At 40.2% G+C, this 127,599-nt stretch overlaps 3 protein-coding genes across 8 annotated transcripts; 2 read left to right on the top strand and 1 right to left on the bottom strand.

The window, feature by feature from the left end:
- Positions 1–30,578: 30,578 nt before the first annotated feature.
- LOC140640939 (interferon alpha-1/2) lies at positions 30,579–31,279 on the top strand. The gene has a single exon (XM_072840300.1). The coding sequence runs from the start codon at positions 30,579–30,581 to the stop codon at positions 31,140–31,142; it is 564 nt and encodes a 187-aa protein (XP_072696401.1). The 3' UTR covers positions 31,143–31,279.
- Positions 31,280–40,146: 8,867 nt separating this feature from the next.
- LOC140640940 (interferon alpha-1/2-like) lies at positions 40,147–40,710 on the top strand. The gene has a single exon (XM_072840301.1). The coding sequence runs from the start codon at positions 40,147–40,149 to the stop codon at positions 40,708–40,710; it is 564 nt and encodes a 187-aa protein (XP_072696402.1).
- Positions 40,711–52,117: 11,407 nt separating this feature from the next.
- Positions 52,118–114,225, bottom strand: IFNE (interferon epsilon). 6 transcript variants are annotated; one of them, XM_072841521.1, is made up of 3 exons: positions 56,834–60,683; positions 53,988–54,159; positions 52,118–52,588 (listed from the first exon to the last, which is right to left on the bottom strand). In XM_072841521.1, exon 1 carries the CDS (start codon positions 57,453–57,455, stop codon positions 56,964–56,966), a length of 492 nt encoding a protein of 163 aa, XP_072697622.1. In that variant the 5' UTR covers positions 57,456–60,683; the 3' UTR covers positions 52,118–52,588; positions 53,988–54,159; positions 56,834–56,963. The 6 variants fall into 6 exon arrangements, 2 of the variants coding, with proteins under 2 accessions (XP_072697622.1, XP_072697621.1); XR_012038041.1 differs by lacking the exon at positions 56,834–60,683 and adding an exon at positions 113,819–114,225 and having other exon boundaries at positions 52,118–54,159; XR_012038039.1 differs by lacking the exon at positions 56,834–60,683 and adding an exon at positions 112,976–113,185 and having other exon boundaries at positions 52,118–54,159.
- Between the last annotated feature and the right edge of the window lie 13,374 nt (positions 114,226–127,599).

Raw genomic sequence — 127,599 nt, forward strand, 5'->3', positions numbered from 1 at the left:
TTCCTTCCTCTCCAAGGCAGAAGTCCCCACAACACCCTGGGCATTCACCCTGTTGACCTCCTAGCCTGCTCACACAATGGCTGTTTGGTTGTATTGTTGGTTAAAGGTTTCTCTAAAGAGCAACTCCTCATGAAGTAAAAAGAAAAAAGAACAAAACAAAACAAATGAAATATCTAGGTTTTGCCGCAACACCGGTAACAGAGGCTTTGTTCTGATATCCATCATATGTGATGCAATAGCAGCTGTGGTTGAAAGGAAACAGAAAGCGGGGTCAGATTGAAGGGTTGGTACATGGAGTTGCCTAGGGAAGACCGCCCCCTGGCACCATGTATGACCAGGGCCCTCCAGGAAGGCTGGAGGCGGGCTTGGGTTCTCTGCAGAAGAAATGGGATCTCTTTCTGAGGATGTCCCTTCAAGATAAAAAGGCTACTTGTTGGCAACAAGAAATTTTAATTCTGGCAAAACCTGTTTCCTTACTCTAAGACAAAGATTAAATCTTGTCCTGAAAACACCATTTGTCACATTTGATTTATTGAGTTACTGATTTTTTAAAAAGATTTTATTTATATATTCATGAGAGACACATAGAGAAAGGCAGAGACATAGACAGAGGGAGAAGCAGGCTCCCAGTAAGGAGCCTGGTTCGGGAATCCAGCCCAGGACCCTGAGATCATGACCTGAGCCAAAGGCAGATGCTCAACCACTGTGCCACCCATGTGCCCCTGAGTTATTGATTTCTAAATCCTGGAAAGTGTTGGGGAACCTAGTTTCAGGGCCAGAGACAGGGGCAAGGGGAGTGAGCACAACAATGCCATCTTTCCATCCCCAGTAGCCTTTGGTCCACTTACCAGGTTGTGGGGGAGGCAGGGCTCAGCACTCGGGTGCTCAAGGATGGCCTGGGGGAGATCACCGTGCAGCACCAGCTGGTAGCAGCCAAGATTAGCCAGCTTCAGAAGCCAGAGCACCCTTGGCCTCCCACCACCCTCCCTGCCTGCTGATTCCTGTGCTGTGGGGCTCAAGGCCCCCAGATGTCCAGTCCCACACAGAAACACACTACATACAGGAAACCCAGCTTGTGGAGGCCAAGAAAAATTAAGGCCATTCCACCTCAAGTTTAGCATTAGCACAAGTACAGCCATCTTAGGCCCCTGTGAATAAGAGCTGAATTTTATAGGAAAAACTGCAGAATGTCCTCGGCAGGGAATCCCCTATCAGATCTTAAGAAACTCCCTCACCCTTTCCCCCATATTGGAAAAAAAAAATTCCTCCACCCCTTCTGAAAATCCCCTAGACCAGCCCCATAAAAAACCCAGCTGTAACTCACCTTGGGGTCCAAGCCCCTGCTCTGCTGTTGGAGTATACTTGGACCCAAGCTCGAGCTTGTAAATAAATCCTCGTGTACTTGCATCGGTGTCGGCTCCTTGGTGGTTTCTCGGATTCACGATCTTGGGCACAACACAGCTCACACATTTACACCCAAGGAATCCAGGGGCTCATCTGTGCCAGGGGAGCAGCTATGTTCGGATTACACAAGGGGCAAGATGCCCATTGACTCAAAACAGTGCAGCTGCATGTCTCGAAACATGAAGGTGTTGAGGGTCAGCAACACCAGGGTTCCAGGGTCTCCTGGAACAGGAGAGCTGTGAGAGTGTCCACTGGCCCAGCGACATGTCCTCGGCAGGTGGAACGATAGGAACGGGCAGCACTGAGTCAACTGTCTCTCCACGTCCTTCCCGAGACTGAGAAGATGCAAGTGGTCTCTGGGAGCACAGAGTTCTCCTACACATGCATGGCCAATAGCAGTGTCCCCAGCACGGGTGACACTGACATGACAGCATCGTCTAGGGTATTGGAGGGGAGGAGGGCTATTCCAGGGCCAGCTGCAAACTTCTGTTTCTAAAGTGTACTGCTTTAGGAGTATTTATAAGGGATTTTGTCAACTTTCCCTTAAACTTAAAAGTCAGTCATCCAGGTGACTCATCCCACACCCTCTGTCACCATACAAAACAGGAGCAACAGCCCTTTAACAGACTCCAGAATCTGGAATCCTGATCCCATCACCCTCCCTGCCTTCCAGATTTTATGCCTTGACCTGTCCTGATTCTTAATTCCCCTGTCCATTATGTCCTTCATTTCTTTTAACAGAGACAAGCCATTATCTCAAAACTACTTAGTGTTTGATCTTGTATCTCTGGCACCTTCAGAGTAATTCACCCCTCCTGGTTGCTATTTCTCTGTAACCAGCTGTATAAATAAATGAGTGTGACCCAAACAGGGTCATTGAGAAGACGGAGTGAATGATTTCAAAGATCAGAATAGTAAGCATGCAATCAGCTTGGGTGTTACCATCCAACAGCATCACCGTCCTTATTCTTATGCAGATGAAGGGCACAATCTTTCACCTCCTCCAGGTCCCTTTGTCCTCAGCTTAGAGTTCCCAAGGCAATCTTTCCATGGCCTGAGTGCATTGATCACCTAGGCAGAGCACTCAGGCAAGGGGAGTGTGTGCTCTCCTTGCAGAGGGTGAGCTGCTGGGGTTCTGGGGGCCAGGCTGTCATGAGCTGCTTGGTGAGACACTCTCATCTCTCCTCAGAGCTGATCAAACCTGGAGTAAATGAAAGAAAAATCAGGTGGCTGGTCTGGCAAAGCTAGGGGCCACCCCTGGACCCAGGGGTTGGTCTTGTTGGAGCCTCTACCCCCTACCCCCACCCCCCATCCCGCCTACCCCTGCCTTGGGGTAACTCAGCCCCCACTTCCTTCTCCCTTCTCTCAGAGCAGCTGCTCCCTGGTTGGGGGGGGGGGTGCATTGAATTTTACTAACTCAGACTTTGTCCTTTTGTCAGCAGAAAGCCCTCTTCTTTCACTTTCGTGACATTCAGACTCAATGTTATTAAACTTTTTTGTTTGTCTGCCCACCCACAACTGGCATGTGTTGCCTTCTAGGAAAGCTGAAATGAGAAGCAAAAAACTGATGTCTTGAAAATGATAGAGAAAACCAGTCCAGCCCCTGGGCCTTTCTTTCACTTCCCTTTGTATGATCCTCAAGGTGACGTAGAACATGACACAGAAGGAGCAGGTCGAAGTATGTCCAGTGAATCACTGTGTGAAATGAACTTATTTAAATCCATTTTCTTGTTATTACTTAAAATGAAAATGAAACACCATGACTGAGTATAGGCAGGAAGGCTGTTTCTCCCTGACATAATAGCCTGGGCCTCACCTGCTGCATTCTGAGCATCAGACAGATGAGCAGATTCAGAAGCTTAATAGAAATACACAGACTTAACGAACAACTAAAGTCACTTGTTTCTATATTAGAAGTTTCTACGGAGAGACACAATCAGTGAATTCCCTCTGTCCAGCTCAAAATTGTGAGCCTAACAAGTGTTCAGTAGATAAAGTAAATGAACAATCTGGGCACCTGGGTGGCTCAGTGGTTGTGTCTGCCTTCGGCTCAGGTCATGATCCGAGGGTTTTGGGATCAAGTCTGGCATTAGCTCCCCACAGGGAGCCTGCTTCTTCCTCTGCCTATGTCTCTGGTTCTCTCTCTGTGTCTCCCATGAATAAACAAAAATCTTAAAAATTAAGTAAGTAAAAAAATCTTTATAAAAGAAATACTAAATATAAATCCTGGTTTTCCAAACCAAATGGAAAAATGGATAGTAATATTTATCTGCTTATTGATTCATTCAATTCATGTCACATGTAAATTGGGAATCAACGGGGCAAAATGCAGAATTACCTTCAAGAAACACAGCTGAATAATCTTTTTTTTTTTAAGATTAATTTATTTACTCATGAGACACACAGAGAGGCAGAGACACAGGCAGAGGAAGAAGCAGGCTCCTTGCCAGGAGCCCGATGTGGGACTCGATCCCCGATACGGGGATCATGCCCTGAGCCGATGGCAGACGCCCAACCGCCGAGCCACCCAGGTGTCCCCACAGCTGAGTAATCTAACACAGCAACTTTTGCGTTGAAACTTTCAGTCTCACAAAGAAAGAGGCATAAAAAGAGGATAAATATTTTTAAAATTCCAATTATATTGCCGGCACCTAGGTCGCTCAGTCAGTTCAGCCGCCAACTCTTGGTGTCAGGTCAGCTCATGATCTCAATGTCCCGCAATCTGCTCTGAACTCAGTGAGTTCTCACTCCCTCTCCCTCTGCTACTCCTGCTCTCTCTCCATGTCTAAAATAAATATTTTTTCAAATAAAAAAATAAATTCCACCTATATTTAAAATGCAAAAAGCAGCAAAGGAAAATCATATTGTTACATAGAAGCTTTAAATACAAATAAGTAGGGCTGTTGTGCCCAAGATTGCGAATCCGGGAAACCACCAAGGAGCCGACACCGATGCAAACACACGAGGGTTTATTTACAAGCTCGAGCTTGGGTCCAAGTGTATCCGACACAGCGGAGCAGGGACTTGGACCCCGAGGCTAAGAGGCGGAGCAGTTTTATAGGGGCCAGTGGCCAATGGGATGCAGAAAGTTGCACAGTCATGTCGGTCCACACGCAGGTGGCCGATTGAATTACATCTTACCCTATAGTATCCATTTGAGCTGCCCTATTACTTTGGTCAGAATCGGCGCCCAGTTTTGGGGGGCACAAGGCGGGGTTACATTGTTAAGAGCCAATTTCCGATTAGGGTGTGCCCAGCGGCGTGACTAGGGTGGGGCAGCGCCTTAAGCAATAAGCAAGTCCTGTGGGAGTGATAACAGGAGGTGGCGGGTGTAGCAAAAAATGGAGTTAGTCCTGCTCTGCTTGTCCAGGGGTAGGGGATTTTTGTTAAATTTCCTGGGTCCCACAGGGCAGCCCGGGGGGGCTCAGCGATTTAGCGCTGCCTTCAGCCCAGGGCCTGATCCTGGGGACCTGGGATTGAGTCCCGCATCTGACTCCCTGCATGGAGCCTGCTTTTCCCTCTGCCTGTGTCTCTGCCTCTCTTTCTCTCTCTGTGTCTCTCATGAAAAAAATGAATAAAATCTTTAAAAATAAATAAATACAAATAAGTGGAGGGTGGGAGGGTAGATATCCTCTCTAGGGCACCTGGGAGACAGGGAATTGCAGTGGTCTTGCTGGCAGTTGGGCATTGGGTCTAGGATGAACAGCAAATGCCCTGGGTGGTATTCATTTGAAATTATTTATTGCATATCTGGGAGTGAGGGCATGGGAGTTGATGTGGTCACTTCTAAGGCAGTGGACAATGAGACGAGGACCTACATGTGCTCCTGAAGACCTTCAACATTGTAAGGTCAAGTAGAGGAAATCCAGGGATCAAGACAAAGAGACTTTAGTATAACATCTCTTATACAGCAACACCAAACCCATCCAAATTCAGGTTTTAGAAAACACTGCTGGCCAAGCATGGTGTTTGACAAATGCCACCATCTTCAAGGAGACAAGATGGTGTGTAACAGTTGTGAGGAACGTGATGACAAAGATGATCATACTGTTAATGTCTGTCATGAGGGGAGGGTGCCTGCTGTGCCTAGCACAAATGGGGAATTGGAAAGGGAACCTATTCTCTATCTGAGACTGTATTAGTCAGTTCTCCAGAGAAACAGAACCAGTATTGTGTATACACATATAGATTTCTTTTGAGGGAGTGGCTCATGAGTTTGTGGAGACAGGCAAGTCCAATATCTGGAGAGGCCCACAGGTTGGAGAATCCGGGAAGAGCTGCAATCTGAGTCCAAACGTGTCTGCTGCCACAAGTTTCACTTCCTCCAGGAAGGTCAGGCTTTTTCTACTAAGGTCTTCAGTGGATTGGATGGGGCTCCCCCACATTATGGAGGGCAATCTGGTTTGCTCAGAATCTACTAATATAAGTGTCAATCTCATCTAAAAAATAGCTTCAGGGCAGTGCCAGTGGCTCAGATGTTTAGCACCACCTTCAGCCCAGGGCCTGATCCTGGAGACCCAGGATGAGTCCCATGTCCGGCTCCCTGCATGGAGTCTGCTTCTCCCTCTGACTGTCTTTGCCTCTCTCTCTCTCTCTCTCTCTGTGTCTCTCATGAATAAATAAATAAAATCTTTTTAAATAAATAAATAAATAAATAAATAAATAAATAAATAAATAAATATAAAAAATAGCTTCAGAGAAACATCTAGAATGTTTGGCCAAATATCTGAGTAATACGCTCAAGTTGACACATAAAGTTAACCATCCCAAAGGCTTCCCTCAGATACTCAGCAGCCTCTTTGCTTATTGTGGACAGTGATTGTCCCACCATGTGGTCAAGAGCTCAGGCTGGGAAGACAGAAGACCTACCTTCCCAACTGTCTCTATGACCTTCATCTCCATGTGCTCTGTTTCCTTCTTCATGAAATGAGCACAATGGAAGGATTCTTTCTGGCCCATTCTGTTAACTGGCATGTGTTCCAGTGACTGACCTAGTAGGTGCCTGAGAAACAGCTGTTTAGTGAATGCATGTTGGGGAGCAGTGCTCATCTCCCAGCCTGTGTCCAGAATAGAGGGAAGTATGGGAGCTGGTGAAAAGCTGTCCCCCACTAAGAGATTCAAGGTCATGAGGACTTCCCCTTTCCCATCTCAACCTAGAGCCCCAAGAGTCCAGCTGCATTTTCGGGATATGTGACATTTCTTGTCTCTTACCATTTCTGGAGGCTGAGTGAGAAGTTTCTGGCCCTATGCTGCCTGTGCCATCCCAACTACTCCACCCCATGACCATACAATGTTCTAGACAATGAAGGAGCACAGGGAAGGACTGTTAGGCCTCTGTCCTGGGTCATGGTCTTTGGTTTTTTCACTTTTAAAGTCCCCTGTATTTCTTGTTCTATTTCTGTGTTCGTATTTTTAAAAAAACATTTTATTTATCTGAGAGAGAGAGTGAGAGAGAGAGCATGATCAAACGGAGGGGTGGAAGGAGAGGGAAAAGCGAATTTCCCACTAGGCAGGGAGCCCTAAGCTTGGCTCAATCCTGGACCCTGAAATTCTGACCTTAGCTGAAGTCAGACTCTTAACCACTGAGCCACCAGGTGCCCATATTCTTGGGTTGATACTAACAAGATCTTAAAATTGAGATACCTTCACAAACACAAATGAAAGAAGCTGAGATGCTGGTGTGTGTAGAATGCCACTGTCTCCATTCCTCCCTAATCCTGATCACCTTCAGGAGGTCAAAGCTGGCTGTCCTTATGAACTGAAGCTGGCCCTCTGTTCCTCTAAGCCTGAGCTCCTGGCGAACCTTGAACTTACCCTAATGTGGCTGAGGCAGAAGATATAAATCTCCTTTCAGAAGAAAATTATATTCTGGAAATAGATATCTCTACTCACAATAGAGACTACTATTTCAGAATCAATTAATTTTCTCCAGTTTTATGGAAACATTTCTTTGAGAGAAATTTTGTAGGGAGTGGGGATGCTAGAAGACTGTTTGGCTGACCTAAGGAAACATGCTCCTGGAGGCAGAGTGAGGGGCCGTGTGAGGGAAAGCCTGATGGATCCAAGGCTGTGTCATGGGACATGCCTGAAGTCATCCACGAGGCCACAGTCCAGGGCTTCACATAGCTGAAAAATTGGAGTGGGGGTCCCTCGCTTAGAGTCTTGGAAGACTAGGGAGAGAGCATACTGAACCAGTGGAATCCAAAGGGTAGGTTACCTTAGGAGAGGTGTTGAGATCCCGAGAGAGAGTGAGATCAGGGTAGGAGGGTGCCAGGTGATGAGGTGTGGTCCAAAGGCAACGTGGGGTCTGGATTGGAAATAGGATCTGTATCTAAGTGTCTTTCCAGTGCAGAAAGGAAAAGGTCAATTTTTAAGGGTGAAAGATAGACTTGACAATGTGGGATCCAATGACATAGCAGGCTGTGTTTGAAGAAAAGCATCCAATGGTTATATGGTGAAAAAAGGGAAAGTGGGTAGTAGAGTCCAATCAGAGAGTGGGGGCCACATGTCTGACCTCATAATACTCTTTTTATCCCACTCCATGGCTTGATTTCATATCTATTTATGATTTGCCTTCTAATGTCAACTCCAGGCTGCACTGGAGACCTGGCATTCCACACTCAACCTTGGAAGAGGCATGCCTGAAATAATAGGATGGATGAATCAGTTTTTCTGAAGACAAAATAGGTCTGATGCCCCCTTAACACCTTTGCTCTGGGCTCCCCAAAAGGAAAATAAGACCCTGGGTCACATCAGGGTGAAAGTAGCATCTTGTAGGAACTTCAGTAGAATGTTCCATTGGCATAACCTCTTTCAAGATTAGGTTCTGAATGCCCAGGGATGAGGATGCAAAGTCAAAATTCAATGACAATTACAGTAAGCTTCACTTATGGACAGGGCTCTGTCATTTTAATACTGTTTCAGACACAAGGTCCCAAGTGATCATTACAACAACCACACCAGATTTGCAGGCCAGTACTCTCTCCAAAGAGGAGTATGAAGCTTGGGAAAGTTACCAATCTGGAGTATGTCCAAAGGTAGGACCCATACATTTTGCTTCCAAAACCAATATTCCTTCCACTGCATCTCACACAACCCACCGACTAGGCAAGATCCATGGCCCAATTCAATCATTCGTCTATTCCAATGGATGAGCAAAATAGTGATCAGGATAGGGCCTTGTTCCCTTCCTAAGGGACTGGTCTACCAGGTCATTAATTTCTGAGAAGCACTGGTTCTAGGAACAGATCTCAGTGATTATAGACCAGAGCCCTTGCTTAATAAACATATGAAGGTTAATCCTGGGAGACCCTCACATTCAACATTATTTTTTAAGGCTCCAGTTTTTTCTTCCTGCCTCTATGTTGATGCTGAAAGACAAGGAAAAGTGATATGTAAGACAATCTCACTTTCCTCTGTCTAAAAGGCAGCAGCCAGTCAATATTAGTGAATAACATGAGTTTCTACACTGATCTGAGACCCCTCTTCTTCCAAAGTAATACATTTTTAAATTTTTATTATTATTATTTTTTAATAAATTAATTTTTTATTGGTGTTCAATTTACCAACATACAGAATAACACCCAGTGCTCATCCCGTCAAGTGTCCCCCTCAGTGCCCGCCACCCATTCACCCCCACCCCCGGCCCTCCTCCCCTTCCACCACCCCCAGCTCATTTCCCAGAGTTTGGAGTCTTCATGTTCTGTCTCCCTTTCTGATATTTCCCACACATTTCTTCTCCCTTCCCCTATATTCCCTTTCACTATTATTTATATTCCCCAAATGAATGAGAACATACACTGTTTGTCCTTCTCTGATTGACTTATTTCACTCAGCATAATACCCTCCAGTTCCATCCACGTTGAAGCAAATGGTGGGTATTTGTCATTTCTAATGGCTGAGTAATATTCCATTGTATACATAAACCACATCTTCTTTATCCACTCATCTTTCGATGGACACCGAGGCTCCTTCCACAGTTTGGCTATTGTGGCCATTGCTGCTAGAAACATCGGGGTGCAGGTGTCCCGGCGTTTCATTGCATCTGAATCTTTGGGGTAAATCCCCAACAGTGCAATTGCTGGGTCGTAGGGCAGGTCTATTTTTAACTCTTTGAGGAACCTCCACACAGTTTTCCAGAGTGGCTGCACCAGTTCACATTCCCACCAACAGTGTAAGAGGGTTCCCTTTTCTCCGCATCCTCTCCAACATTTGTGGTTTCCTGCCTTGTTAATGTTCCCCATTCTCACTGGTGTGAGGTGGTATCTCATTGTGGTTTTGATTTGTATTTCCCTGATGGCAAGTGATGCAGAGCGATTTTTCATGTGCGTGTTGGCCATGTGTATGTCTTCCTCTGTGAGATTTCTGTTCATGTCTTTTGCCCATTTCATGATTGGATTGTTTGTTTCTTTGGTGTTGAGTTTAAGAAGTTCTTTATAGATCTTGGAAACTAGCCCTTTATCTGATAGGTCATTTGCAAATATCTTCTCCCATTCTGTAGGTTGTCTTTTTAGTTTTGTTGACTGTATCCTTTGCTGTGCAGAGCTTCTTATCTTGATGAAGTCCCAATAGTTCATTTTTGCTTTTGTTTCTTTTGCCTTCGTGGATGTATCTTGCAAGAAGTTACTGTGGCCGAGTTCAAAAAGGGTGTTGCCTGTGTTCTCCTCTAGGATTTTGATAGAATCTTGTCTCAGATCTTTCATCCATTTTGAGTTTATCTTTGTGTATGGTGCAAGAGACTGGTCTAGTTTCATTCTTCTGCATGTGGATGTCCAATTTTCCCAGCACCATTTATTGAAGAGACTGTCTTTCTTCCAATGGATAGTCTTTCCTCCTTTATCGAATATTAGTTGACCATAAAGTTCAGGGTCACTTCTGGGTTCTCTATTCTGTTCCATTGATCTATGTGTCTGTTTTTGTGCCAGTACCACACTGTCTTGATGACCACAGCTTTGTAGTACAACCTGAAATCTGGCATTGTGATGCCCCCAGATATGGTTTTCTTTTTTAAAATTCCCCTGGCTATTCGGGGTCTTTTCTGATTCCACACAAATCTTAAAATAATTTGTTCTAACTCTCTGAAGAAAGTCCATGGTATTTTGATAGGGATTGCATTAAACGTGTATATTGCCCTGGGTAACATTGACATTTTCACAATATTAATTCTGCCAATCCATGAGCATGGAATATTTTTCCATCTCTTTGTGTCTTCCTCAATTTCTTTCAGAAGTGTTCTATAGTTTTTAGGGTATAGATCCTTTACATCTTTGGTTAGGTTTATTCCTAGGTATCTTACGCTTTTGGGTGCAATTGTAAATGGGATTGACTCCTTAATTTCTCTTTCTTCAGTCTCATTGTTAGTGTATAGAAATGCCACTGATTTCTGGGCATTGATTTTGTATCCTGCCACGCTACCAAATTGCTGTATGAGTTCTAGCAATCTTGGGGTGGAGGCTTTTGGGTTTTCTATGTAGAGTATCATGTCATCGGTGAAGAGGGAGAGTTTGACTTCTTCTTTGCCAATTTGAATGCCTTTTATGTCTTTTTGTTGTCTGATTGCTGAGGCTAGGACTTCCAGTACTATGTTGAATAGCAGTGGTGAGAGTGGACATCCCTGTCTTGTTCCTGATCTTAGGGGAAAGGCTCCCAGTGCTTCCCCATTGAGAATGATATTTGCTGTGGGCTTTTCGTAGATGGCTTTTAAGATGTCGAGGAAAGTTTCCTCTATCCCTACACTCTGAAGAGTTTTGATCAGGAATGGATGCTGTATTTTGTCAAATGCTTTCTCTGCATCTAATGAGAGGATCATATGGTTCTTGGTTTTTCTCTTGCTGATATGATGAATCACATTGATTATTTTACGAGTGTTGAACCAGCCTTGTGTCCCAGGGATAAATCATACTTGGTCATGGTGAATAATTTTCTTAATGTGCTGTTGGATCCTATTGGCTAGTATCTTGTTGAGAATTTTTGCATCCATGTTCATCAGGAATATTGGTCTGTAATTCTCCTTTTTGGTGGGGTCTTTGCCTGGTTTTGGAATTAAGGTGATGCTGGCCTCATAGAACGAATTTGGAAGTACTCCATCTCTTTCTATCTTTCCAAACAGCTTTAGTAGAATAGGTATGATTTCTTCTTTAAACGTTTGATAGAATTCCCCTGGGAAGCCATCTGGCCCTGGACTCTTGTGTCTTGGGAGGTTTTTGATGACTGCTTCAATTTCCTCCCTGCTTATTGGCCTGTTCAGGTTTTCTATTTCTTCCTGTTCCAGTTTTGGTAGTTTGTGGCTTTCCAGGAATGCATCCATTTCTTCTAGATTGCCTAATTTATTGGCATATAGCTGTTCATAACATGTTTTTAAAATCGTTTGTATTTCCTTGTGTCGGTAGTGATCTCTCCTTTCTCATTCATGATTTTATTAATTTGAGTCTTGTCTCTCTTTTTAATAAGGTTGGCTAATGGTTTATCTATTTTATTAATTCTTTCAAAGAACCAACTCCTGGTTCTGTTGATCTGTTCCACAGTTCTTCTGGTCTCGATTTCGTTGAGTTCTGCTCGAATTTTAATTAACTCTCTTCTTCTGCTGGGCGTAGGGCCCATCTGCTGTTTTTTCTCTAGCTCCTTTATGTGTAAGGTTAGCTTTTGTATTTGAGTTCTTTCCAGTTTTTGAATAGATGCTTGTATTGCGATGTATTTCCCTCTTAGGACTGCTTTTGCTGCATCCCAAAGATTTTGAACGGTTGTATCTTCATTCTCATTAGTTTCCATGGATCTTTTTAATTCTTCCTTAATTTCCTGGTTGACCCTTTCATCTTTTAGCAGGATGGTCCTTAACCTCCACGTGTTTGAGGTCCTTCCAAACTTCTTGTTGTGATTTAGTTCTAATTTCAAGGCATTATGGTCTGAGAATATGCAGGGGAACGATCCCAATCTTTTGGTATCGGTTCAGACCCGATTTGTGACCCAATATGTGGTCTATTCTGGAGAAAGTTCCATGTGCGCTTGAGAAGAATGTGTATTCAGTTGAGTTTGGATGTAAAGTTCTGTAGATATCTGTGAAATCCATCTGGTCCAGGGTATCATTTAAAGCTATCGTTTCTTTGGAGATGCTGTGCTTAGAAGACCTATCGAGGGTAGAAAGAGCTAGATTGAAGTCACCAAGTATAAGTATATTATTATCTAAGTATTTCTTCACTTTGGTTATTAATTGGTTTAAATATTTGGCAGCTCCCACATTCGGGGCATATATATTGAGGATTGTTAAGTCCTCTTGTTGGATAGATCCTTTAAGTATGATATAGTGTCCCTCTTCATCTCTCACTACCGTCTTCGGGGTAAATTTTAGTTTATCTGATATAAGGATGGCTACCCCTGCTTTCTTTTGAGGACCATTTGAATGGTAAATGGTTCTCCAACCTTTTATTTTCAGGTTGTAGGTGTCCTTCTGTCTAAAATGAGTCTCTTGTAGACAGCAAATAGATGGGTCCTGCTTTTTTATCCAGTCTGAAACCCTGCGCCTTTTGATGGGGTCATTAAGCCTGTTCACGTTCAGAGTTACTATTGACAGATATGAGTTTAGTGTCATCATGATATCTATTCAGTCCTTGTTTTTATGGATTGTTCCACTGAACTTCTTCTTAAAGGGGAATTTTAAGAGTCCCCCTTAAAATTTCTTGCAGAGCTGGTTTGGAGGCCACATATTCTTTCAGTTCCTGCCTGTCTTGGAAGCTCTTTATCTCTCCTTCCATTCTGAATGAGAGCCTTGCTGGATAAAGTATTCTTGGTTGCATGTTCTTCTCATTTAGGATCCTGAATATATCCTGCCAGCCCTTTCTGGCCTGCCAGGTCTCTGTGGAGAGGTCTGCTGTTACCCTAATATTCCTCCCCATAAAAGTCAGGGATTTCTTGTCTCTTGCTGCTTTAAGGATCTTCTCTTTATCTTTGGAATTTGCAAGTTTCACTATTAAATGTCGAGGTGTTGAACGGTTTTTATTGATTTTAGGGGGGGATCTCTCTATTTCCTGGATCTGAATGCTTGTTTCCCTTCCCAGATTAGGAAAGTTTTCAGCTAGGATTTGTTCAAATACATATTCTGGCCCTCTGGCCCTTTCTGCACCCTCGGGAACCCCAAGTAAACGTAGGTTTTTCTTCCTCAGGCTGTCATTTATTTCCCTTAATCTATCTTCATGGTCTTTTAATTGTCTGTCTCTTTTTTCCTCGGTTTCCTCTTTGCCATCAACTTGTCTTCTATGTCACTCACTCATTCGTCCACCTCGTTTACCCTCATCTTTAGGACTTCTAGTTTGGATTGCATTTCATTCAATTTATTTTTAATTTCTGCCTGATTGGATCCAAATTCTGCAGTCATGAAGTCTCTTGAGTCCTTTATGCTTTTTTCTAGAGCCACCAGTAGCTGTATAATAGTGCTTCTGAATTGGCTTTCTGACATTGAATTGTAATCCAGATTTTGTAACTCTGTGGGAGAGAGGACTGTTTCTGATTCTTTCTTTTGAGGTGACGTTTTCCTTCTAGTCATTTTGCTAGTGCAGAGTGGCCAAAAACAAGTTGTATTGGGAAGAGGAGAAAAAGAGAGAGAGAGAAGGAAAGAAAAGAGAAAAAGAAAAAAGAAAAACGGAAGAAAAAAAGGAAAAAAGAGAAGAAAAAGAGAAAGAAAAAGAAAGAAAGGTGAAAAAAAGGGGGGTGGGGGAAGCAATCAGAAATCAAAAAGAAAAAAAAAACCCACGGGGGAGTATCTTCTGATTCTGTGTACTTTAAGTCCCTTGGCTTCCCCTGGAAATTGTCCATCTAGCTGGTCTTCTGGGGGAGGGGCCTGTTGTGCTGATTCTCAGGTGTTAGCACTTGGGGGAGCTGCTCTGCCCCCTGCCTGGTGCAGGGCTCAGTGGGGGTTGTTTACCCCGTCAGGTCCCTGGAGGAACAACCCCAGTGGCGGGGCCAGCTCTGGAGCCCTGGAGTCATCTCCCACAGTAACTATTAGGAGCTCTCGGTCTGCAGGGCCTGGAGGCTCCGGGGCGGGGCCGCTGATCTGCTCAGCTGGGGCAGGAGCGTCCTCGCTGTCCTGGGCCCTCCCGGCCTCTGCCTGTCCCGGGGGGGAGGCCAGATCCTGGGCTGTGTCCCGGCACCCTGTGCTCCTGGGCCTGCGCTGTTGGATTCGCGCTCCCGCCCCGCAGCCCCTTCCTCCGCCCGAGCCCCCCCGAGCTGCTCCCGCCCCGCAGCCCCCTCCGCGGAGCAGCCCCTGAGCCCCTCCGAGCTGCTCCGGGTCCCGCCGTGCGCGCTGCAGCCCTTAGGGAGCTCGGCGCATCTCCCGGGGCGCAGGTGTCTGTTACTGTCCCGGGGAACCCGAGGGCATCCTCACCCTCCTGGGTCCTGCTCCAACTCCCCGCGAGCCCCTTTCCGCCCGGGAAGGTCGGTGCAGCTCCTGCGTCTCCGGGACGGGCCTCTCCTGTCCTGGGGACACTCGCCCCTGCCCTAGCCCGGCTCCTCGCGGGGCCCCTCCCCCTTGGAGACCTTTTGTTTCTTCATTTCTTTTCCCTGTCTTCCTACCTTGATAGAAGCACGAACTCTTCTCACTGTAGCGTTTCAGCTGTTCTCTCTTTAAATCTCAGACCGATGATTTGAAGGTTATCTAGGTAATTTGGTGGGGACAGGTGATTTGGGGACCCTACTCTTCCGCCATCTTGCCCCTCCTCCAAAGTCATTCATTTTTAAATGAATTGTTGAGATCCTGAGAGAGAGTGAGATCAGGGTAGGAGGGTGCCAGGTGATGAGGTGTGGTCCAAAGACAACGTGGGGTCTGGATAACAATATCTTCTACTAAGCCTTCTCTGAAAAACTCAAGAAATGGTTTTCTGCATATGTTTCTTTTAGTATATTTCAAGCATGAGCCCTCTGTCTAGGAAAGGCACAGAATGTCAAGTCTTTGGGATCATGTATGCCTCCATTTGATAGGATTTTACTCTGAGGACAGAGTGAGTCACATCTGATGGGAGAGTTTCAGGGACTCAGCAGTGCTCTCCTCTCTTTCATAGGGTCACTGACACAATGAAGGGGCTTGGCCCAGAGACTCCTGAGATGGGAAGTTGCCCGATGAACAAAGGTTGAGAGACTTCTTCTCCATGGATGACTTAATGTGCCAATACAGGGACCCCCAATCAGCTGCTGGAAAGTATCCTGGAATCTCCCACTGCACCCATTTATTGAAAACTTTTTACCTCCCTTATTAATTTCTATTTTTTTAAAGATTTTATTTATTCATAAGAGACAGAGAGAAAGAGGCAGAGACACAAGCAGAGAGAGAAGCAAGCCCCATGCAGGTAGCCTGATGTAGGACTTGATCCCAGGACTCTAGGATCATGCCTTGGCCTGAAGACAGGGGCTCAACCACTGAGCCACCTAGGTGTCCCTCTTATTAATTTCTAATGCACACTTTATCTAAAATCGAATTACTCCTCACGACAAAATTTCTTTCAGATCCTTTGAAAATAATAAAAAATTATTATCTATAAGAATATATCATCAGAAAGTAAGGAAGGATGGATGGATTCTTATAGTGGAAACATGGTAGAAGCCAGGGAAAGCCAAGAACAATAATGTCTGTGGCTGGAGAGTCAACAAGTTCCCCAAGGGGCACTAAAGAGAACATAGAAAAAACATTTTTAATAAAATTAACCCCACCTTGAGGTTAGCTCCAAATGTCTTCACTTCGTGGTTGTTTATCCTGTTAAATCACCCACCTCAATTCTGTTTCCTCACGTTCTACTAGAGTTTCTGAATTAAATGTCTTTCTGTAACCAGAGCTCTTCTACACATTTCTTCCTTCCTTGTTCTCTGCTCACATCTCTCCCATCTTCTCCATCACCAACCCCCACACACTCCCCATCATCTGGGAACAGCTCTGTCTTTCTAAGAAATGAAAGCTAGCACCCTTTTATTGTATGATTACATGATCTCTGGATTTCTAGGTTTAGTGCTCTGGCTGTGAACCTAAGCTTCATCACTGAATAAATAGGAGAGCTTTTTTTTTTTAAGTTTGCCTAAGTTCTCTGCCAGATTAATTACATCAGACACTTTGGGGGGAGGCAGGGATGGGCATTCATATTTTAGAATAATTTTATTTTGAGTTAATTTTCAAACTTATACAAAAGTTGAAAGAATAGTAGAAAAAAATCACATATACCCACTACTCAGAGAGCATCCCATGCCAGTTGTCCTCCCCAATTCCTTTCTATTCAAAGATTTTAATTGAGGCTTATGTCTTTCACCCAGTCCCCATGTGTTTCTTTATTCTCTTAACTGAACATTTCTTCACTCTGAGGACCTTGATAATTTTGACAAATGTAGGGCAATGACACTGAAGAGAGAATGATGTTTTCAAATCTTCACCTCTAAGACAAAAGAACTATGAAAAACAGTAAAAATAATAAATTCAAGTATATAGGAACAGAGTTTGCCTTTTGCCTTGGGCTGCAGTAAATCTCAGTCGAGCATTGGTGGTATAACCCAGTCATTCCACTGCAGGGTTTCAGTATTTCTGAGATTCATGTCCAGATTACAGATGTGTATGACTTTTCCCTGAGTTTGTGTCTTTCACCCCAGAAACAAGCCTGGATCTGCAAACATACTCTATGCAGCTTGCTCTGCATCCCGGGAAAGATGCCCTTTTTACAGTGTTCTGGCTAAAATACTGTCACAAAGGAGAGGATCCACTCAGGGGCTAATCCAGAGCAGGAAAGGATGCGTGGAAATCATAGTACAGCACCCCTTGGCATCCAGGCCCAATAACGGAGAGTCCCTTACTGTCCTCACGGCACCATGGGGTCCTAGAGCCAGATGGAGCCTTGCCAGGCTAGGTTCCCACTGCCTTGGAGGCTATGGTTCTCTTGGTACTGGGCGCTGGCCAGCTGGGCTGGTCCTGGTAGTAGGTGGCCCCGATGGGGTGATTGTGGTGAGTTCTGACGCCCCCCTTTTGGCTTTTGGGGCTCAGGGAGCCTTGCATGCTTGGTTTCACTGGGGTCCAGGAGAAGCATGCATCTCTGACTCCTTAGTTTCTCTGCTATTGGCCCTGGTGATGCTCTGCTCCACTTCTCACACTTTACCTCTTAGTATATGGCATCTTACACTTTCCCAATCATTTCCCGTATTCACTTAAATTGGTAGCATGAGTATTTTTACCTTTTAATCCATAAGAGCCACTAGCTCAGTGTTGTCTACACAGGAGTCACTGAAATGTCTGTAATTCAGTCCGTCTCTGGCCCCGTGCAGGGGCCAGAATTCTCATGGGTTTTGTGTGTCACAATTCTCACAAATTTATGGTGAGAATTAACTAAGCAATCTCAATGAGCCATCTGAGATATGAGACATATCAAATATAGTTATAATTATCAAGAGAATTATTACATTTGTTGGTCACATTTTAGGCTCTGAGAAATAGTTACCAATTGATTATTTCACTTGACTATGCAAAATAATCAAAATATTTTGTCATTTGGTCTATGCATGAACATATTTGGAGGTAGAAGACAAATTAATGACAAGAGAGAGAATTTGTAATCAGTGAGGTATGAGACAATCAGGGAACACCAATGTAATAGAAGCCTAGGCTTTCCAGAAAATAAGTGATAGTTCACTACATGCAGTTTGCACAACTGTCTAATGCTGTGGATGGGGAGGTGGAGTTTGGAACCTAAGATAGTAGGTTTTTAAACCTGGATTTGCTATTGATTTATTACCTAAGATAGTAGGTTTTTAAACCTGGATTTGCTATTGATTTATTAGATTGTTTTATTTATCTAACTCTTAGCAGGTGCTGTTTGGAGATAATACTATTAAAAACCACGTGGAAAGGATGAATGGGTCCCCTACAAGGGTAAAGTGATTTGTAGTTGCTATCATCATCAGCATCAGCTTCAGTTTTGCTAAAGTCTATGGAATTTGGTAGGTCCTTGGGGATCATGCTCAGAGTAGCACTATAACATTTGATGAGTAAGCAATTAAGATTAATGTGCCATGAGAAAATGAAGTCAGCATCAAAAAATGTATTCTTCATGAACACAAATGAACATGGAAAATTAATAATATTCTAATAAAACTTTACCATAACCACAATATTTGGGGATCTTCTTATCAGGGTGTTCTGGACTGAATGTGTGTATCCAAAATTCACATTGAAACCCCACCCCTCAGTGTAATTGTATTAGGAGGGGGAGTCCTTGGGAGATAATTGGGATTACATGAGGGTGTAGGGAGGAGGTCCATGAATGGGATAAATGTCTTTATGAGAGTCACAAGAGAGGTTGCTTCCTCTGTCTGCTCTCTACCAGGCATGGATACAAAGAGAAGTTGGCCATCTGCAACCTAGAAGAGGCCTCTCACCAGAACTCAATCATGCTGGCACCCTGATCTTAGACTTCCAGCCTCTGGGATCCTGACAAATAATACATCTCTGTTGTTTGTAAGACACAATCTATTGTACTATGTCATAGCAGCCTGCATTAAGACTCAGGGCATCATTCACTTAGCACTTGAGATATACTAGTCTTGGTTATACCTAAATATGTCAAGTTCACATCATACTAATGTAGGATAGTTGTAAAAAAGGCAGACAGGGGTAAGGGGGAAGTTTCCTAAGAGGAAACTACCCGTACAAGGAAAAAGATCTCATCCTGTTATTCTAGCTTTACTCAGTGTCCCAGCTTTAACTCCTACTGGGAGGACTTGCAACTTGTATGTGACAGAAAGGAAGGGAATGGCTTTGGTTGTCTTAACCCAGACCCAGGGGTCAGGTCAACAGCCAGTGGGATATTTAAGTTAAGGCTTGATCTGGTGGCCTGGGGCTGGCCCGCATGCCTTGGGGCAGTGGCTGCTGCTGCCCTCTTGATCCAGGAGGCTGAAGGCTAGGCAACACTGCTGGAGGGAGTCCTCCACCCTTTCCACGTGAACAGCTAGCGACCTGATGGGCAGGTGAGCCTGTAGACAAAAACCTGATTGGGTGGCAGGAGCATGGAGGGTCAATCAGATTAAAGAGCCGGCCAACAATCTCATAACAACCCTCAGACTTAAAAACTCCAGTGGTAAAAAAAATAAAAAATAAAAAATAAATAAATTAATTAATTAAAAAAAAAAAAAAAAAAAACTCCAGTGGTAACCTCTTGGTCCCCTCCCTCCTCAGGAGCTTTGTACTATTGCTCAATAAACTTTGCTTTGCTGCCTGCCACTCCTCTGGCATCTGGTCTACCTCTTCATTCTTTGAAGCAGCGTGACTAAGAATCTTTGACACTATAAGAAAAGAAATCCTGAAACAGCACATGACAGAGATGAAACTGTCATGTATAATTATTCTCAACCCGTACCTTAAAAGATCTGATAACAGTGCTCACAGGGAAAAATGCAGATGCTGAATTCAAGAAAGAAGGGAAATTATGGCCCCATCTAAAGGCTTGATAATAGTGAGAAAGGAAACAAGAAGGACACTGTTAGAAAGAAGATGCTGGTGTTTGGCTCCCCACAGAGGTTTGTCCCAAATTCATTTTATTTATTTTATTTAAAAAAAAAGATTTTATTTATTTATTCATGAGAGAGAGAGAGAGAGAGGCAGAGACACAGGCAGAGGGAGAAGCAGGCTCCAGGCAGGGAGCCCGATGTGGGACTCCACCCGGGTCTCCAGGATCAGGCCCTGGGCTGAAGGCGGTGCTAAACTGCTGAGCCACCCGAGGCTGCCTCCAAATTCAGTTTTAAAATAAATTCTAGTCTTCAGGCTTGAAACAATATTGGAGGCCATACCACTTGTTCCCTAACCATGGCCTGCTCTAAATATTTGCATCACCCAGTCCTTTCATCACTAACCGGTAAGAATGATGATAGTGAAATTAGCCACTTGCTGGATTTCATGTACTAGTGAATGCAAGTGATTTTCAGTATCTCCAGGATCAAAATAATTTTCCTTAGTTCCTCAGTTTTCCTGTCAAGTTGTCAATGAAGAAAGAAAAACTTACTTGATGCCAGGGCCAAAAGTATTTATTTTCTTATTATCCTTGAAAATGCAGAAGGAGGACATATTTCTTTTCAATGTAATCTGCTCATGGAATAATCTTCTGAAAGCAGTAGGCCATCCTGCCTGGGTTCTCAGGAAATCCACATACGCTGTAGAGCCGAGGTCGGTGTGTCAGATCAGTCAGACAGGAGCTGATAAGGAAAGACAGGATGTACTGCTGAATCCAGACTCATTAAATGTTTAAACTTTTCAATCTGACACTTTACCATATGCCAATCTGAAGATCTATTTCCTAGTACAATATAGTTCTGTATGTTGACAACTATGATAAATATTTCTGCGTATGAAGACGTATTCAGTATGTGACTGTGGTTGGTTTCCAGGTAAAAATATCTCCTAATTTGCTATCTGATTTTACTAATTCATGAGATGAATATTAACTCCTATCCCCCAATTACACAAAAGTCCTTATCGACATGACTGGGAAAATTCTGTTTTTCCTATGAAAAACACTTGTACTTCTTAACTATTCAGAAGATGTTCCATTTCAATTTTCTTAAAAAGTCTTCCAAGTTCATTTACATTTTGCAATCGCCAGGTTTTTCAGCCTCAGCACTGATGAACTTGCTTGCATAGAATTGATCTGCTTGAGACAAGGAGTTTGGCTCATCTGCATTCCCACTTTGGCATTATACCTTCCCTCACTTATGAAAGACCATCCCTCTTCCTCATCCCAAGCCTCAGATGGTGCACTGCCCCTGGGTGCAAGACCTCTGCGACACCAACAGAGGGACGATTCCAGAAGGCTTAGCTTTGGGAGAGATTCCCTTGATGCCAAGTAGAGAAGGCTCCAGTCAGATGCTTAGTACTGACCTCTGCTCTGCAATCCGGACCCACATTTCCCTTCTCCCTTCAAAGGCAGGGAACACCACATGTGCTGAATTTCCATCTTCTCTGTCCTCAGCCCCACAAGCACCTGCAGGCATCAACTTGCTCCTGTCTTTCTGTTCAAACCCAAATGGTTTGAAGCTCTCTTTCCCGTGGGTTCCTGCTTCACATCCAGGTCTCCCCGCTCAGCCACGGTTTTCCTATACACTAGGTCTTCCCGAGCTCAGACATGCCTGTGGGTCCCCTTGGCTGACATTTCACACACGTCTGCCCCTCTTGAGCACAACATCCATTTTCAAGTCTGACCTCCAGCTCATATCTATGTCCTACTATGTCCTGCTTTTCTGCTCCTTCCTCGTTCATTTTGGGGATCCCCCACTCTCAAGTTGGGAGAATTTGGTGTTCTTCCAAATCTATGCTAGGTGCCACCCTCCATCCTGTCTGCACATACAGACTCAACCTCCCAAATAGTTCTGAATGTCATCTTTAAGATGATGAGTTCCAAGTGTATGTATTTATCCAGAACTGTATCACCAACATTAGTCATTATGTCCAAACCCCTATTTTTATCAGCTATCCTAGGATATCTCGACTTCATATGCTCATTTTGATCATCATGCATTTATTGTCTAACTCCTAGATCTTTGGGATGCCAGCTTAGTAGCTGTTTCTTCTAGAAGCTTTCCCTGACTCTTCCATGTTCCTACATGCCCCCAGTGTCCTGTCCTTACCCTGTCTTGGCCACCAGCATTACTTTACTAGAACGCTCAATTGCCCAGACACCCCTAGACTGGAAGCTCTGTGACAGCAGGCAATAGGTCCACTTTGTCCATTGTATCTGGCACCCAACACAGTACTGACAAATAGGAGATGTATTCACTGCTTATGTGTTGAAATGTAAGTTCTATGATTGTGTAACATCCTTCACTTTATTTTCTAGTTCATGCAATTGCTGAAATCGAATCCAACGTTCATGAGACATGATTTCTCCCAGAAAGTAAGTCAAAAGGACCAGCTCCCACTGCTATAATCTGTCAGAGGGTCTGGTGCATCTCCTACATTGTTCTAGAAAGGATTCCTACATCATTACTTACTCCTGAAAGTCAGTCTTCTCTGACACAATGCTCCACTAAAGAAAATCAATATTTTTATTTACTAGCACAGTCACAAACACAAGTGAATTACTCAAAGATATTTAATCTGATTAAGCCCCTATGGACCTGTCATTCAATTAGGTTTTTGTCATCTACCTTCTAGGTAGTTCTTCCTGTGGCACAGGGTGGAGGGTGCCTTCCAGAGTTTCTGTAAAGTCCTTTTAAGAATGGTTTCCTCTGGGATGCCTGGGTGGCTCAGTCGTTGAGCATCTGCCTTCAGCTCAGGGTGTGATCCCAGGCCCAGGGATCGAGTCCCACATTGGGCTCCCTGAGAGAAGCCTGCTTCTCCCTCTATGTCTCTGCCTCTCTCTTTGTGTCTTTCATGAATAAATAAATAGAATCTTAAAAAAAAAAAAGAGTAATTTCCTCTTAGGGCAGGGCCCCTTGTCCCTGCCTGCCTTTCTACCAATTATCCTTCATTAACGACACTAACTCACACCTAGTTCCTGTGTCAGTAATAGGGTAAAGTGAGTACTTTCCTCCAGCACAGAATTTTAGGTGGTACTAATGTGGGAAACAAGGACAAAAGAAAATTTAAACTTCCTTACTCCCTACAGCCCACTGACAAGTCCTTGACATAGGCAGAGGGACATTCCTCTAGGGCCTCAGCTGCCTCCATTTTAATACACTGCTAAGGGCAAAAGGCGAGCATACCTCAACCCCAGGATCCTGTAAATCTACTTTAACAGAAAAAAATTCCATTGGAAACTTCCTTTACCTCTACTCACCCAAGATACATGTTGGCAATCATCCTCCAAGCATATGACTCACCGATACATATCTGAAGGGTCTCATGACTGAGTTTTTACTAAACAGTAATACCATGGATTTCACAGCACATGTCAAATCAAAACGTTACACATGGAGCCTGGAAACCTTGTTTCCAAAATGCCTGGGAAGCTTAAGCTATCCCCAACCTTCTCCCAACTTGAAACTCCTCACAAGGGCAGGGCAGCTCTTTCTGCCCACAGGTCCTGTCCAGTGCTTTAATAAAACCACCTTTTTGCACCAAAGACGTCTCAAAAATTCTTTCTTGGCCATCTACTTCGAACCCTAACATCTTTCCAACATCAATAACAAATGCAAGTAATTTATGTAAAGAATACCTTTAATTAATATTAAACCATATAAATTAGTGCTTTTAAAACATTCATGATGCACTAATAGCAGAAATTTAAGTAAAGAAAAGAAAGGACCCCCCTTGAAAGTTCCTGTGAATTTTCAAGGGGGAGCAGGGCACATATGACATTTTGGTAAATTCTGTTCAAATTCTTACACAAGAAAATGGAAAGATCTGACCTAAATGTCCTCGATGCTTGTGCACAACACTACCTTTTCTCGTTAAGAGTACAGTCAAGAGGAGATCCTAGGAAAGACATTTCACTAACCAAAAGTTACACAAAAAATATCTAAGATATTCACAGAGACCCAAATTGTCAAGAATACAGATCTTTCAACTGAAAAGGAGGAGGTCATCTTCCACAGATCGCTCAGCCAGAAGTCTCGTTCCATCTCAGAACCTGAGATCACAACCTAAGCAAAAATCAAGAGTCGGATGCTCAACTGAGCCACTCAGGCGTACCTAGAGTGAGTCTTCTCTTGATGACCAGGCCTGGTACCCTCACCTCGATATTCGAAAAACTGAGAACACAAACTTGAAGGGAATTTCCTCCCACACAAACTGATTTTGTTTTTTATTCTTAAATGCCCTATAGGGTATTCTATTAACTTCCCTTGTAGAATCACAAGGAATTTATAAAGGATCTTCAGGTCTATTGTCTGGCACATCACACAAATCCTGTATCTTTAGTCTATATTGGTATTGTCCATTCTCCTATAATTACTCTACTTGTTCTCCCCATGAATATTAGTTGAGCTCTGGAAGTGATGGGGAATGGACCAATTGCCTAGAAAAACAAGTTGGGTGAGATGTTTTCTCTCCCCTTAAGGTCTTTTACAGACCTCTGTCGGGAGGTATTCTAAGGAGAAGATAAGGTAGCTCAGGGCTCAGTCCTTTCCTTCTGCTAAAAAAAAAAAAAAAAAAAAAAAAAAAAAAAAAAAAAAAGGCAAAGTACATGCTAGGTAGCTTGTAGAGAGAAAATCCTAGATTGGAGTGACTCTTATGAATGCCCCAATTCCAACATGATGGCTACCCACTTGAGCTCTGTCACCTTCCAAAGGGCCATCCAAACATTCAGACCATAGCAGGTCATTAAAGGCTCCATGCCTGCCTTCTAGAAGAATGAATACAGTCAAGTTTAGTAACAAGGAAGAAGAGTGAGTAGGTAGGTTAGCAAGCAAGAGCAAGCAGGGCCAAGGACTGAGAATACACACCTTCATGCTTTGGCCTGAGGTAACACTGCTTATTACCTGCCACACTGTAGATATCGGAGTGCAATGGAGCCTTCTCTCCCCCAGAGATGGATGGAGATAAGAGCAGGCGATGGGGGTTCATCGTTGTCTCTGAGTTGTCTCCAGAGCATCTCAGGAAGACAGTCGTTGGGTGTCACTTGAGTAAAGACTCACCACGACTTGTGGATCAATAGCCCGGTTGCCCTGAGCTGTGTGAATCAAGGAGAGTCTGAGTTTAGATGTGTGGCTCTGTGTAGGACACCAGGCGAGGTATTTTCCTGTGGTGGCCAGGCTGTGGGCAAGGTTGAGATGAGGCCATCCTGGGGGGTTTCCTCTAGTGCTGGGCAAAGGCTGACAACTGTGCTCTTGCAGCCTGAACCCCAACGCCCTGAGCACCTGAAAGCAACCAGAGTCCCAGTGGTTTCAGCAATAATCCCAGTAGGTGTGGTCGATGCCAGTAAGAGTAGAGTGGATATTTTGGCCAGTGTCTTGCACAGGCCTAACAAATATGGCTGTGATGAAGCAAACTAGTTTGGTGATTTGTGAACACCTTCTGGTAGGAGCAGGAAATCAGAGCCTGTGTAGTGAACATGATGTATTGAGCCAGGACACTGGGCCTCGTGCTGAGGATGAAGAGTTGACATAGGAAAACTAAAGAGACCCCAGGAAATCCATTTTTTTGTTGTTTTTCTTTCTCCCATTCCTGTTACAACTTGCACTCCACCCTGTGCATGCCTTACGGTGTGTCCTCCTTGTAAGGGACCAGGAGTTAGTGATTTTCTTCTGAGTCTTCAAGCATACTAGATAATATCTTGGGAATGAGTACACATAATGAGCATGCCGGCCATCATGTGCTTCTTCCCAACCACTGGTGCTAGATATCTGGATGCCAAGACTTCCTGGCCCCAGAGATTAGAGTGGTTAGGACCTTGTCCTTGTTTGACCAGTTCCTGGATGCCTGAGAGATCATGTGCACCAGACTACAATCATCAATAAAAACTCCAGACCCCAATCACAGATGAGACTCTCTCATCTTTCCTTTCTGAGTCTCCTAGACACTCCATGTGCCACTCTGACAGTGACACTCTGTCACTGCTCTATTCAAGAAATCCTGCTCTCCTTCCTGCTGGCTCACGTTTCTATCCTGTGTAGCCAAGGAGTCTCCTTGCTAGTCCTCCCATACTTCTTCGGTGTCCTCAGACCTGGCCTGTCCAAATAATCTTGGTGAGCACAAAGGGACCCTCAGAAGAACAACAGTACCCTGAAATTGAGTCTGTGCAGCAGCACAATTCCACCTTTGAGGTCCGGTAAGTTCCTTCTTTGGGAAACAAAGTTGGTTTAGTGCCAACATAATTTCTGTCTCTCTGCTTTTCTGTGTGACTGGTCTTGTCTCCTGGGAGGATGGAAACCTGGAGGGATCAACATAAGGACTTGGTCTCACTTCCTATTCTCTTTGTGCTCTGAGTTATTTCTGCTGGCTCTGAAATGTTAACTTTCACTTTAACTGCAAACCAACTATCCTCATTCCAGTTTCTAGACCATTTCAATGTGGTTAGTTGTCATGACAAATGGAGTCATTTGGCTCTGAAGTAAAGAGACACCCCTTCCTGCCAAAAGATGTTCTTAGAGACTAAGAACCTTGAGGAGGTGCCTGAAGTTCTTCCTGGAGACAGGTAGTAGTCCCATAGAAAAATCTTATACCCCCCCATGATAAATAATTAATAATCAATCATCCCTGGAGGATAATTATGGTTTGCCCAGGGACACACACATAAGGATTGACTGTCCAGTGCTCCCAGCCCCCATGAGGGTTGTAGACTGCTGCTGGATGAAACCAAGACACTCCAGAAGGGAAAGGTGACCAACTGGTGACTCATCTCTGGGACATTCTCTCCATAAACAGCATATTCCATTTACCCCATGCTTTCCTATTAGAATACATGTTAGGTTTCTAACTCTCTCTTTTCCACTACTGGATGGATGTCCCCTAGTGGCAATTCCAGGATGCTGGAATTGCTTTTAAGAGATGGATGGTCAGTTCTGCAAAGGACCAAAGCTCCAGAATAAAGTGTGGTCCTGCCACTTCTAGTACACCAAATTTTCCGTTTATGGGGATGGGGCACTCGGTAGGCTAGTCACTGGTCCGTGGGGGTCAGCTCCCGGAATGAGACACAGGGCAGGCTGGTCTCTGCTGTGTACAAGTCTCCTCAGTGGATGGAAGAGGAGACAGGTGGCAAGCTGGATCTTGTGATGACCCAGAAGGTCTTCCACCTCTTCTGCCTGGACACGTCCTCTGCTCCTTGGAACATGACTCTCCTGGAGGCACTGTGCTCGGGGCTCTCTGAGCAGCTGGATGACCTGGAGGCCTGTCCCCTGCAGGAGGCGGGGCTGGCCGAGACCCCCCTCATGCATGAGGACTCCACCCTGAGGATCTACTTCCAAAGGATCTCCCTCTACCTGCAAGACAAGAACCACAGCCCGTGTGCCTGGGAGATGGTCCGAGCAGAAATCGGGAGATCCTTCTTCTCCTCGACAACCTTGCAAGAAAGAATCAGGAGGAGGAAATGAGACCCGCCTGGGTCCCCACGGAAATGAATCTCCTGACTGATCAGAGCACACTTTATCCTGTTTTGTCATGTCAAAGACTCTCATTTCTGTAGTAATGGTAACATGAGGGAAATCAATCTGTCAAGTGTTTTCAGGAGTATTAAGTGACATCATGTCAACTCTACAAGGCCTAGTTGATTCAATTGACCATGAAGATCTATCTATTTAACTATTTATAATATTTAAATTATTTTTGTTTGCATAATATTGGCTACACCTTCCCAATATTATATAAAATATTGTATAATATTTTGTTTGTGTAATATTAGCTGTACCTTCACTTTGTGGTTAAGAGAAAAGGTATATACTTTATACTTACTTAATTTTTAATTTTTTGTTCATTAAATTCTTCTATGAAAAATTCTTATATTTGTTTCTTATTTAAAGAGAAAGCATGTCTAATTATAACCTAATGGAAGAATGGATTGTACAATTCACTCACTATTATCTTATTTTTAAAAAAAGCTTTTTAAAGATTTTATTTATTGGAGAGAGAGATAGCAAGAGAGAGCACAAGTGGGGCAGCGGGGCAGAGGATAAAGCAGGGAGCCTGACCAAGGCCTCAATCCTTAGACCCTGGGACTATGACCTGAGCTAAAAGCAGACACTTTCTGACTGAGCCACCCAGGACCTCTTCATTATTACCTTATTTACATCCTAAATAAAAAAATAGAATCCTTAAGGTCAGTTTATATGTAGTTTTCAGGATAAATCTGGACATAAATCCAATCTTCTGTATCTTTGAGTTTAGTAGGATAACCAACCTCGAAACAATAATCCTATTTCGTTAGTATCAGTTATGTTAAGTGTTATAATATGAAAAGGGAAAAAATGGAATCTCCCAGTAGAAACTGGAAGCAGAAATGATAGGAAATAAAATGAAAAGCACTAGATATTTCCCACATTTGACTGGTAACATCCAAGTGTAAATACTCTTAAGAAAATGGACATTTGAGTCTGCCATTTACAAGCCATTCCATTAACTTAAAGGCCAGAAATGGAAGTGGTCACATGTAGAGAGTACGGAATGAGAATAGGACTTAAAATTGATTCCCTTGTGGGTTCTGTCTGGCAATTTTACTTCCAAGTACAAAGCAACTAACTGAAACCAAGAGTTTGTGACAGTTCTATGCTTTTTGGAAACTCTCCTATGAGAAGCCTTGTTCTCTCCTTTTTCTCCTGATGACTATTTTTGGACATGAGGGAACATCCCTGTTACAATGATGGGACAGTGGCTGTAGCAAAAAGGAAATAGAAAGCAGGATGGTTTAACTCTGTGGCCTGTCCAATTATTTACAACAGGAGACTGTCCCCTACAGCCAGTGATGGACTAAGATAGTGACCAGGTCTGGGCACCTGGGTTGTGTTCTCTGCATCAGGCTGCTCCTGCTGGATGATTTTTCTCCAGAGGAAAAAAAGGGTTTTTCTCAGAAAGAACTTATTCCAGTAGTGTAATAAGCCAATTTCCTTAGCTTTTATATATATTCTTGGAAAACATAGTTTTCCAAAGAACAATTATGTGGAGAGTCTGGTTGGCCAGTTTGGGTAAGTATCCAAGTCAGCTTCAGCTCAGATCCTCATCTCAGGGTGGTAGGATGGAGCCCCACATCAGGCTCCCCACTAGCACAGAGTCTGCTTAGGATTCTTTCTCCCTGGGGTGCCTAAGTGTCTCATTCCATTAGGCGTCTGTCTTTGGCTGGGGTCATGATGCCAGCATCCTGGGATGGAGCCCCTCAATGGGCTCCTGCTCAATGGGGCATCTGCTACTCCCTCTCCTCCCCTGCTCATGCTCTCTTTCTCTCCCTGTCTCTCTCTTTCTCCAAAACTAAAGAATATTCTAAGAGCAGTTGATTTCACAGGAAAATTGAGGACGAGATAGAGATTTCTCTGATATCCTTGGTTCTGTATTTGCATAGTGTTCCTGAAAATCAATATTCCCCTACCAGAGGGAACAACTGTTATAGAGCTTCCAAGCCCTGAAGGCTGTGAACTAGTCTTCAATATTACAATGGTCTGTGCATCTCTAATGCTCAACCTTGGAGCGGTCCAACAAAAAATTTCTTCCTTAGTATTTGTTATCTCTCTTTGGGTTTTCTTGAGTATCACACAAAAAACATGGATGTTGAATTTGTGGAAGAGACCTGAAATGTCTGCAAGATGAGCGCGACAAACCTGTAATAACAGGCCCCTGTGATTGGAGGACTTTGTCTCCATTCTTTCCTAGATTTCCAAGTCACACTTGGAAAGTGGCCTTTGCTGACTTGTGAGCTGTCATTGGCTGCCTTGTGGATATTGCTTCTGTCTGAGCCTTCATATGATGTAGGCTTATGGAATTAAATACAAATAGATTATATATTATTATTTAAATATACAAACTGTATTCAGCACATCAGTAATTATATATAGTGTGAAACAGAAAAATATTTTTGAAAATACCTTGATGAGTATCTAGTAGCAGGTGAAGTAAGAAATTACATTCTTACTGAGGCAACAGTAAAATTCAGTACACTAAAAACAAATGTCAACTAAATAAATTTAACTTTTCAACCCTATTAGCATTTTAAATCATTTTAAATATTTAAGTACATTGAACTCATTATTATGTCTTCGTAGAAATTATTAATTTGTATATGTGCGTTATGTATTATATTACAAATTCTATAAGTAAATATAGGTTTCTATTCAACTTTAGGTATACATTTACACATCAAAAGCTTTAAACTTTAAATTTAAGTTAAAAATTTTTAGTCTTTCTTAACCCTGCCTGCGTTGAGTTAACAATAAAAAGAGCAAGATTTACACTTTGTTGTGTATGTCCAAAGTTCAAATGGAAGCATAGTACATACACTGTGCTCTAGAGACACTGCATCCGGTTCTGAACTTTTCTGGATGATGCATGAAAAAACAATCCAGAAGACTCTGGAGGCAAGGGCAGTCATGACAAGCACGCCCATGTAGTTGGGAAACAGTGCTCTAGAGCCAGTCGAAAGTGCATCATAAAGGAAAGCAAAAAGAGAAGTAGAAAGTGAGGGAGACGTTCAGAAATGGAAAACGCGTCTGTTGCCTACTTAAGCCCCACACACGAGGGAAGATGCTCAGAGAAGCTGAAGCCGCGGTTCCCACACTTGCCCAGCGCAGCCAGGCCCACAGCCCCTGCAGGATCCCCGATGGCCCTGCCCTGCTCCTTCTCGGTGGCCCTGGTGCTGCTCAGCTGCCACTCCCTGTGCTGTCTGGCTTGCCACCTGCCCGACACCCACGGCCTGCGCAACTGGAGGGTCCTGACGCTCCTGGGACAGATGAGGAGACTCTCCGCCGGCTCTTGTGACCACTACACCAATGACTTTGCCTTCCCCAAGGAGCTGTTTGATGGCCAGCGGCTCCAGGAGGCGCAGGCCCTCTCTGTGGTCCACGTGATGACCCAGAAGGTCTTCCACCTCTTCTGCCCGGACACGTCCTCTGCTCCTTGGAACATGACTCTCCTGGAGGAACTGTGCTCGGGGCTCTCTGAGCAGCTGGATGACCTGGAGGCCTGTCCCCTGCAGGAGGCGGGGCTGGCCGAGACCCCCCTCATGCATGAGGACTCCACCCTGAGGACCTACTTCCAAAGGATCTCCCTCTACCTGCAAGACAGGAACCACAGCCCGTGTGCCTGGGAGATGGTCCGAGCAGAAATCGGGAGATCCTTCTTCTCCTCGACAATCTTGCAAGAAAGAATCAGGAGGAGGAAATGAGACCCGCCCGGGTCCGCACGGAAATGACATTCCCTGACTGATCAGAGCACACTTGCACGTGTCCTGCCGCCTCAGAGAAGCTCACGCCTGCCGTCACGGTGACACGAAGGCAATCGGGTGTCCAACGTGTTCAGGACGGGGCAGCACCATCAAGTCAAGTCGACAAACACCGCTTACTTTCAGATAACCTTGCCCATCTCTCTACTTTACTATTTATTTATTTATTTATTTATTTATTTATTTATAACTATTTATAGATTAACTGGGTTCTCTTTGTATACTAGTAGGTGTACCCTCACTCTGTGATTCAGGGGGAGTGGAGATGCTTTCTATTTTTTCAATTTTTTATTTTTTTGTTCATTAAATTTTATATACAAAAACTTTTATTTGTTTTTTATTTAAAGAATTCTGAATATAACCTGATGAAAGAATGGATGGTACAACTCATTCATTATTTTGTTATTCACAGTATAAGTAAAGCCATAGACTTCACAAATGCCAGTTTGTATGTGATCTTCAGGGTAAAGGCGAACATAAAAGATCCAATCCCCTTCTGTATCTTTGAGTGTGTAGGAAAACCAACCTTCCACAATAATCATAGTGAAGTAATATCAGTTTTGTTCAAAGGCATAATAATAAGAAGGGCAAATAGGAATTCTGTAAGCAGAAAAGGAAGCAGACATACCCAGAAGTAAAATCAAAAGCACTAGATACCTTCCATATCAGGCTGGTAGATGTCTCAGTGCAAATATTCTTCAAAAAATGGATATTTGAGGGATCCCTGGGTGGCGCAGCGGTTTAGCGCCTGCCTTTGGCCCAGGGCGCGATTCTGGAGACCCGGGATCGAATCCCACATCGGGCTCCTGGTGCATGGAGCCTGCTTCTCCCTCTGCCTATGTCTCTGCCTCTCTCTTTCTCTCTCTCTCTCTCTGTGTGACTATCATAAATAAATTAAAAAAAATAAAAAAAAAATGGATATTTGAGTCTTCCATTTACAAGCCATTCCATTAAATTAAAGCCCAGGAATAGAAGTACTCTCACGGGAAGAAAGCCTAGAATGAGAAAAGGACTTAAGATGGATTCCTCAAACCTCCACTGGTTAGAGGAGAAAAGAGTGATACTGGAAACCAAGTTGGAATGGCCCTAGGCAGTAGGATAAGAGTAAATGTTGGGTAAGAGTCTAGTTGGGGTGTCTGGGTGGCACAGTTGGTTAAACGTCTGACTCTTGATTTCAGATCAGGTCATGATCTCAGGGTTGTGGTATTGAGCCCCCCCAGTCAGGTTATGCACTTGATGTACAATCTGCTTGAGACTCTCCCTCTTCCTCTGCCACTGCATTTTCTCTTTCTCTCTAAAACAAATAAATCTTTTTCTTTAAAGAGTCTATTTTAAAGCCTAAAAAGGCTTCAAGGAATTGCCTCATTGCAGAAGGTGAATGGAAAGTGCCCAGGAGGCTGGGAAGTGCAGGGTGTAGTGACCTGGGTGAGAGTTAGTTTGACGGAATTAATCACCAGAAACCATATTGGAAGAGGAGGAAGGGTGAAGAACAGAAGAGAAGCTAGTGACAGTTTTGAGAGATCTGCCTTCTGAAATGTAACAGGAAAATGCAATGGAAGTGGAAAAATATGTGTATTTTTTAGCAGAATTTTCCCTTTTTTTGTAATATATGTGTCTCTGGATAGATTCATGAATCCGATGTACTAACAAACCATGTTAATATTGCATTTATTTTGCATCATGCCATATGTCATTACTTGCAATCATATTCTTTATTTGTTAGTATCTATTGTTTTGATCAGCACTGTGTGGAAGGTCAGTAAGCTGCTCTGTGGACTTTAACCATCCAGCACAGTGCGGGGAGGGGGGGCGGGGAGATGGACCTGGCCATAGGGGGAGCTGTTTTGGTGGAATCCACAAGCAGAAGCCACAGGGGGAGTGGGTGGAAGGTGGTCAGAGAGGAGAAGAGCTGCCGATGTCCTTCTCTCACCTGGGAGTCACCTCAGTGTGGTCACTTCCATCATGGTCAGATGGCCTTTGTCTTCCTGTTGCCCCAGTGCATCCAAATGCGATGACAGCTTTCTAGGAAAGCTCAGTGGAGGAAAAAAAAAAAAATGAAGCATTGAAAGCGATGGAAACTAATGGTACAGGCCTTTCCTGTTTCCATTTTTACTTCGCTATTTTGGTACTGAACTCCAGATGAAATGGGAAGGAATCTGGATTTCTCAGCCATAAAACAGAATGAAATCTTGCCATTTGCAAGATGGAGCTAGAGAGGATTGTGCTAAGCGAAATAAGTCAGTCAGGGAAAGACAAGTAGACTATGATCCCACTCATTTGTGGAATTTCAGAAGCAAAACAAAGGAGCACAGTGGGTTCCTGGGGGAGGAAGAGGTAAACCTAGAAACAGATTCTTAATATAGAGAAGGATGATGGTTACCAGAGGGGAGGGGGTAGGGGGATGGGGGAAACAGGTGACTGGGATTGGGGAGGGCACTTGCCATGAGCAGCTGGTGATGCCTGCAACTGCTGAATCACTATGTTGTGCACCTGAAGCTACCATCACACCACATGGTGGTAGCTAACTGGAATTTAAACAAAACCTTAAGAAAAAAAAGGAAAGAAATTCAGAAATGAAAGACAATCTTTGTCCTTGCCCAGAAAAATCTTAACTTAAAAGGAACATATACAGGTTTAAAACTCAGAAGCTAGTAAAGCAACAGTGGCTAGACTTCTTTAGCGTCCTCTGCTGGCCTCACTGCCCCCATTTTCAGAGTGAGACAGAGCATGAGGAATCAAAGAGCTCCTGGAAGAGGACTGACTCCACAGGGCAGGGACAGTCATTACTTCCTTCCATCCAAGCTCCCCAAGGCTGGAAACTCCACACAGAGTCCCTTGGGGCCTCAGAAACCGAGAGCATTAGAAGGACCCCACAGTCTAATGAACTGAACCCCACATAGAAATCAACATTTAGCAAAATAAAATTGCTGTCCTCTTTAAGGTAAAAGTGAAAACAACCACAAGGATAATTGACCCACAGCTGTGCCCCTGACACACACACGTAGTGCATGACATGTACCTTGTGTCCCTGAAAGCTATGGAAACACCAGACAAGTACCTGAGGGAATGAAAAGAACAGTCTTGGGTCTTGGGCAGTTGATTGTTTAGGGGACAAAAGCAATCCCCTCCAAGAGAGGTTTGCCCAAAGCTGAAAGTGGAGGCCAGGTGGGGAGAGGGGAGCAAGGGAGGGAGGATGGAGGGGGTGAGGAGGGCTAAGGTGGCACACATGTGGCTGTGGACATGCCACCACAGGGTAAGATGAAACCTGCGCTGGTTGGAGGGATGAGGTGCTGCCCCGGGAAGGTCATACAGACAAGTGGCTGAAGCTCCAACTGGAAGCCCCATGTGCACCTCAAAGCCTTAGGAAACCAGCCAGGAGTTAGGGGAAGGAACTGGTGAGTCTTCAGCAGAAGGAGATAGGGAGAGGGGGAAAGGCCAGTCGAGGCCCTGGCACAGCCCTGCCAGGGGGCGACCCGGGAAAGTCTTGTTTTGTGCACAGAATCTGAGCATATTCCTCCTCAGTCATTGTATCCTGAGCAATTCCTAGGAACGTGGGCCAATGACAGAGCTGTAGACAGGACAGACCTTCCCCGGGTGCTTGTCAGACAGGTGGAACGAGTCCTTTCTGAAGAGGACAGGTGCAGAGGGACGAGGCAACAGGCCGAGGTGCAGAAATGAAGAGTGAACACGGGACCCGGAGCAGAGGTGCAATGTTGTCGGAGCAAGAACAAGCCGCACACGTGTGACGGTAACACGACCTTTTTTCTCATTCGAAAGCTTTGACTCCGTTTATATAGAAACATCTCAAGTGTTGGGCAGATAAGACTCAATGAAAAAATGAAAAAATAATAAGTGGGTGATGTCTTCCTATCTATTCGAACTCACGTAAAGCATAGGTAAAGAAAAGCAAACGAAGATTATAAGGCCTAAGAAGTGTACAGGAACATTCTACAAATGAAAAGTACCGTGTTCTCTTTAAGAGACTTGTATAGAAAGACCTTGAGAGGAACTGGTGGCCATGTCACCCCCTCACTGCTCACCCAGGCCCCCGGGAGCCCCAGGTCCCCCTGCGGACACCTGCTGGTTCCATGTGGCAACAGCTCCCCTCTGGGCTGTGACCTATGTCCCAGCCGGGCGGCTTCACACAGAGACCTGCTGCCTCTGACACAGAGGAGGAAGCTGTGTCCCTTCTCCTGACGAGGGACATCTCCCCTGGGACATGGTGGGTGGCCACCAGTTCCAGGGGGTCCGGGCCACCTCTGTCCTCCAGGAGACCCTCCAGCACACCTTCACCCCTTCACTCCTTCCACCCCTATGTGCTGCCTGGCCCCGGCCCTGCTGGCCACACTCCACTGGGGCTCCAGGGGGCACTGGAAGCCCCGACACCTGTGTGCTGCCTGCCTTGGGAGCCCAGAGTCTCCCCTGGGGTTGAGGGCCATGATTCCCTCTCCATCTGACAGAGAGAAACAGAGCGACTGTCCTGGGCAGGTGTCTGAGTCCAAATCATGAGATACTTCTCTTCCTACTAAAATGAGGAAAGTAGGAAAGGGAAAATTGAGAAAGGAAGAAGTGGGAAAGGGACCTGGAAATGATCTTCTTCACTACAGCACCAGGTCACATGCCCATGTGTTCAGTCTTTCTAAGGACTCTCTTTCTGCTTCAGTCATAGAATGCACTGAGCTAAATGACTCAATCCGAGGTCACAGTGCTTCTGTGGAAATAAGTCTGTGTAAGGGCATCCCTCCCTTGGAGACAGTTACAGGAGGTCGTTCTCATGTTCACATATCCCAGGATCCTCGGGTGTCTTGTTCAACACGTAACCAGTTAGAAACTTAGTCCTGACCTCACAGCAGCAACAACAACGACAAAATGCAAGACAATTGGAAAACAACAGCCCTTCTTAGATCCATTCCCAGTTGAGCTCACAGGGCCAGCCTCTCCCTGGGAACTGGAGGAAGAGGAGGATACAGAGAACCACACCTTACCAGGAGCAGGTACTGGTAGGAACACAATCTGGAACTGAAGCTTGTTTCAGGCTCTGTGTCCTCCACCTTGAAAGTTACAAGCTCCGGGGCTCCAGACCTAGTGAGGCCCACAGGTTTGTGAGCTTTGCCTTCAGAATCCCCACTAGGCTCCCCCTCTGTACATCAGAGAAAAATCTGATGGCTTTTCCAGCAGCGGGAGGGGAGAAGTAATCACTCTGAAATACTCCTAGTCTCCACTTCTCCTTACCAAAGGCCTTTCCTCAGGGAAACCTTCCAGAGCCTAATTGACCTGGGGCAAGGGCTATCAGGATCCCAAGCCACTGTAACTCTCCTGTCTTCCCAGCAGGGTGGCAGAAAAGCTGAGGAGCTCTTGAGAACGACACAGCCAGGAGCACAGGCTCACTTAGAGCGTGACCCTGAAATCTGGGTTTATAGAGCTTTCTATAGCTCTTTCTCCATACCTATCAGCACATCAACAGGATTCCCATATAATACTGGGACTACAACTGAAAAGGACAGCCAGTGTCTGACATTCCTCAAGAAGTCTCTAGGGGACACAGAAGCAGGGACACCAGAGGAATGTAGCCTCTGACAGCTTGGCTGCAACAAACCTAAAGGCCAATTTTCTGTGGTTCCTTTTACCCACGTACATCCTGTTTGTCTATCCACAAACACTTACACATCATACATTGGGTGAAAACTACAGTTAGAAGAGATTGAATGTGCATCAGAACTAGACTCGGATATACTAGAAATTTAGGGATTATCAGACCCAGAATTTAAAATAAATGTGTCCAATGTACTCAGGGGTCAATGTATTCATATATGCATTTTTCGCATAATCTATGCCAGAGTACCTACCATTTCTGAGATAGGTTTAAAAAATGAAATAATAATTTTGTTCACATAATACGTTCACTTTATAGTATGTTCAGATATAACAAAGTATGTCCACCTTTGCCTTTTGTCAAATTATTTTCTTGGTTAATTTATGATATTCTTCCTCAGATGACTTTTTGATTTCATTATTCTAAAGAGAAGAAGTAGCCTGAAGTTGCAACCCACCCTGAAGAATCCATGGGGAATTCAACACAGTCATTCACTTTTCCAACAGTGAACAGTCTATTTCTAAGTTAAGTTGTTATACTTCTGAGAATATGGAGGTGAAAAAAGGAAATGCAAAGCCAGATTTGGAGCTTTCCATGTGGAAGATGCAAGAGATCTAAAAGCAGCCATCAAGCCTAATGAATTCCAATTTTGTTTCATGGTAGAATGAGAGGTAGAGGACAGGATTCCTTTCAGCAGGAGCTTGAATGAGGGAGGTCAGGAAGGGGGGAGAGCAGACTTCCCACTGGTAGAGGCCTATGTGAATCTGGGATCTCCAACTGCGTACTTCCTGGAAACATTAAATTGCAATGGTTGGTTGCATATTTGAACATCGAGGCACAGGACTGAATGTCCTTCCTTCTGAGTTGAGTATGAAATGAGAAGATGCCCTGAAGCTCAGGAGATCCTTCAACTTTTGAGGCTGAGAAAAAGAAGAAGAGCCTGCAAGGGGCACAGAGATAGTGCAGCTGGTGTAGGTGGGACACAACCAGGGAAGATCGATCTTCAGAAAGGATGGAAGAAGAGAAGCTTGAGAATTTCCCAAGATGAGCCTTAAGGAGTAATTTATGACATGTGCTATAGGATTGAGCACTGCTTCTGGATTCTGCTACGAATCTAGTTGTTTCCTCCTGAGAAACACTCTTGAGCTCTCTGAAACTCAGTTTCCTCAAATGTAAAGTAGGATAGGAATATTCCAAGAGTTGTTGTCAAAATAGCAAAGTAGCACATCTTCCATTGAGTGAGAGTTTAACAGATGATGACTGTTTTCTTCTTTTTTTCATAGAAATCAATAAGAGAATAATGAGCTTCTCCTAGCCTTCTCTCTATAAGCAACTAAAACTGCTGATGGTCTAAATACCCAAATGAGAACAGGTGGGTCATCATTTGTATGTTATTATATCCACAATAATGTACATATGCACTATATATAGGTACATATCCCCTATACATTCTGATACAGTACATTCTCCCTTCCTCCCTATTTCCCTAGACCCCATCCTTTCCCTCCCGAATTACAGTTTCCCTCCCCCCGCCCCACCCAGTGTAGAAACCCCCAGTGAGTTCTGCTCTCCTTGTTTACTTCTTAAGAGCGTCTCCTGCCCATTCACACAGCTGCTTCCTTTTCTGTTGCGGTTTCTCTCTGGCAATGGTATTTCCCATTACAAAGCCACCAAGTAAGAGCAAAAGTTGTTTGAAATTTCTAGGTTTTTTGGAAACTCTCGTAGGAGAAGAATTGTTCTCTTCTTTCTCCTGGTGACTATTTTTGGACCAAAGGGAATGTCCCTGGTGCAGAAATGTAAGTGTAGCTGTAGTAAAAAGGAAACAGAAGCAGGAGACTGGTGTTCGGTGGCCCTGCACAATATTTACAAGGGATGAGTGCCCCCTCGTGGCTCCAGGGGACTAACACAGTGAGCAAGGGTGGAAAGGCGGCTTATGTTCTTTGTATAAATCTGTCTGCTGGTTGGAGATTTTTCCTCCAGAGTAAAAAAAGTCTCTTTTTCTGGAATTAACTGACTCTGCAAGTATAATAAGCCAATCATAGTGGCTTTTATGACGTTTACAAAAATACACTTTCTAAAAAGAGAAGGTATGTTCACAGCAAAAGTGAGCAGATTGCTACATGTTTCACATCCTTTCTGCTTCTGTATCTTCATAGTCTCTCCCATTATCATTACAATTGCTTCCAAGGTGTAACAAGTAGTTTTAGGGTTGTGAACAAATCTTTAGCATTACAAGGTTTGTGGTACTCTGAAGCCCAGCCTTTTAGGGGTCTAACAAAACCTTAGTCCTCAGTATTTATTGTCTCTCATTGGATTTTACTGGGCATCATTCATGAAGCATGGAATTTGTGGAAGATACACAAAATGTCTGCAAGAGAGAGTCACAAACCTAGGGCTAACAAGAATAATCTAGAATTGGAGGACTTGCTCTCCATCATTTCCTGGATCTGAAAGTCACACTGGCAGAGGTGTTTTGCATACTTGTGAGCTGCCATTGTCTATCTAGACGACATTGCTGATATTTGAGCCTCCTTGTGAGGTGGGATTTGGAAATTTAATACAAATAGGTTATATGGTATGATTGAATTCTGCTAACTTTATTCCACATATCAGTAATTCTATCTAGGGCTAAAGAGAAAAAATTATTTTGAAAATAACTTGATGAGAATCTGGTAGGAGGGGAAGTCAAAAATTATTTTCTCTTCAAAGCCACATTAATACAACACATTAAAAACAAATGTTAAGTAAAGAAATTACTTTTTCAATTGCTTTAGTAATTGGAAGTGATTCTAAATATTTAAGTACATTGACATCATTATTATGTCTTTCTAGAAATTGTTAATTTGCATATGTACTTTTTATATTTCAATTGGGTGAGTAAAAATTAGAAGTTGCTAATCAAATCTAGTTATCCAGTGAAGCATCAGTACCCCCAAATTTAACTTTCAGGGTTAAATTTTTAGTCATTCTACACCCCAGTTGAATAAACAGCAAAATTTATACTTTCTTTTTTTATGTATAAAGCAGGGGTATAAACACAGCATAAATATATATACTGTATATCTGTGTTACTAAGTTTTCATGGAAGGTTCCATTACATAAATAATCAAAGACTCTTAAGAAAAGAGGCAATAAAATAATAAATGGTTGAAAAACCCATGCTCTAACCCAAGTAGAAAGTGCATAAAGGAAAGGAAAAGCAGAAGTAGAAAGTGAGGGAGATGTTCAGAAATTGAAAACTCTTCTATTCCCTACTTAAGCCCCACGCACAAGGGAAGATGCTCAGAGAAGCTGGAGCCGCGGTTCCCACACTTGCCCAGCGCAGCCAGGCCCACAGCCCCTGCAGGATCCCCGATGGCCCTGCCCTGCTCCTTCTCGGTGGCCCTGGTGCTGCTCAGCTGCCACTCCCTGTGCTGTCTGGCTTGCCACCTGCCCGACACCCACGGCCTGCGCAACTGGAGGGTCCTGACGCTCCTGGGACAGATGAGGAGACTCTCCGCCGGCTCTTGTGACCACTACACCAATGACTTTGCCTTCCCCAAGGAGCTGTTTGATGGCCAGCGGCTCCAGGAGGCGCAGGCCCTCTCTGTGGTCCACGTGATGACCCAGAAGGTCTTCCACCTCTTCTGCCCGGACACGTCCTCTGCTCCTTGGAACATGACTCTCCTGGAGGAACTGTGCTCGGGGCTCTCTGAGCAGCTGGATGACCTGGAGGCCTGTCCCCTGCAGGAGGCGGGGCTGGCCGAGACCCCCCTCATGCATGAGGACTCCACCCTGAGGACCTACTTCCAAAGGATCTCCCTCTACCTGCAAGACAGGAACCACAGCCCGTGTGCCTGGGAGATGGTCCGAGCAGAAATCGGGAGATCCTTCTTCTCCTCGACAATCTTGCAAGAAAGAATCAGGAGGAAGGAATGAGACCAGGTTCAACATGGAAATGATTCCCTCTGACAAATGATATCACACTTACCCTGTTCTGCTGTGTCAAACTCATTTCTGCTGTAACGGTGACATGAACAAAATCAATTTGTCAAGAGTTTTCAAAAATATTAAGCAATCCATGTCAACTCTACAAGCACTAGTGGCTACAGATGACCATGCTGATGTATATTTATGTATTTATATATTTATTTATGTAAATTTTATAATATTTATATTTTTTCATATAATATTATTTGCACCTTTACGTGGTGGCTATATAATAAAACATTCTTTGCATTTAATCAGTTTATCATTCTTTTTCTTTATTGAACTTTTCCTATGGCAAATGTTTTAAAAGACTACCATCATACATGGTCTGGTCAGTACCTAACAAGATACCAAGATACGAATTCCATAGGGCCGAAGGAGCCTGCCCCCCTGTGTAAGGAAAGGAGGGTGAAAACTGAGTCCAGGAGCAAGGCCAGGGTTTGTTCCTCAGACAGAGAAGACCAATGTTCATATACTAAAACGGATGTTTGCGCAGGTGCATGTGTCCGAGTCCTTGCAAACCTGCACCACAGAGATGTTTCGCGTGTAACGGGTGGGTATCCACGCGGACGGCCGCCTCGGGAGTTCACTGGGAAAACCAACTTCTATTGCAAAACTATTCCTTTGGATCGATGATGACGTCTTCTTAGATAATAGAAAATGTAAATGAAAACCACAATAGGGAAGTAAAAGCAGAGGGTACAAAATGAAAACGTCTGTGTTCCGTCTTTGAAAGCCCTGCTCCGGCTGCCTGTCCAGAGCCAGGCCCCGGCCCCCGCGGACGCCCCGGCTCAGCCAGGCCCGCAGCCCCTCGCCGCGCCGGCCCCCGCGCCCCCTGCTGCCCGCCCTGCTGCCGCCCACCCGGGGCCCTGCCCGGAGCCAGGCGCCGGCAGCGGGGAGCACGTCGTGCCTCTGGGCCAAACGAGGAGCCTGTCCCCTGTCCCTTTTCGTGTGCCCGCAGGACAGAGAAGCCTGCAGATCCCCGGGACGTGGCGGAGGGCGGCCGGCTCCCCGGGGCCCAGGCCGCCCGGGGCCAGCGCGCGCTGCTCCCGCAGACCGCCCGCCTCCGCAGCCGCGCCCCGGGCCCTGGAGGCGCCCCCGGGACGCACCGCGCTCCGGCCTCACCCGCAGCTGGCAGCGCTGGGCGCCTGGGGGCTGGGGGCTGGGGGCTGGGGGCTGCAGGCGGGGGCGCGGGAGCGCAGGCCCCACCCGGCCCCAAGAGGCCCTTCTGGGACCTGCGTCTCTACCTGCGTCTCTACCTGGCAGGGAAGCAGCAGGGCGCAAAGCAGGAGATCCTTGTCTTCTGGGGCAAACTTGTAAGACAGGTTAGGACTAAGGATGGACATCCATGAAGGCAAGAGAAACAAAAGCAAAAATGAACTCTTGGGACTTCATCAAGATAAGAAGCTCTGCACAGCAAAGGATACAGTCAACAAAACTAAAAGACAACCTACAGAATGAGAGAAGATATTTGCAAATGACATATCAGATAAAGGGCTAGTTTCCAAGATCTATAAAGAACTTATTAAACTCAACACCAAAGAAACAAACAATCCAATCATGAAATGGGCAAAAGACATGAACAGAAATCTCACAGAGGAAGACACAGACATGGCCAACAAGCACAGGAGAAAATGCTCCGCATCACTTGCCATCAGGGAAATACAAATCAAAACCACAATGAGATACCACCTCACACCAGTGAGAATGGGGAACATTAACAAGACAGGAAACAACAAATGTTGGAGAGGATGCGGAGAAAAGGGAACCCTCTTGCACTGTTGGTGGGAATGTGAACTGGTACAGCCACTCTGGAAAACTGTGTGGAGGTTCCTCAAAGAGTTAAAAATAGACCTGCCCTACGACCCAGCAATTGCACTGCTGGGGATTTACCCCAAAGATACAGATGCAGTAAAATGCCGGGACACCTGCACCCCGATGTTTCTAGCAGCAATGTCCACAATAGCCAAACTGTGGAAGGAGCCTTGGTGTCCATCGAAAGATGAATGGATAAAGAAGATGTGGTTTATGTATACAATGGAATATTCCTCAGCCATTAGAAACGACAAATACCCACCATTTACTTCGATGTGGATGGAACTGGAGGGTATTATGCTGAGTGAAATAAGTCAATCGGAAAAGGACAAACATTATATGGTCTCATTCATTTGGGGAATATAAAAAATAGTGAAAGGGAATAAAGAGGAAAGGAGAGAAAATGAGTGGGAAATATAACAGGGAGACAGAACATGAGAGACTCCTAACTCTGGGAAATGAACAAGGGATAGTGGAAGGGGAGGTGGGCAGGGGGTGGGGGTGACTGGGTGACGGGCATTGAGGGGGGCACTAGATGGGATGAGCACTGGGTGTTATTCTATATGTTGGCAAATTGAAATCCAATAAAAAAAATAAAGGACTAAGGATGGAGACGTGGGCTCCCTGTGACAGGACTGTGGCTGATGGATGTGCCGTATCTCCCCCGCACGAACGTCGGGGACTGCAAGAGGCTCCCATTCCTGCTTTAGTAGAGATGTTATAGAATTTATCTCAACAAATATTTTGTGAATAGTATGAAGCAAGAATATGTAAAAACTCCAGCCTCAGAACCATCAATCCCTAAGAGATGACTACCCTAATGGTTTGTTTCTTGTATTTATTTTTACTTACTTATTCATTTCTTGTTTCATCTATCATGCTTATAGAATTCAGAAATTATATATAATGAACTGTTCATCTTTACACTGCATTAAAATTTAGAAAACATATTCACCTTTCCATGTTATTAAATTTGCACTTTTGTTTTATATATTAAATACTTATTAAAGAAAACTTCTTAAAAAAATAAAGAAAACTTCTTGAATTCTTTGTTCTAAAACCAAAGTCCAAATAGTTTTGTAAATGTTATTGAAGAATAGATAGTAAAATTTATTTACTAATTCCTTCCATTCAGAGTATATGTCAAAATAGAACATCTAAATGAAAAATGTGTAATGTAGTCAAGAAGTAGAGGTGAATTGGGGCCTAGCCGCTCTGTCAGTAGAGAGGCAACTGTTGGTCTCAGGACTGTGAGTTCAATCCCCATGGTGGGTGTAGAGATTACTTACAAATAAAATCCTTTAAAAAAAAAATGAAAAAAGAAGTGCCTGAGTGTCTCATTCAGTTAAGCATCAAACTCTTGATTTTAGCTCAGGTCATGATCTCAGGGTCATGAGATTAAGCCCCAGGTCAGGCTCCATGCTCAGCAGAGAGTCTGCTTGAGATTCCTCCCTCTCCCTCTGTCCCTCCCTATCCCAAATAAATAAGTAAATAAATCTTTATTTAAAAAGAAAAAAAAAACGCTTAGAGGTAAATAAAGCACATGTAGTTCCTATTGTGTTGATACTTAGTCTGACACAGAAGGAGACATAAAAATGGTACTAATGTTTATCTTACTTCAGTTCTGTTAAAACTACAAAGAGAAGCAAAGGAAAATAATGTTCTTACACAAGAAACTTTACTTTTATTTTTTATTTTTTTTAGAGAGGGAGGGGTCGGTAGGGTCAGAAGGAGAGGGAGAGAGGGAACCTCCAGAGGTTCCACACCCGGCACAGAGCCTGATTTGGGGCTAGATCTCAGAATCCTGAGATGGTGACCTGAGCCAAAATCAAGAGTCAGATGCCTAACCGACTGAGCCACCCAGGCCCCTGACACAAGAAACTTTAGCTAGAAATAATGCTAGAAAGGAAAAAATAATATTAGATGTCCTTTCTAAGGTGCCTGGGAGACATATAAATGATGAAGTCTTACTGGCAGTTGGGAATGTGGTTCTGGAATTTAGAAAAATGCCATGAGGAAGGTGTCAATTTGGGATTCCTTATTGCATATCTGGGAATGAGACATGGGAGTGGAGGTCGTCACTTCTACATAGAGAGCACAATGAGACGAGGACCTACATGTGCTCCTCCTGCAGACCCTCAACATTGTAAGGTCAGGCACAGGAGAGTCTGACAAGGGCATTGAGGGGAGTGGCCAGCACAGTGGGAATGACACACGGGGTGGGGGGGAGGACACATGGGGAGAGAGTCTCCTACAGGGAAGAAGGCCAGAGTGGTGCTTGCAGGGCAGCTGCAGATGATCTGTCTCAGGGTATCTGCAAACAGACGCCACTGGTGACTTGCGAGGAACTGATGGGACAGGATCCAGATGGAAGTAGGTGGAAGAGGAAACACAAGAATGAGAATTAGGGATACTGTGTATAGAATATTATCTCTGCAAGCATGTTTGTGAAATGGAGGAGACAAATAAGGTGTTACTTCAAGAAAAACGTGGCTTAACATCTCCGTGTTTAAGAAATTGTCACAGCGGTAAACCAGCAGGTGCTTTCTCTTCAATAAGAAACCTGTAAAGAAAATTAGGGAAAAAAGGAAGAGAAGTAGGCTCTCACAAAGCGGTGACAAATGATTTGTACAAAGTCCGGGGAGTCATGCATTTGAGAAAGTGCTCTCCCAACTGAAAACTGAAGCCTGGAATCAACAATGGTGACCTTAAAAGCAGAGAAATATAAATTTTCTGACAGGTTAAAAAATTTTTAACATATATTCTTTTGCATGTGGTATTTATATTTTATAGAGCAATGTTTTCATTACAATGCAGAACTTTATTTTGTTACAATGCATGCAATTTTGAATAACAAAGTTATGTGTTCATATGTTCAATTTTTTTTGCATCTAAGTCCATGCAAACACAAAGTGCAAGAGAGGTGAATTTTTTCCAGGAGAGACCTAAACAAGAAACAAGGAATACCTGTATTTCCCAGAATGATTCTGGGGGAGAATCTCAGTGAAGCATTTTCGTTCAGGACCAATAGACACATTAAGTTCTTGGAATGAGGGAGAATCTTCAGGTTCCTGACCTGAATGCTGTAGCAAAATAATCTAGTTCTAAGAGAGCTTTAAGCCTGTTATTGTGTCTATTTGAAGGTGGTGATTGAACTCACAGGCAGAAATAGATGGCTTATTATGACAACTCCAAGAATGCTACAGCCACCTGAGAGGCTTCTCTTATACCAGACCAGAGTTGCTGTAGCACAGGCAGGCTTCCCTTCAGACTCTGAAATCCTGGGGAACATGGGCTGTCTACTAGAAAAATCTCCTGGATTCAGCATCTACAAGTAGTGGCCCTCAAAAGTATGTCAGTACATGTGAAGTGCTTAATCACTACCACTCCTGCCAAGATACTGACACTCTTGTTGATTTATTTGTATTCATTCATTCATTCATTCATTCATTCATTGTAACAACACATAAAAATAACACATGCACATAACAGTGCAAAAGGGAAAAAAAGCTTATTAGGTAAGCAACATATACAGAAATTACTAAAATGGGAAAATTCATTCACTCTCTTTCTTATCTTAGAGACTCTCTCTAAACAAAACCTTGAATTTGTCTGATTGATTCTTTATCCTGTGTGTTCTGGATGATGCATTGCATGAAAAGAAAAGCAGAATTGTAAAGGAGCTAAAACAAGCCAGTGGGATTTTTATGTTGGACAGGAGGGCATATTTTTGGCTAAGAGGTAGGAAGAATGGATCCGAAAGAGCAAGGGTATGCTGGGTGTGCTCACTTGTGCCTTGGGCAGGAGACCCAGCCACCAAGGGTGAAGAATCCTATGTCTGTGTTTTTCCTTGAACTAAAATAATGTGACCTACCCAGGTTGGTGTTGATATATACAAACTATAGGATATTACCTGAAGTAAAATGTGTAATTATTATCTTGAGGAAGGTGTAAGTATGTGGGCAGAAGGAATGACAGAAAGAATGGAGTAAACTTTAAGCCCGGTGGCTTAATTTGCAAGGATTGTGAATTATGAGTCAATACTGAGGGTTTTTTTTTAATTTTTTTATTTATTTATGATAGTCACACAGAGAGAGAGAGAGAGGCAGAGACACAGGCAGAGGGAGAAGCAGGCTCCATGCACCGGGAGCCCGACGTGGGATTCGATCCCGGGTATCCAGGATCGCGCCCTGGGCCAAAGGCAGGCGCCAAACCGCTGCGCCACCCAGGGATCCCAATACTGAGTTTTTTAAATTAAAATTCACGCTGAGAGAAAATTTCTTATTGATGGGTATATTTTGACTTACAGAACATTTCTGAGTACGCTTTCTCCGCTTACTAAAATATAGATGTGTCAATAGTAAGTATAATCCCCCTCTCCCAACCTCCTCATATATGCCCCCAAAGCTGTTTACTGGCCTTTAGCTGAAATAAGCCAAAGAATGAGAAGCCCCTATTTTTACAGTAACAGTTTGGGAACATGGACATGCTTTTATAGACAAGAACTAGAAATGGAGACTGTTCATAAGAAAACAGCACAGCTTGAGTCATAGACCTCAGAGCTCACATCTGATGTATATTGATCTTATTCTGGTACTGCTTCTTTTTTTTTAAATTATTTACTTATGATAGGCACAGAGTGAGAGAGAAAGAGAGAGAGAGGCAGAGACACAGGCAGAGGGAGAAGCAGGCTCCATGCACCGAGAGCCCGATGTGGGATTCGATCCCGGGTCTCCAGGATCGCGCCCTGGGCCAAAGGCAGGCGCTAAACCGCTGTGCCACCCAGGGATCCCTCTGGTACTGCTTCTTATTTAAACTATTCCTTCGGTCATATCTACAAAAGAAAGGTGGAAATCTGTTCAGGCAAGCTGAGGTTTAGGAAGCACCATGAAATAGCACATGTGTTTACAAACCATATCCACCCTAAGTGAGACAATGCTTAGTACAGGAGAACACCAAGTCACGAGAACAGGCTGGAGAATGGCGGCTATGATCAGTGTCATTTGACTAAGTAGAAGACCAACAAATGACCTTGGTTGAAACATATATGAGCCCTGGGAGAACCTGGGTTAGCTGGTTCAGAAGCCATTCTGTGTCATTCATACGTGTGTGCATGTGTGTCTGTGTGTGTGTTTGCGTGAACTAGATGAAAACTATTGAGCTAAAGCAGCAAAGATCCTAGTGCCTTCAGAGGACATAGTGTATAAAAAGCACTTAGATTATTAAGACTTTGTCAATTTTATTTATGTTTGGACACACAGCATAATCCCTTTTTTCTGCCTTCAAGAAATCTTACTCTCTTAATGCTTGAAGGGATGGTACTCTGTTCAGAAAATCGCATGGAGAAGCCTCTGTTGAACTCCACCTTTGGTTGTGAATGCTTAAAATCAAGTGGAAATGTTGCAGTTCTGAAAACTTTTGAATGACAATGGCTCAAACAATGGAAATCTGAAATACAATGAGATCAAAATATTTCTTCTCTGATTATTTGATGACATATATACATCAAGTTTTCCATGTTGTTTTTCTTTTTTGCCTTACTTTCCTTTTTAAGGGGAGAATTTCATAAAGATCCTACCTTAGGCTATTTTCCTGGAATGTAACCAAACAGGGATTTTCAATTTGAACCACTAGGGGACAGAATAACATCAGTCACTAGAATGGTTTACTCCGTGTGTCAACAAGAAGAAATAAAGTAACTTTGGGTATCAACATACCTTAGTGCATCTAGTTAATTAACATAGCACCATGTTATGTTCATCCTTAATGAACACAGATAAAGCTTTTTTTTTTTTCTTAACCAGCACCCAGGCATTCCAATATACTTCTTAGCAAAGAGACACCAGAGGACAATTGTCCTTATTTCCTTAACTTTTCAGCAATTTATTTATTTATTTATTTATTTATTTATTTATTTATTTATTATTTTTTAAAGATTTTATTTATTCATTCATGAAAAACAGAGAGAGAGAGAGGGAGGCGGAGACACAGGTAGAGGGAGCAGCAGGCTCCATGCAGGGAGCCGACGTGGGGCTCGATCCCAGGTCTCTAGGATTACGCCCTAGGCTGAAGGCAGCGCTAAACCGCTGAGCCACCTGGGCTGCCCACTGAGCTACCTGGGCTGCCCTTCAGCAAATTTTTTAGTGGAAAGAGAGCCCCTCCTGATTTCACCCTGACATTCTCCCAAGCCAGCAGCTGTATTCTTTTGCTTTCATAGAGCTTATTCCTTGGAAAATCCTCTTATTTTCCAGTATTAGTGTCTCACTGCTTAGGAGGGGGACCTCTTCTTTCTCCTCTCCTGCCCCTAATACATCTCCAGCTGACCACCTGCTGATGAAGCCCAGTGAGGAGTTTCTCCAACTGGGGGTCATCCCAAACAACATGAGATCCTCTGTATTGTAAGGCTGAAAACCTGCTGGTGCTTCAGAGAGAGGGTACAAGCCTTACAACGGCTTGGTATTTTGTCAGTGACTAGCTATCTTCCAACAGCTTCTGAGGGAAAGTTCCTTCTATTTTCTGGGCATAACAGAAACAACATTTTCATTCAGTACAGAAGTTTTAAGGTGTCCTTCTTACCCAGATCCTACCCTTGAGTCTGAACCCAGCCGAGGAAGCAAGGGGGCTGGAGCAGAGTTGGGATTCAGGTAAGGGTGTATTTATTTACTGAAAAACGTGTTTTTCACACTCACAAGGTATGAGTTTCACAGTTTATTGAATGTATATCCAAGATTTGACTCATCATCTGAATTGTCTAAACATATTTATATAATGTATTATATTTTACATTTTTTCGTAAGTAATGAAGATACCTAATTTGATACCTTTGGATTCATACCAGTGTAGGCTTATGTCAGGGACTTTAGAGTGGGTTAACAGGGGTCTTAGAGTGGGCTCACATTTATATAAGATCGCAACAAACATTCTAAGAAGAACCTATCCTGAGGAAAAATAGTTATGTCCACAACCAGGTCAAATTACCCAGCTTGGGAGTAGAAAGCCAATTCTGATAAATCCATTGTGGTGACACCAGGATCACTCTTGGCCCAACTCATAATGCTGTATCTAAATGCTATGAGAGGGATCCCTGGGTGGCGCAGCGGTTTGGCGCCTGCCTTTGGCTCAGGGCGCGATCCTGGAGACCCGGGATCAAATCCTACGTTGGGCTCCTGGTGCATGGAGCCTGCTTCTCCCTCTGCCTGTGTCTCTGCCTCTCTCTCTCTCTCTCTGTGACTATCATAAATAAATAAAAATTAAAAAAAAAGGCTCATGTCCCCATTTAAAAAAAATGCTATGAGAAAGAAGGGTAGTTAGTGGGGGTTTTTTTTGTTTTGTTTTGTTTATTTTTAATATGTCAGGCATTAGATGCATGTAACAATCTAAGATGCTTTAGGGAAGAAATCTTTCCTCTGGAACAGTGCACTCTACCCCATGTGTGTATAGTGCCATGTGTGGGTTTTGATGTGTAAGGCCTTAGGTATGGGCCCAAGTGCTCCCAGGAACTTTTTGCCTAAAACTTAGAGATGAATCTTCTGGTGAAATCTCTAATATCCTTTCTGCACAGGACCTTTGTTTGAGTGTCTTCTGAGACTATTTCCCCATATAGGGTTACAGCTGAAACCTGAAATGTCCAAACACCTCTCTTTACCTTTCTAATTTCAACACATAGTAGAAATCCACTTAGTCAGAGGTATTTTGAGGACATTTTTATTTCAGCTCCTGAACCCTATGCCACCCACAGAGAGTGTATCCTCTTTTTCCTCTCTCTCCAGTGGGCACAAATAGATCCTTCAAGGTATTTCTCATGTAATCCCATAATTTGCTCTGGAAATACACTTATTTTCTTCCCAGTTTCATTGAACCTCTTTCTCTTCCACTCAAACCTTCCTCCCAAGGAGTGACAATAGATTAGGAGCTGTTACTAAAATAAGTCCACTATATTGAATATGCCAGCTAAGAAATCAATTTTGATGCTCTCAAATTAATTCAATTTCGATAAAAAGTATTTTTATTCACAGTGATAACCACTTTGTTCATCTGACAAGAACCCACATGAACTTATGTTATTTGGAAATAATTAAGTTTTCTCCCAGGGAAATACCTTATTAATTGTAAGGCTTATATTGAAGCTTGGAATAAGTTTCATGACAACAATATGCACTTAGATCTCTTACGTAGAAAAAGTCACGTGATTTATGGGTCAAGAGTAACCCTGTTCTTTGTTTTGCTTGAACCTTGCTTCACCCTTCCCAAGAGGTACACATCTCTACTGTTAGTGATTAAAACTTGCTGTATGGATTTCCATACTTCTAAGAAGATGGATTATTCTTGCATTGAAGGTAAAACCATGGGACCATTTTTATGTTATGATCACATACCTGCATCGTTGCAATGTGACTCTGGTTTCTTGTCTCTAGATACTGCATGGTGGCTATCTTCTGCTTACCCATAGTGTTTCAAGCACACAAGCCAAAAAACCAAGGGAAAATAGTCATCAAGTCTCTACTAATAGCAGGTGGAAAAACTAATTCAGCAGTCACCCACTTTGGACAATCATAAGACAAGTGGTGTTTGAACAGAAAAATGGGAGGACTATTCTACTTTATACAACTATTAAAGTGAGCCATATACACTATTTACATGTATTGTTTTGCATTTTTCTACTATATTTTTTTAACTCAACCAAAAATAGAAAATATTGTGGTTGGTGTCAGTGGTTTGTATATTAATTGGCAATTGGAAGCATGACTAACCATCAGCAGCAGACAAGGACCAAATGCCTATGAAAAGTGGGTTCAGGAAAGGATTTTCTCAGATAAGCAGAATAATTAGTTAAAAAACAGGCTCCCACCAACACTTCTGCCCTACATATTATGTCCTTGTCTTATTGCACACTTACCATACAGGGATAAAAACCAGCCTTTCATTAGAGAAAGAAAGATAACTTTATTTCTTACTGCAAGAAATAGCTTATCCAAATTGTCCATCCTGGAAAAGTAGAGAAACTGAAAAACAAAAATGAGAATTTAACTTCATAACCAAGACTTCCTCATCCCTGGCTAGAGTGTTTTCTCACATGTATAATGTGGACCATGACAATATGTCATTCATATATATTTTCTTTCTGTTTATGTTCCATTTTAAATTTCTTTATTCATTCAATATTTAAATTGTACCTTTATGTGTTCAAGAATGTACTTGAATGTACGAGGCAAGGAGGTAAGAAGCCATTTTCCTACCCTGAAGTAGGGCATACTCTGGTTGAAGGAGAATTAATCCATCATAGTACAGTGGGTTTACGATGTGATAGGAATTGTGCTCTGGAGGGGCAAACAGATTTAGACAAATCACACTCTGAGGGTTTTCTGTGAAGTGAGAAATTTTAAGGAGTTATAAATAGCAAGAATAAGATATTAACCCATATTAGGAATACATACCTGGCCAAGGCAATATGTGAGTTGGGTTTTCTATGGCCCCAAACAGAATGTTGGTAGGTTATGCTTTTAGAAGTCAGGTGCTGCAAAAGCAGACTCTGAGACAAAAATTGCCATGCAAGGAATTTATTAAGGAGGGCTATGGGTTCAACACATGTGAGAAGAGAAGGCAGGAGGTGGAAGAGAGGAAAAGCTGAGCTGTGGGCCAGTCACAATGTGGCTTTCGTCAAAACCAGGGTGGAGGAGGCTCTGAAGCTGCAATGACCCTTGAGAGGTGGAGTGAGGGGTCTGAGCCTTTAATCCCCCACATCCAATCATTGGATACAGGGGAGAAAACTTGGGCTAAATGCCTCATTTCTGCCAAAGGCAATTCCAAGAATGACCCTCAAATCTCTGTATTTACCAAACATCTTTACTTCTCAATGGAAGTGATTACTGAACCAGTTTGCCATCTTTTACCTTGGAATCCTCTTTCAGAGATTTGATTTCCTTTGGGTTCACATCATATTATTCACCCAGTCAGGTATTGTTATGGTTGTAGGTTTGACTTCACACAATCACAGGCATGAGGAATGGAAACCCTTCCAGACAAAAATTTAGTTTGTATCACTTTTCTGAGAAGGCAATTACTGTCATGGGGTGTACTGGGATATTACAGTCTCTATATCCAGCTTCTTTAAGAAGGAGAAAGACCATCAATTCTGCTGCTGTGGAAATGCAGTGATAGAAAAGAAAAAAATGATCCTTACCAGCCATCTCTCAGCTAGGACTCTATTGTGGGAAAATATGAGATCAGTAACCTCAAGGAGACTAGGCCTTTATCTGTCTACCAAGGCTATCAAGAAATAGAGGCATGCTTTGTAATATGGAGTCCTAGAAAATTGTTAGAAATGCAAACACTTAGGCCCCATTACAGACTTTTTGGATCAGAAACATTGGGGGTGAAGCCATGTCATCTGTGTTTTAACAAGCCTTCCAGATGATTCTGATACATACTGGAGGTGGGGCTTAATTTATTGCAGATGATAAGTATCCTAAAACAATCTCTACAAGGAGCCATATTTATTGTTCTTTTTTTAAATTTCAAAAATAAAATAATTTAATTTTTTCCTGATTTTAAAATGAATTCATATTCATGGAAGAAATACTTAAAATTTAAAAAGAGAATGAAAATTCTGTCACTCAGATTAGCACCACTGTGAACATTTTAGTGCATTTCTTTTCAAACATTTTACATACATTTTTTAAAAAGATTTTATCTATTTATTTGAGAGAGAGAGAAGAGAGCACAAGAAAGAGGGAGAAGCAGACTCTCTGCTAAGCAGGGAGCCCAATATGGGACTGGATCCCAGGACCCTGGGATCATGACCTGAGCCGAAAGCAGACACTTAACTCACTGCACCACCCAGGCACCCCCGTGCCTTTTTATTTATAGAAAATATGATGATACTATACTTGTTATTTTGTAACCTGCTTTTTGATTTAATAATCTATTTAGCTCAATACATGTAGACATAACAAGGATAACTCAGATGACCCAGCCTGTGAGTACGAATTGTTTTACCTTTACTCTGAGCCCACCTATGCACTACTAGCAGGACATCTCTTTAAAGTATTTATCTTTCTCAATAGCTCCAAGCTTAGAACTCTGGTTTTAAAGTTTTAAGAGGGAATATATATTTAACATCAAGCAATTTTTATTTTGTATTAGGCAGTGAAAACAGTTATACAAGCAGGAGGTCAACTTAATAAAGCTAAATGCTTGGGGAAACATTAACATATAAAATATCGATTTAACTTCTAAATATGAGTACGTATTATTGGCTATGAATTTCTACATCGCACCTCCTCCATTCTGTTCCCCTCAATTCTCAGGAAAGAAATGTTCAGGGGGAGAAAATGTTCTTTCTTTAATTCAAGGCTGCAGACAGTGTGTGAACATGAATAAAGAAAGCCAGAGCAAATTATCATTCTTGTTACCATTATTATTTTGCAGAAATACCGCACAGTGTCGTTCAGGTTTGTGAGGTCTAGAAGGATTTTGAGTCAAGCAGATTTGGTTGAGAATCTTTGTTCTGGCATTTGCTGGCTCCATGGCTTGCTACATTACTTTGGGCAAGTTACTTCTCCTTTAAAGTCTTGTTATTCTAGCCTGAGAAAAGAATATAATAAGAGAAATTAGTTTGCTAGGTTAATTTGGGAATTGAATAATGTGTTCAATGAAGGATTTTGTTCTGAAAACTTCCTGGTTTAAAGAAAACAAAAATTCTACCGATCATGTGAAGCAAATGACCTTTATTTGCAGTCAAGTGTGGTAAATCCCTCTCCTCTCTCCACTTCCCTTAAACAGGTCAACACTTGGGCTGAAATGTGACAAAGATTTTCCCTTGACTTCCCAGCCTCTGCTTACCTGTCCTTTCCTCTCTGGCAGCTGACCCTGAGCCTATTCTGCTCATCCTCCTCCCTTCCATGCCAAATTTGAAAGTATGGACCAACAGCTAATACATTTACCAACACTAATTAAACTGGGATGAGATGTTTTGTTCTTCGAAGTTTCCACATTCAGTGATAAATTTTCTCCTGAATTATGCAATGAATCTAAAACAGAACATGATGTAAAGTAGTAGAACTAGCTCGAGACTTTTGGGCTGTGGCTCTGCTTCTTACATTGGGCAAAAGTCACTGTGACTATGGGAAAGCCACCAAACCTCAGGGGACATCAGTTTCTCTGGCCCCATGTTTGTTCCACAAGGATTTCTGAGAGTTCCTGGCTGAAAGAGCTGGAATCCCTTCATCACCAGCAACTCTGACAGAGTGGTTGGTTAGCATAGGGGCCCTCCTGTCCAGCCTTCTTCCTGCCCGCCCCCCACCCCCACCCCAGCATTCCCTTCCCTACCGAGGGAAGGCTGGTGCAGTCTGGTTTCTTCTAATCTTCATTTAGCACTTCAGGCATCTTTCTCTCTTTCTTTCTTTCTTTCTTTCTTTCTTTCTTTCTTTCTTTCTTTCTTTCTTTCAAGATTTTACTTATTTATTTGGAGGAGAGAGAGAGAGAGAACAAGAGAGAGGGAGAGAGAAATGAGCCGGGTGGGGGCATGGGGGGAAGCAGACTCCCTGCCAAGTAAGGAGACCTATGCAGCCCTGCTCCTGGGACTGGGGTAACATGACCTGAGCTGAAGGCAGACACTACCATCTGAACCACCCAGGTGCCCCTCCTTCACCCATATTTCTAATAGCTGTCACTTGTTGGATACATTTTATCATTTTGATTTCTTATGTCCACATGGCTAAAAATTAAAATGTAAAAATATGGTGTAAAACCACCTCTGCCCTGTCCTTTTCCCTTAGTCTCTCCTCCCCAAAATAAAGGTTATCATTGTAATTTATTTCTTATATATTTTTTATTTGTTCATATACCAGTTAGGTCAAATGTAAAATTTGTTTTACATTTTAATGTCAAATACATTCTGCATCTTGACCTTTTTTTTTTACCTTTTTTTCTTCTTCAATATAGGGAGAGCATCCTCATCCTTTTCTCCAGCTGAGTGTGTTTTTTGTGTGTGTGAATATATTTTAACTATCTCTAATTAAAAGCTTTTGGGGATGCCTGGGTGGCTCAGCGGTTCAGTGTCTGCCTTTAGCTCAAGTTGTGATCCTGGGGCCTGGGATCAAGTCCTGCATTGGGCTCCTTGCAGGGAACCTGCTTCTCCCTCTGCCTATATCTCTGCCTCTCTCTGTGTGTTGCTCATGAATAAATAAATAAAATCTTAAAAAAAATAAAAGAGTTTGTGTGATTTCCTGTCTTTTGATATTATAAATGATACTGCAATGAATAATATTGTACATAAGTCATTACTCACATGTGCAGTGTTTTTATAAGATAAATTTCAAGCCCAGAGTTTATGGATAAAAGACTAATTAAAAAAATTTTTAATTTAAATTCAATTTGCCAACATATAGTATAATACCCAGTGCTCATTCATCGTGTGCCCTTCTTAATGCCCGTCACCCAGTTACCCCACCCCCCACCCACCTCCTTTTCTGCAATCTTTTGATTCCCAGAGTTAGGAATCTCTCATGGTTTGCAAAGACTGTAATTTTAATAAGTATCACCAAATTGCCTCTATAGCAATCCTACCAATTTTCAGTGCTCTGGCAAATTGTAAGGGCATCCCTCTCCCAAATCTCCACAAGAGTGTGGGCCTTCACCTGTTATAAATGGCATGTTATTCACTGTTAATTTGCATTTTTTATTAATATGAATGAGGTTGAATCTCTTCTCGTGCATGTTTTCCCTCCTAATCTGTTTGTTCATGTCCCTTCACCCTATTTCTATTGCATCACCTGTAACAAATATTCAATGTGTATTGATATTTTCAAATCTTGCAAGGTACATTATCCTTAGTACTTCTCATTGTTTCTACCAATTTCTAGCAAAGAAATCATTGGAGTGGATGTTCTATGTTAAGAAAAGTATTATTACGGTGGAGTGTTTTATTTACCTGGTCAACTTTGATGAAAATATTCCCATTTGAAGAACCAGTTATGAAATATTAATGAATCTACTTTAGCTCATAAAACTTAAGATGAATAGAAAATACAAAGTGACATTACACAATAAGACAATTATAGTTAATATGCATAATCTTAAAGGATACATATTCATACATATTGTATACAATTGTATATAATTTTGTATATATTTGCAAATATATATGCAAAAAATATATATATATATATATAAAACCCCCAAAACAATACTACCAATTTATGACAAAAAGAAATAAGAGTGTCTGGAAAAGTCCTCCCACCCCCCCACCCCCACCTACCCTATGCTTTTAAAGCCTGCAGTTGGCTTTGGTCCACATTCTTCAAAGAATCCATTCCTTATTTGCTTAGATTTCTTATCAGTTGGAATGCAAAGAACAGACATCGGTTGATTTCTCCTCGAATAATCGTTCAGGCACAGCTGCTGTGCTCCTGGTTTTCCAGGTAATTATGGATCCTTTGGAAGTACCTTTTAATCTGTAATCTAGGGTTGTCACTTCTCAGGATGCCACTGTTCTGCTCTGCTTCCAGGCTCATCAGCACTTCTAGGTATTCCAGCTGTTGATGAAGTTCAGTGAGGAAATTCTCCATGTGTCTTTCCTCCCAACCCTCCAGAGAAATATTTGCCCTGAAGAGGTTGAAGATCTGCTGAAGCATCTCATGAAGAATGGCCAGTGCTTGTCCTTTCTGGTACTGGTGACAATTCACAGACTGCTGGGGAAGCAGGAAGTTTTTCCTGTGTGCTAGACACTGCTGAATGGATGATTTTTGAAATCTATTCAAGAGTTTTAAACTCTCTCTGTTTACTCTTTGTTGGAAGAAAGCCAGTTTCAATTCTAGGGAGAAGATAGTAGAAGAAGCCAACAGCACCAACACAATTTCAAAGCAATGCTTGTTAATCATACTGAAGGTCAAATATTCCAAGTATCTCTGTACAGGATTAGTAAAGCCCCAACTTTAGTAAATAGTTTGCCTCTCACGCATCTCAGATTGATCTGGAAGGTGTTGTCCTTTGTTGGTTTTGTTTTCTAATGCTGTCATTACTCCAAGATTACATATTCGGTTTTCTGGTTCCCTTTCACTGTGTTTATGGGACATTTCTTCCACCTTTCCCCATTGTGTTGGCTGTTTGACAAAGTAACCAAAAGAACTTGTTTCTTTTTTTTTTAAGAACTTGTTTCATTGTATGTGTTCCTTGACATAATTACAGACTAGTCATCCAATATGATTTTCTATTACTCTCATTATTACCTACAAAGTTTCACTCAACACAATACACTTTCTATATATTTTGGTCAAGCTTATTAAAATTCTTTTTTGAGAGTATTTTTTTTAAAGGAATACTCTTTCATGAGTAATGTTTATCAGAGGTTTAGCAGAACCTCTAGGGCACTCAAGGGAAAAAATTAAAATCTATATGGACTACTAAATTTAAAACTGCAAGTAGGACTTTAAATTTACACTAACATTTGAGAGAAAGAGAGAGGGAGAGAGAGAGAGAGGGAGAGAGAGAGAGAGGGAGAGAGAGAGAGAGAGGTAAGAGCAGGATGAGGGGCAAGGGAGAAGCAGGCATCCCATTGGGCAGGGAGCTCTATGTAGGCCTTGATCCCAGGATCCAGGGATCATGACCTGAGCTGAAGGCAGACACTTAACCAAGCGAGCCATCCAGGTGCCCGTCAATTACATTTTAAAAGGATTTTTAAAATGAGGAAATATTTCATCTATAGTGACTCATTATCATATATTTACCCACACCTAGTTACCCTTTCTGGTTTTGTTCATTCCTTTTGGTAGCTCTAACTCTCTATTTGGTATCACTTTTCTTGAGAAACTATTCTTCTTGAATAACTTCAATAATTCTTGTATCTCAGGTCAGCTGGCAATGAATTCTCTTCGTTTTCATTTGTCTGAAAAAAATTCTTTGTCTTCAGCTGGGAAATATGGTATTGCTGAGAACAGAATTCCAACTGGAGATAGTTCTTTCAATACTGTCAAGATGTTTTCCCCGTCTTTTGGCTTGCATGGTTTCCGAAGAGAAGACTTCTGTCATCTTAATTTTATTTCTCTGTGCATCATATGTCTTCTTTTTCCCTAACTGCGTTTATCTCTACCATTATATTTCAGCAATTTGATGATAATGTGCCTTTGTGTGATTTTTCTTTTTGTATTTTCTAGTAGGAATTTCTCAAGCTTCTTGAGTCTGTGGTTTTATCATTTTAATTAAATTTGGAAATGTTTCAGATCTTATTTTTTCAACATTTTTTATCTCCTGGGACTCTAACTACAGATATATCAGACCCATGATCATACAGGCAATGGAGGTTCACTCAATATTTTTCCTCTTTATTTTTAATAGTTTCTATGGTGATGTCTTTGAGTTCACTGATATTATTTTTCTTTTTTTTTGATATTATTTTTCTTTAACATCTTATCTGAATGTTAATCCATCTAGTATATTTATCACTATAGGTAGTATGTTTTTCATCTCTAAAAGTTCACTTTGCTCTTTTTTGATATTTTTCATTTCTTCCCTCATCACGCTCAGTTTTTCTTCTTTTTGGGCTTATGACATGTATTTATGATAGGTGTTCCAACCTCTTTGTCTGCTAATCCTGCCATTTGTGTTATTTCCAGGACTTGTTTCTTGATTTTCTTTTCTACTGCTTATGGATCCTATTTTCTTGTTTCTTTACATGCCTGATAGCTTTTTTTTTTTTTTTTTTTTTTTTTGCCTGATAGCTTTTGACTGGATTCAGAACACTGTAAGTTCACCACTGGGTACTGGATTTGTGAAGTCCTTCATATAGGGTTGGGCTTTGTTTAAAGACATAGTTATGAGTCTTTACGTTCTGCCTTCCCTTATATTCCCTTTCAGTATTATTTATATTCCCCAGATGAATGAGAACATATAATGTTGGTCCTTCTCCGACTGACTTGCTTCACTCAGCATAATACCCTCCAGTCCCATCCACGTTGAAGCAAATGGTGGGTATTTGTCGTTTCTAATAGCTGAGTAATATTCCATTGTATACATAAACCACATCTTCTTTATCCATTCATCTTTCGATGGACACCGAGGCTCCTTCCACAGTTTGGCTATTGTGGACATTGCTGCTAGAAACATCGGGGTGCAGACGTCCCGGCATTTCATTGCATCTGTATCTTTGGGGTAAATCCCCAACAGTGCAATTGCTGGGTCGTAGGGCAGATCTATTTTTAACTCTTTGAGGAACCTCCACACAGTTTTCCAGAGTGGCTGCACCAGTTCACATTCCCACCAACAGTGTAAGAGGGTTCCCTTTTCTCCGCATCCTCTCCAACATTTGTGGTTTCCTGCCTTGTTAATGTTCCCCATTCTCACTGGTGTGAGGTGGTATCTCATTGTGGTTTTGATTTGTATTTCCCTGATGGCAAGTGATGCGGAGCATTTTCTCATGTGCTTGTTGGCCATGTCTATGTCTTCCTCTGTGAGATTTCTGTTCATGTCTTTTGCCCGTTTCATGATTGGATTGTTTGTTTCTTTGGTGTTGAGTTTAATAAGTTCTTTATAGATCTTGGAAACTAGCCCTTTATCTGATATGTCATTTGCAAATATCTTCTCCCATTCTGTAGGTTGTCTTTTAGTTTTGTTGACTGTATCCTTTGCTGTGCAAAAGCTTCTTATCTTGATGAAGTCCCAATAGTTCATTTTTGCTTTTGTTTCTTTTGCCTTCGTGGATGTATCTTGCAAGAAGTTACTGTGGCCGAGTTCAAAAAGGGTGTTGCCTGTGTTCTTCTCTAGGATTTTGATGGAATCTTGTCTCACATTTAGATCTTTCATCCATTTTGAGTTTATCTTTGTGTATGGTGCAAGAGACTGGTCTAGTTTCATTCTTCTGCATGTGGACGTCCAATTTTCCCAGCACCATTTATTGAAGAGACTGTCTTTCTTCCAATGGATAGTCTTTCCTCCTTTATCGAATATTAGTTGACCATAAAGTTCAGGGTCCACTTCTAGGTTCTCTATTCTGTTCCACTGATCTATGTGTCTGTTTTTGTGCCAGTACCACACTGTCTTGATGACCACAGCTTTGTAGTACAACCTGAAATCTGGCATTGTGATGCCCCCAGCTATGGTTTTCTTTTTTAAAATTCCCCTGGCTATTCGGGGTCTTTTCTGATTCCACACAAATCTTAAAATAATTTGTTCTAACTCTCTGAAGAAAGTCCATGGTATTTTGATAGGGATACCATAAAGACTCCTAACTCTGGGAAACGAACTAGGGGTGGTAGAAGGGGAGGAGGGCAGGGGGTGGGAGTGAATGGGTGACGGACACTGGGGGTTATTCTGTATGTTGGTAAATTGAACACCAATAAAAATAAATTAAAAAAATAAAGACATAGTTATTATGAGGACATAGGTACATAATTTACTCCTTTGGGGCTTGTTTTTACACTTTGTTAGCATGGGTAAAGCAGACTTCATTGTCTAGGACAATGTCATCTCACTATCAAGGGACTATCCTCATAAGGATTCTACTCACTGGTCTCTATACTAGGAAATCTTTGCACTTTGGCTGGAAGAAACATGAAATATTCCCAGCCCTGTGTCTACCTTGGAGGTAATTGGCCTATTCCTTTTGGTGCATTCTTTCTCTAGTCTAGAGATCCTAAGTGACATGGGCATGGGTGTTCTTAAAAAAAAAAAGTTGTGTGTGTGCATGTGTGTGTACATGTGCTTGACTGTGTGCCTGTACACATGCCTGTGCCTGTAGAGGGTCATGAATGACATTCAGAGCCCATGAAATAGTAAAGCTTAGTGTGTGGGTCCCTTCTGTCTAAACCTAAGGACAGCATTAAGGGAATCCACTGCAAGCTTATAATACTTTAGAGAAAAACAATGGAAAAGTATCATGACTGAAAAAAAAGTGCTAAGTCTTAAAGCATCATTGAGTAAGACAAAGCCTTTGAAGAAAATGCAATAAACAAACAGTGGCAATCTATCTTTGACTAGAATGGACTTTGTGACTTTTAAATTTATTTAAAATGTATACATTTTAATATATTCACCTCCCCCCACAAATTTAACATTATTGTCAATCTAAAAAATATAATGCTGTGCTTAAAATTCTTACTATCTCTCTGTGTTAAAAACATACCAAAATAGTTCATTAGTAAGGAAGATATTTTAAATTCGACCAAAGGATGGCAGCATAACATCAATTACTTAGAGCCTGTATTGACCAGAGCTCTTACTCTGTTGGCAAGAGAAATCAAAAAGTTTATGGCATCTATCTTGATGAAGTCCCAATAGTTCATTTTTGCTTTTGTTTCTTTTGCCTTCGTGGATGTATCTTGCAAGAAGTTACTGTGGCCGAGTTCAAAAAGGGTGTTGCCTGTGTTCTCCTCTAGGATTTTGATGGAATCTTGTCTCACATTTAGATCTTTCATCCATTTTGAGTTTATCTTTGTGTATGGTGCAAGAGACTGGTCTAGTTTCATTCTTCTGCATGTGGATGTCCAATTTTCCCAGCACCATTTATTGAAGAGACTGTCTTTCTTCCAATGGATAGTCTTTCCTCCTTTATCGAATATTAGTTGACCATAAAGTTCAGGGTCCACTTCTGGGCTCTCTATTCTGTTCCACTGATCTATGTGTCTGTTTTTATGCCAGTACCACACTGTCTTGATGACCACAGCTTTGTAGTACAACCTGAAATCTGGCATTGTGATGCCCCCAGATGTGGTTTTCTTTTTTAAAATTCCCCTGGCTATTCGGGGTCTTTTCTGATTCCACACAAATCTTAAAATAATTTGTTCTAACTCTCTGAAGAAAGTCCCTGGTATATTGATAGGGATTGCATTAAACATGTAAATTGCCCTGGGTAACATTGACATTTTCACAATATTAATTTTGCCAATCCATGAACATGGAATATTTTTCCATCTCTTTGTGTCTTCCTCAATTTCTTTCAGAAGAAGCTTTTGCACAGCAAAGGATACAGCCAACAAAACTAAAGATAACCTACAGAATGGGAGAAGATATTTGCAAATGACGTATCAGATAAAGGGCTAGTTTCCAAGATCTATAAAGAACTTATTAAACTCAATACCAAAAAAACAAACAATCCAATCATGAAATGGGCAAAAGACATGAACAGAAATCTCACAGAGGAAGACATAGACATGGCCAACATGCACATGAGAAAATGCTCCGCATCACTTGCCATCAGGGAAATACAAATCAAAACCACAATGAGATACCACCTCACACCAGTGAGAATGGGGAACATTAACAAGGCAGGAAACCACAAATGTTGGAGAGGATGCGGAGAAAAGGGAACCCTCTTACACTGTTGGTGGGAATGTGAACTGGTGCAGCCACTCTGGAAAACTGTGTGGAGGTTCCTCAAAGAGCTAAAAATAGACCTGCCCTACGTATGACCCAGCAATTGCACTGTTGGGGATTTACCCCAAAGATACAGATGCAATGAAACGCCGGGACACCTGCTCCCCGATGTTTCTAGCAGCAATGGCCACAATAGCCAAACTGTGGAAGGAGCCTCGGTGTCCATCAAAAGATGAATGGATAAAGAAGCTGTGGTCTATGTATAAAATGGAATATTCCTCAGCCATTAGAAACGACAAATACCCACCATTTGCTTCAACGTGGATGGAACTGGAAGTTATTATGCTGAGTGAAGTAAGTCAATCAGAGAAGGACAAACATTGTATGTTCTCATTCATTTGGGGATTATAAATAATAGTGAAAGGGAATGTAAGGGAAGGGAGAAGAAATGTGTGGGAAATATCAGAAAGGGAGGCAGAACATAAAGACTCCTAACTCTGGGAAACGAACTAGGGGTGGTGGAAGGGGAGGAGGGAGGGGGTGAATGGGTGACAGGCACTGAGGGGGGCACTTGATGGGATGAGCACTGGGTGTTATTCTGTATGTTGGTAAATTGAACACCAATGAAAAATAAATTTATTAAAAAAAAGTTTATGGCATCTAGTGGTCTGATAACATGTGGTCAGCAACATATTATTACTTTGACAAAATGAATTGTTCCCATAATGCATAAGATTACTAATCACTGTAACTCATATTAAGATACTTGGCTGGGGGATCCCTGGGTGGCGCAGCGGTTTGGCGCCTGCCTTTGGCCCAGGGCGCGATCCTGGAGTCCCGGGATCGAATCCCACGTCGGGCTCCCAGTGCATGGAGCCTGCTTCTCTCTCTCTCTCTCTGTGACTATCATTAAAAAAATAAAAAGATACTTGGCTGGTTAGTATTGTTAAATATTTCCCTTTTCCTGCTTTAATGGACATTTGCTGCATTCTGGTTATTCACTGTCATCACTTCTCCCTTTTCTGAGGGTTATTGGTATGCATAGCCTGACTTCTCTGCCTCCTCTTGGATTTTGTGCTTCTGGCCTGAGTCCCTATTTGACACATCCAGCCCTGTCCAAGCTACTAAGTGCCTTACTTTCCCCAGCCTCCATGACTATTTCAGGCATGGTCCTTTGTCCCAGTGATCTCAGTGCACCTCCACTCCCATTTCCTGAGCATAAACTTGCAAATATTTAATGATATTAATTTATCTGTCATAGAATGCAATAGTTAGAAGTGATCTTAAATGACATATAATCTGTTTTCTATTCCCTTCCTGAAAAATTCAGTCCTAAAGCAGAAATAAAGTAAGCATTCTGCTGGAAGGGACAGGGATGCATGTTAGTCCAGAGAGGGATGTCAGGATTCAAAGAGAATGGGGCAAGTGCCCATATGGAGAGCTAACCTGGCATGGGGTGCTGGAGCCTGAGAAGAGTGAGTAGAAATCACAGCCAAAGTGGGGTAAGGAGAGCAAAGTTCTTGCAAACAAAGTTTCAAAATGCTACCCTAGAAAATATTTATTTACTTATTTAAGTTGTATATATTTAAGGTATACAGCATGATGTTTTGATATACATGTACATTGTGAAATTATCACTATAGTCAAGCTAATTAATATATCCATTACCTCACATAGCTACCTAAATACTTATTAGTTTTAATGAGTTAAATGGTGGAAAAGCCTGGCAGTCACATCAAAATGCCTAGATGTCATCTTTTTTTTTTTTTTTTTTTTTTGCCTAGATGTCATCTTTATTCAAAGGATCAAAGTGAACCTCATCAATACTGGGACAAATTGAAATCATGCACCAACCTATTAAGATTCAACTCAAAATAACACAACATCCCTTCTGGGCTATTCTCACCAATGCAAATAACTTGAATTTAATCATGAAAAAACATCACTTAAACCAAAATTGAGGAACATTCTACAAAATAATTGCCCTGTAACTGTTCAGGGTTGTGAAAGTCAAAGAAAGACAGGAACTGTTTCAGATTAAAGGAGACTAAAGGGGCTTCTGGTCTCCAGTTCTGCATATAAGGAGCTTAGAAGTCATCACTCTATCTTGTTAAGTAAAAAAAGCTGAACAGACTGAAAAATCATTCTTTGTGGATCCATAAGATAGAGGTAAGACACAGGGCAAACCAGTGCTCCTCAAATTGGAGAGAGAAGGGGAGAATCCAGTTTACCAAGGCAGAGACACTCAAGTGGAAACCACTGTGGGAACCAGTGTTGGGGTAGGATATCTGAATTTTGGTTTGGTGGATTGCTGGAGGCTCCATCAAACTAAAGAATATGTCAACTGAATACACAGTGTGACTTTTTTAGCAGTGTCCACTTGCTATTAAGGATATTATTGGTACAATTGGACAAATCTAAATATGAAGGCTGAGTATTATACGGTTCTAATGTAACAATGCTAATTTCTGTTTTTTATAATTTAATTTTTTAAAGAGAGAGTGTGTGAGTATGCAGGAGAGGCAGAGAGAGAGGGAGAGAGAATCTCAAGCAGGTTCCACACTCAGCATGGAGCCAAACTTGGGGTCCTCTTAAAACCCTGAGATCATGACCTGAGCTGAAATCAGTATGTATTGTGTGTACATATTTTTTAATGAAATAATTCATTTTTGAGATGTGATAACTGAGGCTTCATAGTGTAGAGTAACCTCTCTCCATACTAACATCACCTATACTGTTCTTCTGTCCCCTCTTCATAGTTTAATTTAGGCCAAGAATGGCAAAAATACAAGGAAAGGAAAGGCCACCAATCCACATTATGAGTACAGTATGATACTTAAGCCCATAGCCTCTAAGGTGTGACAGACTACATTTAAATCTCAACTATACTATTTGTTTGCTGTGTAGTCTTGGGCAAGCTGTTAACATCTCTTTATCTCAGTTATATCAATGCAAAGACAAGTGTAATAACAGTATCTCATGCAGCTGTTGTGACCTCTAATTGAAGTAATGTGTTTGTTTATCAGAGTCTTTGGCACATGGTCCATGCTCAACAAATGATATTATGTTATTTGTATGAGGCATGACAATATTAATAGATTGCAACACTCATTTCCACTGACCCCTGGACAAGTATGTTCAACATAGCTCTCTAAGCACAGTCCCCTATTAATCAATCACAGATGGAAATAAGTTGAAGCCTATCTTCCATCAATATTTTTTTCAATTTTCAATAAATACTAATTAATCCAAAGAAAGAAGGATCAAGTGAGTGCATGCTCTAAAGGCACTTATACAATATGTACTGGTCCTCATGATGCTAAAATATTCAACATATTTTTATTGATTGCTTATTATCTTCCTATCACTGTTAAGGCCTGTCTGTGAGCCAGCGATAAAGATCCCTGGAATGAAGCTTAATCAGATTAGGTAGGGTGAGAAAGGAAAAACAGTAAGGTATAAGCAAATTACCAGCATAACATAATATAAAAGTGGATTAGAATAAGATCAGTTGGGACCATATTTTCTTTCTATTTATGGACCACCTGGCAGTCGAACTTCCATATACAGAGTGACAAAAGGAAGTAGCCTAAGACCAACTAGTTTTAAAGGAATGGGAAGAGGATACCACAAAAGGAAATAGGGTGTCTAGATAGTAGAAAGGAAACCAGTTTTCAAGAAAGAAGGATAGTCTAACAGTGTTCAATGCTTCTGAGTGGATAAGCAAAGAAAGTACTTGAAAGCACACATTGAAGTTAATGACATGGAAGTCATTAGTGACTTTCACAAATAGAATTTTCAACAGAGTAGTCTGGGTGGGAGACAGATTTCAATGCTTTTAAGATGAAATGCAAAAAACAATGTAGGTGATGCCAATAAAAATTTGATCACTCCATGGAGGAGAAAAATACAGTGAAAGAAAGAATGGGATGTTCAATCTTGGAAGGCTTTGTTGTTTTATTTTTTTATTTTGGTTTGTTTTTAAGGTAAGAAAGACAACTTGTTGACTGGAAGAAGCCAGTAGAGGGAGGAGAAAGAGATGGAACTCATGGCAGGCTGGTCTTTAGCAGGAGAGATGGATAAAAGAGTCAGCATCAAAATAATATACAATTATATTTCATATTTAATGTATATATGTGTATTAGTTAACTAACAAACCTGGTTAGCTTGCTTGGTGACCCTAGTTAATAATAACATCAATTCACTTTGCTTTGAACAGAAGCAGAGAAGGTTCACAGTCCATCCAGGATTGGGACTTTGCCAGGAGGTATTGAACTGAGTGACAATGAAACAAGGGAGTCTAAGATATTAATAAGAGAGTAGTGGAAGTATTGAACCCTGGAACTGATAACAGGTGAGTCTGGATTATACCTAAATGATCAAGCTTGGGGCAATATAGTCCACCTAAACCCCTCTGATCATATTTACAATTGACTTCCTATTTTCTCTAGTCTTAATATTAATACCTGGTTAGATAACAACACTTGTGGCAATATCCAAATAACAGCCACCACTTACTTAATATATAAGTTAAGAAATTGCTTACATGTCCTCTGAATTCCATGTGTGTTTGCTATTGGTTAGTGGTAGGATTGTTTTCTTTCTGATAGCAGACAACATCCCCATGATTGTCTAAAATTATTTATTTAGCTAATGCTGAGAACTCTTACTGTGTGCAAGGACATGACTTTTGGCAAACTACAGATATTAGTTCATCTAATCCACACAATTACTCTATGATATAAGGGTTATTACAACTCCCATTGCACAAATAAGGAAATCATGACACAGACATGTTATATCCAATGTCATGCAGGACAAAGAGAATATAGCAATATTATTTCTAATCTTTATAATATGCTTGAGAGGTGGTCTTATCTCCACTTTAAAAATGAAAAGAAAAGGCCACCTGTGATTTACAGAAGTTAAAAACACTTCCATCCACAGGGACTTAGAGTTCTGATTATGAGCAAGTAACAGGGTTAAGAATTACCCTTCCATAGTAAACAACTAGGAAACTAGACAAAATATAGGCAACAACTATTTGTATTTGCTGGATGACAGGCAGTGGAAGACTGTGATTCCTGGGAGATGGGAAGCAAATGAGGCTTTCTGATCAGACTAGGACTTGTAGACTAGGCTGTAAGGAGGAGCCTCCTTAGACAATCTCTTCTGAGTTGAAGAAAAAGAGATCAGAGAGTTTGGGGAGGCCAAAGCAGGCAGAACCTGCAGAGCAGAGTACCCAAAAGGAGGTAGCTAGTTATCCAGAGATTTCCAGAAATTTTCATACAGTTATTCTTGAGTCTTTGGTGAATACCAGTCAGTGCACACATCAGGTGAAACCCTACAAGGCCCAACAAGTATGACGTCCAGAGAAGGAAAAAAAAAATTATCATGGAGCTTGAAGCCAAAGAGCACAATGAGGGTCAGAAATCATTCAAGTTCCCACCAGCCACCCAGCAGAGACTTTCTTGAACACATAGGGCATTCAATAAAGAACCCCAAAAGAGCAACTCTTAAATATGAGGCTAAATTAATCCTGAAGTGAAGACTAGTCTAGACCTGTCTTGAAAGAGCTTAAGAACAAGACTGGAAGAAAACCAAATAATATACAATCAGTGACTGACTGTCACTGCCAGTACAAAATCCAAAATTCTTTAAAGAAAAACAACAAAATCCAGCACATTAAAACATAAAATCACAATGTACAGCATTCAATATAAAATTACTATACCTATGAGGCATAGGAAAATGTGACCCATATTCAGGAAAAAAATGAGTTAACAGAAATGGACTGAGAGATGATGGAATTAGCAGACAAAGATATTAAAGCAGCTATTATACATAAGATCCACATGGAAAATGAACATAAATACTATGAGAAGGGAAATGGAAAACAGCAAAAAATGGAACCAAAGAGACATTCAAGATTTGAAAACTACTGAAACTCACTAGATGCGATTAACAACCAAGGTCATAAGTAGAATTAAAACCCAGTTCCATGTGACTCTAAGGTATTATCACTTTCGGTGGGTGCTTCTCATTTTACAATGGCTTTAAAAAGCCACAGCTGACAACTAAGGTAGAAATATCATCCAAACAGAGGGACTGTGAGTAGAAGGGCAAATGTAAACATGTCACAAGGAAGAGAACGATTTTATTTATTTATTTATTTATTTATTTATTTATTTATTAAGAGAACGATTTTAGAGTCAAGACAGACACTCAAATTCTAGCTCTGTAATTTAGCTAGGTGAACTTGCACACATTTCTAAAATTTTGAGTTCATTGCCCTGTCTGTAAAATTGGGATATAAAGAAGTCCTTATATATAATAATACATAGCAATTATTGAGATAACATGTAAGAAGTTAGTTACCATATGCTTGGCACATAGACACATACCTATTTTTCAATAGCTGGTAGGCGAAAATCCTGAAATTCTTACCTGGGCTCATGAAAGTAAATAAATATGACTGATTGGAAGGCTTAGGAAAAGCTGTGGTGTGTATGTGTGTGTGTGTGTGTGTGTGTGTGTGTGTGTGTAAGGGGGTGGTCCTGGGTGCCGAGGGGTCCTGGGTCCTTTCACACCAAACTTTTGCTGCATTTAAATCTAATGGGCCAGATAATGTTAGTAAAAATATAAAAATATTCCTTCCAGACTGGTATACAATGTCTTACGAGCTACTACTCTTTTGACCTAAAAAAGTTAACAGGGATTCTAGATGGAAGTCATTATAGAAAAAGATCTGCCAAAATATATATTTTAGGAAATGTGCCAGTCGACTTCACGTTGTTATAATGAATGCTGTCTTGTTTCCTTGGAACAAAATTATGTATTTGAAAGAGTCTGTGTTTTGCATTGAGATAGTACTAGTTCTGAAGTAGCACATGAGCTGCACAGTTTTGGATAGCCGGTTAACTGCAGTAAGCCACAGTTTTTGTAAAATAGGTGTGTAATAATAACCTTGCAGAGCAGTTACAAGGATTGAATAAAGTAACATATATAAATTGCCTACTATTGGTAATTTAAAATTTGTTTCCTGTCCTTCTGGAGTCCTTTCTCCCCCTCCAATTCATATTTATTTATTTTTTTGATATTATAAAATCTTTCTGATATGGGAAGTGAACTAAGATTCCATACCATTGGTCCCTGATGTCAACTCTCTCATTTTAGATTTGTCACTGCTTCTTTTCCTGAAGAAACATTTGAAGGACCAAAAGAGACAAACACTAGAGAAGCTACTGTTATGATGGGACTCTTCACACTTGGGATTCATTATTCTTTGAGTTTTGAGATGAACTCAATAGGCTTCACTCCTTGGTAGAGCAAAGAGAAAAATAAATCAGAAGTTTATAAAATATTAAAGAACAGTACACTTTGCCCTTTGCCTTCTTAATCTAACAGACATTTTTCAGGGCTTTAAGCAATTATCAAGTGACAGAGTTGTCTAAAATCAATACTGCTACCTTGTGTAACCACCAGAAAGCAGATATGAAGACTGGTGCCTGAGCTGGTCTAGAGATTAATGAGTTTGCTGAGTAACTTAGTCTGACTACCTGGTCACACATTTCTCTTGACACAGTCAATAACCAGGACTGGAAGGACCACTAGTGGGAAGGCTATGGCCTAAAGTGATTCCAGGAAATTCTCAGATTATTATCAAAAGACCAGTGAGACGAGAGAATAGCAAATGATCTATGGACTGCTATGCCAGGAATCCAAGTTCACCTCGACTCCAGATAAAAATACTCTTGTGGCCTAAGATAAAAATTATTGTCTGAAATACACAAGATGTTCTTCAAAATAAATAAACTAAAAACTAAGACAAATATCACTGCTTTAAAAAATCTTATTAAAGGTGCAGCAGATTTGTAAGGTTCTTTATAAAGAGTAGACACCTATGCTTTAGAGCTCAAAGAGGGAGGAATATTTAACAGATTTACTTATATTCAATTTCAATTTTGGGGGGGTATAATGACACTTTTTAACATTCTTTGGGTTGACATATCTCATGATCAACTTCCTAAGGGCACCTTAGTTTGACCCCATCTATCAGCGTCAAACTTGATTCTAACCCAGGAAGCCAGGAAACCCAATCTGTGTGTTCCTTGGTTTGTATGTGAATGCAAGATGAGGAAGGTCATTCTAAACATATAAAACTGGGAGACAGCTGCCCAGAGTGGCCCCTCTTGAAATTCAAGAGAAGATGGCTTGGAAATGGTGACACACACACCCAACAGGTAGCAACTGGGGCATGGGTGGAGTAAGGTTGGAACCTTGACAGTGTCTCTGATAAGCATCCTGTGTGGTGACAGTTCTCCTTGGGGTAAGAATAAAGGTTTTTTAAAAGAAGACTTTAGACACAGAAACAAATGTCCTCTTTGTCACTATGACTGTGCAACAGATACGGTCAGGTCATATAATAAAACCATTCATTAGCCTTGGGAATATAAACTGAGCCTCTTCCTACTAATCTTAACCTTCCTGAAGGTCAGAACAAGATTAAGATCACCCTGAAAGGAACCGATTGCCTGACTGGTGGTGTCCTGACACTTTGAAGATGGCTTAGTTACATTAGTTTCTGAGGCCTTCAGAATTGTTTTTCTTTTTGAGTCATCAGCAGGCATGATCTTTTGCCTGCTGTACCAAGAAGAAAAGAACATTTTAAAAGAAAACACCTTATATCATTGAAAAGGGAAAATGGGCACTATGAAATGTTGCCGGTCAGCTGTCAATCAGGATTGAGTGCTGACACAAAGTATTGTAGTACTACAAGACTTTGAGGTTATTTGTTGGAATTTCAGAGACCAAGGAGATCATTTTACATTCATCACAGGGACTTAAAAAAATATATGTGATTTTGAATAGTGGCTCATGGCCACATCCTTTCACATTACCATCCTACATGGTTTAAGGACAGTGATTTCTTTTTAAAGAAAAGTATAAGCCTGAATACTATAGTGCTTAATTTTAGATTTTAGAAAAATTGAACTTTTCCATCTCGAATTCATGTCTATTCAGCCATTATTAGAAGATCATACACAGATGTGAGAAGAAAAAGTACATATATGTATGATGGGGAAGGAGGATGGTAGGAAGCTGAGGGTGTTAAAAGATGGGCAATAGAAACAAAACATTTTGTAATTTATTGAGATATAAGTACATGCACAACCACTTTTTAAAAAAAAATATTTATTTTTAGAGAGAGAACGCACAAGTTGGAAGGGCCATGAGAGGAGAGAGAATCTCAAGTAGACTCAATGCTGAGCCTGACGTGGGGCTCAATCTCACAATCATGAGATCACGACCTGAGATGAAACCAAGAGTTGGAGGTGTAACGGACGGTGCCACCCAGGCACCCCACAATCACTTTTTAAAATAAAAGCATTGATAAATTTCGAGTCTAAAATTTTTACATCAGACTCTACCTTGACTGACATGCTATTTTTCAGTTTATTAAGAAGTTAATAATTAAGACCATTGGTTCTCAGACTCAGTGAAACAAAGGTTTTGAAAGTGGAATCTAGATGATCTATTGCTAAAATCAAATTCTAGCAAGTATTTCCCAATTCATATTCAATAATGGAAGAACTTCCCACATTGTAAGCATTTTTATCACTCGTTGGTCTTAAACCATTAATGTGGCAATGATTTACCTTGACTTCTCAAGATGGTATCTGATTTCTCATAACATACAATTAAAGTTGTCATAACAATAATTCATGGTGTTCTTTTAATAACACCATGACTGCTAGATGTTTTTTCCCTTAGAGATGTTAGAAAACAATAGACTAAGACTATTGATCTATTAGTAGATAATCAAATTGAAGCTTAATGAATAAAGAGAAAAGAATCCAGATGTGTTTATCAGCCCCAAATAAAACCCTGCATATGGTCTATGAAAAAGGGGGGCCCTGCATTTAAGGCAAGGGGATACCTTTTGTCAGTCTTTCCAAAGGATGAAGTTTCAGCAAGTCCTACATAGTTAATTTTGAGACTTTTCTGGAAGGTAGTGCTGTCATTAATTACTCTTTATGTTCCTCTAAAAGAAAACTTGGTTTTTAAGTACTTGTTACTCCCTTAAAATCCAGATTATGAGGGTTTGAAATGACCATAAACTTTTTAGATTTAAGAATGAATATTGTCAGTCATTTTTACAAATATCTACTGAGTACCTATCAAAGCAAGCAGTGAAACCTACATACTGCTCATAAGATTCCTAAAAATTGGTTTTGAATGTTACATTGCACCTTTTTCTAAATTATCACTCCTCTTGACCTTTTCAAGAGAAAGAACATGTTGTTAGCTTTTAGATTTTCTTGTAATGTTTCTTGTAAGAAGAGCTGGAGAATAAACCTACATACCAAAACACATTAACAAGGAATTACAAATATTAGCTAAAGGCGAGAGAAATGCCAGGGAAGAGTACGTATCGGCACACTGCTTTATTACTGTTTTTTTTTAAAAAAAAAAAAACCTCATCCATTAAATTTATACAAATTGAAGAAGGCCAGGGTACCTGAGTGGCTCAGTCAGTTAAGTATCCTACTCTTGATTTTGGCTCAGGTCATGATCTCAGGGTTGTGAGATCAAGCCCGGCGTCAGGCTCTATGTTGAAATGTGGAGCCTGCTTGAGATTCTCTCTCTCCCTCTGCCCCCTTCCCACTCCCTCTCTAAAAAAATAAAAATGATAAATTAGGGAAGTTCAAAATAAAAGGATGCTTTACTCTGATTTTGTTACTACCATAAAAGGATGTTTTGAGAACATGAAGAAAACTGTAAAACTAAATTAGAAATGTGGGCTATTTGTGCTATGGTCATAATGTCTTTTACTGAGATATTCTGTATTACGTAACTTCAGAATTAAATAAAAGTTGAGCGATCTTGGAAATTTCACAAGATCTCAGACTTGATTTCTTTAATCTAGAAAGTATTTCTTTTTTCTCATGACTTCTCTAACTCAGCAAATCCAAATGAACATGGAATTCATTTGTGGGGTAAATGTCAAAAGAACTTGGCCTAAAGTAACAAGGTGAAATGAAGAGACCTAGTCTGACGTGTTCTCCAAAAAGAGCTTATATAGAATTCTTGGAAGCAATAAGATAAAGGTGGAAACAGGGCAAACATCAACAAATGGAAACTTAAATGGGCTCTATTATGAAAAGATAAGAAAGAGGAGAGACAACGAATCTCTAAGGTTTAATCTTTTCTGGAACTTAAATCATATCTGTGTATGAGAAAGTCCAATAAGTGAATGGATTGAAGAACAAAGCACATCATGAAAAAGAGGAGAAACAAAAGGGAAAACAAGAATTGGGGTTATGTTTTTTTAACAAAATTATTTTAGTGTTTGTGGAAGTTTGGTTAGGATATATGAGAGTAGGAAAATAATTCTAAGTTTTTAAGTGTATGTAGATATTCAGTGATGGCATTTGGTGAGCTTAGGTAAACACTTGCTTACACTCTTTACAAAGGGAGAGCCCTGTCCATAATACCTATGACCTAGATAACCATGTTTTGTAGCAGGCTAGAGGTGACTGTACCAGAGGTGGTCCATGACCCACGGACTGCCTGTGGTAGAACTCTACGACATAGTCTGGCACAGGAGAGCTGGGCCCATCAACTTCTCAGTGTTGGTAATTGGAACTGTAATACATGGAGTATTTAACAGTGAGAGGTGAAACTGAGACAGAGACAGAGTCCATAAAAGTGGGTGGTGGTACTTGAAAGAGCCCCATCTAATCCAAGGCTATGAGAAAAATGAGTAAAAATACAAAGATGACCTGAAGAAGAAAATGAAGTCACTTTTTAGAGCAGAGTGGGGAAGCAATTAACAATAGCTGTATAGGGAGTTAACAGGTAGAAAGAAGAGCATTTCTTTAGAGCTGCTTTGGTTCTTGACATCTTCTAGTTCCAGCTATGAATTCTTACACTAGACCCCTCTTACGGAGGTAACTTGGGCAAGACTCTACTCCTTGAAATCAACAAAGCTTAACCACAGCAGCTTCTATAATACAGCACTACTCAGGAGCCTAAGCAGGGAAAGGAGTCCTCACTTAGCAAAAGTGACGGCAGCACTTCACGTGTGTGTGTGTGGCGAGAGAGAGAGAGAGAGAGAAAGAGAGAGAGAGAGAGAAACTGAGAAAATTCAAGTTAATAAAAGCCAATCCCTTTAAAGTCATCAAACAACACTTGATACATCAAACAACACTTGATAATGACAGATATTCATCAGATCTATGTGCTAGGTTTTGTCCTGGATACCATGGAGATATACAAAGAAGTAATGCATACACTCTCCTACCAAGAACACACTCTTAAGAGGACTTAAGTAAACTTAAAACACCTTTTCTTTGTAATTATTTTCTTTCATCATTTCCTGTCTACATTATGTTGCCTTGTTATGTCTCTATGCACACAAAAGTACTTCCCTGCCATAATCAAACTTGCAAAAGTTTCTCTATTTTCTTAGACTGTAAGCCATGGAAGGTTTGATGTTCCTGGAACATGGCACATGCTTAATAAATGTTGAATGATGAATACATAAGTGAAAAAACAATGAGCCATGACATAGAAAGTTGGGTAAAGGACTTCTGTAATTCTCAAAAAACTGGTATCATTTTATATTGTAGTGATGCAAATAAGAGTCATGTAATTCAAAATAATTAAAAGCACTATACAATTATTTTGAATGTATTACATTCAGGAAAAGTATTGACTGAAAGACAATTGTTTGAATTTTACAAGGTGAGGTTTCAATTACTTTTTAGTCTGTGGCCTTGTCACTACTTACTTATATCTGCTTCCTTTTGTTTTTATCGTTTCTTCATTCTCAATTACTCACCTTTCTTTCAATATTAGACCATGGGATGCCTGGTTGGCACAGTTGGCTAAGCATCCCACACTGTTTCAGACCAGGTTGTGATCTGGTTGTGAGATCAAGCTCCATGTCAGGCTCCTTGCTCAGTGTGGAGTCTACTTGAGACTCTCTCTCCCTTTGCCCCTCCCTGTTATGCTCTCTCTCAAATAAATAAATCTTTAAAAACTATATTAGACTTTGATCTTCCCGAAATGATCTTTCTCTTTCTTCTACTTTCTCCACTCACACCTCACCTCCACAATCCAGTCTTCAAAGTCCAGTATGAGACCCTTATACAGTTTTAGAAATTAAGAAAGATTTGCAAGTGAAAAGGCAGATCAGGAAACATGAACAGGTAATTTTGGTCACACAAAATCCATGAGTGTTCTATAAATTACCTTAATGACTAGGTAATTAACTTAGAATCAGCAATCAAAGTATTCATTTTTCTGGAAAGTCAAACATTTAGACAGAATGTATTTCCAAAGTATGCAAACTATGATGGTAGCCTGTTTTCCAGTAACTACATCATATTCCTGTAATGCCATCCTAGTTCCTTTCTTCATGGATTCTTGATGATTCTCCTCTGTACAGATCTTTTTAGATTTCTAGATTTTGAATTTCAAATTTAGCTAATTACTTTTGCTGACATTTTTTTGATTTGCATTTCCCATGGCACTGGGTACGCATTGTAAGGCAAATCTCCCAGTTATTTTCTCATATGAGCCTTTGAAAGTTCTCTAGACTATTTAAGAAAGAATATCTTCTTTTGTTGCATGTATAGAGATTATGTGCCTGCTCTGTCAACAGAAACTGCCAGTTTGGCACTGAGGACCCTCTTATCTCCACAGAAGGCCAGACACCTATCCTCAAATACTTGCTCAGATTGGCTAGTCATTTACAAATAGACTTTCATATTTACCAACTGGGCTTTGCTTTCAAAGACAGATGATGCAAGGTCTTTACATCACACAAGTACTAGTAATTCTCAAAAGCAACTACGTATATGACCATATATACAATGCACAAGTGAAGTCCATTCATTCTCACTTAAATAAAAAATTTTCTTCTTCCAAGAATAATATATCAACTTCTCAATTTGAACTGTACATTGAAGCCACTTTAAGAAACATCTATCCCATTGCAAAAAATTCTCCCTACTTCTCCACAGCAGGATCTTGCTCGCCCAAATTCCTATTTCCCAAAGTTTGGCTATGTGGGCCACTTTCATAATTTTTCTCATTTTTGCTTACCATAACTTTACTACATTTTATTAGAACTATTCTATTTTTACAATATAAAACAACTTCTTTTTAAAAATTATTTTAGTATTTTTTAGATGGGAGGAGGGGCAGCAGGAAAGGAAGAGAGAGAATCTCAAGCAGACTCCATGCTGAGCAGACTGGCACAGGGCTCCATCTCATGATCCTGAGATCATGACCTGAGCGGAAATCAAGTCAGCTGCTCAACCAAATGAGCTATCCAGGTGCCCCAAAACAAATTTACTCTCAAAAGTAGACTCAAATGTATATTTTTCTAACATACATTAAATAAATACATAAAATATTTATATGGGAATGAAAACATCATCTTAGTTTCAGTAAAACTAAAAGTAGTCCTTTGGCTTGAATGTGGTTTCAAGCTATGTGTTGATAGAAAATGGAATCCCCTGTAGTAGAAGCTCTAGGCCTCCCACTTTTTTACTTCTGCATTCCCAGATGAGCAGAACTAAAAGAACATGGGCCCACATCTCCTGTCAGTTTAGCTGCTATAAATATAATGGTAAATGATTGGAATCTTATAAATTAAAACTTTATAGCCAGTTTAGAATAAAATATTTCAATTTCAATCACTTCAAAAGTAAACATTTGTAGGGGTGAAGGACTTAACAATATCTCAGGACTTCGTATAACTTCTAACCATTTCAAAGCAGCTTCATATACCTTAAATAAATTGAATCTCATAATAAGCCATGGCATAGAAAAAAGGTATATGTGTCACAGAATCATTACCATCATTATTTGAAGGCCAATAAGCTATTCTAGGCTTTCAACAGTCTAAGAGAAGCCAAATCTTTCCTCAAGATAAAACTAAAATATAACATCTCTTCTGACTGGGATTAGTTAGTAAATAAATGGTTCAGGTTGGATGAGAACAAAGTTCTGCCTTTTAACAAAAACTCATTATTTTTTTACTCACACTGAAATTAGATAATAACACAAAGCAGTAAAACGTTGTAAAAATTTTTAAATAAAATTAATTACTAAAAATCTCCAACTATTTTCTTCCTGTGGATTCCCTTGAAGCTTGCCTACCTGCTGTTTTCACAGCTGTATTTTGCTTTCCCTTTTTTCTTTCTAATACATTATATAGTCTCCCTTGCTATTACTTCCAAATAAGATGACAGATTAAATGCTCTGCCCAAATTCATGTACAGTTAGAAAATGACAGGTCTGGGACTAGAGCCTAGATGTTTTTGCATTTCATTCTGAAGCTGTTTCTATTATACATACATACTGTCTCACAAAAGAAAAGATGTCTCAATTTTTAAGAATCCACAAAAATTTAAACTTAATAGATCAAACTAAGATATGATCCTTTAGTTTGTGGAGAGGTCTGCCACTAAAAGAGTCCTATAAATGTTGAAAATTCCCCTCTACATTAGATCTAGTCTCTAGCCTCGAGGAGTTCATATATCATTTTAATATGACAAATTCTAAAGAAGAATATATATTTAGAGATAAAGGATTTGGGTCAATATCACATCAATCAGAAAAGAAAACATCTTAGAAATCATAATGTGAACCAGTGGAGAAAAGATGACTGAATTTGTTTTTAAAGATTTTATTTATTTATTCATGAGAGACACAGAGAAAGAGAGAGACAGAGAGGCAGAGACACAGGCAGAGGGAGAAGCAGGATCCATGCAGGGAGCCCGACATGGGACTCGATTCCTGGTCTCCAGGATCACACCCTTTGCTGAAGGCAGCGCTAAACCGCCAAGCCACCCAGGCTGCCCAAGACGACTGTATTAAAAACAAGTCTGCAGAAGTACATCAGCAGCCCATGGTGCTCTTGTATGAAGTGATATGGGCTGTTTACGTAAGAAACTCCAGAGCATGAAGAAAGCACAATTACAAAACACTGTTCTAGTTTTCCATAAGCACAGATGTAGTAGGAAAGCAGGCTGCTTTCAAGACCACACCCAAGTTCCATACTGGGAACTGTGTGAGATTTTTAAAAACTTGCCCTCTAATTTAAGACTGAAGACAAGTGTTCTCAAAGTGTAGTACATTGTCAAACTGTCAAGTAAGGTGCTTGTTAGAGAAGATTCATGAGCCTCAATCAAGACCCATTAAATCAGATTGTCTGGGGAATGGTTTGGAAGCTGCATTTCTTAACAAGCTCTCCAGGTAACTGATAATGAATGCTGAAGGTTGAAACCTCAGACTTAAAGAAATTACTGGATACATTAGAATAGTAATTTCTTAGTCTCCCATTTTGCTCTTCCCAAATCCTAATCTATCCCTCCGTCCACCCTCCCCCATCCCTCCACCCCCATGACCACTTGGAATCCAAAAAGAAGGTTCAGGTGTTTAGCAAATTACAGTAAAACACATTAAGATGCAGAGGATCGATCGAAGTGAGCTCCGTGTTCATATCCATGCTTGGATCCAGCTCACCTTGTATTGAGGTCAAGTCAACTGATGTAGATGAGGGTAAACGGAAAGCTGAAAAAGGTGAAGGAAATCCAAACAAGCTCATGAAACAAGTTTTAGAACAAAGTTGTAGGTTAAAAAAAAAAAAAGTATTAAATAACAACAATTCTTAAAACAGGCAATATGTCCTGGCCTATTAAATTGTGCACCAATGTTTTCACTAGCAAGATAGGGAGTGAATAAGGCAATGTGGATGTCAATTTTCAGCTGTAGCTACTGTGTGGGTTCTAAAAACTCCTTGTGAGCAATATTAGCTTATGCAGTGACCCTCCAGGGCTGGTGCTCCGTGTATTGGTTCCTTCAAGAATTAGAAGGACAAAACAAGGTAATGAATACACAAACCATCAAGATGGGAATAAATCTGTAAATACCTCAGACTAGAAAAGTAAAAGCTTAAAGCTTAAAAGCTTAAGGTACTTAATTATCATATTGAGTTCTAAATGATGTCTCTAAACTAATCATCCTCAGCTATAAAGAGAACGTTTATAAAACGTGTAGACTAAAATTGCCATATTTTCGTGCTACATGTTCTTGTTAAATTATTAGCTCAGATTAATAAACTCTCAAAGGCACAAAATAAAGGGATCATGCACACTTTTTGGATATCAGAGTTATAATACCATGAGTAGCAATAAATAATGAGAGTCAACAGTACTAATAGTTGTTTTATTTCTTGGAAAAGCATCAAAATTAAAATAGAATTTAGTTTATTTTAAAAGCAAAATATTTTACTGAAACTTCAATGCTGAGAAGTATGAACAACAAATAGTACTTATTAAATATTCTTCCTTTATAAATTGAATCTATGATAGTTGCTTTTAAAAGAGATCCATCCAAAGGGGGGAGGGGAGGGAGAGGAAAAAAATACAGAATATGAAAGAGATCCAAAGACCAGTAGCTTTAGGAATAAAGGAAGGTAGAGGAGTGAGAACTAACCAGAAGAAGAGAAGAACCTGAGGTACTTAGACAATCAGCTTCTTGGCCTCCCTAGAGCTCTTGTGGTTTTTTTTTTTTAATTTTTTTAATTTTTATTTATTTATGATAGAGAGAGAGAGAGAGAGAGAGAGAGAGAGAGGCAGAGACAGAAGCAGAGGGAGAGGGAGAGGGAGAAGCAGGCTCCATGCACCGGGAGCCCGATGTGGGACTCGATCCCGGGTCTCCAGAATCGCGCCCTGGGCTAAAGGCAGGCGCTAAACCGCTGCGCCACCCAGGGATCCCCGAGCTCTTGTGTTTTAACACAGAATTCCACATGTGCTATAGTTCTGGCATAGCACTTCCACATATTTTATGTCAGATTACCTGTGTCTAAAGAAAAATTAACTTGAATTTTACAGACACTAACTTTTCAAACAGGGAGGAAGAATCATTTGGCTACAATATCTTATCTCTTTGACTCAAGAATCCTTTGGAATTAGTATACTCTCATTTTACAGTTAAGAAAACCATAGCTCAAAGGTTAAATGACTTGTCCAAGAACCATAGATAAGCAACTCCAATGTGAGAGTCTCACATAGGTTTTATTTTGAAGCTCATGCTTTTCTCATTATGATACACTGATATAATCTGTGGACCCAATGATACCATATTGATGACTTTAAGGAGTGAGGTTTACAGCTCCAGAACCAAACAACTGTTTAGTTCTTTTTATTGTTACTTGTGAGTCAGAGTTTCACCAAAGTCATTTGTAATGGGAAAATATTATTACTTGACATCTCTCTTGCACCATAAAAGCCAGGGTGGTTTCAAATGGTTTCAAAATTATGTACTGAGGGGCCACTGTGTGTCAGGCTCTGGAGATTCAGTGGTTGAACAAGACAAACAAGATCTCTAACCCCCAAGGGGCTTACATTCTAATGTGAGAGATAAAGAGAGTTAAACAAATGAATGAGTATGTTCCAGGGTGTGACCAATATTTTGAAAAAAAAAAAAATACAGGATACAGGGATGAAGGACAACTGGGGTATAATGACAGCCATTTTAGTAGGGGCCCAGGAAGGCTTCTCTGTGAGCTGACGCCCTCAGAGACCCAGAGGATAAGAAAGAGACAGAAACATCCAGAAAGGCCAGTGTGGCTAAAATGGAGTGACACAGAGTGTGGTAGAAGAGAAGTCAGAGAGGTGAGCAGGGCCAGGTCATGGAAACCACATCCACAGAAGGGCACATATCCGTAGTAATACATGAGGGGTGGCAGGCTGTGGCCATGGCTGCTGTCAGACAAGAAAGATGGCAATATGTTGGCATAGCAGGTTCTCAGTTCAACAGCTATGCCAGCATCTTGCCTCCTCTCCAGTTCTAAGTTACAGGAGCAATACCATGCCTCTTCGGTGGTTTACTTTTCCATAATCTTCCCTTCCACCTGAGGGAGGGAAAACACACTCATTAATTAAAAATGCAAGTTTGTTTCTGAACACTACAAAAGTCTTCTTAGAGTGGTCAATTTTGAAGAAGTAGTTAAGCACAGGAAGGTTGTGGCTTCTTTGTTTCATGGCCTTTGATCTAAAATGAACCCTGAGAATGTTTACTGACTGCTTGTCAAACGACAGGAGTAAAATTCTGACATAAATTTTAAGTCAGTAAAGTCTAAAGTCGATGAAAGTTAATTACAGGCTATTACCACCATATTTACAGCCCTCTGTACATCCCAGTGACTACTTAGTACACTTATTTTTTACCCTAATAACTCTATTAGTGAATTTCTGCCACTCAGATGTACTTGAAGAATAACAAACTGTCATCCTGCAGTATGTAGTTCACTGCCTTGTGTGCCCTTAGAAATGGTGCTCTGGCAGCCAACAATGCCCAGATAGAACTTACTCCACAAATACATTTGCAAAAGCACCACTAAGTTCCATGTTCAAGGATGTTCACTGTGATGCTGTTTTTAAATAGCCAAAGAACTGGAAACAACCTGAGTGTCCATCAGTATGACTGATACTGGCTAAATTATGATATAATCTCACAACAGAGTATTTTATCATCCTTACCAAAGCTTAAGGCATAAGAATAATGATGTGTGTAAGAGCACTTCTGTGGGGCAGCCCAGGTGGCTCAGCGGTTTAGTGCCACCTTCAGCCCAGGGCCAGGTCCTGGAGACCTGGGATCGAGTCCCACATCGGGCTCCCTGCATGGAGCTTGCTTCTCCCTCTGCCTGTGTCTGTGTCTCTCATAAATAAATAAAATCTTAAAAAAAAAACACTTCTGTGTACAGTTGACTTCTGCACATGGGTTTGAGCTGCATGGGTCCACTTTTATGTAGTTTTTAAAATAGATACAATACTATAAATGTAGTTTCTCTTCCTTCTGACTTTTTTTAAACAAATTTTAAATTGAAGTACATTAGTATTAGTTTCAGGGGTACAACATATTGATTCGACAGTGCTATACATTACTCAGTGCTTACCATGATAAGTCAGTAACTGTGTTACTGACTATATTCTCTATGCTGTACTTTTCATCTCCATATCTTATGTATTTTATAACTGGGAGTTTGTACTTCTTAATCCCTTTAATCTATCTATGTATCTATCCATTCGTAACAAGTTTGTTCTCTATATTGAAGAGTCTGTTACTTGTTTTATTTCATTTGTTTAGATTTCACATATGAATGAAATCATATGGTATTTGTCTTTCTCTAATTTATTTCATTCAGCATAATAGCCTTTAGGTCCATCTGTATTGTCACCAATGGCAAGATCTCATTCTTTTTTATGGTTGAGTAATATTCCACCATGCATATATACCACATCTTCTTTATCCATTTATCTATTGATGGACATTTGGGTTGCTTCCATTGGTTACTGTAAATAATGCTACAATAAACATAGGGGTGCATATATCTTTTTGAATTACTGTTTTTGTTTTTTTTGGGGGGGTAAATACAAGTAGAATTACTGAATCATATGGTATTTCTAATTTTTTGAGGAACTTCCATGATGTTTTCCACAGTGGCTGCACCAATTTACATTCCCACCAACGTGCACAAGGGTTCCCTTTTGTCCACATCCTCACCAACAGTCATGATTTCTTATCTTTTTGATACTAGCTGGTATGAGCTGATATCCCACTGTGGTTTTGATTTGAATTTTCCTGATGATTAATGATGTTTAGCATCTTTTCATTTGTCTACTGGCTCTCTGTATGTCTTCTTGGAAAAAGGTCTATCCAGGTCCTCTGCCCATTTTTTAATCAGATTTTTTTGAGTGCTTTGCAGTTTTTTGATGTTGAGTTGTAGAAGTTCTTCATATATTTTGGATATTAATCCCTTATTGAAGATATCCTTTGCAAATATCTTCTCCCATTCTCTAAGTTGCCTCCTGTTTTGTTGATAATTTCATTTGTTATGTAATAGCTTTTTATTTTGGTGTAGTCCCAATAGTTTATTTTTGCTTTTGTTTCCTTTGCCTGAAGAGACATATCCATAATTATGTTGCTAAGGTCAAAGTCCATTCCTTGATTTTTTCTTAATAACATTTCCTCTTCTCTAGCATATTTTATTATAATGGAATATATAATATATATACAAAATGTGTCTTTTAAAAAATATTTTTATTTATTTATTCATGAGAGACACAAAGAGAGGTAGAGACACAGGCAGAGGGAGAAGCAGGCTCCCTGCAGGAAGCCCAATGCAGGATTTGATCCCAGGACCCCAGGACCACAACCTGAGCCAAAGGCAGATGCTCAACCACTCAGGCACCCAGGCATGCCCAAAATGTGTCTTTTAAAAAAAGATTTTAAGTAATCTCTACCCAGTGTGGGGCTCAAACTCATAACCCCAAGATCAAGAGTCTCAAGCTCTACTGCCTGAGCCAGCCAGGCACCCCTACATATATAAAATGTCTTAAATTACTGTTTATGTTATTAGTAATGCTTCCAGTCAACAGTAGGTTATTAGTAGTTAAGTTCTTAGGGAGTCCACTGTTATATGTGCATTGTTGACTGCATGGGGGGGTTGGCACTTCCAGATCCCACACTGTTTAAGGGTCAACTGTAAGTATGAAATATGTGTATGCATACACATATCATAGCTGATTCATATAAATTTTTCTTAAAGGATACATGAGTGATTTATTATTTTAAGTAGAGGTTTATTAATTTAAAAATAATTGGATGATAGTATTATATTTTTGTTTTCCTCTTTATACGTTCCTGACAAAAAAGCACTAACAAATGTTATTTATAAACAAAAATGAACCTAAAATATATCTATAAGGATAAAACATTTAGTTACATAGCACTATCAAGGTACATATAAGAAGGAAGCCACTTAAACATGGCTAATATCAACTGCATTTACCAGAAACAAAAATTCAGTGTTTCCTAAGTCTGGAACTGGATATAGACACACACAGTCATTCACTTCCACATGTTCCATAAGTGGCATATATTTCTTGTGGGAGGACAGGAGGTTATGAGGATTCTATCACACAAGATCCTATAAAAATTTGTGCTGGGGCAAGGTAACTGGTGAAAGAAGTACTGGTTGACTTCCTAGCTCAACTTGATAACATGATATTAATGTAAAGGTATTTAGGAATTTTTGGTTCATCAAGAGTGGAACATTGGATCAAGATTAAAGGCAAATACAATATAGATTACAAAATACAGGTAAAAAAATACATCACTGAATCAAGAAGATTTAATTGAATCCAATTTCTCCAAAAGTTCATTATTTAAATTCATAATTGAAAGGCTGATGTAGATTGTACCATTTTAGAAGGTAGACACTATATCTGAAAACAGTATTTTCTTGTGACTTTTTTAGGTTTATTTTGCATATGCAAAAGAAAACTGAATGCTAGTAATTATCTGATTTACCAGCTAGATCCAGCAGATCCTTAAGAAGTTATATGGGCTATTTTGTATAGGGATCACTTAAAGGATAAAAGATAGGATGCACTACCCCCCTCTTCCTATTTATGTGCATATTTTCTTTAAAAACTTTGTAAGTTATCAGATAATTTCTCAATATATAATTTAAAAGTCTAGAAGACTATACCCTTCCCCTATTAAAGATGCTGCTGAAACTTGGGTTCTTTCCATTAATTTCTCTGATGTATTCAGTGAATCATGGTTTCTATCAGGTCACTGATAAAATGCACCTCCTCACCACACGCACCTCAGACAAATTTCTTGCAAAAATACAACCTATCCATGAATTATGTTACACCTGGAAAAATATTACGGGTACCTAATTATAGCCTTTAGCAGTTAAGGTTCAACTTTAAAAAAATATTCGGTAAAATGTCCTGGATATTAAGGAGCCTATTTATGATTTTTTCCCCAAAAGTTAAAAAAAATTATAAACGAATAATTGATTTCATTTTGTAAATAGCTGATTTTTTAAAAAGATTTTTATTTATTCATGAGAGACACAGAGAAAGAGGCAGAGACATAGGCAGAGGGAGAAGCAGGCTCCCTGTGGGGAGTCCAATATGGGGTTCGATCCCAGGATCCCGGGATCACAACCTGAGCCAAAGGAGCCAAATGCTCAACCACTGAGCCACCCAGGAGCCCTGTAGATAGCTGATTTTAAATGACCGGGCAGAAAATTCAGCATGTCCCAGACATGTGGGGGACAGAAGGTAGTTAGCTATATCAACCCCAATCAGTACACAAATATAAAGAATGAGAACTCAATCACAGCAACTTAAAAAAATGGTGTAACTAATTCTCAATGTTTTTCCAGAGTCAGAATACAATTTACATAATGCCTCATTTTAAAAAAATGTTCTCTAAAAAAGGCTGGATGGAGGTAGGGAGCTGATTATGTATAAAGAACTAGAATGCCCTATTTTTCAAGTACAGTATTATGGAAAAATTTGTGGTCCAATCAAGAACATAACTGTGGGGAAAAAATAACATTCACTGAATGTGTTGGTATTGCTTTTGGGAACAGACAATTTGACAGGATGTGCTTAAAGCTACTCCCTAACTGATAGAAGCCAGATGTGTGTTTGCCCTAAATCTTGGGGGTTACAAGAAAGAGTGGAATTACAGATATAATTTACTATATTTATTTGTATATAATTGATATGTATTAATTTATATAGCAATATATTTATATAACTACATATAAAAACTAAATATAAAAGTTAAATAAAAATAAATATATGCAACTAAATATAAATTGAAATTATACAAATTTTAACTTAGGAATATCAATAAAGCACAACTGAATATTTAGATCAGGCATCAGAAACAACCTCTAAACTCCATTAAAATACAGAGGAACTGGCAGAAGGGATTAGGTTTTTAATCCTTGCCCTCCCCAGTGGCCCCATCATTTCTGCTGTAATGCCCCATACTCCCATCTGTCTGTCCAATGCACCCCCCATAGACTGTGGTACCTACCAGATTTCTTCTCCCCCATAGAGCCCCACTGCCCCAAATCACATCCCTCTACCCATTCTAAACTCCCTTTTCCTCTTTGCACATGCCTTTTATGGGAATGAGAAAGAAGACACCTATCCCTTCAGTATAGAAATTTAAGACAAACTGCAAATAGTTAATGGGCTTAAGCCTTCAAGGGAACCTAAATTCTTTAGCATATGGGTATTATACAAAATCCTTTTCATTTGGAAGATATGGAAGATATTTTCAATAGGTGGTTCTCTGTCCTACAAATTCTTGCCTAAAGTAGGCCAAGATGAAACCATTTAGTATTTTCCCAGTGAGAAAGGCAGGCGGTGGGAGGGGGTGAAGAAGTAACTGTCTTTTTTGGAGAAAACAGTATGTACTTTTACATTTTCTCCCCTATTTAATCCTCAGAAAAGTAGTTGCCGTTGGTATTATTATTATTCCCTAGTTATAAATGACTAAGCTGAGGCTGAGTACATTTAATTATCTCAAGTAAATAGCCCAATGTCACCAGCCTATTAATTATTCTGTTAGCTTAACATCTGTTGGGCATCCACTTTATGCCAAGCATTGTGCTGAAGACAGGGTCTCTGTCCATAGTGGGTTTGCCAAGTTGGGTACTAAGAAAGGGTAAACCCTTAACGCACTATATATTTTTACTTAATTTCTTAAGTCCCATGACCAGGTTACACACAAAGTATATAATAAGAGAAATCATGGGATTGTGATGGATTACAATTATGGCCTCAATTCTACTTGAATCCACTTTAGTCAATTTGTGATGTTAGTAAGATATGATGCCAGCAGAGCTTCAAAAGTACTTGCGAGACCAAACTTACCTGCTCTCTCTTGAGCCTTAGCCATCACTATGAGAACATATCCAGCTACTCTAAGGAAAAATAAGACTCATATAGGACAGCACAGTCTCCCTGATCATCCGAGCCAAGGCTAGTGTCGGTCAGCTGACAGCCAGCCAACCCCAATATGTGAGCAAGCCCAACCAAGATGAACAGAGCTGCTTCACTGACCACTCCAATGTGTTAGCAAATAAAGACTTAATGTTGAACTCCTTCGGGTTTTCTAGTTGTTTGAGATGCAGTATTACAGTATAAAGATGACTGACATAAGCATAATGATTAAGAAAGACTATGTGCTCTGGATTTAGGCTGAGTGGGTCAAAATTATCCTTACAGAAGCACAGGCCATGTTTGTTCAAGCCACCCATTTCACTAAAAGGCACAACAAAGTCAACAGACACCTAAATTCATTCTGTAACTATGTTGGTAGATTACAGGATTTTAGTGAATATTTATGGATAAATAAGTCAACTTTAATCAAGCGCTGCTTTGCTAGACAATGGGCTCCTTGAGGGCTGGAGACGAGACTGATTTATCTCTGCATCCCCAGGATACAATGTGATGAAAAAGGCCTTTACCAGAAAGGCCCATCAGTATCTGTTAAATGAAAGAAGAATAAAGATTTGGGTTATTTTACCAAGATCAACGGGAAGCTGCCAAAGGGCTATAAGGAAACAATGAGACGAGATGTGTGTGTGTGTGTGTCTGTGTGTGTGTGTTTTAAATTTCAACACTCTGAATCACTTTACTTTTAAAACTGTGTTTTGGCACAATTGCTGCTCTTCAGTGGTGAAAAGATAGGAGGGGCCAGAGTGGATACACAAAGACTAACCAGGAGCCACCACAGCTGTTCAGACAGAGTTCGTGTTAGTTTGGTTGAAAAGAAGAAGTTTGAGATATATTTGAGAGGCAGAACAGAAAAAACTTGCTTGAGGACTTAAGGGCCTAAAGAAAGGGAGGAACTGAGAAAAAACAAAACAAAACAAAACAAAAAACAACCCTCCAGTCTTCTGGTCTGTGCTCTGGGATGGGTGGAAGAGACTTTCACTGAAATAGGGAACCCTGGAAGAGGACAAATATTTTAAAAATGTAGACTCCTGATTAGAGAGATCTTGAGTTAATCCTCGTCTAAAGCCACCACCTGGAACTTCAATTTAAAGAATCTGTGGCATCAGTTTACTTGAAGATTGGTGTTTCTGGGACACTTAATTGTACCCTGTGATACTAGATAAATTCATTTGCCTCATGTAGCAGAAATGGTCTGAAGTAAGGCTGTGCTGGATCTTTGTAAGAGGGCAAAATACAGCCCCACTATGAAGACTTTTTGAACTATATTAAATCTTAAAAGGAAATTGAGCTTAAGAAGGAAAAGAGTGTACATGCCACATGTAAATTTGGTTTCAGAGGCTAAGGTTGAATCCTTTCCTGCTTAACAAATTTTCCATGGGCCTAAAAATTAAACTAGATGTTAGAACATTTCCATACACACAAAATATGAACTCTTGCTTTCCTACCTTATGCTCATCTTAAACTCTATCTTCCTAGAATTTCACTTAATGCCATTACTTATAAAAGATCCAATTGTTTAAGGTTATGATTTAATTACCCTTTTGAGGATCAGTATAGCCACCACACTGTGGTCTATGTTGGTGTAAAAACACTGGCTTGCATTGATAACTGGCCATCTTTTCCTAAAGATTTAAGCCCTCATCAAGCCTTTAAAAATATGTACTTTATTAAATTGAAATGTTTATTCTACAATAGGGTCATTATTTTATTCATAAGTCATTCTTCTTTCTCTGGACTTTATGGCCATGGACCATCACTCCAATCATAGCTATCACCTAAAAAAAAATGTGTGCTGTGGTCTTACAGGAGCCAGGGTTGCAAGAGACTGGGGATAGATATGTGTAAATCTATCAAAACTTCTAGAAAGAGACCAAAGTACTGTAATGGTGGGTGAGCAATACTTTCATGTGTGAAAAAGGTAGAGAATGTGGTGCTATTGTGAATCACAGGAGGAGCTGCATGACTTATCTGTAAAATATGGTGCCTCCCCAAGCCCAGCCAAGCACAAGGGTACCCCTTCAATCACTGGATAGCCACCACACTAAAAGATCTAGCCCAGTGAATATCATAAAAAATAAAATATTTGTAATGACTGAGTTTCCCACTGAATTCATATTCTAGATCCTCCAAAGCCTAAACCAAAGGAAGGATGAATTTAGAATATATTGTGTCAAACACTTTACATTTATTTTTTTATTAAACCCTAACTTCAAACTGAAGAGCTGTTGAGGAAAATTATCTGCATTTTATACCTGAGGAAACTAAACTTCAGAAAGGTTAAGTGATTAATTTATAATTACATTGCCAGTAAATGTCAGAATAAAAATTCAGCAAATCTTTCCAGAGGTCTGCACTCTATTTGTGTCCCCATACTAACTTCCAGTCTCACCAGCCTTATCTTCTACTCACCAACATGGCTCTCCCTCTGGGTGGGGCTAGATTTATCTCCTCACCACCTCCCTCAGCTCCACTTTATTCATAGCTTTTCTCCTGCCCCTCATCACATATTCCTCTAAATGATCATTCTGCTTTATAAATCCAAAAGGAAGCGTTCTGAACTCAAAGGAATGCTCCTCCATGTTGATTAACAACAAAACTATAAATGACTCCATTTTCCTAATTGTCAGTAATCTCGGAAATATTGTCTAAACATATAATTAAAGTGTAAAACATTTTATTATCAGACTAGATGGTTACCTGTGAGCCAAATACCACCAAAGTCAGACAAAGCACACATGGTAGGGAAATCTCCAAAGTAATCCAAACACCAAGGGCTCCCAACTATTTCCGTGACCTGAAAGTGGCATTCCTTTAGAATGCTGTCTCTAGCCCTTTGCAAGTATTGTTCCCTATCTATAAACACCCTCCTAACATGCCCCTTGTTCTATTTGGCAAACGAGGTTTCATCTTTAAGACTCTCCTCAGGTAGTGTCATGATGATGACGACGACGATGATGATGGTGATGGTGATGATGATGATGATAAATGCCCTATTCTAACAAAGGAAACAGACTAAAGCATGCTAAGTTATATTTACTGGAGGCTGTGTTTTTGTTTTTCAAATTTTCCCTTACAGGTAGTTTTGATGCTGCTGCTGGAGGCACACTGGGCCCAATCTCTATAGGCTTTTGCCAGGCTTTTGTCCTAATTAAAATCTAATGCCTTGACCAGCTAATGATGACAGGGCAGTGTTCTGATCCAGGACTATGAGGCTCCAAGAAGAGCTAGAACCCAAATGGAGGCTTTAGGAAGAAATATGGCCTGACCACATCAAGGATAATGGAGTGAAGGTCATACTGCACAAGTAACTGAGGGTTAGGGGAAGCAAGGTGGACTGTCTGCAGGAGAGACAACAATGGCTGTCATTTGTTTCTACTTTAGGCTTTTATACATGTTACTGGATTATTTCCAATCCTCCCAGTTCCTTACAAGGTAAGCATCATTATTCCTATTTTATTCTCTTTGTAGAGAATGTGCAGAATTGATGCTTTGTAACTCAAATCTGATTCATAAGGAAATCTGCTTTGTTTAAAAACAAAATAATACTATGCTTTTCCTTTGCACTTTTTCCAGTTATGCTACCCTTTCAAGAAATGTATCACCAAGGTCCTGTCTAGGGCTAAAATTCTTTAATACTCCCCAAGGAATGATAAAGATTAGTAGATGTCAAACAAACAAAAAAAAAGAGCAAATGTGTGCATTTTTAGGTATTTCCTCTAAACAACTTGGAGTGCTCTGGAAATGCTTCTTGAAGAGTATAAATTGTTTTCCCAGTAAATGCCTACAAGATTCTCAAATAAACTCAACAAGCAGAAAAACATGAACAGGAGACTGAAAGAAAACCTGGAAAAGTAAAGACATAAGTCCAGCTTAGGTGAAGAAGAGGTTAAGCCCAACCAGTAATGAACTTGGCAGTGCACTAAGGGCACTGCTGTCTGGGCCACAGGAGCAATATCATTCTTAAGTGGTCATCAGCAGCCTTTCACACTACTCTACCAGCATTTGGTAATCTGACACAACCACAAGGGAAAAGTGCTTATCCCCCAGTTGGTGAGGAAGCCTCTGCCCTCAGGATTTTTGTTTTTCATAGGACTAGGTTACCACAAAAATGTTTATTTTTTATCACAATAAAGATCCATGTACATATTCTTAATTATGTTTCTACTTGCATTGACAGGAATTATCTTTTTACTAAAAGCTTGATGTCTTGATTACTGATGTCACCCTGAGAACCTTCACTCTGAAATGCAAGAAGCACAAAATCAAAATAATTCTAATACTTGATGACAGCCATTAATGGATTTAATTAGTACATGGATTTCTAAGACAAACATATTGCTACACTTTTAAGACAGAGATATGAAAACAATCTTTTCCTTATTAATTTGCAATTATTTTCTAGAGTCTTTCTTTTTTAGCAAGAAAAAAATACTCAAAAAGGGATGGAGAATATTTTAACTAGATTCAACTTTGGTTCTGTCATGTTTGATGTCCAGAGGAGACTTTTACTAAACTGTCCATTTACTAAACTGCAAAGTATCTGGTACTGCAAAGATGATTAATTTTTTATTTTATTTTTTTTTAGAAAGATTTTATTTATTTGACAGAGAGAGAACATAAGCAGATGGAGTGACAGAAGCAAGCTCCCCACTGAGCAGGGAACTTGATGCAGGGCTCAATCGCAGGACCCTGGGATCATGACCTGAGTTACCAACCAAGCCACCCAGGCACCACCTCTGGATGATGACTTTTTAAAGATCCTGAAACAAAGAAGCAGCTGGGGCATACTTGGAAAAAGCAAATAGGTGACAAGGCGCTCTTCAAACACAATGGGATAGGAAGACTAGAACCAAGGCTGCTTGGATTTCATAAAACTGTTGGTAAAAAGAAAATGTAAACCAGGGCAGCCCCGGTGGCACAGCGGTTTGGCGCCGCCTGCAGCCCAGGGCGTGATCCTGGAGACCCTGGATAGAGTCCCACATCAGGCTCCCTGCATGGAGCCTGCTTCTCCCTCTGCCTCTGTCTCTGTCTCTATGAATAAATAAATAAAAATCTTTAAAAAAAAAAAAAAAAAGAAAAAAAAAAAGAAAATGTAAACCAAAAAATATAACTCATTGCTCTTCATTTAGAACATTAGGTAACAATCCATCACTGAATTCTACTCCAGAAACCAATATTGTACTGTATGTTAACTAAGTAAAATCTAAGAAAAAAAAAGTAAAATAAAACATTAGGTAGCAGATAACATAAATGTCTTCAATAATAAATTAGTCTTACACTTAAACTTTCACAATATTTATTACAAGGGAGAAATGATTTTTAGAAATATCATGTCTTCACTAGAAATGGTACTAAAAATTTACTCTATATACTTAAGACAATTCTCCTGAGCCATCTGGAAACATTAAAAATATGAACACCTCTATTTAAAATGTGTATTTTCCCCAAAATATGTAAACATAAAGAATGACATTTATATTTCATTTATGCACACAATATATAGTAACCACTTCAGGTGTATGATGGAGTATCAGTGGATGAATCTTTGGAAAACAGAACTCTGTCTCCATATTTTATCAAGCACAGACATTTGCTTCTCACTAGAGTTTTTTTACTCAGTTTATTTCTGATTTACAAAAGGTCTTAAAAGCAGCAAAGTTATGAGCAATTTAGTCCCAACTTTCATGTCAGAAATTGAGACTCCAATCTTTTTCCAGATCAGAAACTGATTTTTCATTTCTTCCAAACTTCATCATCTGTGAGCAGGTGGATTGGTGGAGGTGTTAGGAGTACAAGCTGCTGCCAGAAGCTGGAGGAGAGCAGACTCCCCTCCTTCCTGGGAATTCTAGTGCTTGCTGAGCCTTCAGCAGAACAGGGGTTCTCCACCCTTCATATTCACCAGAATCCTCTGAAATTTTAAAACCACTGATGCCTGGACCCTTGCAGCACAGTGAATAAATCAGAAGAATCTCTACAGATAGGGCCTGAGCATTGGTATGTTCATAAAAGCTCCGCACATGATTATAATGTACAGCCAGGGTATAGAACCACAGATACAAAGCTTTGAGATAGATGGATGGTCACATCGTGGTCAGCTTATTATTGTTAAAAAGCTGGTGAATGTTGAATGGAGGAAGAATGAGGGGAAGCCTCTGTGATAAATTGGTAATGACTGGAGAAGGCTCTATCTGTAGACACAAGAGGTTGGAGGCTGCCTTCCCTCTAAGTCCATTCAGATTATCTGTAAATATAACCAACAGACATCCACATTGTAGCCTATATCTGAGGCTCTAAAACATCATTTTTTTCTGGAGACAAATTTTCATTATGGAATAAAGAGGTGTATATGTGTACTAGCTCTCTTCTGGATTTACCATTCCAAATTAATACCCTACCCTTTTACATCCTGGGAAGCTGACCTATAAAAGACTATATAAACAGATTCCCCCATTCTTTTTTTTTTTTAAGATTTTATTTATTTATTCATGAGAGATGCAGAGAGAGAGGCAGAGACATAGGCAGAAGGAAGAGCAGACTCTCTGAGGGAAGCCTGATGAAAGACTTGATCCCAGGACCCTGGGATCATGACCTGAGCCAAACCACTGAGATCAACCACTGAGCCACCCAGGCATCCCTCCAATATTCTTACGGGGAACTGATAGCTTCCCAATCTATCAAAAATGTCAATAATGTTTAATATCTGAGTAGCAAAATAATAAATGATTTTAATTATCTTCTTCAAAAATATGTTTTCCAAAATTCCTACAAAATGGATTTAATTTTTATTGCAAAAATAAGGTAACATTATTTTTTAAGTGTTATAAAAATTGTTACATTTAAACTGAGTCTTATAGACCTTTTTGTGTTTATATTGAACATTTTCACTTCATCTCAGCAAAGATTTATTGCTTAATCTTTATATATCAGGGAATAAAAAACAGACACTAACCCAATGCAGTTCAGCTTTGGTGGGCCAAGAACCAAGTGGAAAAGGTGGAATAATGAAAAAATAACACATCATTCTGATACAGGCAAGAACAGAACTACCTAAAGATTCAAAAACACAGGGAAAAGATAGATGAATTTTGTCTGGAAAGAAGTCATAGAAAGCTTCACAGAAGAACTAAAGACTGAGCAGGACTTTAAACAGAAGTTCAAAAACCAGATAAGGCAGGATGTAACTTTGCTAGGAGAGAAACCGTTCATGCAAATGATCTCAGGCATGAAGCAGCCAGGAACTAAACAGAATTAGCTCTGCTCTCTTTCTCCTAAAATAGAAACTTGCAAGGACCTTGACTTTGAGAATAGGGAGTATGCATTTATGAAAAACATATTAAATGAAAAAGACTGAGTTGGGTTTTTTGTGTTTTATTTTTTAAGCTGCAGCCATATTACAAATAAGAAAACTGAGTCTCAGGTAGGTAAGGGCTACGTCAGCTATCCCACCTTAATTATGCCTCAATTACTTTGTTTATATTATTCTTCTGCTTATGTGAAACTTTTAAAAATATATACTGTATTCTATCAGTTGCTCTCATCACATAGAAAGGATTATGAAGAACTGCTAGCATGCAGGGTTTTGGTTTTTACCCACCAGAGCACTTCCTCATTGCCATAAGAGTTAAATATTAACTCTCTGCTGATACCTGTCTGTGGTGTGTGTGTGTGTGTGTGTGTGTGTGTGTGTGTGTGTAGGGGGCAGGAAGGAATGGAACATGTCATAAATGTAAGCAGTTTGGGGAGCCACTAGTCAGGAAATGATGTGTGCCATATTGGAATAATCACCTTAAAGGTAAAACCTTCAATGAAAGCAAATCTTTACGTTCAATATGGGAAATTATTTTAAGACTATATAGGATGTTCTGAACTCCAGATCTAGTAGAGTTGGTCAAAACTATTGATAAATACTTGTATTCACTGTTCTGAAAACATTTTTCAATGCTCACCATCATTTCAGACCACTTGTTTTTATTAGAATGGGTTAATTCTGGGCATATTAATTTTTGCTACTTGTCAATATGGAAATCGTAATTCTTTAATAATATGCCTACATGTACCAAAGTCTCAAATGTTTAATGTGGATATCAGACCAAGTGTCACTCCACAACCTCATGAATAGTACAGAGGTAAAATTAAATCCAGTCCATTTCTCACTATTATGGGATTTTATTTGGGCATGAATTTATTTGGCCAGGACAATAAATTCAGTTTTTCTTCATTATGAACCAAATTAATTTCTTAGATGTATGTTGCTTTACTCCACTTAGATCTCTGTTCTTTGAAGCCCAGGCATCTCTATTAAGAATCTTTTAATAATTCTATTATAGCTCAATTATAGCTCAATCTCAGACCACCTGACTTCAGTGGGATATTCTCTATGAAAAAGCAAGTTGAGTTGAGTTCCTTTAAAGTTTTAAAAAGTTAATTAATATTTGCTGTGCGCTTTGAAGATAAAATGTGTCAAGAGTAATAATTATTTTAAAAAATAAAATCACAGGGAGCTATCCTTCCATAAATTTTTTGTGTGTCTTTATTTTTTTTAAATCCACACTTCAATGTCCCCTAATGTCAGGAAGCAGTGCAGATATAAGCATGTAGGCTGTATTTTCTTTCAAGTTTATGCAAAGTCAGGCAAAAAAAAAATATACTTTTCAAACCACATTTGCTCTCCACAACTTTTGGACACTAGGCACACTTAAAAGCACTATTCTGAGTGTGAAGAAGTATTGCACCAAAAAGCCATGAGAACGAAAATGATCAGCTTTAAGTCCTAACTCTGACTCTGAAGTGCCCATGATTGTGGTCACAACTCCCATAACTAAAGTAGGAGGGGTGGATTATATACTCTGTGCAGACACACACCACCCACTCAGCCTCAGCACTGCATCTGTCCTACCCCAAATAACCTAGCGTTGGAAATCAGCCTATTTATTCTATGTATCAAATCATCAAACACCATGATTGTGACTGAGTGTGGGAATTCGATCAATTCTATAATTACTAACACTTAAAAAAAATTTTTTTGAGTGACAGAGTGCAAAAGTGGGGTAGGGGAGGAGCAGAGATACAGAGGGACAATCAGCCTCTATGCTGAGCGTGGAGCCCAATGTGAAGCTTGATCCCTCAACCATGAGATCAAATGATCTTAGCTGAAATCAAGAGTGATGCTTAACCAACTGAGCCACGTAGGCGCCCTGAGAGATGATGCTTTTAAGACTCTTTTTTTTTTTTTTTTTTAAGACTCTTTTTAAAGTGTTGGGGCACCTGCGTGGCTCAGATGGTTAAGTGTCTACTTGAGCTCAGCTCAAGTCATGATCTCAGGGTCATGAATTCAAGCCCCATATTGGTTGGGCTCCACACTGGGAGTAGAGCCAAATTAAAAAAAAAAAAAAAAAAAAAGATCATCTCTCAAAAGGCACACTCTAGTCGATTCAAAATAAGAACCTGTTTAAAAAGCTAGAAGAATCCAATGATTTCCTCGTAGGAAATTATAAACTTTGGTGAGGCCAAGGTTAGATGCCCACCTACCTGCCAGTACCTCTGGGTATTAAGCCTTCACACTTGTGGCTTCCATACAGTATGTGCATGTATTACATTAATGAAGTGAGTACATGATTGTTGTTTATGAAGGTCTGGGGCATTTGTAGAGGAAGTGGGAAGCACTACTGAATCTGAGCACATCAGAAACTCTTCCTTCTAGAAAATCATTTAGTGGAGTTGGGGAAGGGGCAGTTGTCTTTTTTTTTTTTTTTTTTTTTTTAGGGGCAGTTGTCTTTTGGAGAAAATGGCTCATTGCATTCAGCTTGTCAAACCCTTGACAGCCTTCCAAGGTACTAAACTTGATTAGCATAAAATGCCTACTGGCAAAAGCAGAAACTGAATTGTTTAAATTTTCTCACTTTGATGATGAGTGTCAAACATTTTTTTGAAGATTTTAAAGAATGACCATCTTCTTCAAAATAAATGGAAACATTTTATTTATTTATTTATTTATTTATTTATTTATTTATGAGACTGGCCCAACTGAAGCAAAGGACCACCTCTTCTTTTTTTTTTTTTTTAGTTTATTTACGATAGTCACAGAGAGAGAGAGAGAGGCAGAGACATAGGCAGAGGGAGAAGCAGGCTCCATGCACCAGGAGCCCGACGTGGGATTCGATCCCGGGTCTCCAGGATCGTGCCCTGAGCCAAAGGCAGGCGCTAAACCACTGCGCCACCCAGGGATCCCCCATTTTATTTATTTATAAAAAGATTGTATTTATTTTTTCATGAGAGACACAGAGAGATAGAGAGAGGCAGAGACACAGGCAGAGGGGGAAGCAGGCTCCATGCAGGGAGCCTGACGTGGGACTCGATTCCGGGTCTCCAGGACCAGGCCTTGGGCTGAAGGCGGCACTAAACCGCTGAGCCACCTGGGCTGCCCAATTGAAACATTTTAAATTCTTGGGTCTATTTAAAAAACAACATTGATTTTTGCAGACTAGCTTTTGTCTGTATCTAGCAGGCATTTCCTAAAATTATAACCAAGAGTTCAAAAATTCAGTGAAAAGCACATTGCTTCTAACAATCTGAGATAAATAATATTAAGAGTATAAAAGGAGTAACAGAGTGGGCTAAGTGAATAGAATTTTAGAAAGTATTTACTCCTTTAGGACTCATAATTGCAGTATTTTGCCAATAAATCTCTAAAATTTTCACGACATCTGTATTAAAGATCATGCTCCTGAATTAGTGAATCCTAAAAGGCAAAATTAAGCTAAGTCATGAACTTCCAAAATTTGAAGCAGTGCAGACTTGAAATTAATATATCCCCACGTTCAGGAAAATGATACAATAACTGTTTTCTGTGTTACCAGAATAACATTTGTTTTTTTCCTCAGTCAGTACCTATTAGAATTTCAATTGTAGTGATGAAATATTCTATAATTTACAGGGTGGCAATTTCGAAACCTTCCCATAAAGTCAGTATTCCAACATCTTTTAAACTCCTAACTAATGAAGCACAACACTTCCATAGAAATAGTTAAACAAATCTAAGAATGGCTGGATACATTAATGCCAAACTATAGAGGAGCCAGTAGAAAAGGAAATACACACCAAAGTCATTCATAGAGAAAGGGCAGAAAACTCTCGGACTGGTGAGAGAAATCATGGTGTAACATATTTTGCCTGGGCAAGCAAGGTCAGCTCTGGGTTGGTCCTCAGTAAGCGAAGTGAATGTTTATTTTTAAAGGTGCCCATTCTGAGCACTGGGGTGCATTTTTCCAGGATTTTTTATAAAATGCATGCATAAAAGGCACCTGTTTTGACAAATACACCACTTGTTTGTACTCATATACAAGTATGGCTTGGCACTTGGCACTTCTTGAAAAGGAAGTTCTGCTTTCAAAAAATACTGTGGTATATAAACAAGGACTTTTAGGAGGTAGGGGCTGGATCAGGATAGAACAGTCACTTTGCTATGTTCTAATCATAGGTATAGATATGTTCTAATATGTTATAGGTATGTTCACTATGTTCTAATCATAGGTATAGATACTGCCCAAGCCAAGTGAAAGCTGAAAAATCTTCAAGATATTAAATTAGAAGAAAAAATAGCAGAGATACTGTGGATTGCAATTCAAATGGAGGAAGAACCACAGGATCTTAAGATGTAAAGGTTCAAATGGAGTTCAAGGTTCTAAATAAAATTGTTAATGACCCCAGAAAATACAAAGACTCTAATGGTAGTAGACTCAAAGGATAAACACATGATGTATTGAAGAATGACTCCTAGAACGTGTGAACTGTTCTGTTTTTCACTAATCAAGCACAAAACTATCGAACATACAGTTTCAGAAGAACAAAAATGGTACGAACATAGACAAAAAGGAGTAGGAGTTCATGTAACCACCAAAATTACATTTGTGACAAGATCCATTGTAGGAAATCCATTTTCCATCATGACCTGTTATGCAATATGTATATAACTAAAACGAAAGTATTACAAAGCAATATTTATTACTACGTGCAATGCACTCTGTTGTTTTTCTACTTCTTTTCTTGAATAATGTTCATGGTGATCCACAAAATTGGTTTCATGATACACTAATGAGTCAGACCCACATTGTCTGAGGACTGTCAAATACTGTGCAGTCACTGCCTTTATCTCTTGTCTGACGCAGCCAATACTAATGGACCACAGCACTCTAACTGATGAGTTTGGCCAGCCCTGAGCACTCTTGTCAAACCAGCATTCTAGGCAACAACTATCAACCGGAGTTGGGAAAAAGACATGACACAGTCACTAAGCTCCAAGGGGACAGATGCAGAGCTAGAGTGGCTGTTTTTGTTATTTGCTCTCTTTGTATACTTAGTGCTTACTTAGTGTCCAGCACACAGTAGGCACTCAACTATCAAAAGGCTGAATCCGTAAATGGCCACCAAGAGTAGAGGATAAGCTTTGGCTCCTAAGGTTCCTCTGTGAATCTTTTCTTTCCCACGCTTTGCTTTGTTGCTGTTTTTAGAAGCAAAGCTTTCAAGATTTCAATGGCTTTGAGTACCGTATGTATCCTCTCTGCCTTCCACACCCCATCTTGTAATAAGAGTTATCTGAACTGGGGTACTTGATAATATCTCTGTTACTCTCAAAGACAATTGGTTTATACTTAAAGAATTACCGAAAAGGATTATGGAGTTCAAACCATGGTAGATAGAGTTCCTTGAAAAACTGGTCCTGGAAGGACCTGGGCTGGATATTGGGTATATATTCTTTCCTTTCAACCCTTCAACAATATGCTTCATATCATTATCCCATCCTATTGATGAGGAACCAAACCCTTAGAAAAAAAAAAAAAAGGTGAGGTCACTCAGTTAGTAAATGTTTGGCAGAGCCAGGATTTAAACCTAGGTATTTCACTGCTGTTTTTATTATACCTCGGTTGTTCCTGAAAAATCGCATATTAAATTACAAAGAAACAATTACCAGAAGCCTTGAATCCATTTGTAGTGTGTGAATTTAACAGGTTATCACACTGGAAAAATAAAACCCAGTACTTCATCATATAACTTTATTTTTTCTTCACAAAATCTTTGTTATTCACTGTTGGGTATGTTTTCCTTGGCAGCAGTTAATCTTGGCTCAGACATAACTTCTTACTGTAGAGTAATTCAAATGTGTTAAGTCCTCTACTACACACAAAAAAAACAAGACTCTGTGTGTTTATGGGCATCAGGTCCAAGGGAAGTATAAAATGGAAACAATATATGAATTAGGTGTGTGTGTACAGGGGAGTTATAAAAAGTTGCAGGCAAAAGCAACACTGGCCTCTTGGCTCTCTCTCACCAGAAGCAGTGTACGGAAATGGAGTGGAAGAGAACAGCATGGGTCAAGTTCAATTCACATCCACCCCCATATAAGTATACGCAACCTCACACAGTCACAGAACGCGCAATGTGTAATTTGCCCAATCATGATCATGAGTCACTGTAAAAGCTACTAAGAAGGTCAGCTGGGAAAGTATATTTCTGCTGCAACGTTTACAGCAGTTGTTTTCAACTAGGGGCAATTTAGGGGGCATTTGGCAATGTCAGCAGACATTTTTAGTTGGCACAACTTGGTATAGGCCAAGGATGCTGTTAAACATTGTACAATGCACAGGGTGGCTGCCCTGCATAGGACAAATTAGGTGGCCAAAATGTCAACAGTGATGAAGCTAAGAAACCCTGGTTTGCAGTGTGATGCAACTGCCGCAGTGATACAACTTCTTTACTCCACCTGCCTCTCTGACTTTTGTCTCCTCACCTGCAAAACAGCAATGATTATAGAACCTGCTTCACTGGGTTGTTGTGACGATTAAGTCTTATTATGTAAAGCACTTAGAACAGTGCCTGTGACATAGTAGTAAATGCTCAGTAAATGCTGTTGTTACCATCACTATCACTAAAGCTCACTACTGTGCAGGGCAAGATTTCCCAAAGTATTCTGGGAATTCTGGAGAGGAGAGGAGAAAAAGGATTCTGTAGTCAAATAAACTTAAAAAAATGGTAGATTATCATCAGACATGTTTCTTTATTGCAGAACTTCTCAGAATCTTTATTAGGTAAAAATATATGGTATGCAGAATTTTCACAACTAATGCACTCAAGAATCCTATGCCGAATCTTGCAGGATCGAACACACTTTAAGGAAAGGCCAGTGTGGTGAAAGGGTGGTGGACTGAGACAGGAATTAGCTCTTGAGTCTACCACTTACCCACTCTGAAAGCTGGGTAAGTCCCTTGACTTTTCTTGGCCTTTGTGATGACCAACACAAGACAGAATTTGGGCCTTTCCAGTTCTGAAAGGCTCTGATTCACTCATGTGCCTGCATAATGAATATCATTAGTAGATCTCCAAGTTCTGCATTATCAGATGACTGAGACATCATAATTAAATCAAGCACTGTGACAAAACCCAGGACAATCATGTCTTACCAAATCTTTGTTTTTGAAGGAGCTCAGATATCCAATATAAGAAATCAAGATGAAAAGGTGAATGCAGCCTAATTTTTTAAACAGAAAACAGGGATGGCAAAAAAGAATATGGATGCAATAAAAAAAAGTTTTGGGGCACCTGGGTGACTCAGTGGTTGAGCATCTGCCTTCGGCTCAAGGCGTGATCCTGGGGTTCTAGGATCAAGTGCCGCATCGGACTCCCTGAAGGGAGCCTGCTTCTCTGTTTCTCTCATAAATAAATAAATAAAATCTTTTAAAAAAAAAACAGTCTCAACCACTCAACCTATACAGCCATATAATTTATTAACTCAAATTAGGTGCTAACTAAAATCAGCAAATGATATGACAAGACAGTATTGCTATCTCAAGGAATTCAAACTCTACATGAGGAAGAAGATGAAAATATATAGGGCACCCTGTAGGTTTTCTGACAGATGTTTATACAAAGACCCATGGGAGTAATCTTAGGTGTTGCCACTTTTTTAGAAGTCAAATGTACGACAGCAAAAACACAAAATAAAATTTAAAAATGAAATGTCAACATCTATCTTCTTGTTTGGGTTTCTAGCTGCACATTCTTACTGCCTGCTGTTCAGATGTCATCTGCAGGTGTTAGGAAGCACTGAAACTGAAGGGTGTGTATGTGGTGTGTCATGCACTGTGATCTTCACCCCTCTGGGTCCACTGCACAGGCTGGCCTGAATCCACCATGCATGACAGAGGTGGCCCTGGATGAAGAGATCTGTGCCTTGTATTGTCCAGGGCACTGTTTCATTATATTATAACTTTAAGCTATTTTAACTTGTATAACTGGAATTTCTCACTCTGGAGTATACTATCAGCTGTAGCTATATGAGTAGCCAGTGTACCAGTAATCCTTCTTTTGTTAACAGTATCTGGGGATACTGGTAGGCCCCCTGTCAGAAGAACAACTTAAAAAAAAAAACCTCCAAACTTTTTTTTGCATCTATGGACCTCTTCTCACATAAAATGCATAAAATAAAGTATACCAGGTTATAAAGGAAACCGATTACATTGAAATATCTATATATTAAAATGCATATTTTAGTACATAAAATACCATATTAAATAACATATTATGTGATTCTTTTTTTAAAAGATTTTATTTATTTATTCATGAGAGACAGAGAGAGAGGCAGAGACACAGGCAGAGGGAGAAGCAGGCTCCACACAGGAAGCCCGATGCGGGACTCGATCCTGAGACTCCAGGACCATGCCCTGGGCCAAAGGCAAGTGCCAACCCACTGAGCCATCCAGAGATCCCCATATTGTGTGATTCTTAACATATTAAATAACAGATCTAGTAGTGTGTCTAATAATTAACATTATGTCAAAGCTGTGTCACACATAGATGATATTTCTAAACGTGTGTATATATAATGTGATATAAGGTACCTGTGATATTTACTGGTGATAAAATCACAGGTCCTGCTAAAATATTATTGTAACTTGTTGTCTCCACTCATCATTGAAGGAAACATTAAATTTTAATTAGAGGTTAGTGCAAATAACATGCAAACACATTGCTATTTTGCATCCAAGTTCATGATCCTCTGAATTCTATCCATCAGCCCCTTGTGATTCATGGACTCCAGATTAGAAGTCCTACATTTAGGTGAGGTCATAAAGGCTGAGAAGACTTTGTGATTGAACAGAACAAAAAATGTACTCATCACGTTTTTCTTCTTCTCTTTGGAAGTAATTCCAAAAAGATCTCACTTTAAATGTACCTTTGGAAGTAATTCCAAAAAGATCTCACTTTAAATGTACCTTTAATGTACTTTAAGTGTACCTAAATGTAAAAACATTTAGGTACACTTACAAAATACTTCTGCATTTGTGAGCTCATTTGATTCTCACAACAGCCTCCTGAAGAAGGTACTGGATTAGCATTAACCCCAGTTAGCAAATGTGGAAAGCAATGTGTCCACATCCCATGGCCAGAGGTATATGCTGAGCTGGGCCTCAAACATAGCACTTCCAACATTCAAGTCCATATCCAATCCATAACGCCTGTGGGGCACCTATAATGTTGGCGTCAGGGAGGGAGACAACAAAGGTGAATGTTAAGACTTCTATCCATGGCAACCTACTTAACCTAGTTATCGCTAGACTGAGCAGGCCCTGGTAACCGGTAGGCAATGTTAGCTCATTCCTCCCTGCTCACTCTCACCCATGATTGTGCATATACTAGTGTCATTTTCTAGAATGCCACAGGTTCCAGCGACTATATAAGGTCCCTCTGACCCAAACAGAATGCAGAATTTGCTATTATTTTTGGAAGTTTCTTTTCTATTTATCATGTTATCTCTATTTTAATACTTTTTGATTCCAGTGATTTTTTGGAAACATTTCTGATGACAAATTCTTTCCGTTTTTCTTGAAATGCTTTAAATTTCAGGTGACTTTCAATCTGTGTAGTCCCTCTTTTCCATTTCAGGCACAAAAAAGAGAGAATGGCTTCCTATTTTCAAGTAACTCTAAAATATTCTTTTGTCAAATATCTCTCTTTCAAAATTCTTATTAGATTTGGACTTGGTGGTGTCCCACGATGTTTTTCTACATCATCTTCCTCCTAACCTCTCTTTCCCCATGCACAGAAAAGCTTTGCTTTCCTAGAATATAATCACTCTGCTCCAATAGCCCTCAAAAGAGGGACTCTGATGAAGAAAAGCCTTAAGTTTTCATTGGTTTTGCTATTTAAAAGTCATTTTCCCATTATGAAATTTGTTTTTTTTTATAGTTTTATTTTCTTCTCATGTAAATTTAATTTGTCTAATTTGGTCTTCAACATTTTTGCTTTGACTTTCGCACTCATCTTAACACTCCCCACCCCATATAAATTTCTTTGCTATTAAAGTTCCTTGCATTTCTCTGCATTTTAATCCTTGTTTTGTCCACCCTGCAAACTGAGTTCACTCTTTAGCTTTCTGCTTTTCGCTGTGTTACCTATGCAGAACTTCAGACACTGCAAAATGGGAGCCTGGAAAGGGGCCTTTGCAATTATCCTCCACAGCCATGCGGAGTCTTTAACCTCTACAAAATAAAAACTGCTCCCTACCTCCTTTTAGATAGCAGTGAAAGAGGCTAGGGGGAAGGGAGGATAGTGATAAGGGGAAGGTTTAGGTCCAAGAGGTGCTAACCTGGATCTGGAAATTGAGGGTGGGTTTCTGAAATGCTAATGTCCTCCTATGGGGAGTTCCCTTAAGTCCCCTAAAAGAGGTACAGCAACAGCAGGCACTTTGGAGCTTTGTAGACAGATGGACCATGCTTGAGAGAGTCAGGTGGCCCTGAAGTGTGCTCTAAGTTTACACATCAACAGCCCAGGCAACTTGTCTAAACCCACAGTCAACACTAGAGATCCAGCACTGGGATACAGGTCCCTTCTTCGGCTACTCTCTGCCTGGGCTTGTACCAACTCCAGAACCAACAAAGCACCATTTTCATCTTACTTCTTGGCCTTGACTCTTTCTCTGGTGAGTTTAGTTACATGGACTCTTATCTCAACTCAGGCCTCCCTATGGCTGGCTCCGACAATTCTCCGTCAATCCTCACTACTCCAGCAGGCTTTCTACCCACACAAAAGGTCAGGTGCAGTAACAAAGGAAAAGCAATTATCGTTTATTTAATCTTCAAAACTAAATGAGGAAGATGTAATTATTCTCATTTCACAGAAGATGAAACTGAGGTTCAAGAAGGTACAGTGACTTGTCTGAGGCTGCACAGTGAACGGTAAGTGACCCACACTCAGTACTACACTTCGACGCACAATGCATATTAGAACTTTCAAAGGCAGAGAAATGCTACCTTTTTATTCATTCCCTCATTGTTTTAAAAAATAGTCTCGGGGTAGCCCAGGTGGCTCAGCGGTTTAATGCTGCCTTTGGCCCAGGGCCTGATCCTGGAGACCCGGGATCAAGTCCCACGTCGGGCTCCCTGCATGGAGCCCGCTTCTCCCTCTGCCTGTGTCTCTGCCTCTCTCTCTCTCTTTCTCTCTCTCTCAATCTCTCTCTGTGTCTGTCATGAATAAATAAAATCTTTAAAAAAAAATAGTCTCTGAACACCTATTATGGGTTGTGTGTCCTAAAAGCTTTAACTGTACTTCAATTCCAGTGTCATGGTTCCAAAAAAACAAAACAAATTGTCTACGTGATTCTTTTGGAATGATCTCCAGAGAAAATTTACAATGCATTCTGAATTATCAGGCTCAGTACTTTTTTTTTTTCTTAAGATTTTATTTATTTATTCATTCATGAGAGACACAAAGAGAAAGGCAGAGATATAGGCAGAGGGAGAAGTAGGCTCCCTGCACAGTGCCTGATGCAGGACTTGATCCCAGGACCCTGGAATCATGCCCTGATCCGAAGGCAGCCCTCAACCACTAAGCCATGCAGGTGCCCCATCAGGCTCAGTACTTTAAAGACACTACCTTTCTCTTGGTCAAACATTACTACCTATATCATCTACATCTTTTGCCAGACTTAGACATGAAAGACTTTGACCTGGTTCTAAAAAAATCAATGACAAAGAAGTGCTGTAACTGAGGACAAGTGACTCCCCAAACAGCTTTCATAGGAGTTCTACAAATATTCTGCTTAACTACTGTGAAGGATAGTGAAGTAAGCAAGAATAGAGAAGTGGGAATAAGAAAAACTTAGGTTTGAGTCTGTGAGCCACATCATTTACTAGCGGTCTGACCTCTTTAATCTCGCCAGGCCACAGTTTTCTTATCTGTAAAATAGAAGTAATCATGGCACTTGGATTGTAAGGCCGCTATGAAGATTTTTGGACATGATGCCGATAAAGCATGTGGAACAAAGCATGGGGTCACAGAAAATAATCAATACACAGAGTTTTAATTTTCATTCTTATTGCTCTGGCAAGTAGAAGAGTTGGATATATTTTATTATAATATTTCCTTTTGAAAAAATCTCAATGACACTGAAACCCTAGAAGCTTAGGACAATGGCTTTTGTTGGTTCTTGGTAATAACTTGGACATGAGTTCTGGAATACAAATGGGCAATAATAAATTATACTCTTTCATTTATAATTTAGTATTCCTAGTATGAATTATAGTTTTAGGTTAGCTAATGGAACTATCTAACACACAGTAATTTGTCTACTATTCTGAAATAAGCAGTTGTCTTATCATTTCTACTTTAATTCTGCAAAAGAAAATTCCACTGACACTTAGGATTGGCACAGTGAACTCCACCTTCAGAAGGAAGATTTACTTTTCAAATAAATTGATTTTTCAAATTATTCTTAACTGATGTATAATTAGCTTTACAATTTCATTGGTTTCTTTGTGACAATCTTATTTAGCAAAAGGAAATATAGAACATTAGCTTTTACTAACTACTAAATACATTCATTTGGGAAACCAAATTTTGTCAAATTCTTTGATCATCTTTGTCATAAAATATGATTCATTGCCATTTCTTCAGAATTTGTAAAACTAATTTTTACAAGGGTAAAAATTATGCTGAAGATTTAGTTCTTTAAAAAAAACCCAGCTTGTTAGTCTTTTATATTTTTTTTCATATATTCTTCTTTTGTCTATGAAGATATTTTCAGTATCTCTGGCTGAAAAACCACAAATCACCAAAAGAAAATATCTTTGGCTAATCTGACTTCATAATTAACAAGATTAAGATGTCATATTGTATTTTTCCCCTTTTATATGAATCTAGAAAATTTTTCAGAATTTAAAGAAGCTATGATAAATTTCAATTATTAGGAACAATCAGAATGTTACTTACCAGACATTAGTACAGGTGCTAATTATAATTTTTTTTACTTAGAACTACAATTCAAATGACTGTTGTAACTAACAGTTAATATGCATATAGGTAGTCATCTAAAAAGAAAATTAAAGCTACTTTCATTTAAAAAAAAATCAACCTAATCCCAATGCCAGAAACAAAATAAATAATGAAGCACACTAGAATCTTTTCAGGTGCTGGTAAACATGTAGTGGTGTTCTATATTAAAGTCGAGTTATAAACTGTAAATTGATTGTTTTGTTTTTTAATTTAATATAGTCCTACTCTTACCCATAAAAAAGGAAATTGGCTTTGAGTTATGGAACAGAATATGAAAAGGAGATGTCAGGTGAGAATATTACCACTTAGTTACTTAAAAGCGCACTCTAGTTAAAAGCCAGTTAAATCCAAACTTACAAGACTCTGTGCACTTTATGTAGATGCTACCAGAGATCTCATACTTTATTCCTTTAGCCTATTGTTTCTTACTTGAGACTTTTTAAAAGTAAGTTAATGAAGTTGAGATAATAGGTAAAAGGTCAGGTTTAAAGAAGGAAAAAATTACCCCACACGGTTATTCAATAATGCCTTTATGACTTGAATTTCCACATGAGCATGCACTGTAATTCAAAAATCTCAGGTTATTTTAGTAAGATCTTATCAGTTTGACTTTTTGGGGACCAATTCTTTTCTTACATTAACATTTGGATTCCAGAATAGTTTCACCTCAAATGCATAATAATATTGGTTTTGGTTGGTAATTACATGTTACATTTAGATCAGTTAGGAAAGTACACATACCACAAGTTTCTGGAGCAGGCCTTTCTGAGCTGATTTTTTAAAAAAATCTTATTTAATATATTTCCAATTCACTAATAGGGCCAACATTCACCTGAGATTTGAGAGACCTAACTTAAGACATAGGTTGTCAGATGGCATTGGTTTTTAGACAAACTTTTCCTTTTTTGCTACCCTTCTCAAAATCAGGGTTTCTTCTAAGCAAAAAGCTGAGATTTACAATACACAGAAGAAAATCCAACAGAGGATTATCTTAGTAATCGAAGTACTGGCAGTAGTGGAAGAACTTTAAAGTGACATCTCAGTCACTTTAAAGTTCACCATTCTGTTGTACTTTTCACCTATTACAAACTGTAGAAGTTAAAGTAAACAAAACACACACACATACACACAAACCCAAGAACACAATGCAAATTATAACTAATTTAAAATAAGTGAAAAACCTAAAGGCATTCATGAGCCGCAGCCTCCCACGTGCCACCCACCCTGGAGGACATGTAATCAAGTCATATTCTGTCTCTTTTTTTCAATTAGGTTGAAAGCAGTTTGAATAAGGCTACTGCCTCTACACAAATGGCACCAATTTTCCCATTTGGGTATAAGTCTTTTAACTTCAGCTGTTATGCCCCTGGCAAGGAAGTGGAGCTGAACTGGACAAGACTAAAAGATTTCCTGGGTTTGATTTGCTGTGGATCAAGTAGTCGGCTTTGCCAATGGCAGAGAGGACTACTCTCTGCCACTGCTAACTCATGGGACTCAGCGTAAAAGGGCTACGGGGAATCAGACTGTCAGAATTTCTCTTCTGGTTCAGAATTCATGTGGACACAGGCTTCTGAGCAGAACTATGATCAACCCATGTAGCTTATTTTATTAATTTTCTCCTCATGGTTTTTCATCCCTCGGTACTCAATCTTTTGTCAGAGGCAGCACAGATACAGAAATGGAAACTAGGCCACAAACTACTTAGCATAAATGCTCCCAAGGCCAATAAAAATTGCATTTTCCCCTTGCTAAAAGTATAATTTGTAATTAACCATTCTTATTTTCCTCAAAGGATAGTGCTATTTGTAATATTAAAAATAGTCCCTCAAAAGGGGCAGGTCTCTTATTTAATTAACTGTTATAATATATTTAATTTATAAATTGGTCTCAAATATCAAATAGCTTCAATGCTGGTATTTAGATAATACAGAGTAGGCTGTATATTTGATAAAGCCGTGATTAAAGATTTTCAAGTGAGATTTATTCTTTTCTGATGTCTGCTGTATTAAAACACTCAATAACTACTTACTAGCTAAAAAGTCAATTACACAATAAAGCAGAAAGTGCTAGGGAATCTGATTAATGTAGATAAATTCTGATCCTAAACTCTTCTTTTTCATCCTTTCCCTGCTGCAAAGCAACACATATATATACACCATAATCATGCTTGGATTTTTTTCGCTTCATCTCAATCTTCTTCAAAATTATTTTGATAATTTTCTGGACCCTAGGGCTCTCATCGATGTGGAGAAAAAGTCTCAATAGTCACTAGCAAAGCAAGCACTTATATTTTACCAATGAAATATCTGACTTTCTGTACACTTAGGTGTTTAAAAAGAGGACATAGTTAAAAAGTCCTTAGTGAAAATACATTTCACAATAAAGATCAAATTTCATTGTTTCTTATTTAAGACTGGCCTAAATTCAAAAAAGTTTTTTTTTTCTAGTCTACAGAAATATATCGTAACAGGAAATACACTTTCTCGCTCCTACAAAAATTTTTTAAACACTTGGGAGATTGCTATTAAGGAAACCATCTGTTAGATATATCAAGAAATTGTTAAAACGTAATTATTCTTTTGTTAATTTACCTTATTATTTCAAAGAATAGGAAAAGAACTATCAAAAACATTCTCCCAGAATCATATTATTATATGTATTCTAAAATGTCTTTAAAAATCCATTTTTATCTTAAAGCCAGATTTTTATCCCTGAAATGTTAATAATCAAGGATTTAACTGCTTTTTTACAGTTTGTTAAGAAACCAATGGTTTTATATGTTAAAAATACATCAATTGATACATCAATTGAAGAAAAACTGTGGAAATTATATGAAAATTTTAAGGACACCTGTTACTAAATGTTAATGTCCCAAGCAAAAGGCATCTTACTATCCTTTGAATTATCCCATGTAGGTACCAACAAAATTTAACTATAACTTTGATTTTAAGACAAACAAAAATAAATACATATTTTTTTCAATCTGAGAAAAATCATATGCAGGAAAATTCTTCTATTTGATCCACTTTAATACTGCTCACTTGTGTATTTGAGATTTATAAGTATGCACTTTCCTTAAAATTCTTAAAATACATGATTTTATGCTAACTTTTTATTTTACTTCCTCAAGCATTTTTACAGCATCTAGAATAGCTACCTAGTTATTACACTGTACAAAAAATGATATCCTTAACTTTTTTTCCACTTGCATTTTTATAAAAACTATGCTCAAGTGTGAAGCATTTTATACCTCCCTTCTCAATAGTCTATTTAAAATTTCAAAAAGACCCAACAATCAATGTTATCACTCAAGAGCTTTGTCTCTGATACATGTTTTTCGGAACTATAAAATTTCACCAAGAGAATAACTATCTTTTCAAGGAGCTTCTTGACTTTTCTGCATATCTGCCAATTAGGTAAACAGTATCAACATGTAAAGCATCAATGTGATATAAATTTAAAAAAATCAACATAGGCTGATAATTCTATAAAGTCTGATAATTCTATTAAGATAAACACAAATACTTTCCATTTGGAGGCCTAAAATTCAACTTAAGATGTTTTTTACATTCCCAAGATTAAGGAAGCTGCTCAACTTTCATGAGGCTCTGTCACAAGTTAAATACAAAAAAGCAGAGGCAGGCTACAGTTCTTATAGGTGGGCTCAAACCACTGCTATTTTTGCATTTACTCCCTAAAAGGCCTTCACTGAAGGCTTAACGTCCGCAAACAATGAAAAATAATCAACACTAGACTTGAAAACATAACTTAACAGTCACCCCTTCCTCAACCAAACACAAAACTCCACAACAAATAAACCTAAACGTGGCTGTCCATTTTAAATCCTTTTTTTTTAAAGCACAATTTCTTTAAAACAATGCATAAATCAGAATATTGTTTAAATTTCTGTCCACGAGAGACACATTTTAATGCAGAGGTAATAAACTCCAGAGGGGGAAAAAAAAGAGTATTATTTTCCTCATTTCACTTCAAGCTGCCATGATTTCAACGAAGGAAGCAGAGAGGCCCAATTCCAGAGACGAGAGTCCCTGGGCGGTGAGGGGTGCCCGGCCCAGCCTCAGCTCCCACCCAAGTGTAGGTCTCGAGCTGTCATTCTCAGTCCTAATCCCACTCGTGCAGGGGCAAACACGACTGCGCAAGAATCCTATTCGGGGGTCGCTTATGCTTAAGTTTTCCTTAACTTCTCCCCTGCCAACGCGGCGCTAGGTGAACACTTCGGTTGTGGTTTTCACGACTGCTATTGTCTCGTCGCAGGATAGAAGGCTTGCTTGCTTGCTTGCTTTTTTTTTAAGTGAAGCACTGTTGCAAAAGCCAGGATTTTACCCAGTATCATTTCTCCACCTGCCTATGGCGAGAATAACTCGAATCCTACCAGGTGAGGATCTGAAACCCGCCTGACCTCTCCTCCCGCCAAGAGGGAAGCAAACAGAGTAAGTTGCAAAGTGACGGGGATTTTAAGCAGCCAACGGGCTCTCCCCAGAGGTCGCTGGGCGCGAGCGCTCGGCCCCGACGCGCTCCCGGACACCCACGGCTCCCCCTTCGCGGGGTAGGGGAGGAGAGCGGGACCCGCGGCTTCCGAGGTCAGGCCAGGGAAACCACCTGGCACCTGGGCTAGAGGAGAAGGCGGTGCGCAGAGCCGGGGCCGCGGGGGCCGAGGGGTCCGGCCGCAGCATCCTCGGCCCGGCTGCCCGCGGCGCACACCGCCCAGGGCGGGCGCCCGAGGCCCCCTCTTAACTCGGTCAGGGACGCGCCCCAGCCCCGCAGCTCGCGCGTTCGTCGCTTACGGGCGGGCCGCAGACTCCCCGCGCCCCCTCCAACCCGGCCGCACCCCCGACCCCCGCGCCGGCCCCGGCCCCGGCCCCGGCCCCGGCCGGCCGCCGCCTCACCCGTGGGGTCCGCGCGGGCGCCGCGGTCGGGGCCGCGCGCCTTTCTCCTCCGGGCGCCGGACGTGGAACCTGCGCGCCCCGGCCGCGCCCCAAGTTGTGCGCGGGTCGAAGCAGCTCTCGAAGCTCCTCGGGGGGAGGCGGCCCCGGCCCCCGAGCCCCGGCCCCCGGCGGGCGCGGGCCCCGCGGACATCCCCGCACGGCCGCCGCACCTCCTCCCCGTCCACACCTGCCGCCGCGGGGCCGCCTCGGCCGCGGCTCCGCCCCGGCTCCGCCCCTCGGCCGCGCCCCGCCCGCCGCCGCCGCCGCCGCCGCCGCCGCCGCCGCCGCCGCCGCCGCCGCCGCCGCCGCGGGAAAGAGGGGGAGGAAGGAGGCTCCCGGCCGCGGGGCGCCCGCCGGGGCGCTGCGCCTCCTCCCTCGGGCTGGGGCGGGACTCCGGTCCCTCCGCCGCGGCGCGGCTGCCGGGCGCCGGATCGTGGTGGGGGAGCGGCCGTCACCCCAGCCCCTCCGGCCACCGCAGCCTCCGGCGGGCGGGAGCGCCTCGCGGCGGTCGGCGCTGAGGCCGGGCGAGGCTCCCTCCCACCTGCGCGAGCCGGGGCTCCTCCGCGCGCTCTCGAGCCAAACTCAGCCCAGTGCACGGCGGAAGTGCTCCGGAACGGGGCCCCTGCAGGTGGAGGGTCTCCTAAAGTCCTGCCCGGTCGCGTGCGCCCCGCGGTTTGACCGGCTGTAGAGCCAGGTGGGGGGCCCTTCCATCTGCAGTGGCCGCGCCTGCATCCGCAACCCTGCGGGCGCTTCGAGGCCTTTCTCCGATGCCATCTGCACCGCCAAGTTTTTCCAGGTGCTCACCCGCGGCCGGGATTTGATTTCGCCCTCTTCTGGCTCCCGGGGATCTCCGAGCCCGCCCAGCGGCCCTGCCTTGGCCGAGCGCGCTTCGCGAAATGCCTTGGGTCTGCTCTAACCGCGTTAGTTATTTTACTGTGCTGTGTGGACTCCGTATTCAGCACCATAGATTTATGCTGGTCTTCTAGAGTACTCACACCATCCTTTCCACTCGGCTTTAAAGTCTTTGAAGGCAGGGGCTACAATAAGTTGCTCATCTCTGGAAGTTCTCAAGTAAAGACCAACGGTAGTTGGCGGGGTGGTCGCACCACGTGACCTGGCCAGAAACTCAGGCGGTCCCGCTGCTGTAGATCCTCCGGGGGCCCAGCGTGGCCTCGCACCTGGACGGATGGGGGGGGGGGGGGGCTGGGGGATGTGGATAAAGCGTAGCTAGTCGTGTTTCTGTGTGTGAAGGTAATTTGTTTTTGGCAAAGGTCGGTCCACCTACAAAGAAACTACCACAAAGAAAAATTCCATGGGGAGAGGTGGCGAAGCAAAGTTCATACTGGTATTTTATTGATGGTGGAATACACCTCCATGTAAAAAATCGTTTATTCAATCGCAATGAAAAATACTCATCATATGTTTGCTAATAAGTTGATATTTCCTATAGGCTCCTCTCCTTAACCGACTATATAACTCCAATGCAGATGATGTATCACATAAATTATTTTTGCATGAGCATTTGGGATAAGGACTATATGAAAGATTCAAATTTTAAGCTTTCTGTAACACAGTTGAATAAAATGTTTATGTCATTTGTCATTTTGTACACTTAAGTGTATGTTTTGAGTTTCGAGGTCAGTCGTATTTAATGGTTAATAGTATTACGTAAACAGGTAGGAATCAAAGAAACTCGACACTTCAGCTTAAAACAAGTCGAAATGATGAAATCTCTTTTAAAGAACTGAGAAATCTCAAGCCATCTTGAGTATCTTGACCAAGAAATAAAGAACAAATATGAACAGTTATTGCTATTAAAATATTCCCAATATTTTTGAAAATGAGTTCTCAAAATGTATCGTCACAGAATAAAGGAAAAAGCAAATATTTTGCAAGTCGTAAAAAAAGTGCCATAAGATGTAAACAAGTATGAAACTTAGAGCTACATGCTTTTAAATATTCATGTAACAATATATAAATATATTTATAAATATACATATATATTTAACTAGTGAAACCTATTCATAGAAAACTCAAAAGCATCCTTTGAAGTGAAAAAAAATACTACTCTAACTTTATCGTGAAAAAATACAGTATCATTAAGCTCAAAATAGCTGTTTTAAACATAATATATAAAAAGAAAAAAAGATTTCATTGTAAATAAGTTCCATTACACAAGACTGTATCAAGTCTTACAGGAAAGATATTGAATATGCAAGCACAAGCATTTCATTTGTGGAATACATTTTAAAACTTTTATACAAAGCCTAGAATAATGTTATAGAAAAGACATTTGCTTAACCAAAATTATGTATCATAATACGATAAATAAAAAGAGCCAATGAAGGGATAAGTCACCTCAAGCAGTAAGTATCAATCCAAACAAAAACTATTTTAAGCCCAGAGAAAGAGAAAGAATTCTCTTTTAGACTTTGATTTGAGGCAAACAGTATGTTTGCCCCAAGACAAATACACATAATATTACAGTAAACCCAGAATTAATAGAGCACAGCCATAAATGGCTCACACGGCAAATCATGTAGGCATCGTCAAGTTTATCGAAAGGGCTGGCCCAGGGCATTTAATATACAACTTTTGTTCACATTTTACTCCATAATAATGACAGCAGTGTCTGAAATTGGAGAATTTCCTTTTTAATCTTTACCTGCAAGGGAAAGATGAACTACCATTTACTTTCTAGCTGTACTTAAAGATGAGCACCAAGGCCATATTTTCTCCCGGTATCTCAATAATCTCTAAATAGATTATAACTCACAAAAGTCAAATTATTGTTTCAATCATCAATAATTTTTGTTTTTTAAAACTGTTCTGGGTTACTTATCACATCTTTCCATATCTACTGGCCATCATCGACTTTCTGAAGAGAATGGAGTAGAATCTTTACCTCATTTAAAGTTTTCAAAAAGTTAACACTTAAAGTTACACACACATAAATATATTTCACACACATGTACTTTCCCACCCACCTTCCCACACAAATGATATACCGGACTTATGAGAGTAGGACTAAGATACCTTTTTCAAAAATATGTATTTACAATAATTATGAAACAAATCATTAACAGAAAGTCTACAAAATGTACCTTCTGTTTTTAATTCATTTCTTCAGAGAAAAATTTCCTCTATAAGCAAACCCACATTCTGATTATTATTGGTATTAGTTTTGAACATTAACATGGTGCAAGAGGCATGGGAAAGAATTTCTGATAGAGAAATTCGGTCATCCTTTAAAATTCTGATGAGTTTTACATGGAAGCTAGCAGATAATTTCAGTTGAGGTGACTGACCTCTTTGATGACATTGACAAATATTTTTAATGTTTTAATGTCTTCGTTTTAGTGAATAAAATCTTGCTAAAAGACACAGAAGGTACCTGTACAAAATGCTAAAGCCTGTTAAAACTAAATGGTGGGTGTATGTATATCTAACATCATTTTGAAATGTCTCATAATTAAGAATAAAAATTGAAATAAATATTTCAAGAAAATATAACATTGATGTAATTTAACAATTACTTAGGATTTCCTATTTGTCCTTACACAATTTTTCACACTTTGGTTATCTTTCATTTGTAAACATTTCTTTGCTGGCTGCAATCTCATGCCCGCCACTTTCTGAGTCAGAGTTCTAACTATGGAAAGAAGTGGGAAAGAATCCTTTTGGTGCAGAGAGAAAGGGGAAAATGCGTATTTATGAAAGAAACATTGCCACACTTTTTAAAGTAAATGTTGTAGTTAAAATAGGAGCAAGCTGAAGTGTTTTGTGACTTTCTATCTTGTTCCATGCTGAGTTTGGAAAGTTATTTTGCATGGTAGTGTTATTTTCTCTGAACAAGTAGTCAAAAACACACATTTTATTTTACCTAACTTCCATAAAGTGGGAATAGTGAAAGAAATATATATATATATATATATATATATATATATATATATATACACACACACACAAAGGAATATATATAACAAATAAATATATATACAAAGATATATATATACACAAAGATATATATATATATGCACACAAAGATATATATATATTATATATATATAATTGAAATAAACTGAATATGAAAAAATGAGCCATGGCCGATTTTGCTCTTTATATGGTTTTTATAAGAATATTTATAGATGCCGTGCTTTTCACCCCCTTAAACATGAAGTGACATATTTTTGGCTTGTACAATTGTCATCAGGTATACATACATTTATTAAATGCTACATCAGTGTTCACAAATTTTCGACATTTCCTGTTCAACCTCCATCTTAGGAACTGTCATGGAGTTTTTTTTATTGAAAATGTAATCAATAACACCAGCAGCTAAAAACATTTCATGAGTCATTAACAAATAGAAAGTTAATCTTTGGCTCAGAAATAAATCTTTCTGATCTGTGGCCTTATTCATCTTTGACTCATCCATATTTTGAAGAATCAGAAGTTGGCAGTGGTACTTATAAGAAAGAGCAGTAGTTCTCAACTCCAACCACATATGGATGATACGGGTTTATCTATGGGCTTGGCATCAATGATTAGATTTTGACTATAATTCTCAGTAATTACGAACTCTGATTCCATCTCTTGCTCCTCTCTTGAAAGCAAGTGAGAGCAATGTTTTTGAAGGGATAATATTAAATTTGCTCTAATTTAAAAAGATAAATCACTTATAGACATTACTCATAATCCATCTCAGATCTTACAGAGACGCATCAAAATGTTAAGTACCACAGAAGTAGAAAGAGAAATATGTAATGCAAAACTCAGATCATTGAATCTTATTCTAAGGAAAAAAGTCAGTTTACTCTCTCTTACCCAATGCCCTGGCGGTATCTTCCTCTTTGTGTAGATTTAAGCTCTAGTTGAGTGGTGAGATGAAGTAGCTCTAGGACATATATGAGCAAACAATGCAAAGGGCTGTTCTAAAGTGCTCTGCTGTGGAGGTATGTATAGATCCACTACTAGAGTCTTACTAATCAGAATGTTCACTGTCAGACTAACACGGTCAACATCACCTGGAAATTTGTTAGAAATGTAGAATCCTGGATCCCACCCCAGATCTACTGAATCAGAAGTTGCATTTTAAGAAGATCCTCAGTTGATGTGTGTGCATATTAACATTTGGGAAACACTTTAACAAATATTAAAGAGATGCATAGTTGATAGAAACATTTCCTATTCTGTGGTTTTGGTTGCCTGGCTTTTCTTGCTGGAGAAAGGCAGAAATCTTCAGGTCACTAACACTCCTGGAATTTTTATTAAGGCCTTTAATAGGAAACAAGACTCTCAGGGCAAGGATTTTAGAGCAACATTTAAAAATTGAGCCACTGGAATCATATATTAATAGAGACACAAGGGTAACTTGAGAAATCATACAGTTTTTGCCCTTCTTCATTCCGTGCAATTTTCTTTCTTTTTTTTTTTTTTTTCTTCAAGTTCTTTAGGGCCACATCAAAGCCTCCTAAGTGGGGTCTGTAGGTGAGCAACAGGGACTGACAAACTCAGCAAACATAAAATGTGACTGTATATTAGAAACGACGAATACCCACCATTTACTTCAATGTGGATAGAACTGGAGGGTATTATTCTGTGTGAAGTAAGTCAATCAGAGAAGGACAAACATTATATGGTTTCATCCATTCAGGGAATATAAAAAATAGTGAAAGGGATTAAAGGGGAAAGAAGAGAAAATGAGAGGGAAAAATCAGAGGGGGTGACAGGACATGAAAGACTCTTAACTCTGGGAAATAAACAAGGGGTAATGGAATGGGAGGTAGGTGTGGGGGATGGGGAGACTGGGTGATGGGCACTGAGGGGGGCACTTGCCGGGATGAACACTGAGTGTTATACTATATGCTAGCAAATCAAGCTCCAATAAAAAGTATACCAAAAAATGTGACTGTATATTTCTATTTCTCAAAAAAGAGAGTTCTTGGGCACCTGCCCTCAGCTCAGGTCACGATCTTGGGGTCGTGGGATAGAGCCTTGCATCGGGCTCCCTGCTCAGCCGGGAGTCTACTTTTCTCTCTCCCCCTGCCCCTCCCCAGCCCCTTACCCCCACTCATGCTCTTTCTCTCTCTCAAACAAATAAATAAATAAAATATTTTAAAAATGAATAAATGATAAATGCCCAATATCTTTGTTCTGCAGTTTCGCCCCAGTAAAAATGGTAAAAGCACTTCCATATCTACCTCACATGGTAGTTGTAAAGATTAAACAAAATAATGTGTGTGAATTGATTGGCAGAGTGGAGGGCATACCATCTTTCTTTATTAGAGAACACCACCAGTTCATTTCCATTCCACTTGTCTATAATGGTGCTGCTGCATGCCTAGTGTGTTAGGTACTATATGGGACACATCAAAGATGTTCAGATGTCTTTGGGCTGTTGGTTTTAAGGCTGAGAGAGCCAGCAATGTTTGGAACCACATCAAGGATTCCAACCCATTCCCACTACCCATCCAATGAATAACTAGTTAATAAGGCTTATGCCAGTATGCATGTTGGATACAAGAAAAAACAAGTTCACAGCCAGGGAAACCTGGCACATTCCTTAAATCCCTGTCCAGCTATGGCAAGAGAGCTAGGATCTCAACAGATGTCCAATTAAGACCAAAATGGTTAGTGTATATGTGTTGAAGAAAACAAGATGCAGATTATCTTTGTGGCCACTACTCATCTTCTACGAAACTCCCTGAAATAAGAGCTAGCTATCTTAAAGGAGACATGTTGACATAATCAATGTCCTGAGGTAGGAAGAATTTATGTTGTTAGAATCTATCTTAAAAATGGTTTAGTAGAGGATGTTTGAGAGGGTCTTCCCTCCCCCACCCTCTCCCCCATTGGCTATTTTATAGATCTCTAGTACCTGACATTTGCATGAATGTATTCTTACAGTGAGACTTCCTCACCAGGGAAGCTTTCCCAGACATGTTCCTAACCTCTCTTCTTTTCTGTTCAGTTGCTTTGTCTCCTGTTTTCCCACAATTAAAAAGTAAAACAAAACAACTCTGTAATATCATTTGCATTGCATCTCCTCTGCTAGCCTTTCAGGAACGAGCACTGTGCCTTATTTGTCTTTGTTTTGCCAGCCTGGCCCATTTCCCAACACATGGCAGGTGCCCTATAAATGCAAGAATGAATACCCTGACCCAGCATTTCCATTCCTCAAACTTGGTATCCCACATTAGGAATTTTATGATGAAAATTGAAAGAAAGAGAGAGCGGGAGAAAGAGGAGAAGGGTCAAATATATTTGATAAATCTTGGTTTATAAAAGTTGAACACTTTTTTAAATACATGACTTCTCAGAGCCCTTAATATTCTAACATGCATTGTACTTCCCAAACATTTTTGGCCATCGAACCCACTTTCACTCTTCTGGAGTTTAGCAGGGCACGATTTGCAAAACTCAGCTCTAATCCAAACAAAAGCAATTCACACATTCAGCAACGGTTCTTTAATGCTTTCTAAATTACAGTGTGTAATAATACCCTTTCGACAGAACACCAAAAGATTCACAAGTACCAGATTTCCAACAGTATTTAATACAATGAAATCCTGGCACAAAGAAATAATGTAGACACCAGCCTTTGACTAGATCGTAATAGGATTTCACCTGGGGTGGATATGAATCTGACTGATGTTATTTTACCTAAAGTAAGCCAGCACAAAGGGCAAAAGAAAAAAAAATGTTCAGCACAATATTTTGTCAGACAATGGTGTCAGCATAGCAAACACAGTAATTACAGCTCTGGTTCTAGACGGGTACCATATACTTGTCAAAGAGCTTGCACTCACTGTCCTGGAGAGACAGTTTGAACTGATGGAATGCACATGAGAAAGGTGATTGTATGGAACAGATCCCTGTGGGTGGTGATCCTCTTATACTAGGTCTTCTTCCTGCTGCTTTTCCATTTTTCTTACCTCTCCTACCTTCCCATGGTTGGCTTTTACCTCTTCTCTATTCTACTGTCTTATGCTCCTCAGAATACTGTAGTTTTCCACCTTTTGTTGCATCAGGGCTGGCAGATACTGTTAAATTAACATTTAGAATATTGTTTTGATCAAAGATAATATTAAAATCATACCACAACTCAGGGCATCTGCGTTGCTCAGTGGGTTAAGCATCTGACTCTTGGTTTTGCCTCAGGTCATGATCTCAGGATCGTGGGATGGAGTCCCATGTCAGGCTCTGAGCTCGGGGCAGAGTCTCCTTAAGGTTCTCTCCCCTCTCTCTCTGCCTCTCCTGCTTGTGCTCTCTCTCTCTCTCTCATAAAATAAATAAATATTTAAAAGAAATCTATCACAACTAGTATAACATGAGCATTGGCCAACCAGAGCTGAAGGTAGCCAGAGCTCTGGAGGTCTAAAAAGCTCTCCCCTCTGTCAGGACTTAACCCACTAATTGCCAAATCAAGGAGTAGAGGGATGCCCCAAGGAAAGAGGCCAGGAATGTAGAAGGGGCATGAGAGGGGCCACAGGATAGTAGCTGTCTACCTCTAGTACAGGACTGTATCAGGGTTTAATAAAACTAGTCATACCAGTGCACACTAGATGCACATCTACTCTACATTCAGTAACTTTTTTTCTGAGTACCTACCAAGTACTAGGCATCATGCTGGGCCCTATAAATAGAGCCAGGAGCAAGATTTTTATTCTAGTATCTAATTCCCTAATTTATTGAACACAAAATGATTAAGAGGCAAATTAAAATGAAGTCATGATTATTTCTTTTTATCTAACTTAAACATCAGCGCCAGTCTATAATTAGGTTTGAGGCAATGGACAAAAGGGAAAAATAAGGGGGAAAGGAGGTTAAATTTGGAAGTGGGAGTACAACAAAACCACACTCAGCAGGATGAGCTGCAGTGCTGGGACATCATGGAATGCTTTGGTTTCTTGGTGTTCTGAAGGCACTTTTTCACTTTTGGAAATTTCTCTCCTAAGAACTTTTTCATATCAATTTTTCATTGAATATTCAATTTATATAGGCACGGGAAGAGTGGGGGGAATGTTTCTTGTATATGTCTTTAATTCAAAAAGAAAACACTATGAGAGTGTCTTTCCTTTTTTTTTTTTTTTTGAGAGTGTCTTTCCTAATGAAAAAAGAAATGAATTTGCTTGTATTCTGTTTGCTCCAAAATTACAAAAACATGGTTATTGCTTATATAAAATGTTTTTTTCTTTTTAAGTTTTATTTCAATTCTAGTCAGTTAATATATATGGTAAAATTGGTTTCAGGTGTAGAATTTAGCAATTCATCACTTACACATAAAATGATGATCCTTTAGAAATCTGTTTTTATCATCTGGCTGGCTTGAAGAAGAAAAACTAATCATTGAGTTGTTTGTTACAGGTAGACTTGAAGAACCATTCATATCTGACCCTTGCAACAATGGAATCACAATCTCTATTACAATGGAAAGGCTGAGACTAAACTAATTCAGGTGGCTTGCCTAAGATAACACTGGGGAAGTTGTAAAGTCAGCAGTTGAGCTCCTAAGGCTCCAGGTTGAAGGAACTACTGATAAATTCATCTTTGCTAACAAATTAATCACATTTCCTTAAAGTCTCTGAACTCAACACTCAGTACTATCTTACATCACCACCAAGCGAACAAATCAACATAAGAAAAAAAGTTGAGATGGCATATACACATAAACAAGTCACTATAGAACTATTATGTCACTAGACACTATTCACCTGATTGATTTTAAAGTTGAAATGGGTTCTAACATGTATAAAACACATGTCAAGTCTAGTATAATTCATTCTATGTTGCATTTCTAACATCAGAATGAGCTTTATTGTCTAATGTGAGTTGAAACCAATCTAGGCCTTTTCATCCAAAACAATACATCCCCAAACAGATGTATGTTTGGCCCCAACACAAGTCTCCATTTTATTTGCTTGCTGTTGCTTTTCCTTAGTGCTTGATCTATGGAGTGCATATAAGTATTTGCTCTTGGGTTAAAAAGTGGACCATCTGTGCAGAGCAGGTTTATCTTCTGTTTTCTCTAATGGATAGTTTGTTCACCCTTTTCCCTCCACAGATTAGACTATTTCCTTACACAGAAAGGGAAGGGTGATATGAGACAGAATAGAAAATGAAAGAAGGATATGGAGGAAAAATAGAAAATAAAACTTTTATGAGAATGAGAGGATATTTTTTAAATGTGCCTTAAGTGTTTATGCAGGCACACAGCTTGTACAATGGGCGTACAGTTTTCACTCTGTTGTAAAAAGATCTAAGATGATAAGAAGAGAGAATAGTAGAATCAGCAAGATGAATGATATTTATAAAACAACAAAGGGTATGGACTTGTTCTCTGAATCCCAGAATTCATGACACTTGAGAAAGTACCCCAAAAATGCTATATGTGGATAACGAAGTCAGGAACAAATACACAAGTGTGATAATAATAATTATAATATGTAAAACTCACTAGTTTAAAAAAAAATAGAATGATGTGTTTGTTTTAACCATAGTTTGTTGTCTCTTTTCAAATGCTAAACACCATGGAGGTGTCATTATGACAATTGAATGCTTTGGTACCCTGCATGGCCATAAGTGCTGGTTATTGAGTTCTAGTGAACAGAATGCTACATAAATGCAAGTTGTTGGTTACTAGGTAAACCGCTTTTATTGTGGTTTTTAAGAAGGAAAGATATTTTTCTTCATATGAAGAGTTGTAAACTTTCTACTTAAAAATTTCAATAGGTAGTGCCTGAAAAATGAGTAGATTCAAAAATGATTTACTTGGATTTGAGATTGTAAAGGCAACTATCATGTAACCTAGAGATAGTTGGGGGACATTTCTAGTTTTAGGAATAACAATAGAACACCACCAAAGGAGGTGAAGCAAAGAGGCTGAAAGTATCCAGCTAGTATCCACTAGCTCTTTGTAACATTTCTTTTTTCCTCATATTTAAGCTCTTGAAATTGATATATACTAATCCGATTATGTATAAATACCCATCATGCTTCCAAAAGAGTTAGGGAGAAAGCTGGATATATTGATTAAATTATATACATTTTGTATAAGAACATTTTTTTGCCTTGGTCCACATTTTAAAATGTGAAGAAAAAGTAAGTGAGTTTCTGAAATCAAATACTTCTAACCAAATTAGTTCCATTTTTCTCATTTTATTTAAGTGCATCTCAGCAATAAAAAATGAAAAGTAATTATTTTCTTAAAAGATTTATTTATTTATTCATGAGAGACAGAGAGAGAGAGAAAGACAGAGACACAGGCAGAGGGAGAAGCAGGCTCCATGCAAAGGAGCCCAATGCGGGACTTGACTCCCTTCCTGGGATCACACCCTGAGCCAAAGGCAGCTGCTCAACGCCACCCAGGCATCCCTGAAAAGTAATTATTAATACATAATGAATTTAGTGATATTTTTGTACCTTTTTTCAATATCTTGGAATTAGTATGTCAAAGCTTTGCTCAGATTATATTAAATCACTGACAATATTAGTTAACCAACTCAATACATTCCTTACTTGCTAAGATATTGCTATCTTTGGCATTTAAGAAAGTACAGCTTGCTGAATGATATGACATCATTCTTTTCCTGTGCTGGCATACAACTGCTGGTTTGCTAAGCTAAGTGCCTTTTCAGAAATCTGTTCTTCTTATAATTTGCTTTGTCAGCTTATTTTAAATAAAATCTTTTAAGACACATTTACAGTAGAAGTTCAATGTTAAAGAGCTTGAATCCTCTAATCATGGAAAATTGGAGATGGAAAGGGCCCAAGCAGGCTATCCAAACGCCAAACCCTTACCAAAATGGGATTGCTCTATAGAGAGTGTAATTTGCCTCTATTTCTTCATGTATTTAAATCTTTCAGAAATTATCCAGGATACCAACAGCTCTCATAATTGGGCTCTTTCTCCACTTTCTTTTCTGCTGTTTAGGTATAACTTTTATCATATGTAATCAAAATATCACTTCATATTTGTATGGCAGGGGCTTTTCTTCTGCTCTTGTTTCTAGATATGAGAGGAGGGAATGAGAGGATTACCTAGCTTTTCAAAGACAAAGTAAGAGAACAGAAGAAAGCCCAAGAAGAGCACCAGGAAATGGGACTTAAAAGCAAATCTGCTTAAATAGGATTAAGCTTCTCATTGTATTGTTCAGCATTTATCTCTTTACCACCAACAACATTCAAGCTACCTCTCCTCCCAAAATCTGGAACATAAAATTTTTTCCTTCAGAAAGTCAGAAACTGGCATGGGGCTGCCATCGACAGAAGCAGATTGTTCCCGAGGAACATGAAAGAAGGCAGTCAGGAAAAGAGGAACCAACTTTACTTAGTGTCATACATAAGGTAAAAGGCAAAGGAGAAGGAATCAGAATGAAAGATCAGAGGGAAGTAGAGTAGGTATTCAACTGGTAGACCAAATGGAATCCCACAGATAAGAATGATTACTAATTAATTACTCACTGGGCATCTGACATGGCTGCCCTGTACTAAGTACTGGCTAAGAATACAGAAATATAAGCTAGGACCCCTCAGTAATTTCACTTCTTGGTGGTGGACACACTTAACCTAGGTAAACAATGGTTGACAGTTTTCTTTTATGTTAAAGATCTTAAGAGTCAGAGGAGTTTAGTATAGTAAGCAGTCAAAGAACACTGGTGGCCTTTGGGAGTAGGTTAGATTTATACTTGGCTTTGTTCCCAGATACTTCTTTCTGTCACCGGTGATAATACTTATTTGCTATTTGGGCCCTTGTCATTGCAGCCAAATATGCAAAGAGTGATTTCTCTGGAATAGCAGAGATCGTAAAGGCTGATTTCAAGGAGAAAAATCAATGTAGGTTATAGCACAATTAGATTGCTAGCTGCTACAAAATTCTTTTTGTAATTTCTTTTCTAACTTTCCTCTTTATTCACTGTAGGAGGAAAAAGTACAGAGATAAATGTGTTGAATACAAAAATATACCGTGGTATAAAACTATCTGCTAATGAATTTGGTTTAGTTAATTCTTTGGAACAGAATCAGAAAAAAATTGAACTGAGGGAAGCAGAGAAATAATTTTATTTAATCTTCTCATTTTACAAATGAGGAAACAAAGACCGACGAGATGCATTGAGATACTCATGGTCATGTAGCTAAAAACTGATAAGACTCCATGTCTCTAGGCTCGGTGGACACCGTGCTGTTTCCAGTTGCAGTATTTTCATACTTAAAAGATACACTTCACACAGAGCAATAACCTACAAATTTGGAAATTTCAGTTTCTGTTATAGTAGAAAGTGCTTAACTTGGAACCAAACAGCCCTGAGCTGGAATTCTATTCAGCTCAGCTCTAATAAGCTATAGGACCTTGACAAGTTCATCTATTCACTTGCCAGATGGCTATTGGACACTTACTATATAATCTCATTTACTTTTTTTTTTTTTTTTTACGTACTAAGGGTAAGTAGCAAACAAAAGCTTACATTCTGTTTAAGGGAGAATAAAAACAGATAAACATTTACAACGTCTAGTGGGATGAATCTAAGAGGAAAAATAAAGCTGGCTAAGGGATCAGAGAGTGACAGAAAGTTTTATAAAGGGTATTAGGAAAGGCCTCTCTGATAAAAATAGCTAATATTTACAGAGCTCTCAATATGTGCTGAGTGCTTTACATGGAATGGTCATTAAATGCTCTCATTATGGGGCACTTGGGTGGCTCAGTTGGTTAAGCATCTGCCTTTGGCTCAGGTCGTGATCCCAGGGTCCTGGGATAGAGCCCCTCTTTGGTCTCCTTGCTCCACAGGAAACTGCTTCTCCCTCTCCCTTTGCCTCTGCCTGCCACTCCCCCTGCTTGTGCGCTCACTCTGTTAAATAAAATAAATAAATAAAATCTTAAAAAAAAAATGCTCATATATGCTATGAGGTTGGGCCTATTAATATCTCCTCCTAGGTAAGGAAATGAAGTCCCCTAGAGGCTAAGCAAGTAGCTCAAGGTTGTCTAGAGTTTTAGTCCACTTCCTCCGTCTTTGGAGTCTCCTGTGCTGCCTTTCTGGTAGGTTAACAATAGAGCACAGTTCTGAGTTGCACTTTCCCTGCCTATATGGGACTCATTTGAGAACTGGATGATATAGTATTTGCTTAAAGCTTAGACCAGTGTCTGTCACAAAGCAGGTTTTTATAAGGCAGACTATTTTAGCTTCTGGCCAGCCTCCAGTTCCCTGCACCGCCTGCCTGTACCGCCTGCCTGCCCTGAGATAGGACTCTTCAGTCTCTGCCCTCATGTTCTCTTTGCATTCTCAGTACTTCTGCTGGATCTCTGCTTACTGACTCTAATCATTCTTTCTAATTTTGAGGTGTGTGCCTCAACATATCAGGAATTGACTAAGGCTTCTTGCTTACAATCCCAAACCAAGTTTCATATTTTGTTCTCAAATATATATCTTTTTTTTTTTTAAAGGTGCATAGTAGAGGTAGATGGAAACATCTTCCTAAGGTGGAAGAAGGAGAAGTTTGGTGAAGGCATCTGTGGGTGGAGGGGACCAGTTACATCCAAAGAGCCAGTCATTTATTTACTGAGAATCTTCTCTGAGGCTCACGCAGAA

This window comes from Canis lupus, chromosome 10 (assembly GCF_048164855.1).
Source record: "Canis lupus baileyi chromosome 10, mCanLup2.hap1, whole genome shotgun sequence".
NCBI lineage: Eukaryota > Metazoa > Chordata > Mammalia > Carnivora > Canidae > Canis > Canis lupus.

Coding starts and splice junctions, on each gene's coding strand:
- LOC140640939 (XM_072840300.1), top strand. CDS start 30,579: ATGGCCCTGCCCTGCTCCTTCTCGGTGGCCCTGGTGCTGCTCAGCTGC.
- LOC140640940 (XM_072840301.1), top strand. CDS start 40,147: ATGGCCCTGCCCTGCTCCTTCTCGGTGGCCCTGGTGCTGCTCAGCTGC.
- IFNE (XM_072841521.1), bottom strand. CDS start 57,455: ATGATTAACAAGCATTGCTTTGAAATTGTGTTGGTGCTGTTGGCTTCT.